The sequence below is a fragment of the Tamandua tetradactyla genome, chromosome 2 (genome assembly GCF_023851605.1).
Source record: "Tamandua tetradactyla isolate mTamTet1 chromosome 2, mTamTet1.pri, whole genome shotgun sequence".
Lineage (NCBI taxonomy): Eukaryota > Metazoa > Chordata > Mammalia > Pilosa > Myrmecophagidae > Tamandua > Tamandua tetradactyla.
The window spans coordinates 5926579-6070757 of NC_135328.1; the positions used below are offsets into that span (position 1 = coordinate 5926579).

The 144179-nt window shown below is 37.1% G+C and overlaps 1 protein-coding gene, 1 long non-coding RNA gene and 1 other non-coding gene across 3 annotated transcripts; 2 read left to right on the forward strand and 1 right to left on the reverse strand.

Moving 5' to 3' along the window:
• Positions 1-16706: 16706 nt before the first annotated feature.
• LOC143655487 (uncharacterized) lies at positions 16707-95907 on the reverse strand. The gene is made up of 9 exons (XM_077126742.1): positions 95813-95907; positions 94687-94743; positions 91488-91614; positions 86597-87740; positions 29594-29737; positions 28431-28788; positions 27308-27364; positions 23891-24017; positions 16707-18921 (listed from the first exon to the last, which is right to left on the reverse strand). Exons 2-9 carry the CDS (start codon positions 94699-94701, stop codon positions 17753-17755), a joined length of 3141 nt encoding a protein of 1046 aa, XP_076982857.1. The 5' UTR covers positions 94702-94743; positions 95813-95907; the 3' UTR covers positions 16707-17752.
• Positions 48640-48821, forward strand: LOC143675118 (U2 spliceosomal RNA). Its single transcript, XR_013171365.1, has one exon. It is a non-coding gene; the product is annotated as a U2 spliceosomal RNA (small nuclear RNA).
• A 133-nt stretch (positions 95908-96040) lies between the features above and the next one.
• LOC143665658 (uncharacterized) lies at positions 96041-109496 on the forward strand. The gene is made up of 3 exons (XR_013167144.1): positions 96041-96216; positions 105484-105618; positions 109222-109496. It is a non-coding gene; the product is annotated as an uncharacterized LOC143665658 (long non-coding RNA).
• Positions 109497-144179: the final 34683 nt, after the last annotated feature.

The following is a 144179-nucleotide window of genomic DNA, read 5'->3' on the forward strand; positions in this document are numbered from 1 at the left end:
CACATTATCAATACATAGTTGTGTATTCATCACCATGATCATTCTCAGAACATTTGCATCATTCCAGAAAATGAAATAAAAAGAAAAAAGAAAAAAGTCATACATACCATACCCCGTAACCCTCCCTCTCATTGACCCCTAGTATTTCAATCTACTCAGTTTATTTTATCCCTTATCCTTCCCATTATTTTATTATTTTTTATCCATATTTTTTACACATCTGTCCATATCGTGGGCAAAAGGAGCATCAGGGACAAAGTTTTCATAATCACACAGTTACACTGTAAAAGTCATATCATTATGTAATTGTCTTCAATAATCAAGCTACTGGAATATAGCTCAACAGTTTCAAGTACTTCCCTCCAGCCACTCAAAAAGCCATCAACTAAAAAGGGATATCTATATAATAACCTCCAGGATAACTTTCAGCTCTGTTTGAAATATCTTAGCCACTGAAAATTTATTTGGTTCATTTCTCTTTTTCCTCTTTTGGTCAAGATGACTTTCTCAATCCCTAGATGCCAGTTCCTGCTGAATCCCAAGAGTTCCAACCCATATTGCCAGAGAGATTTACACCCCTGGGATTCATGTCCCACATAGAGGGGGAGGGCAGTGAATTCACCAGCTTAGAGAGAGAGGTCACATCTGAGCAGCAAAAGAGGTTCTCCGTGGGTGACACTTAGGCATAATTATAAGCAGGCTTAGCCTATACTTTGCAGGGAAAGTTTCATAGGCGCGAACTTCACGATCAAGGGCTCAGCTTATTGAATTGGTTGTTCCTACTGCTTACAAGAATATCAGGAATTCCCCAAATGGGGAAGTTGAATATTTCCTCCTTTCTCCCCAGTCCCCCAAGGGGACTTTTCAAATACTTCTTTATTCACTGCCTAAATTACTCTGGGATATATCAGGCATAGGACTTACCTGGACAAACTAATAAAGCCTCATGCCTTCTTCATGATTCCATGTACTTATGGTGTTCACCTAAACTTACCATACCAGTTAAATTAGGTAATGCGCTACCCAAAATAAAAAATTTGCACCAACTAAACATCTCTCCCTATGGTCTCACACAGAAGGTGAAGTTTTAAAGTATGGACCATATCATCCTTACCTTGTATTCAGATTTACCTTAGTCCTATCCAGATCAGCTTTATCATATCTCTAGTGGAAGTCTCATCACTTTTTCAACTTTTTAAGCAGTTGCTGTATGAGGTAATGCTAACTTTAATAGCTTCAGAGCTCTAACTCTGAGTCTCAGGTGTCACATAAATATCTGAAGTCTCTGGGAATGAGGACTGGTTATTTTTTTATTATTAATTAAAGAAAAAAAGAAATTAACACAACATTTAGAAATCATTCCATTCTACATATGCAATCAGTAATTCTTAACATCATCACATAGATGCATGATCATCATTTCTTAGTACATTTGCATCGATTTAGGAAAAGAACTAGCAAAACAACAGAAAAAGATATAGAATGTTAATATAGAGAAAAAAATAAAAATAATAATAATAGTAAAAAAAAAAGAAAAGGAAAAAGAAAAAAAAAGACACAAACAGACAAACAAAAAAACCCTATAGCTCAGATGCAGCTTCATTCATTGTTTTAACATGATTACTTTACAAGTAGGTATTATTGTGCTGTCCATTTTTGAGTTTTTGTATCTAGTCCTGTTGCACAGTCTGTATCCCTTCAGCTCCAATTACCCATTATCTTACCCTGTTTCTAACTCCTGCTGGTCTCTGTTACCAATGACATATTCCAAGTTTATTCTCGAATGTCCGTTCACATCAGTGGGACCATACAGTATTTGTCCTTTAGTTTTTGGCTGAACTCACTCAGCATAATGTTCTCTAGGTCCATCCATGTTATTACATGCTTCATAAGTTTATCCTGTCTTAAAGCTGCATAGTATTCCATCGTATGTATATACCACAGTTTGTTTAGCCACTCGTCTGTTGATGGACATTTTGGCTGTTTCCATCTCTTTGCAATTGTAAATAATGCTGCTATAAACATTGGTGTGCAAATGCCTGTTTGTGTCTTTGCCCTTAAGTTCTTTGAGCAGATACCTAGCAATGGTATTGCTGGGTCGTATGGCAATTCTATATTCAGTTTTTTGAGGAACCGCCAAACTGCCTTCCACAGTGGTTGCACCATTTGACATTCCCACAGGACTGGTTATTTTTGACAGCGTACTGGGTGCTGTGAATTTTACATTGCTGGTTACTGGACCTTGTTGTAGTTATTTAAATAATTTTGGGCATTTTGAATGCAGCAAATTATTTGGAAGTCATTTTTATCACTTGGATGCTTGTTTTTAAGCTTCAGTACACTGTGTCTAGAGCACCCTTTAGGAATAATTTGGACACAGTACTAAAGCAGTCTACTTCTGGGAACAGAATATCCAATATGTCGTGTGTTAGGAGAGCTTTCTACTCTTTCTAAATGACCCATTTTTGCATGTGCTATGGGAATTTTTCGTCCTTCTGCTTTCAGGTGCTTCTTCTTTCTTTAACCTTAGGGAATTTCCTTTTATGAATGCAGATTAGTACTTAAGGGACCCCTCTGCAGAACTTCATGCTTCTCTCTCAGGGCAGCTCTTTTCTCTGCAGTATTAACCCCAAGACGGTCTAGTTGCTTTGGCCTCCCTGAAACCACAACCTTGAGATCACCAGGCTATGTTTTGGTGTGATCCTTTTGCGCTATAGTCTGGGAATTTTATTATTCAATAACATAATTTGTTTCCCTTCCTCGAGGATTGCTAGTCTGTATGCCAGTGCTCAATGTATAATGTGTGAAACCATATTTTCACACATTTTTCATGGTTTTCCAATTGTTTAACATGTTATATCATACCTGTTTTATCATCATGACCAAGAATGGAAGTCCTTGTGCAAGCCTTATTTAAAGCTCAGTGTACGCAGACCATTATTAGAGTGTATGTTACTTATGTTTGTGATTTAGGGGTTTCAGGAGATTAATACCCTGTGAACATGAAAGAAAATGTTTTTGTTGTCACCTCCCCAAAGCAAAGGACACATGAACACCTTCATTGCGCTCCTTATATTGAACCTTCCTTCACATTCATAAGTATCAAAGCTTATGAAGCTTATCTAAATCGCAAATTATTTCCTGTTTATAGGATACTTCTTTTCAAAACCAGAAATAATCTTCAGATTGGAACAAGGAGAAGACTCATGGTTATTAGAGGAAGAAATTTTAAACAGGATCTCCCCAGGAAAGTTACTGAGTACTAAACACAGAAGGTATCTAGGGAAATTAGATCAAATGGTTAATCAGAGATAATATGAGACATTGTTAACGTTCCCCTTTTTGAGAACTTGTACTTTTAGAAGTTTAGAAGAGTTAATAAATTCTTCTCTAGGGATCATACCTCATTGCATGTCAGAGAACTCACACTAGAGAGAGGCCTCATGTATTTATCAATTAATGTGAGAATACTTTGACCCACATGTCATAATGGAGGGAACATCAGAGAAATCACACACGAGAGAAACCCTATGAATGTAATGAATGTGGAAAATCCTTCTGTAGGAGGACACATCTCACTCTTCATAAAATAATTCAAAAAGGGCAGAAACACTGAGTACACTAAGGGTAGGAAACTTTCCAGTCACAAGTCAGTCCTAAAACACTAGAGAACTCACACTGGGAGAAACCCTATGTATGGATTGAATGTGGGGAGTTTTTAACCTACAAATCAAACCTCAGAGTACATCAGGCAGTTCACACAGGGGAGAAACCCTACGAATGTAATGAACATGGAAAAGCTTTCAGCCAGAAGTCAGACCTAACAGTACGGTAGTACTAAGAGAGAGGAAAAAGCCCTATGAATATAATGAAAATGGGAAAGGCTTCACCTGCAAATCAAAGCTTGAAGTACATCAGAGAACTCACACAGGAGAGAAACTATTTCATGTGATTAATATGGGAAACTCTCTGCCAGAATTCAGGCCAATAAAAATATCAGGGAACTCAGGTGAAAACCTGTGAACACAGTGGTTATGGGAAAAATTAGAGCTAAAAGTTGGACATCTTAGAATTCAACAAAGCGAAATAATCTTATGAATTTAATGAATGTGGAAAGTGTCTCTGCAAAAAATCAACCACAAGTAATGCAAAGTTAAACAGGAGAAATATCCTTGATATGTATTCTGTGTGGACAGACTTTCAGTGATACAGGCACTATCTAAACATTTTAGAGTACTGTTCTAGTTTGCTAGCTGCAGGAATGTAATATACCAGAAATGGAATGGCTTTTAAAAAGGGGAATTTAATAAGTTGCAAGTTTACAGTTCTATGGCCAAGAAAATGTTCCAATTAAAACAAGTCTATAGAAATGTTGAATCTAAGGCATCCAGGGAAAGATACCTTGGTTTAAGAAGGCTGATGAAGCTCAGGGTTTCTCTCTCAAGTGAGAAGGTACAAGGCAAACACAGTCAGGATTTCTATCTCATCTGGAAAGTCACATGGCAAACATGGCATCATCTGCTAGCTTTCTCTGGTTTCCTGTTTCATGAAACTCCCTGGTAGGTGTTTTCCTTCTTCATCTCCAAAGGTCACTGGCTGGTGGATTCTGCTTCTTGTAGCTATGTCATTCTCTGCTGTCTCAGAATCCCCTGGCTTTATCGCTTGTCATTCTCTTTTATAGGATTCCAGTAAACAAATCAAGACCCACTCAAATGGGTGGAGACACATCTCTACCTAATCCAGTTTAACAACCACTCTTGATTGAGTCACCTCTCCAGGGAGATGATCTAGTTAGTTTCAAATATACAGTACTGAATAGGGATTAGAAGAAATGGCTGCCTTTACAAAATGGGGTGAGGATTAAAACATAGCTTTTCTAGAGTACATACATCCTTTCAAACTAGCACAAGTACCATACATTAATTTCCTCCTACTGTCTTCTGGTTAGATTAAAAAGACCATTGTTGTTTCCTATACTTTTTTCATTGTCTCAGGCTCAGCAGTGTATTTAGTGTAAACAAGATTTACATGCAATATGAAAAGATCACTTACAAGGTTTTCTAAGAAAAGAGATCTAATTCCATTTGTGAGCTCCTGTGAGTGTTATTTACTCTTTACATCATTCACAATAAAAAGAAGTGCTCACGAAGAAAAAATACTATCTTGCATGGTCCTGATATGCCTCAATAAAGTGATTACCTAGGATAAATTGCACACATCCTAACTCTGTAAGTCCATGTACTGTCAACCTTTGTGTTTTTTATGATATAGTCCCATATAGAGTATTCTGCTCATCCCAGTGTCAGTAACATGATGTAATGTTTCAGAGCATGAACTTAGAACCAGGTTACCTGTGCTCAAATCCCAGATAACCTGTGTGACACTCAGTAGTACACTTAAACTCTGTACTTTTGACTATTCATATGAAAAATGTATATAATATTACCAACCTCATGGGATTATTATAAGGATCAAAGAAGTTCCTATATAAAGCAAATGGAAAAAATGTCTGATACATTACAACTGCTTTGTAAGTGTAAGTTGGTGATGATATTACCATCATCAAATTAAAATTTTCTGGAAATTGTCTTGAGGACATATAACAACTGGATAAATATCCATTCCAGAAAAGCTGTGTTTTGGTAAGAACAGCCAAATTTTATCATGTGAACAATGATTTGCCCTTCACTCCAAACCCAGCTCTGTTTTAGACTACACTGAGCACTGTAATCTAGGTGAGTGTAAACAAGAAGACAGGGTCTGTGTTGGTTTAAGAACAGAAAAGCCATGTTCTTCTAGAACATTCGTGTGGATGCACACCAGCTGTGGGTGGGGGCCTTTTCATTAGGTTGCATCCATGGAGATGAGACACACCCAATTCAAAGTGGGTCTTAATCTTTTTCTGGAGACCTTTATGAGAGAGAACCAAGAAAGATAAGAGAAGCTAAGCATGAAAACACCATGGGGAGAAGCAAGAAAAGTCCTACGGGAGCTGAAAGTGCCATCTGAAATCAGAAGCCAGGAGAGAAGGAAGGTAAACATTGCCCTGTGCCTTCCCATGTCACAGAGGAACCCCAGTTGCCAGCTACCTTTCATCTGAGAAGGTATGCTCTTGTTAGTGCCTTAAATTGGATATTTTCATGGCCTTAGAATTGTAACTTCTAACTCCATGAATTCCCTTGCAAAGGTCAATCCAGTTACAGTATATTGCATTTGAGCAGTTTTAGCAAGCCAAAACAGATTTTTGTATCAGAAAAGTGGGACACTTGGATTTGCAAATACCAAAAAGGATGAATGGTTTCATAAATGATAAAGGGAAGGTTCTGGAGGAATTGTGATAAGCTTGACAGAAAAACCTGAATTGCTTTGAACAATCTGTTGTTAGAAATGTGGACTCAAAGATACTTCCAATGAGTCCATAGACAGACATTGCAAACTGGATAGAAGGTGACCCTTATTTTAAAGTGGCAGAGAATTTCACAAATTTCAGTACTGGTGTCAGATGGAAGGGAAATTTTGAAAGCAATGACCTGGGATATCTAGCTGAGGAAATTTCCAAACTAAATGTGGAAAACACAACCTGGTTTATCCTTAAAGTCTACAGTAAAATGTGAGAGGAAAGGAATAAGCTGAGAACTGAACTCTTAGATACAAAGAAACCAGAAACTGATAATTTGGAAAATTCTGAGCTTTTGGAAAGTGAGACCCCAGAGAATAGTGACCCACATGATGATTAAACAAAATATGGAAATAGCCATTTCAGAAAAATCAAGGATTGGAAATGCAGTTATCCAAAAAGGATTTATAGAAGTCCTGTGGTATGATGGTTTTGATCCCTGTATGCTGAATGCCAAACTAATAAATTTTTTGCAAGATCTATATGAATGGAACCATGGCCAATCTGGATGAAAGAGACAGAAAAGGGACAAACTGATCGAAAACTGACTTCAAAGGTAGAACCATGGAAGCTAAGGTCTGGAGCCAATAAATCTCAGTCCAGGAAAGCAGACCCATTACGTATGTGGAGCAGGAGAGTATGCACTGGAAGCAGAGGGTGGGCCTTCTACCTTGATGTACTAGAAGAGTTCTGGGGCCCCAGGCCTCAAGGCAGAACACTTTTCCCGGGTATTGGGGGAGCCTGGCCACTATCCCATTGTTCTGAAGAGGTTAAGGATGTGCCCTGGAGATGGCAGAGTCCAGTGGCTGACCAATGTTTGGATAGGCTGGAGCTGAGAACAAGGTGTTCTCCTGGACGCCTGGACATGCTAAAGCACTCATTTCAATGTTTGGAGGAAACAGGGCCACTGCAAAAGCCCTTGGAGAGAGTGGGACTATGCTCTCTAAAAGTCCAAGGAAAAATAATCATTTTATAGATACCTTTCAGACCTTAAAATCTAATGCAGTATACCCTGCAGGTTTTCGTACCTGTCTGGGTCCAGTGACCCATTTTCCTCTCAATATCTCTATATGGCAATGGGAATGTTTATCCAATAACTGTTCCTCCTTTGTTCTGAGAAAGCACATAACTTGTTCTTAGTTTCACAGGGCCACAGCCAGAAAAGAATTCTTTTTTTTTTTTTTTTGCCTTAGGTCAGACATGCCTGTAGATGATTTTGATGAGACTTGGTACTGTTTTTTATTTTACACTGTATTTGTACTGCAACTGAAATAGTTTAAGGCTTTTGTGATATTGTGATGGAGTTAATGTATTTTGTATATGGAAAGAGCATGCTTTAGGGGGATCCAGAGGATGGAATATGCTAGTTGAAACTATGTACCCCCAGAAAATCCATGTTCTTCTAATCTATTATTGTGGGTACACACCTGTTATGGGTGAGACCTTTTAAAGAGGTTGTTTACATGGAGATATGACCCACCCAATTCAAGGTGAGTCTTAATCCCTGCTTGGAGCTGAGATAGCCAAAAGAAGTGAACAGAGACAATGCCCTGGGGGAAAAGAAAGAAGGACCAAAGGGAGATGAGAGAGCAACTTGAAACCAGAAACCAGAAGAGGACAGCAGACATGGCTGTGTGCCTTGCCACGTAACAGAGGAATGCCAAATGGTAGATGCCTTTCCTCTGAGAAGGTATTCTCTTGTTTGTGCCTGGATTTGGACATTTTCATAGCCTTAGAATTGTAATTTATAACCTAATAAATATCCCTGTAAAAGACGATTCATATTTGGTATATGGCATATGAGAAGCTTTAGCAAACTGCACCAGGCTCCATTTCCCCCCAGCTTCCAATTTAGGGCTAAAGCTTTACATCAATAGGAGCAAGTCACCAGTATTTCTTATCCCCTCAATCCTAGCTCTGGGTCACAAAAGCTTTATTTCTGGCAGGAATGGCTAAAAGTACTGGATTCCCATCTCTCGCCTGGCTTCTACATGTGGGATGGAATCTCAATGTCACACACAACAAGCCAAGAAAATTGTAATCATGATAGGCCCTGCTCCAGCTAACTGGGTGGATTATGCATAGAGCTCACTGGGTCCAGTGTCTGCAATAAAACTTTCTCTGACAATGCAAATGTTTGGTATCTATGCTGTCCATAAGAACTAACTAGACAGTTTTGAGTCCTTGAAACTTGACTATGTAATTGAGAAAATGCATATTTTATTGAAATCAGTTTAAATTTAAATAGCCACATGACAAAATATTAGGCAGTGCAGTTCAGGAGACTATTTTCTCAAAGACATTAACCATCAAAACCATAGTAATTACATATGTTAAAATTATAACAAAAAACAAAATATAACAATAGTTAAGTTCTCTGCATGTTTACATATATTTATCACACTGATAAAGGTTTTCCAAGTATGTGTTAATAGCTATTTTTTATTGTTACACAGTAGATCTTTGTTATTCAAGGCATAGAAATTCCTCATGTCTCTTCATGAAATCTGTTTGAAATTCACATCAGAAAACGGATGCCCTCTCTAAGATCTTTAATTTCCCACTTATTCCCCAAGAGAAACAGGCAAAACTGTGGCCAGGTTAGAACTAATTTTAAGTGGTGGCCTTGAAGGGGATGACATTAGCTTGCCTCTCATAGGTCAGACATGACATCTAAACTGCCCCACTCAATACTGTAGCCACCATCTACATATGGTTACTGAATACCTGAAGAATGTCTAGTTTAAATTGAGATGTGCTGTAAGCATAAAATGCATGCTGGATATCAAAGACCTGGTAAGAAACAGAGTGAACAATATCTCAATAATTTTCATAATGATTCCATGTTTAAATGATATTTTAGATATACTAAATAGAATATATTATTCAAACTATCACATTTTTTTCTACTTTTTAATTAAGATATGGAGTGGGTTAGAGCTGTATATACCACAGAAAACAGGTTCTTAAACTTAATCCATTCCTGTGGGTCTGAACCCATTATACATAGGGCCTTTGATGAAGTTACTCCACTTAAGGCATGGCCCACCTAAGGATGATCTAGTATTTTCTAAATGTTTTATAACTGGTGTGATATTCAGACAGAGAGAAGACCACAGGAAATAAGAAGCTGAAATTCAGTGGAACCTGGAGAAAAATGGAGAGGCCAGGAGAAGCCACTGTGAGCACTGCCATGCAACAAAGGAGCCAAGGACCAAGGATCACTGTAAGCCAGCCCCAGAATGCCCGTCTTTGGGAATAAAGCATCTCTTCATGAGACCTTTATTTGGACTTTCTCTTAGCTTCAAAACTGTGAGCTAATAAATTCCCAGTGTTTAACCCAACCCATTGCATGGTATTAGCTTACGCATCCCAGGAAACTAAAGAAGAATATTATTAAAATTTAAATTTCTATAATATATATGTATTTTATATATATATACACACACACACACACACATACATATATATGCTTTGTCTTATTTTACTAGTGGACAGTACTGATCTAAGGGCTACAAGCAACAGCAGTACCATCGCTCCAGATATTCTCATTATATGAAAAAATTAAACTCATACTTGATTAAAAACAAAACTACAATCACTACAAATTTATATATAAATATAAATATACTCATAAGGAAGTAGAGGGCAAGGAGAATGATATTTAATCTTAGTTGATACATCTTTTAGCTTGCTAAAGCTGCCAAAATCAAACACACCAGAGATGGATCAGCTTTAAATAAGGGAATTTATTTAATTAAAAATTTATAATTCTTCAGGGGAAAGGCAGCTGGCTTTCCCCTGGCTTTCTCTGTCACAAAGGAAGGCACATGATAAATGTCTGCTGGGCTCCCTCCAGGCTTCTGGGTTCAAATAGCTTTCCCCAGAGTGATTCTTTTCTGCAATTCCAAACGTCTGGGTCTGAGCTCTGACTGCTGAGATGAGGTATGCTGAGATTCTGGGCTCTCTTCTGATCGCTTTCTTTTAAGACTCCAGTGAATTAAGTCCACTCATTATGGAAGGTACTTTCCTTAGCCAACTGCAGATGTAATCAGCCATAGATGAATTTCACATGCTGATTATTTAAGTTCACAGCAATAGAACAGTGAGGTAACATCATCTGGCCAACTTGACACCTGAACCTAACTACCACAACACATTATAAATATTTTTAAACTTTTTTTTTGCATGGGCAGGCACTGGGACTCGAACCTAGGTCTCCAGCATGTCTGGCAAGAACTCTGCCTGCTAAGCCACTATGGCCTGCCCTTTTATAACTTTTGTTTTGAAATAATTATGGATTCACAAGTAGTTGCAAAAATCATACAGTGAGGTCCCATGTACTTTTCACCCAGTTACCCCAATGGTTACATCCTACATACATATAGTCCAGTAACAAAATAAGAAAACTGGCACTGGTAAAAATGTGTGTATATTATTAACATGTCATTTTATCACATTTGTGGATTTATGTAACCACCACTGCAATACAGATACAGAAAATTCCACAAAGATCTCCCTCACCCAACCCTTTTATAGGCACACTCACCATTTACCATTTCGCATCCCTAGCCCTTGGCAATCAGTACAGTTATCCCTTCCACATTGGGAATTTCCCTATTGCAGTTTTGATATACCAGGGTTCTGCATAAGAAATTAAATAGGAATTTGGGAGGAGTTTTGTGGAAGATGACAGGTGAGGGCCAGCAGACAACACAGAAAAAGTCTGTAAACTCAGAAATGCATAAAATATAGTATAATATCAATATACTTTATCTTTTAATACCATAAATATACACAAATTTTTAAAAATTAAAATAAGTAAAAAGTTAAAGTTTGTGAAAAGAATGCAAAAGCCACAGATGATACATAAAGACTAGAAACACAGATATCTTAAAAAGTTTAGTAACTCATAAATGCATAAAATGCATATGTACTGTTATGCGTATTACCTATACAGCTAACAAAGATGAACAGCTACATAATTTTATTTCCTAAAACTACATTTGTAGTAAAAGAAGCATAGCTCTACACATTGGTTTGGAGATACAAAGCATGTTCACAGCCATGTCTCACATGACATCTTACTGTCCTCAGGCAGTGATCTTTGCATTTTGAGTTTCTCAAAATGTCATTTAATGCCACGAACTCTATTAAAAACGTGGGTCCCCAAGCCTAGTGTTCCCAGTGGTTCTGAAAGTGCTACCAAAAATCAAGAGTGATGAACTTGAAAGGAAAAAGCAAAATTGTTAGATATGCTTCATTCAGGCATATATGGCTGCTGTGGTTGGCCATCACTGAAGTGTTAATAACTTGACCACAAGGCATATCAAGAAAAAAGAGAAGGAAATCATGAAACCACTGACTGGAAAGTTTTGGTAACAGATGATGGAGATGGTAGCAAAACAATGTGATTGTAAATAAAAGCACTGAATTATATATGTGAATGTGGTTAAAAGGGGAAATTTTAGGTTATATATAGGTTACTAGAATAAAAATTAAAAGAAAATAACACACAAAAATAAATATATGCCAATACTTAAAACAACAACAACAAAAAAGCCTCCTGGACATAGGCATGGGTGAATACATTTATCATGAGTATGCTACAAATCAATGAAGCTATGAAGTACAGACACATAAATCAATGTGTATGAGTTAGGGACATAATGTCAAATTTAAAAAAAAGCAATTCACAGCACTGAAATGTATTAACTTTCTAATAAACCTCAAAAGAAGCAGAACTAAAATATTATTACAGACTCATCATTCATTATAAAAGTATTTCTGAAAAGGCAAAGTACTGATAAACGTAACATTTTGAATAGTATTTACCTCTGAGAGGGAAGGGATATGATCAGGAAAGAGTACAAGGTTGGATGAACCATGATAATATTCTATTTCTTAAGTTTGCTGGTAGGATTATAAACATTTCTTTATTATGCTGAATAACCTGCATATCAATTTCTACATTCTTCTTTTATGCTTCAGTTTTCTTTTCTTCTTCTTTAAAAAAATTTTTTTTTAGAGATAACCAAGAGTCTGAACTATCTCTGGTTGTGGAGATGGAATGGATGAGTATACGTATGAATTATACTTTTCTTCTTCAGAACTTGATTTGTCTATGTTGAATCCATAGCATGATGGGGTAACCCCGCATCATAACTGGGCCCTATAACCAACTATCATCATGTTTTTAAGACCTTTCTGAAATGGTTCAGAAGCCATATCCCAAACAAACCAAGTATCCAAAAGCCTACCTCTGTATCAGTCAGGGTTTACTAGAAAATTGGGTCACATGCCATGGGAATCTGTGAGTCTGAATTCTGTAGTGTGGACTGCAAGTTGGGAACTCCAATGAATGTTTTGATGAATCCTAGAAATTGGGGGGCTCAAATTGAGATAGAAATTCTTCTTTTTGACTCCTGAAATCATCAGTTCTTCCTTTAGGGCCTTCAACTGATTGAATGAAGCTTCTCTCAATGTTGAAGGCAATCTCAATTGATTAGAGATGCAATCATCCAAGATGCAATTAACTTAATGGCTTACATCACAATCACAGTAACAATCAGACTAGTGCTTGCTTAACCAAATAATCGGACACTATAATCTGGCCAAGTTGAAACATAATTTAATCATTATAACCTTTAACATGGGAAAATTATTTGCTTTGATAATGGGAATATGCTTATCTCCAAGTAATTACATGTTACACTAGAATCATCCATATAATCCTGAGATGGGGCACTTATATGACCTTTAATCTTTTATACTTCCACGACTTGTTGGAGCTGTATCTCTTCCTCATGGAAATTAACACAGGTCATCCTAGCATTACAAAATTTAAGACTGGTGAAATATTTTAAGCAACAAACAGACCCCCAGCTCAGAATAAATAATACCTTCCATAGCTGAGAGGTTCCTTCAGGTCTTTTCTGAAATGCCATTTAGGGATGAAATTTTGTAGAGATTACTACATTATTTGCTCTTTAAATTTTCTTTATTCTCCCTTGTTCTGCTTTAAAAATACTGATTCCATTAATTTTCTATATGGCAAGTGATAAACCAGTTTCATTCAGTGGCACTAATATAAAATTTCCTTTTAAAAATAAACATATATATAAATAAAAGTGAGATGCTTTAGACCAAAAAACAAAATAATTATGTAACTAGCCTTCAGATATTTTTTTAAATTGTGGGGACAGTTCAAGAAAGACTGAAGGTTGAGAAACTAATCTGTCACTCAAATCCTCAGAGCACCAACTGTGCTGTGGCAACAGAGCTCCAATTCTTGGCAATTTTCAACCCACTCAATCTTTGAGACAAATTGCATCTGTGAAAACAAGAGAAGCATATATCTGACACTAAGTCTGGTCAGATCCAGCCCTCACTGTGGTTGTCTGCTGAGATAAGACAAGGGGGTAAGGCTTGGGGACTGCCCTGGGCAGGGACGAAAGAAAGGAACCATAGTCACCCCCTAAGCATTGCAGGAATTCCTCTTGCTCTGATTTCCATCTCTCCTTTGGTTCCCTCCAATTTTCCCTTCAAGTCATGTCATCTCCATACTTCGAACTTCCCTTGCCTCTCAACACAATCTGTAAGGATCTCTTAGGAGGTGGAAGCTGAAAGAAGAGACATGGCAACTAACATGGCTGTTGCTCTCAGGCACTGGGACCTTGGTGCACTTTAATCTTCAGTGTAACCCCACAAGGTGGCTATCACTGTCACTATTTCACAGATGAGTAAACTGAGGTTGAGGGAGGTGCAGTCACTGGGCTAGTAGTCAGGATTCCAACCCAGGTCTATATGACCATCCCTTTATAGGTTTACATGGATCACTGATCCCCAGTTCTCCATGAACCCTATCTCACCCAGGAAAGGCTGGTGTTTACATAGCCTCCCTGGAGGGTTTGTCTCCTTCATTAACTCAAGAAGTATGCTTTCATTAGCTACAAGTTGCCAGGTCCAGTCAAACAGATATTTGGCCTAGTTCAGGTCTGAAAAAACAATAGGAATGACCAACTCAGGCCAAAATTCTGACAAATGACAAGGCTTGAAACAGAAAGCTGTCAGTAAGTAGTTTATAAGAGAGAAGACCTATAGTTTTCTGAAACATTTGATTTGGAGTGTAAGCTTTCCTCATTCAGTATATTCATAAAGTTTTCCCTATGTGTGTTTGTGAGGTATGACTTCTTAGAATTTCCATATTCATTACATTCAGTGAGTATTCTGCTCTAAGTTCCCTGATGATTTTAACTTTTCATTTTGAAATAATTGCAAACTTACAGGAGAGTTGCAAAAATAATACAAACCCCATACAGAGAAGTTCAACATACTACAACCCTCACACCACAAGATTTTGCCACATTCTACCAATCGCCTATTAATCTATCATTTATCTATTGATTTGTTATCTGAACATTTCTTAGAAGGTTGCACAGATAATGCTCCTTAAACACACAATACTCCCATGTACAATTACTATGAAAAAGGAAATTCACTTACATAGTCCCCCAAAGCGCAGTTATCAACTTTAAGAAATTTAACTATGACATAAAGCATATATTCTACATTCTATTTTTTCTATGTCCCCATAAAGCTTTTTTGAGCGTTTTCTCCTCTATTCTTAGATTCCATCCAGTATCATATAATGCATTTGCCACTTTTTACTTTCTTTTTTTAAATTCATGAGAACATATATAGAACTCAAATCTTTTCATTCCAGCCTCTCCCAAGCATAACATCTTCCAAACATACAACAATAACGATATTGCTTTATATCCTCCACCACATATTACTAGCACTTTCCTTTTACATAAAATCTGTTCCCCTGCCCCCACCTCTAGTAACAAATACTCTATTTTCTGTCTCAATGAGTTTGCATGGTCTTTGATATTTTCTTTATTGTTAAGAAGTGGCTTAAATTTAAAAACCCAAACCTATAATGTTTTCATATGCATTGATACCAACTTTTAATAATTTCAACAGTATAAATAAACTGTTTCTAAGCCCCTCCGTCTTCCCACTGTTATGTAGTTCTTATCACGAATTATATATTTCTACATTATAAAATGAGTCCAAAAACACTGACTTGTCAACGCACTTTTTGCATTTGCCTTTTAATCTTGTAAGAAGTAAAAATGAATTTAAAATCCAAAAATACAATAGCACTTGGATTTGTATTTACCCACATCATTACCTTTACCAGAGATCTTCATTTCTTCATGAGGCTTCAGTTGCTGTCTAGTACCCTTTCATTTTAACCTGAAAACTCTCTTTTAGCATTTAGAGTTGATCTAGTGGTGCCAAGGTTCTGCAGCTTTGACTTCTCTGAGAATGAGTTAATTTCTCCCTCATTTTGAAAGAAAGTTTTGCCAGATATATATATATATATATATATATAGAATTGCTTGGTTGGGTGATTTCTTCTTTTAGCAATTTAACTATGTTTTTTCACTGCCTTCTGTCCTCAAGGTTTCCTATGAGAAACCAGCCCTTAACCTCATTGAGTATCCTCTGTATGTGACATGTAGCTTCTCTCTTGGAGCTTTCAGAATTCTCTTTATCGTTAGCAGTATACAGTAAGATTATAACTGTTTTGTACTAATGGATTATCTGTGCTTATCCTGCATGGAGTTTGTTGAGCATCATGGATGTATATATTTATGTCTTTCATTATATTTGGGAAGTTCTCAGCCATTATCTCTTTGAATATTCCCTCTATCCTTTTCTCCCTTGCTTCTCCTTCTGGGGCTCCCATAATGCGTATAATGGAAGTCCCACATGTTCTTCTAGCTCTGTTCATTTGTCCCTCCTTCTCCTGGGACTTGATTTGAATTGTTTTTCTTCAAGTTCACTGATTGTTTCTTATGCCAGATCCAATCTGCTACTGAATCCCTCTAGGGAATTTTTAATTTCTGTTTCCATGGTCCTCAGTTCTCTTTGGTTCTTTTTTTATAAATTCCATTTCTTTATTGATACTCATTGTGTACATCTATCATTTTTCTGATTTCCTTTAGTACTTTATCCGTGATGATCTTTAGCTCTGTGACCAAATTTGCTTTAAAAAGAAATTCTGGGCGGGCCGCGGTGGCACAGCGGGCAAAGTGCTTGCCTGCTGTGCCGGAGGACCTCGGTTCGATTCCCGGCCCCAGCCCATGTAACAAAAACGGAGAAACAGAATACAATAAAACAAGAAAATGTTTAAAAATGTTTCCCTTTCTTCCTTCCTTCCTTCCTTCTATCCTTCCTTCCTTCTCTCTGTCTTTCCTTAAAAAAAAAAAAAAAAAAAAAAAAAAAAAAAAAAAAGAAATTCTGTGTCTAGGCTGTCTCAGTTCTGATCCTCTTCACTGACAGGTTCAAATGTTTTAATCTTTTCCTTTGCCTGGATCACCACTTCCTGTTTCTTTGTATGCTGTGTAATACTTTATTGCGATCTGGGCATTTTGATATTCTAGTACATTATAACTAGAGTTTAGACTGTGGTGTCATTCCTTAAGGATATATATATATACACAACTGTTGTTTTGAAAGAGCCATCCTTGAGTGTCAGGAGCTAACAAAGGAAAAAAAAAGGAGGAGGAGGAGAAGGAAAAGAAAACACAAGGAAGAGGTGGAAGAACAAAAGAAAACACCTTTCCTAGTTTTTGACAATTGATCTGTACATGTGCTCCCTTCAGGTTTATATGTATGAGTTTGGAAAATAGCTCAAGGCCAAAGTATAAGGAACATCCTGATCATTTCTGCAAATGGTATGTATCTCTCATCTTGGGCATGTGTATGTGTGACCCTAGTCATTCTCCTATTTATATGGAAACAAATATCAAATTAGTTTCCTCACAGTCCCAGGCACTATACTCTACATCATACGAAAAGCAATCCATTGCCACAGGTAGTATGACTTGACTGACCTTCTACAACATTCTGGAGGAGAGATCAGTGAGCTGCGTTCCCCACTCAGGGCAAGTTCTGGGATAGCAAGTCACTCAGGCCTCCACCAGAGAGCTTGGGCCAGACATACATGCTCCCAGAATTAAACCTCCCATAAGGGTTACTCCTTACTTCCTTACGAGTCCCATGGCTTCACACTGGGAGTGTAGGCCAGCTCCATGCTGAGCTGATAAGGGAATGAGGCATAGGCCAGCCATACTGTCACAAGATACTTCTGCTTTTAAGTGAACTTTTTCTTGATTCGGTGCTTGCTCTGCTACCATATTCCATTAACTGTTTTCTGGAGCTCTCAGAAGGATGTTCTTGCCAGTCTTTCCTAGCTGTTTAGAGCTTCTGCAGGGGAACAGAGGGCTGAAACATCTCACTCAGCCATCTTGATTGGGGCGGAGCATCTCGGATATTTTCTTAGGTCTGATTTTTTATTGCAAGTTTCTCATATTCATCACATTTATAAAGTTTCTCCCCTTTATGAGTTCCCTGATGTCCTCTGAGGGTTGATTTGTAAGCAAAAGCTCTCCCACACTCATTACATTCATAGGGCTTCTCCCCTGTGTGAGTTCTCTGATGTGATCTTAGGCCAGAATTCCTGCTGAAAGCCTTCCCACATTCATTACAAACATAGGGTTTCTCCCCAGTGTGTAGTCTCTCATGAACTCGTAGACTTGCTTTCGTGGTAAAAGCTTTCCCACATTCATGACAGTCATAGAGTTTCTCCCCTGTGTGGAGCTTCTGATGTACTCTTAGACTTGCCTTTGTGGTGAAAGCTTTCCCACATTCATTACAATCATAAGGCTTCTCCCCTGTATGACTTCTTTTGTGTATTCCCAGGCTTGACCTCTGACGGAAAGCTTTTCCACATTCCATACACTGATAGGGTTTCTTCCCTGTGTGAGTGCTCTGATGTATTTTCAGGTCCGACTTCACCCTGAAGGCTTTTCCACACTCATTACACTGATAGGGTTTCTCCCCTGAGTGAATTGTCTGATGTCTTCTTAGGGTTGAATTCTGGGCAAAGGCTTTTCCACATTCATTACATTCATAAGGTTTCTCCCCTTTGTGAAGTGTATGATGCAGAATGAGGTATGACTTCTTACAAAACCATTTTCCACATTCATTACATTCATACGGCTTCTTCCCTGTATGAATTATCTGATGACTTCTAAGGTTTGCATTCTGGGCAAAGGCTTTTCCACATTCATTACATTCATAAGGTCTCTCCCCTGTATGAGTTCTCTGATGCAGAGCGAGTTTTGACTTCTTACAGAAGAATTTACCACATTCACTACATTCATAGGGTTTCACTCTCATGAAGGCTGGCTGATAGTCAGTTTTCTTACACATACTATAATCACAGGATGTCTCAGTTCTTTGAGTTGAATTAGGGCTGATATTTTGCCCAAATTCCAAAGTTTTCACCCCTGAGTGACTTCTCTGTTTTTTCCTAAAATGTGACTTCTGGCTAAAACTTTTTCCTCTTATTTCAGGTCTCTGAAGTTCAGTGAATAAAACATGCCATAGATGTCTGTCTTGAATTTCCAGGCTCTTCTCTAAGACATTATCAAGTTGACAGTTTTCTAAAAACAAGAAAATTAAAAATATCTTATGAATCTTAAACACAATTTAAAGTTTATTTACATATTTTTATTGTGTATTTGACTCTTGGTTTTCCCAGATCATGTAACAAGAAAAAGTAATTACAAGTTTTCTACAATCCAGTTGTCTGAGGAAACAAAGTGTTGCCCCAGAAAAAAAAGGAGAAAATAATGGCAATGCATATAAGTATACATTAGGCATTTTTAAAAAGTGATTTTCAAAATATAGAAGAGAAATAAAGGAAAAGATCGGTGAATAGATAAAGAGACAACAGAGTGACTGACTCTGGTAACTGGAAAAATGTGACAATAGGATGACTTGAACAACGATGATGATGAACTGTAAACAGACTGTAAAGGCAAATCGGTGGGTCAGGGTTTTCAAAGCATAAATAAGACAAAGATTTTGGATTGGGGAAGAATATCAGTCTAGGTTCTTACATTGTCAAATACGGATCACAACAGTAGGATACTCCTATTTGTATTTTAATTTGGATTCCTTCTTATCACTTTATACATCAATATTGAGTTTAATTAATAATGGCATCAATTTTCTTCTGAATAAAAGAACAGTCCTACAGCCTACCACAAACTCTTTTTGCTTTCATTCACAGGATTATGAATGCACATAGTACATACTATTGACTGTTTAGAAACTTAAGGATGATGTTTCAATCTGTTTCCAAAACCTTAGAGTTATCTTACATTTATTTATCATACAAGTTTTTACATGCTACAAACATGCAATGATTTCATATCTATGGTACAAAATTAAGAACCCAATGCCTCAGGAAAAGACAAAAGAATTAGGAAACACTCCGGAAAACATGGGGTCCTATAATTCTGAATATGAAAGAAGTCATAGTTTCAAAAATGACACAATGAAGGTACACATTTTAAGAACTTTTGGCAGAAAGAAAAACAAAAATTTCTTTTGATGCTCAAAACAGTTCAATTTCTTTACACCACTGAGTCACAAACATAAATAACATAAAACCCTTAATAGGAGTCATATGGCCAGGGCTTTTGAAACAGGGACTTCCCGAGAACTTCCAGTTCTTACCAAGAAGGAGTAACACCAGACAACAGGAACTACAGGACAGTGACTCCAGAGGTAACAGGAAAAATATGAATTTTAGGTCATAGCACAGAAAGAACAAAGGGGAACAAAATGGGACATTGTCAATAAGTTGATTATCCTAGTTAACAATTCATGGAGGCCAAAACAACTAGAATTTGCCTGGTAAAACAGAGAAAAAGAAAAAAGAAAGAGTTATGCTGAAAAAGAATTACTGGCATCTGTACAGTGATACCTTGGATCTTTGGGTGAGTACTCTCCATGCAGGTAAGAAACTACCCAAAATTTCAGGAAGAACCACCTGAAGCACTCAGTTGAAAAATCTCTATAACACACTCAGAAGTTTGGAAAAAATGGAATTGACTTCTTAGTATACAGGGCATTCAGTATTCTCTTCCCCAAAGCATATAGAGTTGTAGTGGTGGTGGTACCTACTTAATCTTGGATTAAAGCATACTTTGGATCCAAAAAAACAAATCTAAAAAACAAGCATTGAAAGGCACAAACTACTTCTAAGTCAATTACTGAATCCTAGAAAAAGTCCCAGATTTAAACGAATATAACAAAAATTAGCATCCAAAATATATGGATCAAATGCTTATAGTAATAAAGGAGCAGACAAATGCACAGTCATACTTGGATACAATGCTCCTTTGTCAATAATTAACAGCACAAACAAATAAAAGCATCATAATAACATAAAAGACTTGAGCAATAATATCAGCTCATGTGTAGAGCATTAAAACCAAAACAGAAGAAAATATAACATTTTCATGTGCATATGGACCACTCTTCAGGGTTACAGCTGGGCAATGATAAATGTTTCAATAAATTAAGAAAGATTGACCATGCAGGGCATTTTTCATCAAACAAAAAGAAATGTAAAATCTGTAACAAATTAAGAGAATAGGAAATACTCAAGTATTTGAAAGTTAAATATATCTCAGCATTATCAATGGATAGTTGAAAAAAATTATAAGAAAGTAAGAAAATATCCTGAAACAAATGAAAACATAGCGCACAAAAAAATCTGTTTGACACAGCTAAAGCAGTTAAGAGTCATGTATACAGCTCTGAATCACAAGCTAAGCTTTCATTTAAAATAAGCTGGAAAGAAATGGCAAAGAAAACCAAAATTATATAGAAGAAAATAAATAAATCCAATCACATTCATGAAATATAAAAATTCCGTGAAAGACACAAACTATCAAACCTCATTCAAAAAGCAATAGCAGATAGCCGCTGTGGCACCATATTTATAAAAAGAAAACTGGGTTTGTAACTAAAACCTTCCCAATGAGAAAACACTAGACACAGATTGCTTCTATGGTAACACCTACAAAATACCTAAAAAAGAAATAACACTATTTCTGTAAAAATTTTCTAGATTATAGTAGAAAGTGTGACACTTTTTAATAACTTTTAGGAAGTAAGCTTTACCTAAGCTATGAAACTAGGAAAAGACATTATAAGAAAAAAAGTATATTTTAAAAAGAATTCTTTAGAAACATAGGTAGTATACACTTATGTTAGCCAATGAAATCCAGTAATATATAAAAAGTATAATATGACATGGCCAAGTAGTGTTCATATGGGAATGCAAGGTTAACATTTCAAAAGCAATGTAATTCACAATAATCTGAAAATGAAGTATTGTAAAATGATGTCAGTAGAGAAAAAAATGCTTGAAAAAACTGAACAACTATTCATTAGTCCAGTAAAATAAAAGGGAGGGGAGAACTTCCTTAATCTGATTAAGAACAGCTATGAAAAACCTGTACTTATGTTATACTGAATTATGAACGTTTGGATGTTTTTACTCTCAGATCAAGAACAATACAAAGTTATCCCCACCTCACTATTTTAATTCAATAAATATTATATTCCAAGTCCTAGGCAGTTCAATAAAGAAAAAGAAGTAAAAGATAAAAAGACTGGAGAAGAACAAAAGAAAAAAAGCTTATTCACAGATGAAATTACTTTATATATAAAACAGTTTAAAGAATCCCCCAACATCTACTAGAACTAGTAAGTGAAGTTTAGCAAGGTCACAAGATACAATTTTGGTATATAAAAATCAAATGTATTTCAGTATTCTTCCAACAATTAAAAAATGAATTTAAAGAAACGTCATTTGAAATAGCATTCAATGCATGAAACAGTTATGGTTACAACTAACGAAGTAGGTATTAAGACACAAATTGCAGAACACTGTAGAAGAAATTTTAAAGGACTAAATAAAAGAAAATACATGCACGCCATCGATTAGAAGATAAATATTGTTAAGATGGAAATTCTCCCTAAATAGACCTAGGATCAATGGCAAGCCTGATCACAATCTCAGTAGTTTTGGGAGAAAATGATGAGTAATTCTGAAATTTATATAGAAAGGCAAATAGCAAAAAAAAAGTCAAGACAATTTTGAAAAAAAAAAAAAACGGTTGGAACACATACTCTTCCTCATTTCAAAAGTTATTACACAAGTATAATAAAGAGTGTAGTATTTTCATCGAGAGACATTTCTATCAATGAAATGGAATGGAGTCCAGAAATTCATTAATACATACAAAGTCAACTGATTTTCTCAAAAGGTACCAATGCAATTCAATGGAGAAAGGATAGACAGTGTGGTAAATATACTGCTAAAATTGGATCTTGTGATGAAAACAAAGGACTGAAATCCTTGCTTCACACCATATACAGAAATTAAATGAAAAAGCTCAAAAACCTAAATGTAAAACCTAAACCAATAAATTTACAGGAAAAACAAAGAAAACTGTAGAGATCATGGGTTAGCAAAAATTGTGTAAATTGGACCAAACAAACATGAAATATAAAAGAAAACAAAACTATATGAATACATCAAAATGAAAATCTTTTGCCCATCACAATACGTGGGGAAAAATCTTTGCAAAGCAAATATGTTATAAGGTCATCCAGATCATACAAAGAACCACTGAAATAAGAGTAAAACAAAGTAAACCAAAACCAAAAGAAACAAACAAGAAAACAAAAATTGTAATAAGATAAAGATTTGAAGAGACTCATCACAAAAGAAGATGCAAATTTATCAAAAACCACATGAAAAAATGTTCATCATCATTATTCATCAGGGAAATGTAAATGAAAAGCCAGTAAGACACAGACTGATGCTGACTAGAATGGCTAACACCAGTAAGACAATACTAAGTGTAGGTGAAGATGAGGAGCAACTAGAACTCTCACATTGTTAGTGGGCATGAAAAATGGCATAGCTACATTGGAAACATTTAGCAGTTACTTATAAAGGTACAAATACACTTCCCATAACCACTCTTAAGTATTAACACAAGAGAAATTAAAATATATGTCCACACAAGGATTTGTACTAAATACTAATAGCAGCCTTATTCCTGCAGCACCAAAATGGAAACAAATAATAACTACACATGATGGTACACTCACCACCAATGAAAAGAATAAACTACTGAGAAATGAAAAAAAAAATGTATAAATCCAAACAGAAAATGATTTTAAAACTGAAAGAATTGAGGGAATAAAAAGAGTACATGCCATATGACAGACACACTGTGAGTACATATATATAATATTCTGAAAAAGGCAAAACTACAATAGAGAGCAAATCAGGGATTCTCAAAAGGTATGGAGAGAGAAAAGAAGAATAACTATAAAAGGGAACATTTTAGCATGGTGGATGTTCTGTGTTATGATTCTGGTGGTAATAATCAACCGAATATAATTTCAAAATTCACTGGATTATACAGAAACTTGCTGAAAATTATTTTCTGTTAATTACATCTCAATATGTGGTTTAAAAAGTAAAACAGAAAAAAAATGCACACAATAGGGGGTTACATGTTAGGATGTGCTCACCCACTGAGAGGAGGTGGCTGTAGTTCTCCAGCATCACATCTCTGTACAGGGTCCTCTGGGCAGGGCCCAGGTGCTGCCACTCCTCCTGGGTGAACTCCACTGCCACGTCCTTGAACGACATTGATTCCTGTAACAGCACAGCTCTGGTCAATCTGAAGGGTCCAGAAATAGGTGACATGGAAAATACCACAGGAAATTGACTCTTAACATGTTTGCTGTAGAGAGTTTCTAACAAAATGCTATAAAGGATGCCAGTGATGGCCCTAACTTTGTCTTATGGTTTGGGGAAACTCACATAATTGGTATAAACATTATTCTCTTACCCTTATTAATTTGTAACTAATTACAAATTATATAGAGGCACTAGCCATTAATTCTGTGTCTATGAGGCTTGGTGGATTTTTAAAATAAAGTTATTAATATAAGCTTCCTAAAACTTTATCTATACTGCAATGGCTCTTCCTAGGACACACAAAACCCTGCTCAGATATCTCTACTAGAACTAGAATTACGTGGAATAAGTGAAGAGATATCTTAAGCCATGGAGGTATTTCACACAACCAAACTGTATTTCAGAAGCAATGTTCCAGAAAAACACTGGAAAATATCTTAAGCATCAAAACACAAGAGACCAATTTAGGAAGTACCTATCTATTAAGGCAAAGCAATGAAATAAAGCATTGGACACTGATTCCATAAGAGAAAAGAAATCACTAATTTGTTGGCAGCTGCCAAGGAACACAGCATGATCAGTGGGGTGGCTGCTGATTTCATAAGCCGAGACTAGAAGAACAGATGAAAAGCATTGGGTGGTCACACTGACGCTCATCCCATGCACGCTGCACCCAAAGTACTGTAAACACACAGGTAGAAGTATCCCCAGCACAGTTGTTTACATGATTTTAGAGCATTCAGGGCAGGTCTGAAATGAAGATAAGGATTTAGGAGACATCAGCCATTAAGGTGGTGTACTGGGTTAAATGGTGTCACCCAAAGTTCACGTTCACCTGGAGTCTTAGAATGTGAAATTATTGTAAAAGGTACAGATGTGATTAGTTAAGATGAGGTTATACCAGAGTTAGGTATCCGGTAAATCCCATCTGACTGGCGTCCTCGTAAGAAGATGGAATTTGTGCTGAGGTGCGAAGACACAGATTCAGAGGGAAGACAGCCACATGAGGATGTGACAGACAATGAGATCACGCTGCTAAAATCCATGAATGCCAGAAGCTAGAAGAGGCACGGAAGGATCCTCTCCTAGAGGATTTGGAGGGAGCCTGGCCCTGACTACACCTTCATTTCACCCTTCTAACTTCTAGAACTATGAGTGAGTGACTTTCTATTGTTTAAAGACACCCAGTTTGTGGTAATTTGTTACAACAGCACTAGAAATCTAATACAAAGAGTATTTGAAATCTTCAGAGAATATTCTGGCTCACAGAGAAAATATGTACTGACGAGAGAAAAGGAGCAAATACAGAATTTGGGTAAACACACGTTTGGCAGAAAAAGACTAAGCCAAGAAGGTTTAGATGGATTTTCTGAACGTGGGCAAGGAAAACGGAAAAATTTTCAAGTATACATGATTTCAAGTATAAATGATTTCCCTAGTTTAAGAAGACAGACAGAAAATACACATTTACATCTTGTGTCTCCTAAATACATTTAGGTAAAATTAAAAACCTGCTATCAATGTACGATAAAAAAAGGAATACAGGGCAGGGTGCCAGCAAAGGACAGGAAATTTAAAGAAATTCTGGGAAACAGAGTAGAAAAAAGGGATGGTGCCCACAATCTAAAACAAACACACTAGATGGAAAAGGAGCAGGCTTCTAGTGAGGGCTCAGGAAAATATCTAAACTCAAGTTCAACAATATTTAGAATCATAACGAGCTGTGGCCTGAATGACTGGTACAACAGTCAATTGAAGAACAGTCAGAGAATGTTGGAAGGTGCTCAATTTGTGAGTATCCACCAGAAATCTGAAACAAATGTTGAGACAAGCTCCCTACATAACCAGCAGGAAATGCTTCAAGATCTCAACTATAGACAAGGCAGATAAAGGGAGACACAGAGGGCTATTCTGGGAATTTGTTAGTTGATGACAACACATTTTAGAATTTCATCTTAATTGGTGGTGGTAGAGAAATATATATATATATATTTTTAAAGAAATACTGACCTTATATCCAATAACCTTGCTAACTTCATTAATTCTAATAGTGTCTCTACAGGGGCGTCCAGATTTTCTACATCTATAAACACACGAATTTAATTTCTTCCCTTCCAACATCTTCCATATAACATGGCCTGCTTTACTTTTTCCACATGAATTATTTACTTCCAACATATAGTATAAGCTTTTTTTTTTAAGTCACTGTTTCTTTTCCTTAACCTGAATATATGCATAGCTTTTATCTGCCTAGTGTACAGGAGGTGCTCAGTACACCAATCGTGAATGAACAAAGAATTTGCATGCAGGAATGCAAAATATTACAATCACGTGGGAAACAACTGTGCTGTACTTAAACAACCAAAACTTGCATTTGACTATGATAACGTCGTTCATTCCTATCATGCTACTCTGAAGTTCCATCCTCACAGATAAGAAATTCCATATATATGGGCTTATTCATTACAAATAACTGAAATATCTTTCAGTAGGAGGCTGATTACATAACCTATGGTGGTTTGAGAAATTGAGATACTAAGAATCCAGAAAATAAAACCAAGGATGTTCATTAAGTACCCGCATCAAAAATGCCCAGAATATAGTATATGAAAAAATCACCGTATGGAACAGGTGTACCAAAAATAATTGGTGATGGTTAAGAATGAGGAGGAATTAGTATATATCCATATTTGCTTAGTTTTCATAAATAAAGCAAGGAAGGTTGTGACAAACTAATAAAAGTGGTAGAACACGTTGGGTAGATAAGGACAGGGAAACCTAGCAGGACTTTTCATGGAAACCTTAGAGCTCTCTCTATATATTACTTTTCTAATATTAAAGGGAAAAAAAGAACAGCAGAAGTGGAAGGCACCAAAATGTTGAGTGGATGGTCCCTCAACTAGCAGTGTTAGTATTCAGATTACACAGCCAGCACAAAATGCAAAGCATACCCTCAGACCCAAACTTCTAGGTAGGTTTCACATTTGGGCAAACAAGAACTGAATTTTGGAAAAAAAATTACTAAAGTAACATCTTAGAAAACTGCTAATAGGAGGAATATTTCTTACTCCGATAAAAGTGTCTGTCAACAGTGGACAGTAAGCATCATAATCGATGGGGAAACAGTGAACATTTTCCTTAAAGCTTAACTTTATCTACTTGCATTTCTATATTTCCAGTTAATGTATGTACCTTGCAAACTTTATAAATCCATTATAACGCAAAGCGGAAAATGAGGCGCTCACCTGACGTCTGTTCATTTTGTGCCTCTCGGGAGGGTGCAGAGAACTGTGAAGGTTCAGCTGGGGGAACAGAAAGAGGATGGGGGTGATGAGAGATCAGACTGATTTACGGGTTCGAGATGCACCTCTCACCTCCCACAGAGCACAGCCCTCCTGTCCCTGGAAAAGACAAGGCAAGGACCACGAGGAAGAGGCAACACCTGTCCACATGAGACTCAGCCTGGTTATGGGGTCTGAAATCTGCAAGTTTTCACTGCGTTAATATACTTTTCTATGCACGTAAAATATTAACGGAAGAAACTAACAGCAGCAAGTAATTAAAGAATATGAAAAGATAAGGCACTGCTCTTTCATTGAAATGTAGACAAAATTTAGGCCGCATCTTTCATTCATTTTCATACAGTGAGTTACAGAATGCAAGAGCCATCGAAAGGGATGGGGATTTTTAATGCAACGCATTGGGTAGAGTTCCTCTAACTGGGCTTTCTAAAACGGCCTCCTGATAGGATGTTTTGGTAACTCAGATGCGAGAGAACCGAGGGCACTGGGCTGAGTTTCTGGGTGCCCTGGACAAGTCGCTGAGCCCCTCGGGCCGTCACCTCGGGACCCTGAAACGGGGTGCTCTGAGGGGCCCCGCGCGGACACCCGCCCTGGCCCCGGGCTAACCGCCTCCCGGGCATTCTCGCCCAGCGCGCCGGAGCCCGGGGAGGGGCTCCCAGTCGGGGCTGTTTTCGGCGAAGTGGCTGCTCCCTCCCCGGGTCCCTCAACCGGCCCCTGGCCGCACAGGGCACCGCGGGCATTCTCCGGGTCCGGCTGGCTCCGGGGCGCGGGCCACCGCCCGCAGTGTGGGCGACGTGTACCGTCCACTTTGCAAACGCCATTCCCCGCCCGCACGGCAGGGCTTGTCTCCGGGGGCCCGCAGCGGGGCCGGGCGCAGGGTGGCCGCCCCCGAGCCGCGCCGACCACCTTCTCCCGCGGGCGCCTCAGCCTGCCCGTCAGGGCAGCGTGGCCCGGCGGACCTCGGGATCCCCACTCCCGCCCGCAGGGAGCAAACCAACGTCCTGGGACCGCGCCGAGTCAAACAGACTCCCGGGGACCCTCGACCCCCGGCCCCCGCCGCGCTCACCCAGGCGCACCCCCGGCACCCGCGCGGTAAACCCACACACCCCAGGATCTCTCCACCCAGGCTCCGGCCGGCTGCGGGGAGGAGGCGGTGCCGGGCGTGCGCCTGCGCAGACGGGGCCAGAGCGCTTTCCCGGAGGAACGCACCGCGAGCCGGCGCGGGGCGGACTACATTTCCCAGAACGCCCCGCGCCCGCCGGGCTTTCCCAGCTTTCCCTGGCGGGTTGGCGGGAAGCGGGCCGGGCCGCCTTTGCTGTGGGAGTCTCGGGGCCGCGTGGCCGCGCGTCGCGCTATGGACCCCGACAGGCCCTTGGTGACACCCGGCTGAGTTCCAGCAGCTGCCCGGAAACGCTGGAGACGGTCTGGAAAATCTCAAAATGGACCGAAGTTTACCATTATTCGAGAATATTATGTCTATTCCTAAGTGTGAAAATATTTGAACTACTTAGAAAAATTAGGTAATTATCCCTAGTACAGTATGCTGATTGTTTTTAAAATAATGGACACGAATATACTGAGGGTTGAGTTACACATTTGTTAGCTGACTTAATTTAAAACACACTAAGCGTATATGGCAAAAAAAAAAAAAGTAAAAGTGTTTTTCTATATTCTAATTTTCTGCCTGGAGAAATTGTACAAAGAAAAAAGGAAAAAGGAAATATTTAAAAGTGGGTTCTCTTTAAGAAATGTGCCTTGTCGACTGAAAGCTGCAGAGGTCATGGTACATAAAAGTATCTTCTAGGATTAAGGTTGTAAAATGTACATAAATTAATAGAAAAAGCAGGATATGACAGTGAAAGAATACCAGTTTTGACAAAGTAAAGATAAAAGGGTAGGGGACAAGCACACTTTTCAAAAGGTTACAAAAAATATACAAAGCAAAATAAAATGATTGTGCAAATGTGTGTCTTACAGCTATGCCTAAGTAGATATAACAAGTGGGGATGACTCTACTTAAAGTTAGAAAGTGCAAGTTCTGAAAAAGGCTTAATTAAATGTCTCCTAGATGAGAAAACTCAAAATCCTGGCCAGAAATTCCAATTAGAATTTTCAAACCTACATGATTTACATCTTTGTGATTTCTGTATCTTCTTTGATTACCAAAAAGGACGATTTTAAATTCCATAAAGTTTACGGTGATTAGTACTGTGTTGAGAAGGAAAGCACGTGATTTCAGTGCTGGCGTGGTTGCACGCAGGGTGGGACCGGGCACTGGAGGACTCGGCCAGCGGGAGCAATGGAGACGTGGCTCTGCAGACAGCAGGAGGGATGAGCGTGCAGCAAACCTTCCTAGGACTCGGCCTCAGGTGTCTGCAATAAAAGGAACACAATCCCATAGCTCAGACATTACCATATGTAACATTCACAGATAGGTTTTCCAAGATACGAGCATTTCTAAGAAAGTTTCAAGAAAACCTGAATTTTAGAAATAAAAAATTCTCAGGTCCTTCCCTGGAGAAAGCTCAATCCCTGCGCTGAACTGGAACCCAGTCCCTGTCCCTGCACAGCCTCAGGAGCCACCTGCTCATTGTAGGATTTGGCCATGTAGATGTTTTAGTTTTGCACGGGCGATTTACCAGTCTTTCACTTTCTGGTCATTGGGATTTCTGCCATGTTTGTAAACACTGTCCCAAATGAATTGTTTTCAACATATTAGTGTATTTATATTTTTGAGTATGTTTAGTTTATTTTGGAATAAAATTTGCAATAAAGGTGCAGATTTTCTCCCAAGTTAATTATGATTCTGGGTGTGGCATAATTTATTTAACAACCCATCATTTCCTAAAATTCATTCTAATTTGAATGATTTGTAAAACGTTTAAAGTTTATGTACCTATGTCTGTTCAAGGACTCCTGTTGTTTGGTCTGTCTCTTTATAGCTGCGCCGTAAAGAACACTATGTTAATTACTGTAATTTAATTATGTATTTAATGCAAAGTGATGCCAATTCCTTCTTGTGAGTCTTAGTTTTCAGATTTCTCTAGCTGTTTTCACGTGCTATTCATACAGAAAAGCTTTACATAATTCTATAGGGCCCAATCTCTAAAACAATTTTGTTGAGTTTCTGATTAGCATCATATTAATCCATTAGTTAATTTGTTAGAATGATATTTTTAAATTGTAAAGTAATGACATCTTCCAATTGAAGAACAATACAATTCCTTCAAATATAGGTGATGTCTTCTATAACTACTTTAATCCAGATTAATAGTTTTCTTTATAGATATATAAAGATACGTCTTTCTTCGTAAATGTTTATAAGTAAACCTTTATAATTAAGTTTATTTTTCCTTAATTTGTTTTATTATTATTTCTAACAGAACTTTTTTAGATATTTTGTGAGTACTATTTGCAGATAGAACACCTATTGGTTTTTATACATTAACATTGTTTTGTCAGAATTTTACTATTGTTTTACTAAATTCTATTAATTATCAGAGTTTCCCATGAACATAATAACAAGTTTGCCTGCTCTCTTCCAAAATTTATAATTATTCATCATTCTTAAAAGAATTAAAACTAATCAACACAAAAATAGTGGTGGACCTCTATGAACGTAGTCACATTAAATTTTAGCATATAGATCACTAGTGGAGAGAAATTAGCCAATACATACATTCATTCAACATTTTTATTGAAGCCCTAATATTCTACACGCTAGGATAAAAACAGGAATAAATGAGGTAAAAATTCCATACCCATGTAATTTATGATTGGAGTTGGCTATAGGGCATCTACTAGTTGGGGTCCATGGAAGAAATAAATGTTACTTACATGGGGAACAATTGGAGAGAATATAATAAAGCGGAGTAGGGGAAATCTGTCAAGTCTTGTCAACTTGGCAACTTCAAGCATCACCTTAAACAAGTGCAAAAATTCTCTTCTTGCTGTGGACCTGTGAATCTCAAAACAAGTTGTCTGATGCCAATATGCAAAGAAGGATAAACACAGGATCCATAGGGAGAAACTGGAAAGAAAGCCTGCAGGCAAACACCATTGGATTTCAAAGTCTGAAAGTCATTTATCCTTCGCCTGTAGATAGTGGCAGTCCCACCCATTCCAAGGGCCTATGCAGTGGCCGGCCTCTTTCCAAATCAACCTCAGGGAACATCGAGGAGACCACCTCTGGGCTCCACTCTCTCTAGGTATCAGGGCCACCCCTGGGCTCTCTGCCATTTCTGGGGCACATGCTCAACCCCTCCACATGCTGGCAGCCAGGCTCTCCCAGTCCTCCAAGGAGCGTGCTACGCCTTTTCCAAGGCCCGAGGCTGCACAACTCTTCCACTGCAATGAAAGGGGAGACCCTTCAGGGTAAACTCACCCTCTCCATGTATATGGGTGGGTTCAGTCTCCTGGCCAAGGTTTCTTGGCTTCAGACCCGAGCTTCCATGGTTCTTACTCTGCGAACTCCAATTTTTCCCTTTTGTGTCCTCCTTTGCCAAGATTGGCAGTGGTTCCATTTACACCAACAGTTTCTTCAAGCCCTCAAGGACTTCTCCATCATTCTCTTCACAGTTCCTCCAAAATCTTCCCTTTAGCCATCCAAAAACTGTTCCAACATATCTGGTATTTGCAAACCGCAGCAGCACCCCACTCTCCGGTACCAACTCTGTTCTGGTTTGCTAGCTGCCAGAATGCAACACACCAGAGATGGATTGGCTTTTAATAAAAGGGGATTTATTTTGTTGGTTCTCCAGAGGAAAGGCAGCTAACTTTCCACTGAGGTTCTTTCTTACATGGAAGGCACAGGATAGTCTCTGCTGGTCTTCTCTCCAGGCCCCTGGGTTCCAACAACTTTCCCCGGGGTGACTTCTTTCTGCATCTCCAAAGGCCTGGGCTGAGCTGCGAGTGCTGAGATGAGGAATGCCGAGCTGCTTAGGCTGTGCTACGTTGGGATCTCTCATTTAAGCACCAGCCAATTAAGTCAAATGTCACTCATTGCAGCAGACACGCCTCCTAGCTGACTGCAGATGTAATTAGCAACAGATGAGATTCACGTACCATTGGCTTGTGTCCGCAGCAACAAGACTAGGTATGCTCACCTGGCCAAGTTGACAACTGAATCTAACTAACACAGTAGACCTCAAGCTCACTCAGCCTACAGCAACTATTCTCTGGGGAGCATTTGGATGCCTCCACTCTGTGCCTATTTCCAGAATTCTATCCACAGACCTTTACTCTAGACCTCCTTGTCACTAGTTTTCCAATCTTTTTCTGTTCCTATTCCCTTACTACTAGTCAACTCATTGAGATATTGGCCACAGATCAATGTAGATCTACAATATCTATCAATGTATATAATGTATATAAAATAACACTTGTTATTAAATACAAGCAGGTATTAAAACAAAAACTGAAAATGGATAACAAAACCTTTACTTAATATTCTTTTATAGCAGGTCTGTTGTAACTAATTGCCTTTAATTTCACTTCATTCAGAATGTCTTTATTTCACTTTCTTTCCAAAGGGCTATTTTCACTAGATAGAATTCTGGGCTCGAGGTGATTTTCCTTCAAACTTGGAAAATATTGTGCCACTTATTATTCATCTTCATGGTTTCTGAATGGAAGTCACAAAAGTCATGTAGCATATTTATTTTTCCATTAACCAGTTGACAGATTGTTTCTTGTTTTTGGTGACTATTAATAAGGTTGCCACCAAGATCCCCGTATAGATTTTTGCATGAACATAGGTCTTCATTTTTCTTAGATAGATACCTAGATGTGAGACTGCTACATCATATGGAACTTTTAAGTTTAATTTTTAAAGAAGCTGCCAAATTGTTTCTAAAGAGAGTACACCATGTTGTAGTCCCATCAGCTATCTATAAGAATTCCACTTGCTCTGCTTTCTGGCTAGCACTTGATATTGTGAGTTTTTGTCATTTAAGCCATTCTGATAGGTGCTTCATGGTATTTTATTGTGGTTTAAATTTTCAGTGCAATGCTTACTAATTATGCTAAACATCTTCTGATATGTTTATTTGCTGTCAGTATCTGTTTTTTGGTGAAGTTTCTTGTGAGACATTTTTCCTATTTTTATTGGGTTGTTTATTCTGATTAATGAGTTGTGAAATTTCTTTTTATGTTCTGGATTTACATTATTTAACAGATATCAGTCCCATGTGTTGCATCACTTTCATTTTTTAAGTGTCTTTTAAAGATCATAAACTATGAATTATTTTGAAGTCCTATTTACCAATATATTTTGTGGTTTCTGCTTTTATCTATCCTAGGATTTTCTGACTAACTCAGGCTGCAAAACAACCTTTTCCTTATATGTTACTTTAGAAATTTTATAGTATTAGATTTTATCTTTAAACCCATCATCTATGTTCAGTCACCTTTTGAATGTGGTGTAAAATATTGGTTGAGAGCTATTTTTTCATGATGAATGTGGTAGATGATTTTCTAAGATGACCCTCAAGCTTCAGCCCCTTGGTATACATATCCTGAATTACCAATCTTCTTCTTGATTCGGAAAGAACCTGTGAATATGGAATATTATTCCCATGTTACATTATGTGGAAAAGGTAAAAGAACTGTTCAAATTTTATTGAGGTCCCTTAATCAGTAGATTTGGAGTTAATCAAAAGATAGATTAACATGGGTGGGTTAATCTAATCCATTGTGCCCTTAAACTAGATTCTGCTGCTGGCTGTGAAGAAGTAAGGTTCTGTGTTGTGTGAGGACCACATGGTTACATTAGCGAAATTCCCCCGCTAACAGCCAGGAAGAAAACAAAGATGTTAGTACCATATCACAACAAAAACTTCTTCCACCAACTTGAATGAGCTTGGAATATTCTCTGAGCCTCACATGAGGTTGCAAGACTGGCTGGCACCTTAGTCACAGCTGGTGAGACCCCAGGAAAAAGACCAGTTAAGTGATGATTGCATTTCTGACATATAAACTTTATGATAATAAATGAGTGCTGTTTAAGATACTAAATTTGTGGTAATCTGGGATTGACAATACCAGCAGGTTTAAAAGATGATTTTGTTGTCAGATCGGATTATTTAGTTAACCAAATTTTAGACACCTTGAAATTTGAAGCACATTCCAGGTTCATTGTAAGCCCAATGAACAAGACATGCTTTGTGTGGTTAAGGTCCTGAAACATGAAAAAGGACCTACCGATAATAAAGCAACATTTTATATGATAGTGAAAAATGCAGCATACATGTCAAACATTGGTTTAACAAAATTATCTTTAAAAAATGGACTTTGTTTCAGGATTGTGAAGCATAAGTCCTGTTACATACGTTGATGAGTGGCACAGACAATTCAGAAAAAAAAAAATGAGACCAAAAAGACTGGATAATCAGATTCAGGTATATATTATAGAGTGAATTCACCTTCACAGATGGAGATAATATTAGAGGTGGGAAATGTTTTAATTAGTTTAACCTCATTTGATTATATGCCACATGTAAGCATACAAAGAAAAAAATAGATTCATTCAAAGCAAATCTTTAAGTATAGCAGAATACTGGTTTTTGTTTGTTTTTGTTCTTGGGATTCAAGGACTCAAGCTTCCTCACCCTGCTCGTCATGATTGAGATGGAATGTTCTTAGATCAGACAATATTTATTAATCAACGCTCTAAAAGCAGAGCATTTGCTATGCAGTATATCCCTAGAACAAAATAAAGCAGCAGTTAAGCAAAATGAAATCCCAAATGCTTTTCAATAGCTATACTGGGATGCCATTTTCTTCTTATTATTAACATTAGGAAGATTTTCATTTTTTTCGTGCCTTCAAAAGAAAGCATACTAAAATAGTGAGCCTAAACTATTTGCACTACAAAAAGTTAACCTGATGTATCATTTAGGGTCTAACAAACACTTATTTGGATATTTCTGAGAATGGTGTTAATATTTTCATTTAATTCTCTTTTATACCCTTATTCTAAGATAAAAGAAAAGAGCGCTGGTCATTTAACATGAAAAAAATAAGATTTAAGATATTAATTTATTTGCACTTCCTTAATGGCTAATAAGCATCTTTTTCTGTGCTTTTCAGAGATTTGTCTATCTTCTTTGAAGAGATGTCTATTCAAGTTGTTTGACCATTTTTAAATTGGGTTGTTTGCCTTTTTTAAGTTGTGTTGAAGGTTTTCATTATACATTCTGGATATTAAGGATATGTGGCTTTTATCTTTTTGTTTTGTTTTGTTTTGCATGGGCAGGCACTGGGAATTGAACCTGGGTCTCCCGCATGGCAGGCAGGCAAGAATACTGCCTGCTGAGCCACCATGGCTCGCCCTAAGGATATGTGGTTTTGAAATATTTTCTCACATTGTATAGTTTGTTACTTTCATGATAAAGTCCTTTAATGCAGAAAAGTTTTTCATTTTGACAAAGTCCCATTTACTTATTAATTTATTTTTTACTACTTGTGCTTGGATGTAAAGTCAAAAAACATTGCCTAACACAAGGTCCTGAAGATGATCCCCTCTGTCTTCAATGAGTTTAATAATTCTGGCTCTTATATTTAGGTCTTTGATCCATTTTGAGTTGATTTTTGTATGTGGTGTGGTGTAGGAGTCTTCCTCTTTTTGCAAATAGAAACCCGGTTTTCCCAGCACCAATTGTTGAAGAAACTATTCTTTCTTATTTGCGTGGTCTTTGCCCACTTGTTAAAGATCAGTTGGCTGTAAAACTGAGGGATGATATTCTTAATTTGGTTCCATTGGTCAATGTATATGTGCGCTCTTGTGCCAGTTCTGTACTATTTGATTACTGTGGATATGCTTTCACACATACTAGAATGGCTGCTATAAAAAAAGGAAAAATACAAGTGTGGGAAAAGATATGGAGAAATAGAAACATTCATTCATTGCTTGTGACAATGTAAAGTGGTGTAGCCACTGTGGAAGATGATTTGGCAGTTCCTCAGAAAGTTAAGTACACAATTAACATAGGGCCTGGGATAGGACCCAGTATAGGTATATACCCCAAAGAATTGAAAGCAGGGACTCAAACAGATATTCGCAGCGATGTTTATAGCCTCATTATTCAGACTTGCCAAAATGTGGAAACAACCAAGTGACTATCAACTGATGAATGGATAAATAATACGTGGTATAAAAATATAGTGGATTATTATTCAGGTGCAAAAAGAAGCAAAGTTCTGATGTATGTGAAAAAATGGATTAACCCTGAAGATAAAAAAGAATTAATATTGTATGACCTCACTGATATGAAATAATTATAATAGGCAAATTCATAGCGTTAGAATCTATAATATAGGTTACCAGGGGATGGGGTGGGGATATTTAAAGGGAAGTGAGACATAAAATATACAGGATTCCTATTTGGGAAAATGGGAATATTTTGGATGATGGTGATGCTAGTGCAATATTGTGAATAATTAACAGCACTGAAAGCTATATCTGAATGTGATTAAAAGGGGAAATGTTAGGTTATATATATATAATAACAGAATAAAAATGAAAAAAGTCATGGAACTACACTATACAGCGGACCCTAAGTTAAACAGGAACTACACTAAGAGTACAATTATAAAAATGTGTTCTATCAATTGTAGCAAATGCTCCACACCAAAGCAAGGCATTAATAATAGAGTGTAATTTTTTTAGCTGTACTACAGTAATGACATGACTATTGATTACCATTTTCAGGGCCTAGAAGAAGGAAAAGGAAGGACAAATGAAACTAGTTGCTCTGAGTTTGAGCCATGCCCATCTGTCGTAGTTGGGACTGATGATGATGGCTTGGATTATGCTCAAGAGACACGCTGTGCCAATGGAGAGCCCCCAGTTGACACTGTGAATATATATCATGACCTTCAACCAAAATCACTGATAATATGTTTATTTCCATACAAGAACACAGTTTCTGGGATTCCCCTAGTAGTTATAGTAACCAGGTTAGCCAGAGTCAGCTGTGTGAAGATCTGATCTATGCACCTCCTCGCAGAGCATTGGGTGAAGGAGACAGAGTTGCTCACCATGAACACCAGGGCGTTCCCCAGAATTCCAATGTCAGTTTGAGAGAGGAAGACAATTCCTAAGATCATGTCTTTTGAAAGACTTTCTGGTGACTTTCCTAGCACGTAAAGTCCAAGAAATCTATACAGAGAGAATTTGTCACAATTTACTGAAGCTTAGGAACAATGACAACGCATGCTATGGTAGAGAGTTTTACCAAATAAAGACAAATTTCCAAATATTTTGAAATAGTGTGCAGCATATTCAGGTATTTTTATTCCAGTAGTGATGTGATTACTATTCACATATTTACTAAAGTTTAGAAAGAATTAATTGCATGCTTCTCTTTTTTTCCTTAAAAAAAAGGATGCTGTAGAGGAAGACAAAATATGCTTAGTACTTGCTTATGGTAGTCTTGACAATCTTTTATGTAGATGCTATAATAGAGGCTTTATAAAAGCAATAACTTTTCACTGCATGAAATGAAGAAAAAGTATAGGGAAAAGGTTAAAAATAATGCTCATTTGTTAAACACACAGAGTAAGCATCAGAACATGTCAAGAACATGCCATTCTTTTGCATTTTCATGTATGCTGCTATAGAGAATCATACTGTATATACATATATACCATACATTTTCAATTGACATTATAATCGAAGTATTTTTTTTCTTTCTTTTTTTTTTTTTTTGCATGGACAGGCACTGGAAATTGAACCCAGATCTCCGGCATGTGAAGGATTTTTTAAAGTAGAATGTTATAGGTTATTGTAAACATAATTTGATATCTAAATATATCCCTCTATGCCGATGTGGCAACATCTATATAAGGATTTCCTTTTCTCTGTGTTATTTCCTAATTTTCCTTAGAGTCAATGCTGCTCTGATTGATTTGTATAAAGTGTTATCTTTCACTGATACCAATCATCAATTTTTTTCTGAATGTTATGCTAAAATAAACTTCCTTTATTAAATATTTTGACCATCTAACCACCTTGAACTTCACTAGCATTGAATATGATCACTGGCTAATTTCTCATCAATTTGGTGAAGATACAGCTTTTCTGATTGTAACTTGCGTGCCTGTATTTCTAAATTAGACAGAACTTTTAAAATACATTCTTGTTCCATGTACATTTTCTCTTTCATTTATTATCCATTCAATGTCCAAAAAAATCTTGCAAACATTAAGCAACAAAATGATAATGAGAATCTAGTAACTCTTTTCCTAAATTGTTAAAAAAAGGTTCTATTTATTAATATTATTTTCAAATTGATTAGTATTTTTATTCTTCTGTTTATTGCTTTCATGTAATAAGATATTTCTCATAATAGGAATACAGCAATAAATATTTTCAAATATTGTAATTTGAAGTAGCCCTACTTTTTTATTTTATTGTTTCAAAATTTTCCACATGTATTAAGAAAAAAACTTCTCCATACTAAAGAAAACTGAAAATTAAACACATCTGGGATTTGTTTTGGTACACTATATGTAGTTATATTTGCACATACTATACTCCTTCCCACAATATCAATTCAGCTAAAGGAAGAGAAGTATCAGACAGCAATAAGTCTGTATGTAAATATTCACAATGTATAAAAAGATAACTTTCAATGTCCCCTAATTTTTAACAAGCAGCACACTGCTAAATCAAACTGTGGATCAGAAAGGAATTTTTAACATAACCTTATAAATCTATTGAATTAAATGAACATGAAAGTATATCAAAATTTGTAGAGGCAGCTAAATAAGTGTTTAGAGGGGGATTTCTAGCATGAAATGCATTTATTAGACATAAACAAAGATATATGTTGTTAGGAATAGTCATGTCCCTGACAAAATCATGTTCAGTTCCCAGCCTATGGTTCTGTGAATGTGAAACCATTTTAAAAAGGCCGTTTTGAAGATTTTATTAAGGTGGCCCAAACAGAATGAGAGGGACCTTAATTAAATAGGTAGAAATTCATATTAGCAAAGGGGCTTGGACATGAAGAGAGAAAGAAACGTGGTAGGACATCAGAAGTCAACTTCGGCAGTTTGAGATATCTGGCTGAGATTTGCCTAAGACTAAACTCCAGAATGACTTCCCAACTCCATTTCTTTTCTTTATATGCTGTATGACAGGGGTCACATTTCATTCTTTTTCCATGTCCATATCCCTTATTGCAGCACCATTTATTGAATTTTTGTTTGGTTTTCTGATTGTTTACTTGTTTGTTTGAGAAGTGCATGGTTCAGGAATTGAACCCAGGCAGGTCTCCTGCATGGCAGGCAAGAATTCTACCACTGAACTACCCACGCACTGCCCCCAACTCCATTTTACATCTCTTATTCATACTGTCTCTATTTTATTTTTATTGTGTGTAGAGGGAGAGCTGGGACAGAGTAGGGAATAGTGTCAACTACAGCCTAAAGAACTCTCTGAGACCTAGACAGTCGTGCTCCTTGGTACTACAGAACAATTCTTGAGGATTCAAACTCTATGTTCCAACCCAGATATCGTCAGGATAATCAGATGAAAGGGATGGCAGAGCTTTTCTTATAATCACTTCTCTCTCATTTTGCTAGTTGATGAGGTAAAAAAATTATGAGTCTTTCAATAAATTAAAACTTGAATGTAATTCATATAAATTGGAATATATTTGAATAATATGTTATATATGTATTATATTTGACTATTATTGAGTATGATTTATGCCTCAATCAAGATAGGTAACATTTCCATCTTCACATAGAGTTCTCTATTTTTGAATATATTAATAGTACTTATTTTAAATATATGTATTTCATAAATCCAGTATCTGGATAATTTGGTGTTTTTATTGCCAATTTTTTTCTTCTCTGTTTCTCACACATCTTTATTTGTCTGCTGCTTCTTTTTATAATTTATGATAAAAATTTTATATAAATCTTGGAAAGGCTTTAGATAATGCCATGTTCTTAAAGCAAAGATTTATTTTAGTTCCTGATATGCAGCTAGTTAAGGACAGATCACCTAAACTTCATCAGGTTTGAAATGACTGGAGAATGGGTGGAAGCGGTTTTGGTATTATAAAGCTGGAATATCTCACAACATCCTGGTATTGTTATGCAGGAGTCAGGAAGCTTTTGGCATAAAAGGCAAGAGAGTAAACATTTTAGGATTTGTGTACCATTTGGTCTATGTCCAAACTAATTAATTCTGCATTTAAAGCATCAAAATAGCCATAGATAACATGGAAATAAGTGGATGTGATTGAATTCCAATAGTATTTATTTTCAGAAACAGAGAGCATGCTCATTGTGACCTTCGGGCCTTATTTTTCAAAACCCTCTCCTCATGAGCTACCCTCCATCTTCCCTCCATGTCTAGTCACCAGCAGGGATACCTTGAATATTTGTGGTATTACGACATCTCTGGGTTGAACAATATCCAGTTTCCTCAGTAAGGAGGTCATGCATAAGCTATGAAATGTGTGACCGGTCTAATATTAGAATCCCACTTTAGGTGTGTACTTCCAAAGCTGGTAACTCTGTCAAGGTTTGTGTTAGTCAAGGTCCCCACAAGGACTACCTGGCATACTAAAGCATGGGTGATGGAGACAATTTAGTGCAGGGTCTATTTATAGGAAATTTATAGCATTAAAGGAAATTATAGCGGAAAGCTGCTATAATTTTATAGGTCAAAATGGGGAAGGTAGTTCATAGAGATGGAAATATATGCAGTGGTAGGAGAGCGATGCCCCAAAGGAACTATGACCCTCGGTAGAGAAACAGCCAGAGTCATTTCTTTTTTTTTTTGAGGGGTGGTATCAATGTCTCTGAAAACTTTGTGTCTTTCTCTCTCTCATCGTCTTCCGGAGGCTCCAGGGGCTTAAATGTACTACAGCAGAAGTTGACTCTGAATGATGCAGTCAATGTAGGTCAACCTCACAGAGCCTATAGCAAAATGTAAAAGGTTGGAGAGGTGATCTGGAGGAGGAAAGGGAGTGGTAAATCCAGCAACTAAGAGGTATGATTTATTGCAGGTGACATTAGCCTATCTATAGAAATCCCAAGGAATCCACCAAAAACCACTAGAGACAGGAAATAAAATCAGTAAAGTGGTAGGGTACAAGATCAACACATAAAAATCAATTGTGTTTTTATACACCATAAAAATCAATTGTGTTTTTATACACCAGCAAGGAACAATCTGGAAAGAAATTTTTAAAAAATCCATTTACAATAGCACCTAAAAGAATAATATATCAAGGAATAAATTCAGCCAACATAGACTTATACAATCAAAATTCAAAATACTTCAGAAAAATTTTAAATAAGACCCTCCCAAAATGAAAAGATGTCATGTGTCCATGGATTTGAAGTCTTAATAGACTTAAGATGTCAGTAACACCCAAAATGAGCTAGACATTCAATGGAATTCCTATCAAAAGTCCAGCAGGTTTCGCAGAAATTAAAATGCCAATCCTTAAATTCCTATGGAAGTATAGGGGGCCCCAAGTAGCCAAAACTCTCTTGAAAAAAACCAAAGTTTGGGAACTTACATTTCATAATTTCAAACTTTTCTACAAATTTTGATTTTCTTAAATCTACTGTATTTAAGACCAGGTGCTAGATAGACATATAGATTATTGGAAAAAAATCTAAAATCCAGAAATATATCCTTACACTTAGAGTCAATTGTTGGCCATTCTGTGGTAAGTTTTTCAGTGTATCTAAAAAAGTTGGATGAGATTTTGATAGGTGTTGCATGGAATCTATAGATCAATTGAGTAATATTGCCATCCGAACAATAATAAGCCTTCAGATCTGTGTTTATGGGAGTGTGCTACATTTATGCAGATCTGAATATCTTTTAACACTTCTTAATTTCGAGCAGATACATTTTCACTTTATTTGTTAAATTTATTGCTAGGTTTTTCTATTCTTTTGATGTCATTGTGAATGAAATTATTTTCTTAATTTCATTTTTTGAATGCAAATTCAATTATGTTCTGTTTACTCATTTTTTATCCTTGAATATTGCTGGGCTTATTTATGATTTCTAATAGAATTTTTGGGAGCTACTTAGTATCTCCGGTTAAGAAGATCATGTCATCTTCAAATAGAAGATGTGGCAGCTCAATTGTGGGTTGGTCGTTTGGGTAGATGGAATTTTAACTCCACTCATCAAGGTGGATCTTGATTAGTTTACCAGAGTCCTTTAAAAGGGGAAACATTTTGAAGAAACCTCAGAGGCAGAGACTTGGAGAACAGTTGTTTCAGAGCTGACAGAGACATGGATGTTTGGAGATGCTTGGATGCCAACATATAGAGCAGATACCTAGACACAGGTAGAGCCCAGTAGATGTCACCATGTGCCTTCCCAGAAGACATTAGCAAGCCAGAACCCAGGGTTCTGTCCCAGAAGAGCTAAGTGAAGGCCCACAGATACTTAGAGGTGAAACCACCGGCGTCAGAAACTGGAAGCAATGGAACTAGGAACAAGGACCACAAGATGCCAGTCACATGCAGCTGACAAAGTTGTTGCATAAGGTGTCAGTCTTTCTTAAGTGAAGGTAAACTCTTGTTGGCACTGTAATTAGGACACTTTTATAGCTTTAGAACTTTAACTTGTAATGTTATCATTTCTTCTTTTAAAAGCCATTCCATTTCTGGTATATTGCTTTCAGGCAGTATTAACAAGCCAATACAATAGCTTTAGCTCTATCCCTTATGAGTTTCTACATTTTATCTTTACTTTATTTTCTTCTGAAAACTTTTCTGATTTATCTTGTGCTTTCTTTTTTTGATACCTTTTTAATTAGAAGTAGTTGTTTGGGATCCATATATTTGTATATTTTCCAATTTTCCATTTTTATGCTTCATTTCTAATTTAAGTTATTTCCGTTATGATCAGTGAACATGCTTGTATGATTTCAATCCTGAGGCTTCTTTTATGTTTCAACATATGGTCTATTTCTGGTGCTCAAGAAGAATCTGTATTTAGTAATTGTTGTTTGGAATATTCATTAGATGTCTAGTAGGTCTAGATGGCTTAGAATGTTTTTTTTTTAATACTATCTTTTTTTAATTTTTTTTTTGCATGGGCAGACACCAGGAATCGAACCCAGGTCTCCAGCCTGGCAGGCGAGAATTCTGCCACTGAGCCACCGTTGCACTGCCCCTTATAGTGTCTTTGAGTCTCCTATATCCTAGCTGATTTTCTGCCTAGTTACTCTATCTAATAATGAGAGTGAGGGATTGAAGTCACCAACTATTATTGTTTAAGCTAATTTTTTCCTCCAATAATCTATTTTTTACTTTTGTTTTATGTTCATATTATGTCATTCTTTTTTGTTAAGTACATAGTTTCTAGATTATCTCATTTAATTCCTCATTTTTACCTTTGGCTTCTTTTCTTTCAAGTAATTTTCTTAATGATTGTCCAGACAACTACAACTAGATACTTAACTTAAAACAATATTGTTTAGATTAAAATCAAATACATTTCAAAGGTATACAGAAATTTTTCTCTAATAAAATTCTGTTTCCCCTTTTATTTATGCTACTATTATGATATATATATATTACCTCTTCATATACTATATGTTCATCAAGGCACTTTCATTATCCTTTTATATTGTTTTATTTTATGTAAAATAAGAAAAGAGTTATAAAATTATATATTGGTACTGTCACATATTTAGTTATCTGTTTAGCTATTAAATATCACACCAATGAATTGAATCTTCATAATCAGGTACAAAGTGGTAGTGGAATCTGGATTTCCGCTCAGAAGTAAAATGTTCCTGTTTGGGTTTGGGAGTGAATCACAAGGTCTCACCACATTGAACAGAGATATCTGAACTCAATACTGGAGCCCCAACTCAGATTCTAATAGAGGGAATCTTACCCATTACTCGTTTTCTTGAGTATTTGTCAGCAATAGTGATCTCAAATGTAGAAGGGGAAAGATTTTCAGCATAATCTCGTGCTATCCAAAATAGAATCCAATAGTATTCCCATAAATCCTACTTTCAGTGTAAGTGAGCATGACCACAAAGGGCTAAATTAACCCTAAACCTCTAGTAATGTCAATACCAACTTGTTTCAAAGAGGTTGCATTTCATTATCAGATCAGATTTAGTTAGTTAACCAAAGTTATGCACCTCACATTTGAACCAGATAGCTCAGGTTGGAAACCACGTGGAGGTCCAATGAATAAGACCTGCATCCTGTCCTTAGGAGGAGAGAAAATTTAAAGAAGTTACCAATAATAGACAAATACTTTATATGGTAGTGAAGAAATACAACATACAGGTCAAAAATCTGTTTTGAGGAAATGATTCTGATTTATATTCTTAGGGATTACAAACATGAGAGTCCTGTTACACAGAATGTTGAGTGGCTCAGACACTTTAGAAACAAAAAACAACCTAAACAAGCTCAGATCATCAGACTCATCATACAGGATGTCACCTTTACAAATGCAGATATTAGATGTAGGAAATATTTTACTTATCTAACTTCATTTAACTATACACAGTAGGTAAGAATAAGAAGAAAGAAATAGATCCCTATCCCCCACAAAAAACACAAAGATTACTGTATATATTATTTTGGCTGTTTCTTTGCTTGTTTTTTTTTTTTTTTCTTTTGGCCTGGGCAGGCTCCAGGCTTTGCTTGCTTTTTGAGATTCAAGATGTGAGGTCTCCCTAGTCTTTTGTCATGTTTGAGAACAAAAGTCTTTCAGACCACACACTGTCTATTCCTAAAGAGTCAAATATTAGAGTATCTGACAATGTTGTTCTCTCTAGAACAAAATGAAGCATTAATTAAGCAAAATGAAACCCCCAAATGCTTTGCAATAGCTATAGTTGGCTGTTACATTTTTCTTATTCTTAATATTAGGGGTATTTTCATTTATTAACTTTCAAAGGGAAGGACACCAAAGTAGTGAGCCCCACTTATGGCTATTTGCATTAATAAAGTTCACCTTTTATCTATCATCTAGAGTCTAAGTAATCATTTATTGGGATATTTCTGAGAGTGGAGTTTTCATCTCCTAATCTATCCATCTTCTTGTTCTAAGATTAAGGAACAGAGCATAAGTGTCCTAAAGTTGAAATACCAAGATATAAGATATCAATTCATGTATGGATATACACAAGCAAGAGAAATAAAATCACTTTTTTACTTATCTGATATCCATAAAGAATATCTCCTAGATAACAGTCACAGTGTCATTTAAAAAAATTGACATTTTTATGTGCTGAATAAAATCTTATTTTCACTTACTCTCAGATAAATATAGCAAAAAATAAACATAACAAAAATGTAAGTGAATAACTGAAACACTGGAGAGTGGCAGTGTTTACTAAAATTCTTGGAGGATGATCTGTTCTTATAATGGAACTCTCCTCATGGATTTTTTGGATGCCACAGAACAACTGGGACTGATGTCATCAATTATCTGCTTTTGTAACTGAGGAATTATTACTCTTCTGAGAGTATGGGCTATTTTGGAAATTCTGCTTTCACCACTAATGAATAAGAAAGGGCACAAAATTGGGTAAGGGAAATAGAAAATGACACGGATGCCCTGTAATTAGTATCTTTTTTAAAAAGCTAAGTAGACAGTAAGGGAAAAAATTGATTAAAAGAAAAAAAGGAAAACAAAACACGTCACCTGGCAAAGGATAGTTTGTGGCTCTTGTTTCTGGAGAACATTTCAGGATATGCTTGCTCTTGTGCATTCCCTGTAATTTTTTTTTTTTTGGCGTCTGCACAAGAAAATAACATTTAGCCACTGGATAACACCACGAAGAACAAAAAGAGAATATCCCAAATAACTATGCTACTTATAAAGTAGCACCTATGCTGGTGATGTGCATTATTTCATAAAACATCTGTTTCAACATGAAGTGTAATTTTCTGTTGCTGTTCTCTCAGTAATGACATGGGTATTGATTAACATGTTGAGGACTCAGAAAAAGGAAAATGTATGCTAAATGAAATTGGGTGCTCTTAATTTGATCCCTGGCCATGTGACATTGTTAGGACTGAGAATAAGGGCTTAGATTAAGCTCAGGAGACAGGTTGTGCCAATGGAGAGCCCCTGGTTGATGCTGTAAATGTACATCATGGACTTTCATCCATACATCATCCAGTATATGTTTGATTCCAAATGAGAACGTGGTTTCTGGGATTGCTAGAGAAATCAGTAGCTATCTGGAGGGAATGAAAATGAGGCTAAAACTATCAGAACTTATGGTGTGTGGCAAAGGCTTTGCTGAGAGGGAAATGTATTGCCCTAAATGCCCATATTAAAAAACAAGAAGGAAAAAAAAATAAAAAAAAATCAAGGACTTAACTGTTCGCCTGGAGGAACCTGAGAAAGAACAGCAAACTAACCCCAAATCAAATGGAAGAAGAGAAATAACAAAGATTAAATGTACAAAAAAAAAAACAGCAGAAAGGATCAATAAAAGCAAATTTGATTATTTAAGAGAACCAATAAAATCGATGGGCTTCTTTTCCTAGACCATGCACCCCCTAAAAAAAATTCAATGGACCACTAGCAAGGCTGAAAAAGAAAAAAGGAGAGAGGATGCAAATAAACTAAACCAGAAATGAGAAGGGGTGCATTACCACAGACCCTGAAGAAATAAAATGAATCATAAAACAATACTATAAACAACTATATGCCAAAAAACTAGGCAACTTAGATGAAATGGACAAATACTTGGACAAATACATATAAGCTACACTGGCTCAGAAAGAAATAAAAAAGATCTCAACAAACCAATCACAAGTAAAGAGATTAAATCAGTCATCAAAAATCTTCTAATGAAGAAAAGCCCAGGGCCAGATAGCTTCACAGGGGAATTTTAAGAAACATTCCAAAAAGAACTAACACCAATCCTGCTCAAATTTTTCCAAAAAATTGAGGAAAAAGGAACACTACTTAACTAAATTTATCAAGCTAAAATCATTTTAGTGCCCAAATTGGGTAATGATGCTATAAAAGGAAAACTACAGGCCAATATCCCTAATAAACACAGATGCAAAAATTCTCAACAAAATACTAGCAAACTGAATCCAACAACACATTGAAAGAATTATATACCATGACCAAGTGGGGTTTATACTATTAATGCAGGGACGGTTCAACACAATGAAATCAACTAATGTAATACAGCACATTAACAAATCAAAAGGGAAAAAATCACAGGATCATCTCGATTGAAGCTGAAAAAACATTTGACAGAATTAAAAATATTTTCCTGGTAAAAACACTTCAAAAGATAGAAATGAAAGGAAACTTCCTCAATATGATAAAGGGCATAAATGAAAAACTGATAGCCAGAATCGTACTCAACGGAGAGAAACTGAAAGTTTTTCCCTTAGATTGGAAATGGGACAAGGATGCCATCTGTCACCACAAGTTTTCAACATTGTACTAGAAGTTCTAGCTAGAGCAATCAGGCAGGAAAAAGAAATAAAAGCCATTCAAATTGGAAAGGAGGTAGTAAACTTTCATTATTTGCAGATGACATATACTATACTTGGAAAACCCTGAGAAATCTACAACAAAGTTACTTGAGCTAATAAACAAATTCAGCAAGGTGGCAAGATATAAAATTGATGTGCAAAAATCAATAATGTGTCTATACACAAGCAATGAACTAACTGAAGTTTCAGTTAAGGAAAAAGTTCCATTCAAAATAGCAACTAAAAGAATCTACACCTCTATATCTATTATGAATATTGTTATAAAATACTCAACAAAATACTTAGTAAGCTGAATTCATAGTATATAAAAAGCATTATATACACCATGACCTTGTGGGATTTATACCAGGAGTGCAAAGTTGCTTTAATATCTGAAAATCATTATTGTGCTACATCAGGCCAATAGAATAAAAAACAAAAATCACATTATCATCCCAACAGATGCAGGAAAAAAAAAAAAAAAACACTAGAAAAAAATCCAGCAACCTTTCAAGGCAAAAATCTTCAACAAACTCAGAGAAGAGAACTTCCTCAGCTAACAAAGGGGCAACTACAAAACCCCACATTTAAAATCATGCACATTGGTGATGAATGGATGATTTCATCTGAATATCAGGGAAAAAAAAAACAAAAACAAGATGCCTGCTCTCATCAATTCTATTCAACACTGTAGTGGAGTTCTAGCTGGGGCAATTAGGAAAGAAAAAAATTAAAGTCATCCAGATTGGAAAGAAAGAAGTACAACTATCTCTATTCATATTAAAATGCTTTGATATATTACTTCTCTACTAAGATCAAATGTGGTATCCGTTCTTTCCGTTTGGTGTTGATGTATCCTTTATCCAAGGATATTTATATTGGATGGATTTTTGGAGCAGGGAGATAGAATGGGAGCTTGCTCCATCCACTCCACACATCAACCTGATATTGCAGTACCTCCAGGATCGGTGCACACATGCAAAAAAAATGCTTTGGTATATAGAAAGCCCTAAGTGATCCACTTAAAAACTGTTGGCACTAGGGCGGGCCACAGTGGCTCAGTGGCAGAGTTCTTGCCTGCCATGTCAGAGACCCGGGTTCTATTCCAGGTGCCTGCCCATGCAAACAAAACAAAAAACTATTGGCACTAATAAATGAGCACAGAATGGTTGTAGCCTAGGCAATCAACAGTCAAATATCGGTTGTATTTCTACTAGGAATGAACAATCTAACTAATGAAGAAAATAATTCCATTTAAAATAGCATCAAAAGGAATAAATTTAACAAAAAAGTGCAAAACATATCCTTTGAAAACTACAATATGTGGTTTAATGAAACTACAGAAGATCTGTATAAATGAAAAAAATACCATGTTCATCAATTAGAGGACTTCACATTGGTAAGATGGCAATGCCCCACAAGTTATCTAAAGATCAAATGAAATTCCTATCAGAACATCAGTTGAATTTTTTGTATAAACTGACAAACTGATTCTAAAATTTGCATGGAATAACAAAGAGATCTGAAATAGCAAAAAGTATCTTGAAAAAGAGGAATAAAGTAGGACTCACACTTCCCAATTTCAGAACTTACTGTAAAGCAAACAGTAATCAAAAGAATGTGATCTTGGCACAAGCATAGACAAATAGATGAATGGAACAAAACTGAGAGTCCAGAAATAAAGCTAAGTGACTATGGTCACAAGATTGCTGACAAAAATGACAAGACCATAGAATAGGAAAAAGTAATCTTTTCAAAAGATGGCGTAGGGACAATCAAATGGCCACATGCAAAATAATGAGTGTGGATGCCACACCTTTCATCATATACAAAAATTAACTTAAAATGGATCAAAGATTTAAATTTCATAGGTAATTTTAAAAATCTTAGAAGAAAACATAAGCTGCGATTTGGGAAAGGATTCTTAGATATGACAACCAAAACATGACTAAAAAAAGAAAAAAAATAGATAAATTGAACATCGTCAAAATTAAATACTTTTCTCACTTAAAAATATACCATCAAAAAAGTGAAAAATAATTCACAGAATGAGAGAAAATATTAACATATCATATACCTGATAAGGGTTAGAATCCACAATATATAAAGGACTGTTCCAAATCCATAATAATAAAAGTAAATCAATTGAAAAGAATAGTCAAAGGATCTGAACTGAAATTTCCCCCAGGAAGATATACATGTGGCTATGAAGCACATGAAAAGATGTTAGACATTATTAGTTATCAGAGAAATGCAAATCAAAGCCACAGTGAGATACCATTTCACACTCACAAAGACAGCTTGAATTTTTTAAAAATCCTGGAATTTAATTTTTGGTGAGGTTGTAGGGAAACTGGAATCCACATTAATGGCTGGTGGTAGTGTAAAATGGTGCAGTCCCTTTAAAAACACACAGGTATTTCCTCAAAGAAGTAAATGTAGAGTTACATTATGACCCAACAATTCTACTCCTAGTTACATGTGGAGGAAAATGAAAACACATCCATGCAAAAACTTGTACACAAATAATTATGCAACATTATTTATAATAAGCAAATGATAGAAACAACTACTGTTCATCAAACATCAAATGGTTAAACAAAATGTGGCATATCCATTCAATGAAATATTCTTCCCATACTCCTTTGACCCCCTATTATTTATTTTTGTCTTTATTTTTTTACTTAGCAGTCCACACGCTGGATAAAGGGAGTGTCAGTCACAAGGTTTTCACAATCACACAGTCACACTGCGAAAATTATGTACTAATAAAATCATCTTCAAGAATCAAGGCTACCATCAGCATATACCTATAATGAATATTACACAACTGGAAAACAAAATAAAGTCATGGAACATGTAACAATGTGGAAAAAACTTGAGGACATTATACTGAGTGAAATTAGCCAGAAGCAAAAAGACAAATCCTGTATGGTCTCACTAATGTGAACTAACATTACTGAGTGAACTTTGAGAGTTAAAGTTAAAAACATAGGTATGTTAGTTTGTAAGCTGCTGGAATGTGATATACCATAACTGGAATGGCTTTTAAAAATGGAATTCAATAAGTTACAAGTTTAAAGCTCTAAGGAAGTGAAAGTATCCAGATTGAGGCACCAACAAGAGGAGATCTTCATTCAAGAAAGGCTGATGGGTCATATACACCTCTTTTAGCTTGGAAGGCACATGGCTAGTGTCTGTTGGTCCCTTGCTCCTGGGCTCCATCGCTTTCAGCTTTCGTTCTGTGGAGGTTCCTTACTTGATTCTCCAGGGCTGGCATTCATACCTTGGTTTCCCTTGGCTCTCTCCAGGTTGTGGCTTGCTTAACATCTCATGGCAATGTCTGCTGGGCTCCATGCATCTCCAAAGATCCATGTCTGGGTTCTTCACAAGTTCACTTTGGTTCAGCTCTGCTGTGATGTTTTGTTGTCTTTGAGACTTCTGTCATTTCTCTTGTTTCTATCATTTCTACTCTGTCAGTTCTGCTCCGAAGTTTCTGTTGGCTCTGTCATTTCTGGCTGTCTGCAATGTTTCCTCTTTTAAATGATTCTAGTACACTAATCAAGACCCCCTGGAATGGGCTTCATATCTCCATATAATCAAAGGTCACACCCACAATCAGGCACATCACATGTCCATGGAGATAATCTAATCAAGTTTCCAACCAACTGTGCTGAATAGGGATTAAAAGAAATGGCTGCACCCACCAGATTGGATGAAGATTAAAACATGGCTTTTCTGGGGTACATAAATGCTTTTAAACTGGCAGAACAGGTTAACAAGCGATAGAAAGATATGCATTTGTTGCTAAGAAATATGGAATGTGCAACAGGCCTGAATGTAAAATTCAGAATGTATAACACAATATTATCTGTATAGCACAATAATATAAGTACACTGGATGAAACTGAACGTGAGTATGGGTGAGGAAGAAGGGGCTGTAGTCAACAATAACATTGTAGTATGCTTTCACTGAATGTGACAAAGGTATTATGCCAGAACTAAACGTCAACCAATGGGGCATATGGGGGACAGGTATGGATTCTTTGTGGAAGAAAAGGAAATGTCTTCATATAGATTATGGTGGTGAAGGCATGTCTACTTACTTAGGTTGGATTGTATGATGAGCGAATAAATCTTTTTAAAAGCAAACAGAGAAATGTACTAGAACAAATGTGGAGAAAGAGATACACCCATTTATTGTTAGTAGGGAAGCTGAGGTGCAGCCTTCACTGGAGGGCAGTGTGGTGGTTCCACAAGAGGCTAGGGGTCAGGTTGCCATATGATCTTACTAACCTGTTGCTAGGTTATCTGGGGGGACTGATAGTGGGGACACAAATAGATATTTGCACACTGGTGTTTATGGTGGTTAAGTGTTCGCAATTCACAATGGATGGAGGTACTTAAGGGTACAATGACTGAGAGAATTTATGGGGGAACTATGTGGTAGATGTATAATGGTCTACTGAGAAGGTCAAAAAGGTATGAAGTTTTGAGGCATGCAACTGGGTGAATGAACCTTCTGGACAGTATGTTAAATGAAATGTCAGAAACAAAAAGACAAATATTATCGTGCCTCACTCATATGAACTAACTATAATGTCCAAACTCAGAGAACTGAAGTTGAGAGCATAGGTTATCAGGTAAGGGCTTATTGTAAAGGGTCCTAGATTGTAAGCTCTTACAGCAGTCATATATATTGAGGAGTTGCAGTTGTTATTTCTAAAATCTGGATACTGAGATATTTGCATATAACTTGGTCATTCCCTGAACCTTTGTGTATTTATGTGACCTCTGAGACTCTGAGTTAGAACACTGAAGCTATGAAAGTCATCATTAACCCATACAGTTAGTTAGAAAAGTTGCAAAAGTGATCAGACAATGACTAGAGATATGAATGAAGCTGATCTGGATAGAAGTAATGTAAATCAGAACACAGGGTAAAGGATGATATGGTCCATATTTTAAAACTTCAACTTCCATGTGAGACCAGAGGAAGGGATGTTTATTTGGTGCAAAATTAGTATTTTGGGTAATACAATACCTAATTTAACTTGTTTGGCCAGTTTAGTTGAACACCATAATTACGCTGGATCTTGAATAGGGTGTGAGAAGCCGTTGGTTTGTACAGGATAGTGTGATGCCATGACACATCCAACAGTAATCTGAGCAGAGAGCAAAAAGTATTTTCAAAGTTCTCTTGGGGTATTGGGGAGACAGGAGGAAATATTAGCCTTGCCCATATGGGAAATTTCCAGTATTCTCACAAGCAGTGGGGAACAACCAATTCAATAGAATGAGCCCTAAATCTTAGGGTTCACTCCTATGAAACTTATTCTTGCAAAGGAGAAGTAAAACCTACTTATAAGTATGCCTAATTGTCACCCCCTGAGAACATTTTTTGTTGCGCACATTGGCCTCTCCCTCTCTCTAAGCCAACTCAGCAGGTGAACTCATTGCCCTCCTCTCTATGTGGGACATGACTGCCAGTGGTGTAAATATCCCTGGCAATGTGGGACAGGACCCTGGGGTGAGCCAGGACCCAGCATCACGGGATTGAGAAAGCCTTCTTGACCAAAATGTGGAAGAGAGAAACGAGATGAAATAATATTTCAGTGGATGAGAGGTTTCAAACAGAGTGGAGAGGTTATCCTGGAGGTTATTCTTATGCATTATATAGATATCTCTTTTTAGTTTATGGTGTATTGGTGTGGTTGTAGGGAAGTACCCAAACTGTTGACCTATGTTCCAGTAACTTTGATTCTTGAAGAGCTTTATATGAACATGTAGCATTTACAATGTGACTGTGTGAATGTGAAAACCTTTGGCTGATGCTCCTTTGGTGTTTCTGTTTGCAAGCTGCCGGTATGTGATATATGGAATTGGAACAGTTTTCAAAAAGGCAAATTTAATAAGTTACAAACTTACAGTTCTAAGCCTATAAAATTGACCAAACTAAGGCATCCAGGGAAACATACTTTAATTCAAGGAAGGTCGATGTGTCAGGAACACCTCTGTCAGCTGGGAAGTCATGTGGCTGGCATTTGCTGGTCCTGTGATCCTAGGCTCCATTGCTTTCAGCCTCTATTCCTGTGGAAGTTTCTCACTTTACTTTTCCAGGGCTTGATTTCACTTTTTGGCTTCCCTTGGCTTTCTCTAAGTTGTGGCTCAGTTAACATCTCATGGCAACATCTGTTGGGCTGCAAACATCTCCAAACATCCATATCTCTGTTCCCCAAGTGTCACTATCTGTGTCAGTTCTGCTCTGAAGTTTCTGTTGGCTGTGTCATTTCTGTCATTTGTGGCTCTCTTGAAAATGTTCCCACTTTTAAAGGATTCCAGTAAACTAATCAAGATCTACTTTGAATGGATGGAGTAATGAGTCATGTCTCCATCTATTCAAAGGTCAGCTCACAGTTGGGTATGTCACATCTGCATGGAGATAATCTAATAAAAATCTCTATCCTATGGTATTGAATTAGGATTAAAAGAAAAAACTTCCTCCTCAAGATTGGACCAAGATTAAAACATGGCTTTTCTGGGGTACATAGTACTTTCAAACCAGCACACAGCATATGGATAGATGAGTAAAAAAAGGTAAAGATAAGGAATTAATAAATAATAAGGAGTATTTTGGTTTGTATATGCTGCTGGAATGCAATACCAGAAATGAAATGGCTTTTATAAAGAGGAATTTATTAAGTTGCAAATTTACACTTCTAAGGCCATGGAAATGTCCAAAGTATGGCATCCAGGGAAAGGTACCTTGATTCAAGAAAGGCCCATGGGTCCAGAACACCTCTCTCAGCTGGAAAGGCGCGTGGCAATGTCTGCTAGCTTTCTCTTCTCATTTCATAAGGGGTCTCCTTCTGCATCTCCAAAGAGCTCTGATTGTGTGGGCTCAGTCAACACTGTAGATTGTTAAGCTTTTTACAAAATGTTTCCCTTTTCAAGTGCCCCAGTGAGTGACTCCACCTTGAATGGGTGGAAATGCATCGCCATGGAAACCATCTAATCAAAAATTACTACCACAATTGGCTGTCTTTTTCTGAAATGACTGTTTGGTTAAATCTCATGTGGAGAAGTATTCTCTGGGGTCTCCCTTACTAGAAGCCTAGAATTTACCAGACTATCAATTTTTGGTTTTTTGCCTTTTTTTTTGTACCCAAGAGTTCAGTTCTCACCTTATCTCTTTACTATCTATAAGGAGAAGCCAGGCTGCCTTTTCTACATTTAGTTTGGGAATTTCCTCATCAAAGTATTCTCGAATGCTGCCTTTGAATTCTAAATTCCATACAACAGCAGTACTCAGTTGGCCAATTTATTTGCCATTTTAAAACAAGGGTTACCTTCCTTCCAGTTTGCAATGACACATTCCTCATTTCTGTCTAAAGCCTTATCAGAGGTGTCTTCAAAGTCCACATTTCTACCAACAGGCTTTTCAAAGCAATTCAGGCCTTCTCTATCAAGCTCCTCACAACTCTTCCAAAATATTCCATTTAAAAACCTGTTCCAACATGTTTGATATTTGTAAATTGCAGTAGCACCCCACTTCTCTGGTACCATTAGTTTGCAAAAGCTACCAGAAAGTAATATGCCAGAAATGGAATGGCTTTTACAAAGGACAATATCAATTTGCAAATTTTTATTTCTAAGGCCATGAAAATGTCCAAACTAGGCATCCGGTGAAAGATACCTTGATTCAAGAATGGCCAATGGGACCAAAACACCTCTCTCAGCTGGAAAAGCACATCACAGCTCTGCTAGCTTTCTCTTCTCATTTCATAAGGCTCCCCCAGGTGCATTCTCCTTCTGCATCTCCAAAGATCTCTGGCTGTGTGGGCTCTGTCAGCAGTGTGGGCTCTCAAGGTTTTTCCAAAATGATTCCCTACTAAAGGGCTCCAGTAAGTGACTCCACCTTGAATGGTGGAAACGCAACTCCATGGAAACTATCTAATCAAAAGTTACCACCCACATTTGGGTAGGCCACATCTCCATGAAACCAATTTAAAAGATCCCACCCAGCAATATTGAATGAGGATTAAAGGACATGGCTTTTCTGGGGTACATAAAAGCTTCAAACCAGCACAGGGAGATAAAGGGTGAAAAAAAAAATGAGTAGATTAAAATAGTGGTCAGTGGGAGTGAGGGGGTAAGGGTTTAGGATGTATAAGTTTTTTTTTTTTCTGGAGTGATGCAAATGTTCTAAAAATGATCATGGTGATGAACATACACCTATGGATGATATTGTGAGCCACTGATTGTATATCATGTATGGACTGTATATGTGTGAAGATTTCTCAGTTAAAATATTTTTTAAAAAGAATCAAGACTACTGGATTACAGTTCAGCAGTTTCAGATATTTCCCTCTAGCTACTCCAGTGAAGCAAAACTGCAAATGTAGCTATATAATGTATAAGAATAACCTCCAGAATGACCTCTTTTCTCTATTTGAAATCTCTCAGCCACTAAAAATTTATTTTGTTTCATTTTCTTCCCCCTTTTAGTCAAGAAGGCTTTCTCAATCCCATGATGCTGGGTCCCAGCTTAGTCCCAGAAATCACGTCCATTGTGGCCAAGGAGAATCACACCCTGGGAGTCATGTCCCACATAGGGGGGAAGGAGGTGAGCTTCCCTGTAGAGTTGGCTTAGTAACACAGGCCATATCTGAGCTTTAAAAGAGTTTCTGAGGGGGTGACGCTTAGGCATTATTATAAGTAGGCCTAGATTCTCCTTTGCAGGAATAAGTTTCATAAGGGCAAACACAAAGATCTTGGGGTTGGCCTGTTAAATTGGTGGTACTTAATGTTTGTGAGAGTATCAGGTCTTCTCCAGGAGGGGAATTTTAATATTTGTACATTTTTTCAGTCCTTGAAGGGTACTTTGCAAATGTTTTTTAATCTTCTGCCAAAATTATTCTGGGATAAATCAGGGCATCACACTAATATGTACAAACCACAAGATCTCACTCTTACTCCCTATTTAATATTCTATGAAATCATGGTGTTTTAATAAGTTGACCATAAAAGTTAAATGATATATCGTGTTATAGAAAACATAAATTTTGCACAAAATAAACATCTCTTCCTTTGGTCTCACACACAAGTTCAAGTTCTAAAAATGTATACAATATAATCCTTTACCCTTTAGTCTGATTTGTTTTAGTCCAACCAGATCAATTTCATTCATATATCTAATTGAACTCTGGTATCTTTTTAAGCTTTTTAAATAGTTGTTGTGTGGGTAATGTTGACACTCTTAGCTACTGAAGTCTATCTCTGATTCTCAGGTGTCACACAGATACCCAAAGTTCAAGGGAATGTCCAGGTTATACACAAAGAGCTCAGCACCAGAATTTGGAAATAACAATTACAGCTCAAGAATAGATGTGACTATTGTAAGAGCTTACAATCTAGGAAACTTTATAATAGGCTTTCCCCTGATAACCTATACTCTTGAATTCAATTCTCAGTGTTTGCACATTATAGTTAATCCATGTTAGTGAGATATTAAAATATTTGTCTTTTTGTTTCCAGCTTACTTAATTCAGCATAGTGTCCTCATATTTCATTCACTTATTTGCATGCCTCACAACTTCATTCTTCCTTGCAGCTGTTCAATATTCCATTGTATGTATACACCACAGTACCCCCTTCTGTTCCTCAGTCGATGTACCCTTAGGCCACCTCCATTCACTGCAAGTCATGAATAATGCCACCATAAACACCAGAGTGCAAATGTGCTTTCATGTCCCTGTTTTCAGTCCTTCCAAGTATATTCTATTAATGGTGCTGTAGGGTTATATGACAACCCTATACTTAGCCCCTGTTGAGCTACCAAACTGACCTCCAGAGGGACTGCACCATTCTACTCCCTACCAACAGTGAATAGGTACATCGCTTTCTCCACATTTTCTCCAGTATTGTTATTTTTATGTTTATTTTTAAAGTTTTATTCACATACCATACAATCCAACCTAAATAAACAATCAATGGTTCTTGTATAATCACATAGTTATGGATACACCACCAAAATCTCTATGAGGACTTTTCCATTTGTTCTGCAAAGAAAGAAGAGGAAAAGTGAAGAATAAAAATTTAAAAATGAAATAAAATAGAAAGAAGAAACAACAGCAACACCAAGAATCCCATACCCATCCCATATATCCCTCCTATTGACATTTAGTTTTGGTATTTTGACTTTGTTACAATTAATGGAAGCATATTACATGTTACTGTTAACAGTAGTTTGCACTGTTAAAACCCTAGTTTGCACTGGTTGTATTTTTCCCATATATCATCCTAATTTCAACACCTTGCAATGATGACATTCATTTCTTTTCCCTCATGTAAAAATTTTCTTTCATTTGTATGTTTAATCACTATCATTGTCCACCATAAGATTTGCTAAATTATATCATCCTAGTCTGTATTTTCTATTCCTCTTTCAACCATACTGGCACTCGACTTTTTCAGTGTACTTACAAGATTGTACTATCATCAGATAGTATTGTGCTTTCCATTTCTGGATGCTTACCGTCAATTTTGTTGAACATTCTGTATTCTTTCAACATCACATGCCCAATCTCTACCCTCTTTCTATCTCCTAATAAACTGTGTTCTCAACTTTAACTCTCAAAGTTTACTCATTAACATTAATTCATATTATGAGACCATTCCATATTTGTCCTTTTGTGTGTGGCTAATTTCACTCAATATAATATCCTCAAGGTTCATCCACATTGTTGCATGCATCATGTATTTCTGCATCACAGTAATATATATTTCATCATATATATATATATATATATACACACACACACACACATACATACACACAACAGTTTGTTTATCTCTTCATCTGTTGATAGACATTAAGGTTTTTTCCATCTTTTGGAAATAAAAAGTAATGCTGCTATAAACATCACTGAGAAAATGTCCATTCATGTCTTTGACTTCATTTCTTCTGAATACATACCTAGTAATGGGATTGCTGGATCATATGGCAATTTGACACTTAGCTTCCTGAGGAACCACAAAAGTGCTTTGCAAAGCAGTCTCACCATCTTATATTCCTACCAACAGTGAACAAGTGTGCCTCTTTGCCCTTATCTTCTCTAGCACTTGCTGTTTTCTGTTTGGGTTTTTTTTTTTTTTTTTTTTTGTAATGGCTATTCAAGTAGGTATCAGATGATATCACATTGTGATTTTGATTTGCATTTTCCTAATAGCCAGTGAGGTTGAGAATATTTTCATATGTTTTTGAGTCATTTGTATTTCCTCTTCAGAGAAGTGTCTATCCATGTCTTTTGCTCCTTTTTAAAATTGGGTTGTTGGTCTTTTTGTCATTAAGTTGTAGGATCCCTTTAAATATTCTGGATAATAAACCTTATCTGAAATGTGGTTTGTAAATATTGTCTTCCATTGTGTAGGCTGCTTTTATTTATTTATTTATTTATTTATTCATTTATTTATTTTTTATCTTTTTTTTGTAGACTACCTTTTTACTTTCCTGACATAGTCCCTTGATGCACAAAAGTGTTCAGTTTTGAGGAGATCCCATTTATCTATTTCTTCTTTCATTGCTCATGCTTTGGGAGTAAAGTCCAAGGAAACTTCCTCCTGTCACAACATCTATAAAATCTTTCCCTACATTTTCCTCTAAAACTTTTATGATCTTAACAATAATGTTTAGGTTTTTTATCTAATTTGAGTTAAATTTTGGATAAGGTTTGAGATAGGGGGTCCTCTTTCATTCTTTTGGATATGGATATCCACTTCTCCAGATACCAATAATTGAAGAGGTTACTCTGTCCCAATTAAATTGGCTTGACTGCTTTATGAAAGATCAAATTGTCCTTGGACGAAAGGGCTTATTTCTGAACACTCAATTTGGTCAGTATATCTATCTTTATACCATCACCATGCTATTTTGACCACTAAAGCTTTGTAATACGCTTTAAAGTCAGGTAGCGTGAGACTTCCCACTTCATTACTCTTTCTCAAGATGTTGTTAGCTGTTTAGGGAAACTTACCCCTCCAAATAAATTTGATAATTGATCTTTCTATTTCTGGAAAGTAGGTTGTTGTTGGGATTTTAAGTGGTATTTCCTTGAATCTATTAATCAATTCTGGTAGAATTGACATTATAACTATTTTAGTTTTCCAATCCATGAATACACTATGTCATTCACTTACTTAGGTCTTCTTCGATTTCTCTGGGAAATTTCTTGTAGCTTTCCACGTACAGGTCCTTAGTGGCCTTGGCTAAATTTGTTCCTAAATATTTGATTGTTTTTATTGCTATTATAAATGGAGTGTTTTCTTCATTTCCTTCTCAGATTGTTCATTACTCATGAATCGAAACACTATTGTTTTCTCCGTGTTGATCTTTTACTTTGCCACATTGATGTTCTCATTCATCAGATCTTAGTTTTGATGTAGATTTTTCTTGATTTTGTACATATAGTATCATGCCATCTGCAAACAGTGAAAGTTTTACTTTTTCCTTTCTAATTTGGATGCCTTTCATTTCTTTTTCTTGCCTAATTGCCCTAGATAGAATTTCCAGCACAATGTTGAATAACAATGGTGATAATGGGCATCCTTGTCTTATTCCTGATCTACAAAGTGTCAGCATCTGTGTCAGCTCTGCTCTGAAGTTTCTGTTGGTTCCCTCTCTGTTGTCTCTGAGACTTCTGTCATTTGTGGCTCTCTCCAAAATGTTTCCTCTTTTAGTGGACCCCAGTAAACTAATCAGGACCCACCTGTAATGGGTGGAGTCACATATCCATCGAATCAAAAAGCCACACCCACAACTGGGTGTGTCACATCTCCGTGGAGACAATGCAATCAAAAGTTTCTACTTACAATGTTGAATCAGGATTAAAAGAAACAGCTGCCCTCAAAAACTGGATCAGGATTAAAACATGACTTTTCTGGGGTACATAATACTTTTAAACCAGTACAATGTCTGTTAAGTCTAGTTCATTTGTCATGCTCTTCAATGTCTCTGTTTCCATACTGATATTCTGTCTAGATGTTCCATCCATTAATGAGAGTTGTATACTGAATTCTCAAAATATTATCATAAAATCATCTATGTCTCCCTTCCGTGTTGCAGTTGTGTCCCTCATGTATTTTGGGGAACTCTGGCCCAGTGCATAAATATTTATGATTGCTATATCTTCTTGATGAAATGTCTTTTTATGAATATATAGTGTTTTAATTTGTAATAGGTGCCAGAATGCAATATACCAGAAATGGAATGGCTTTTAAAAAGGGGAATTTATTAAGCTGCAAGCTTAAAATTCTAAGGCCATGAAAATGTCCAAATTAAGGCAAGACTATAAAAATGTCTAAATTACAGGGAATGATACCTTGCCTCAAGGAGGCCGATGATGTTCAGGGTTTCTTTCTCAGCTGGAAAGGCACTTGGCAGCATCTGCTAGCTTTCTCTTCTCATTTCATAAGGCTTTCCTGTGGATGTTTTGTTTATGCATTTCCAAAGGTCTCTGGCTGTGTAAGCTTTGTTAGCACTGGTGGCTCTTAGCTTTTTTCCAAAATGGTTCCCTATTAAAGGGCTCCAGTAAACAGCCCGACCTTGAATGGTTGGAGACACATCTCCATGGAAACCATCTAATCAAAAGTTACCATGGAGATACATCACCATGAAAACAATAAAAAAGATCCCACCCAGCAATATTGAGTGAAGATTAAAGGACGTGGCTTTTCTGGGGTACATAAGAGCTTCAAACCAGAATGCTCTATCTTTTGTAGGGATTAGAAAAATCTCTCATTGTAAACAGCCCACTAAGGTAACTGTCATAAGTGCATCTGGGTCTAAAATTCCAGGAAGCATGATACATCATAACCTTTGTAACCATAATTATGTAACTAATGATGTAACATGCATCCAGTCATATACCCCATGAATGATGTTACCTGTTGATAGAGTACCACTTTCGTGTAATTTAGCATTAAGGGGCTACTGCTCTGTAAGCATCAGAGCAGAGCAGAGTGAAAGGAATAATTAATGATGACCACTCTACCAGAGGCTCCTTGTGCTTTCTTTCAGTTTTGCTATTGGACCAGAGCAACCACTGCTTCAACTGGAACATGACAATTGGCAGGATTCTGCATGCAGGATATGGTGACAGAGGAAGCCAGACTGGATGGGTTGTTTCCCTCCACAAGCTTGTGGAATCCTATAGTGGCAGTTTTGCTGCAGTGGTCTGCTCTGGAGGCTGGGAATCCTATGAATCCCATCCCATAGGGGAGTACCAAGGCTTTAAAGGACTTTAAAGCTGGCATCCATGTTCCCCAACCTGGTATACTGGGGAAAGTGTCATGGTTTTCTTTAACCACGGTGCGAGGACAGCACACAGAAACTTTAAGAGCACCAACACAGGTCTGGAAAGTGCCGCAGAAGCAAGATGGACTGAAAGGCCAAATCTAAGCCCTGGGAGAGGAAGTGGCGGTGCCGGGCTGCCTGGAACACAGGGAGTCAGGAGTGAGTCCACGGCATCCCAAGGCATGTGAACTTCCTGCTTGTTTCATGCCACCTCATAGAAAAACAACAGGTCGAGCAGGATCAGTCCTTGGCTCCTGGGGGATGGACGAGTGCCCCTCCCCCCACAGGTCCACAGATAGACAACATATACATTTACAAGCCGGAAGGGCTCTGAATACCCATCAAACAGGTATTGCAGAAGCCTGTGGGGCTGAGAGTGTGGAACTTTCAGAAAGTGAAACAGCCCAGTTAGGGACTGCAAAAGAGCATGAGCAGAAGGAAAAGAGCCCAGTAAAGCAAGGGGTAGGGCTGCCATCTGAATGAAAGCTAACTCGTGAGCGGAGTGGGGCTGGCAAAGCCAGCGGCCCCACCAATGTATTGCAGTTGCAAATGTGGGTAATTTAATAGCTGCATGGGTAAATCCAGAAATAATAGATCAATAGCCCAGTGACGCTTTACTGGCTTTGTAAAAAATTGCCCCAGGAGCAGCGATTCACTAAGCTAAAGGTAAAAAAGCAGGCTGAGTCCTGCCCCTTGTACTTATGTGCCATTTCATGCCAGCACAGCCGGGATAACATGACTTGACTGACTGACGTGCTAGCCATGGTCCTGGTGAGTGGGGGAAACGGGAGAGTAAAAGAACTTTCAAAATATAAGCCCCCCACCACAATGTACGGCATGTCTTGGCTCTAGTGGACACAGAGGCAGAATGCACATGGTCAGATGAAAACCCAAACAGTTTACTAGCCATCTGACTCACACTGATGGATATGGAGAGCACATGGTCCATGTGGACCAAGCCACAGTTGTGTTTGCATTGGTTGCTTACCGCCCCGAGCCTACACAATATCTGTATCTGCTATTGCCAGATATATATTAGACATGGATATTTGCAAGGACTGACTTTAAGAGTCACTCAAGAAGAATTTTAGCTGTGGGTAACAAGTAGTAAAATCTGGGCTTGGAAATCATCCTCACCATTTGCCAGTGCACCTGACTGAGCCCCAAAGAGTTATCAAGGTGAGGCAATAATGGTTGCCTGGAGCACATGAGGAAATTGGCAAAGGATCCTATGATTGGAAAAGGCTGGGATCATGAGTTCTTACAACTCCCAAGTTTGGCCTATCTGGAAGCCAGATAGCACATTGAAAATTACTGCTGATTACCATAAGCTCAATAAAGTTGCTCCTCCCATGCATGCTGCAATATCACCAGTGACTGATATGATGGATCAACTGACTCTTTCCTTAAGACAGTGCCACTCTGTGGTGAACTTGGCAAGTGTGTTTTTCTCCATTGACCTGGCTCCTATGAGCTAGGACCAGTTTGCTTTCACATGGACATTTGTGGTGCTGCCGCAGGGCTATATTCATAGTCCTGCTGTGTGCCACAGGTTTAGTGGCTCAGGATTTGGCCATTTGGCAATATAAGGATATGCTATCTTTATATCATTATATAGATGATATTATGTTAACCTCTGATTCTCTTACAGATCTAGAAAAAGCCGCGGACTGTCTGTGCCATGCACTATATACCTGGAGATGGGCAATTAACGAGGCCAAGGTTTGAGAGCCTGGATTGTCTGTCATGTTCTTGGGAGTTGTCTGGTCAGGTAAAACCAAAATAATTCCAGAGGCTGTGATAGATAAGGTCCAAGCATATTTGAAACCAACCACAGTAAAGCAGCTATAAGCTTTTGTAGGCCTTTTGGGTTACTTGAAGGTGTTTATCCCCCATTTGACTCAGCTCTTGCATCATTTGTGTGCCTTAATTAAAAAGGAGACCCATGAGATTAGGATGAGCTCAAGAGCAGGCACTTGCCACAGAAAAAAGGGCAGTAGTGCAGGGCCCAAGTGCTACAGGTAGTAGATAAGGCAATTCCTTTCCACCTGGATGTGATAGCCTATGAAATAGGCTTTAGTTAGGGACTCTGGTACGTACCAAAGTGGACACAAAGTCCCCATAGGATTTTGTTCCCAGTTGTGGAAGGGAAGTTATGGAAAGAAGCAGAGACAAGATGCTCCCCCATTGAGCAGCAAGTAACCGCTGTCTATGCAGCCCTACAAGCAAGTAAATTCTGTACAAGCCTGTAATGGAAGACTAGAAGAAATTGCAAATAATAGCAGCAACTCTCCCCATTGGATAGCAGTGAATTTATGGTCCAGAATTGGGCCAAAGTTCTGGCCAGGTTGGACCAAAGGTCTAGATATACAGTGGACACAGCATATCCCAAATAAACCACAAGCTGTGGGAATAATTGAAAGGTACAATGGCCTCCTGACAGAGAAGCTCTGGGCTTTAGCCCTGGAAGAGCCCATGCTGAAGGGTGGGCTACCCCAATTGGCTATTGCTATTTGCTTATTAAATAAATGCACAGCCTCGATGCACAGGCTACACCCCTTTAAGCTTAACAAATAAGGGGATGAGACTTGCCCTTGGACATACAAGTGGAAGGAAGTGATGTATGAGAAAGACCCAGTGTGTGAAAAGGAGAGTAACTATTATCAGCCCCCATGTTTTACAACTAGGGACAATGAATAAATGTACCTAGCCAAGGAAAATATTGACAGAAGCCCCTTTCTGGACAGTATGCTTTTTGCCCTGGGGAGATGGTGTCACCCGAGGTTTACAGTTACAAACTTGGATACTGTGATGGCCAGCTCCTGTATATGTGTCCCTTTTTGATGATGGGGAAGCGTCTTTGCTTTGAGGAACTTATGTTTTACATCCTGATCATGCTTAGCATGGCCCTAGGGGACCTGGTTTGGTACTTCACCTAGGGCAGAGACTGCTGGCTGACACTATTCTTTTGCAGGATGAGTAGGTAGCCTGTTTTATGCCTGAGATATGAAATTTGTCTCTAATGGTTTCTAAACCTTTATTATTTCTCTGACTAGGCTGATTGCAGCTAACAGCCTGGTGGAATTGGCACACACCTACCCAAAGGTTCACAATATCTCTCATTTCTGGGTGTGTACTGAGCTTTCAGCAGATGCAACTGAAGGGCTCCCATAGTAGATAGCACCAGCCACTGAACCTAACTGGACATGGATAGAATGAGACAATTGCAGTTCTATGGCTTGGGAAGAAGTAAAGCGAGCAGTTGATTCTTTGCTCATCTGGGACATGGAAATTAAGCCCTCACCCCCACTCCTTTTTTGGATATGCCATCCAAAATGGTTGGGGATGGCTTATGGCTAAACAAGTAGATTTAAGAAAGAAGCACCATATGGTGCATTGAACAATGTTGGGAAGGCCCCTGGCAGGTGGCAAGGTGGACTTCTGAGTCTTTCTGTGTTGGGATCGTGGTATCTACTATTCCCAACAGGTGTTGGAATGGCCACCAATATGTAGGTACCAAGCCCACTGATCAGCTCTCTAAGAGGTATATATGGGTTTGTGGACAATATGGGTAGCCCTACTTACCTGCTAATTGGACAGGGTGATGCACATAGGGATGACCCTACATAAAAGGGTGGGTTCCCACCTCTCTACCAGAAACACGCCACAATTGAGATTTAGTATATCACAGTTGGCACCGTGACAAGCTGCCTGGTGGTTTTATCCTCTGGCTATATTTCTTCCAGGAGCTGGAGCCACTAAAGCAGAATTGGAAATTGAAGCTTTAGCTGAGCACACTGCCTGTGCTCTTAAGTAAACAAAATAGGCTTTAACTTTAATGATCAATAAAACTATCCAAATAAGAAGGGTTGTTTTGCAAAACAGAATAGCTTTAGATCTCTTGGCAGTTTTTTGAACTTGTGCAATGTTACATGTAGAATGCTGTGTGTATGCTCCTGACAATCAGGACTCTGTTGAAGGTGCCTTGCATGAAATGGATGAAGAAGTACAAGCCATTCACTCTCACTCACAGGATCTTTTATGGTCCTAGTGGAACTCCATGACAAGAACTTGGCATTGGGTAATAGTAACCTTAGCATGCCTGTCTGGATTTCTAATATTTTGTTGTTCACTTGATTGTTGTTGTGGCCTATGGGCCCAAGGAGCAGCTCTGTGTGATAAGGCATCCCCTAGAATGTGGGCTGTTTAAGGGGTTGTATTAGTTAGGGTGCTCTAGAGAAACAGAATCAACAGGAAACACTTGCAAATATAAAATTTATAAAAGTGTCTCACGTAACCATGGGAATGCAGAGTACAAAATCTGCAGGGCAGACTGTGAAGCTGATGAATTCAAGGGAGGGTCTGGACAAACTCCACAGGAGAGGCTCGCTGTCCAAAGCAGGAAGAGAGCCTGTCTCTTCTGAATCCTCCTTAAAAGGCCTCCAGGGATTAGATTAAGCATCACTCATTGCTGAAGACACTCCCCTTGGCTGATGACAAATGGAATCAGCTGTGGATACAGCTGATGTGATCATGATGCAATTCTATGTAATGTCCTCATTGCAACAGACAAGCCAGCACTTGTGCAAACAGACAAACAGGTACCACCACTTGGCCAAGTGCACACATGAATCTGACTATAACAGTCCACCCCTTCTCAACTTGGCAGCTATACATATCACCTTAAACCATACCTTATTTCTAAATAAAAAACAATAAAACACATTTTTTTCCTTTCATCTAACAATACTAAACTGTCCTGCATATAGCTGGAAACACATTAACTCTCTCCAGAATAGGGTGCAAATCCTTGGGTAATATTCATTCTTAAACTTGATATCTTACAACTTAAATAGTATAACATGAACAAAAAAGCATTACAGTCCTAGTTCCTGTAACTGATCACGTGGTCAAAGTTCATATTTATCACTACCTTCTTCCACTACCCATTCCATGTTCCCTTTACCCTCAGCAAGCACTTCAGCTGACTGGGGTTCTTTGCCTGGTGGGGTGACCCAAACCTTCATTCCTAAAGTTTCAGAGCCATTGGTAGTCCTGCCTGGATTGGGTTGTGGCAGTTTTCCATTGATTTTAATCACAGTGCATGGTAGTACTAAAAGACACCCTAGGGGATCTCCTATATTCCAAGAAAACTCCTCTTTACCTCCATTGTGTAGTTGCAGTCATATTTTCCCCTGATAGTCAGGATCAATCACCCCAGCCAATAATGTAATTCTCTTCTTGGCTTGTTGATCCAGGGGCATGAGTAGCCAAAGTGACAAGGTGGCAGTCTTAGATTCCAGTTCAATAGAATCACTGTTGTTTCTCCTGGTGGAAGCACTCCCCTTTTGGAACTAAAACCTGTAGACCAGCAGAGCTCAGGGTCACAGGGACAGGAAGCAAAAATTTTCCTAGTAGATCACTAGGGGTAATAGTGAGTGGTACCGCTCCCATTTCCACCCCTTGGTTCCTAGACCCATGGATCCTGGCTATGGGAGAAACAGCACCATACAGCAGATGCTGATTCAGAGCATACACAGCTTCCTGGAGAACATTACCACAGCCCTTCAAGGTACTGCCACCTAGTTGGCACCGTAATTGAGTTTTCAAAAGGCCATTCCACTCTTCTATCAATCCAGCTGCTTCTGGATGATGGAGAACATGGTAAGACCAGAGAATTCCATGAGCACATGCCTATTCCCACACTTCATTTGCTGTGAAGTGTGTTCCTTGATCAGAAGCAATGCTGTGTGAAATACCATGATGATGGATAAGGCATTCTGTAAGCCCACAGATGGCAGTTTTGACAGAAGCATTGTATGCAGGGAAAGCAAACCCATTTCCAGAGTATGTGTTTATTCCAGTCAGAACAAATAACTGTCCCTTCCATGAAGGGAGTGGTCCAATGTAATCAACCTGCCACCATGTAGCTGGCTGGTCATCTCGGGGAATGGTGCCTTATTGGGGACTGAGTGTGCATCTCTGCTGCTGGCAGATTGAGCACTCAGCAGTGGCTGTAGCCAGGTCAGCCTTGATGAGTGGAAGTCCGTATAGCTGAGCCCATGCATAACCTCCATCCCTACCACCATGACCACTCTGTTCATGAGCCCAATGGGCAATGACAGGAGTTGCTGGGGAAAGAGGCTGACTGGTATCCACGGAATGGGTCATCTTTTCCACTTGATTATTAAAGCCTTCCACTGGTGTGCATTCACATGGGAAACAAACATGTTCATGTTTTTAGCCCACTCAGAAAGGTCTATTCAAATGCTTCTTCTCCAGATCTCTGTGTCATCAATTTTCCAATTATGGTCTTTCCAAGTCCGTGACCATCCAGCCAAACCATTAGCAACAGCTCATGAGTCAGTATACAAATGCACTTCTGGCCAGTTCTCCTTCCACGCAAAATGAACAACCAGGTGCACTGCTCAAAGTTCTGCCCACTGGGAGGATTTCCCCTCACTACTGTCCTTTAAGGACACCCCAGAAAGGGGTTGTAGTGCTGTAGCTGTCCACTTTCAGGTGTTACCTGCATATCGTGCTGAACCATCTGTAAATCAGGCCTGAGTTTTCTCTTTCTTAGGCAATTCACTGTAAGGAACTCCCCAAGAGGCTATAGCTCTGGTCTGGGAAAGAGAAGGTAATGTGGCAGCAATGGAGACCATGGGCATTTGGGCCACTTCTTCATGTAACTTACTTGCGCTTTCAGGACCTGCTCTGGCCCTATCTCATATATACCATTTCCATTTTATAATAGAGTGCTGCTGTGCACACCCAACTTTATGGCTTGGTGGGTCAGACAACACTCAGGCTCATGATAGGCAACCCAGGTGTCATGGTAACTTGGTGGCCCATGGTTAAGCGTTCAGTCTCTACTCTGGTCCAGTATCAGGCCAAAAGCTGTTTCTCAAAAGGACAGTAGTTATCTGCAGCAGATGGTAAGGCTTTGCTTCAAAATCCTAAGGGTCTGTGTTGTGATTCTCTCATAGAGGCCTGCCAAAGGCTCCAAACAGCATCTCTATTCGCCACTGACACTTCCAGCACCATTGGATCTGCTGGATCATATGGCCCAAGTGGCAGAGCAGCTTGTACAGCAGCCTGGACCTGTCACAAAGCCTCCTCTTGTTCAGGTCCCCACTCAAAATTAGCAGCTTTTCTGGTCACTCAAATAATGCGCCAGAGTAGCATACCCAAATGAGGAATATGTTGTCGCCAAAATCCAAAAAGACCAACTAGACGTTGTGCCTCTTTTTTGGTTGTAGGAGGGACCAGATGCAGCAACTTATCCTTCACCTTAGAAGGGATATCTCGACATGCCCCACACCACTGGACACCTAGAAATTTCACTGAGGTGGAAGGCCCCTGTATTTTCATTAGATTTATCTCCCATCCTCTCACATGCAAATGCCTTACCAATAAGTCTAGAGTAGTTGCTACTTCTTGCTCAGTAGTTCCAATCAACATGATATCATCAATATAATGGACCAGTGTGATGTCTTGTGGGAGGGAGAAACGATCAAGTCCCTGAGGACAAGATTATGACATAGGGCTGGAGAGTTGATATACCCCTGAGTTAGGACAGTGAAAGTATACTGCTCACCTTGTCAGCTGAAAGCAAACTGTTTCTGGTGGTCCTTACTAATAGCTGTTGAGAAAAAAAGCATTTGCCAGATCAATAACTGTATACTAGGTACCAGGGGATGTATTGATTTGCTCAAGCAATGATACCACATCTGGAACAGCAGCTGAAATTGGAGTTACCACCTGGTTGAGTTTAGAATAATCCACTGTCATCCTCTGAGACCCATCTGTTTTCTGCACAGGCCAAATAAGAAAGACTCATTGGCCAAAGCAGGAAGAGAGACTCTCTCTTCTAAATTTCCATCTAATCAAAAGGTAATTCCCACAATTGGGCGGGTCACACCTCCATGGAAATAATCGAATCAAGAGGTCCCATCCTACAATACTGGATTGGAATTAAAAGAACATGGCTGCCCCCACAAATTTGGATTAGGATTAAAAGAACATGGCTGTCCTAGAGTATGAGATAGTTTCAAACCAACATATTCCATGCTCTGAACCTCAAAGAGATATGTTCTTTCCAGACACAAAATATATTCTCTCCATCATAGTATCACCAAAGCCTTAAACCATTTCAGTAAGGATACACATACAATACAGTGCTGGATTGACCGTAGTTCTGTTTCTACAGAACTCACAAAAATTTATTGGTTTAGCATGTAGCATACAAATATCAAAGTCATCAGAAAATAGTGTTTTACACAAATCTTTTCTGGATAACTCCATCTCCATCTCTGGGTATTTATGAAATGGCTGACAGGTTCCATGTTAAATCCTGACAAGTGGCAATATTCTCTGCGGTCTCACTTTTACAAAGCTTGGAATTTTCCAAGTTATCAGTTTCTGGTTTCTTTTACTCAAGAGTTCAGTTCTAAGATTATCCCTTTCCTGTCACATTTTATACAAACTTCAAGAAGAATCCAGGCTGCATTTTCCACATTTAGTTTGTGTATTAGCTAGGGTTCTCTAGAGAAACAGAATCAGCATGAGATATCTGTAAATATAAAATTTATAAAAGTGTCCCACATAACCATGGGGATATAAGAGTCCAAGACCTGTAAGGCAGACCACAAGCTGGCAGCTCCAGTGAAGGTCCTCAATGAACTCTCAGGAGAGACTGTCTGACTGAATTAGGAAGAATGATTGCCTATTCTAATTCCTCCTTAAAAGGCTTCCAGTGATTAGATTAAGCATCACTCATTGTAGAAGACACACCCCTTAGCTGATTGCAAATGCAACCAGCTGTGGATGCAGTCAACATGGTCATGATTTAAGTCCATGAAATGTCCTCACAGCAACAGATAGGCCAGCACTTGCCCAAGAGGACAACTGGACACCACCACCTGGCCAAGTTGACACATGAACCTGACCATCCATTTGGAAATTTCCTCAGCTAGATATCCAAGCTCATCACTTTCAAATTCAGCCTTCCATCCAACATCACTATTCAATTTTGCCTAATTCTCTGCCACTTTAAAACAAGGATCACCTTCATTCCAGTCTGCAATAACACACGCATTATTTCTGTCTAAGGTCATCAGAAACCCCTTTAGCATCCGTATTTCTACTTCAAACAAGGATTGTCTTTCTCCTATTTTGCAATAACACATGAATTATTTCTGTCTAACGGCTAATCAAAAGCACCTCTAGTATCCATATTTCTATCATCAGTCCCTTCAAAGCAACTCAGGCCTGTGCTATTCACCTTCTCACAATTCTTCCAGAATCTTCTTATATACACAGAAAGCCATTTCAACATGTTTGGTATTTGCAAATTGCAGCAATCCACTTCTCTGGTACTAAACTCTGTTCTGAGTTTCCCTTGAATGTTATGGACTGCCTTTCTCTTGTTTTCAGAATTTTCTTTTTGCCATCTGACAATCTGATTAGTAAGTATACTAGACTGAGTCTATCAAGATCTATTCTGTTTGGGATAGCTGTGGTTCTTAGGTCTGTAATTTCATAAGAGATAGGAAATTTTCAGTAATTATTTCCTCCATTATTCTTTCTGCCCCTTTTGCCTTCTCCTCTGGGACTCCCATTACATGTATATTCACATGCTTCATGTTGTCATTCAATTCCCTAATACCCTGCTCACTTTTTCCCATTCATTTCTTTATCTGTTCATTTCCATGTAGGATTTCAGGTGTGCTGTTCTCTAGTTCTTTAATCCTTTCTTCTGCCTCTTAAAATCTACTGCTTTAAGTTTCCACTTTGGTTTTCATCTCTTCTATTGTGCCTTTCATTCCCACAAGTTCAGCCATTTGTTTTTACAAACAAAAAGTTTCTGACCGACCAATGTCTTCTTTATATGCTTCATCTCTTTTGCATATCTTCTCTCCACTCATTGATTTTTAAAATAAAAAAATCCCATTTGTTTGAACGTCCTGAATTAATTGTTTCAACTCCTGTATCTTGTTTTAAGTGTTAGTTTGTTGATTTGACTGGGCCATAGGTTCATTTTTCTGAGCATGACTTTTAATTTTTTGTTTTTGTCTAGGCATCTGTGGTAGTTAGATTCAGTTGTCAACTTGGCCAGGTGAAGGCACCTAGTTCTGTTGCTGTGGACATGAGCCAATGGTGCGTGAACCTCATCTGTTGCTCATTACATCTGCAGTCGGCTAGGAGGCGGGCCTACTGCAATGAATGACGTTTAACTTAATTGGCTGGTGCTTAAATGAGAGAGCGCAATGTAGCACAGCCCAAGCTGCTTGGCATTCCTCATCTTAGCACTAGCAGCTCAGCCCAGGCCTTTGGAGATGCAGAAAGAAGTCACCCCAGGGAAAGTTGTTGGAACCCACAGGCCTGGAGAGAAGACCAGCAGAGATCACCCTGTGCCTTTCCACGTAAGAAAGAACCTCAGTGGAAAGTTAGCTGCCTTTCCTCTGAAGAACTAACAAAATAAATCCCCTTTTATTAAAAGCCAATCCATCTCTGGTGTGTTGCATTCCAGCAGCTAGCAAACTAGAACAGCATCTGATTTCTGTTATTCATTTATTCAGAGGCCATTTTCCCTCTTTTACCTAGAGCTTTCTTTTTGGTTGGCTTTGTTCTCTATATGTTCTTTGGTGTTCAGTTCAACTTATTCTAGACCTCTAGCACAGCTTCTGTTTAACTGATGAAAAGTTTTCAGCTCTTATTTGTCTGGTTCTTGCCCCGCATAAATGGAACTTTTCAGTTTTTTGAGGGGTATCTACCCAGATATGGTCTATGACAATCATATTTTCCATGATCAGACAGGCCCAGGTCTCAGGAGAAGAGAGTAACTGGTATGAAGTTTCCTTGAGGGTGAGAGCCAGCAGCTTGTTAGTCTTTCCTGTGAGGCCTCTAGGTGCTGCTTTTTGTACCCTGCCCAGCAGGTAGTGCTTGTCAGCTCACAGCTCCCTACCAGCATAAAGTAATGCAGTGCCTGTAATTCTTAGCTGACCTGTTCCTGACAGGGACATTGATACACAGTCTGAGGTAGAAGACAGACTTAGACTGTTTTTGTTTTCCAGCATCTGGGGTCTGAATTCTCTGAATGAAGGCCACCACTTGAGCAGCGCCCAACTTCTTAGAGAAGATATGCCCTTTAAAGGACTACATCCTCTATTTGACTCATCACTTTGTCTCTTAGACCTATCCTAACACCACTCTCACCTGGGTTAGTACTGACAATTCAAAATGCCTGATGTTTTATCTAATAAGCTACCAAGAAATTTTAAAAATAAAAAAAAAAGAAATCCCTTTTCTGAGCCAGTCGCCAACCCCCGAGGTCTGTGAATCCAGAGCCATTGCTGGTACACAGCTATATGTGCCCCTTTTCATGGGACATAGACATTTTCCATTATTCTGAGTTTGGCTGACTCCAAAAGCCTCTGCTATTTTTTTTGTTTTTGTCAGCCACAGCTCCTCTCTGCTGAGAGAGACCTAAGGGTTACTTTTCTGCTTTTTCTGGGTTTATCTGTTCTCAAAGCTTGTCTTGAACAGTCCAGATTTGTCCATTAAAACTGCAATTGGAGTTGTTTGGGCCAACTTCCCTTGCTCCTAGTAAGGAATGCTTTGTTTGCCAGGGGTGCCAACCTCTGGAACTTGGAGGCTCTGCTTAGAGTTCGTGCTGTAATCCTGGCCCTTCCATTCAGTCCAGACCGGTACATGGACATCACAGATGTCCTCCAAAGAGTTATTCCAGACAACTCCTGGGTATTTACTAGCTGCCCTAGAGGACTAGTTAAATTCCACACCTCCCTATGCTGCCATCTTCCCCTGCCTTCCATACAATGAACAATTATTCTGTCTCAAATAGAAGGAAGCATTGATTACAAGCTTACAACATGGATGAGACATGAAAACATTATACTAAGTGAAAAAAGCTAGTCAGAAAAGACCATTATTATATGATCCATTTATATGAAATGTCCGAAAGAGGGAAATCTAGAGACCAAAAGTATTAGTGGTTGAGTAGTATGGTGGTCGTTATTCTAGGCAATGAAACGGTCACAGCTAAAGAACACTTTCTAGTTTTGTTGATTTTTAGGTGAGGAACATTTCTAAAATTGTGGTGGTGTTGCACACATATCCATTCATTTACTAAAAAAAACATTGGATTGCACACTTTATGATATGTGAATTACATCTAAATAAAGTTGTCAAAAATTCAGTCCTGTGATTGCACACTTCAGAACAAATGGATGAACTGGGTTGAATTGCACTTGAGACCCAATCCCACCTGGTTATTAGATAAAAATTCATGGATATTAGGGCAGTAGTCTGGGCTGGAAGTTGGAGACTGTATGGCTTCCATGATTTATGGGATTTTAAATCTGTGGAAGAGGATGAGAGATTCTTGATGACTGTCTTCCTGTTTGGCCCCCTGCTTGTCTGCATTTAATTCTTTTATCCACCAAACAAATCATTTTATCGGTAGTGAGATGTTTCTGGTAAACTAGATAGAAGTACTTTCTTGAGAGGTTCACATCCAAAAGTGAGATAGAGTGTAGACAAATTCATGAATGTGGTATATAGGTTATATAAAGGAACTGCAGAGAATAATCATGAGGATAATCAGTAGCCTGGTATAGGGTATTGTGAACCAGGAAGTCCATTATGAGAAAATATTTAATCCAGGACCTGAAGGATACATAGGCATTAAGATGCATGGTATGTAGAGGAGTGTTCTATGCATGAAACAAAAATAGTTATGCTTAGGACATTAAATACCCTCTTGTACAGGCTAGATACCTGGAATCATCATCATCTTCTCCCTAGCTTCCGCAACTGAAAAGAGTTTGATGTGCTCCAGAAACCAAGAGAATGCCATTGTAGATGTAGTGGAGGAAGCAGGGCAACATTTTTTTCTGGAGGAGGTGTGTTGGTTTGAAAAGATTAATGTACCCTAGAAAAGCCATGTTTTAATCCTAATCCCATTTTGTAAAGGCAGCCATTTCTGCTAATCCCTATTCAGTACTGTATGTTGGAAACTGCAATTAGATTATCTCCATGGGGATGTGACTCAATCAAGTGTGGGTATTAAACTTAATTAGATGGAAACGTGTCTCCATCCATTCTGTATGGGTCTTGATTAGTTTACTGGGATCTATAAAAGCAGAGACATTTTTTTGGAGGGAATGCCTTTTGAGAAAGATGAGAAAGCCACAGCAGAGCCGAGCAGAGCCCACCAGCCAGCAACCTTTGTGATTCCGAGAGAGCAGAGAAGGATGCCACAGTGCCACAGAACATGAAGCAGAGAGTCCACCAGCCAGTGACTTTTGGAGATGAAGAAGGAAAACACCTCCTGGGGAGCTTCATGAAACAAGAAGCTGGGAGAGAAAGCTGAGAGACTTTGCCACATGCCCTTCCAGCCAAGAGAGAAACCCTGAACTTCATCAGCCTTCTTGAATCAAGGCATCTTTCCCTGGATGCCTTAGACTGGACATTTCTATAGACTTGTTTTAATTGGGACATTTTCATGGCCTTAGAAGTGTAAACTAGCAACTTATTAAATTCTCCTTTTTAAAAGTCATTTCATTTCTGGTATATTGCATTCCAATAGCTAGCAAATTAGAACAGGAGGGTTTATGGAACAAATCATGCTTGCTCAAACAAGTAAAAACGTTTAGTCTGGCCATTATTCCAAAAGAAATAGTCTGCTAAAGATGTCTAACCTGAGAGGGATCTCTCTGTGTTACTCGCTGTGTTTGTTCCTGTGACTCTAATTCTTTTTATTTGGTTCTTTCTTACATATTCGTTTCCAGGTGCCTTTTTCTATATTTGTGTTTATATGTTTCCATCCTTGTGCTCATTTTATGTTATTGCTTGTTTATCTGTGTATTTGAACATCTTCGCTGGCATGAAATCTCCATCTAACTGTCCTCATAGGAAGACATGGAGGTAACAGATGGTCTATATTTTTTCCATTGTTCAATGGTTCAACATAGACCAGGTGGTGTTCTTCGCTTTTGTCATTATCTGCTTTTTGTCATTATGACCTCCCAGACTGTCTAGGTAGGACTGAAAGTCCATCTGTAATTTAAATAAGAATTATACGACTGGTACAGCACTATCCTATAGAACTTTCTGTGATGATGGGAATATTCTGAATTTATGTTGTCCATACAGAGCCAACTAGCCATAAGAAAATGCAAATTTTATTGAAATTGAAATAGCTACATGCCACAATACTGGACAGTGTAGTTCACAGTACTATTTCCTCAAAGGAGTTATCCATTAAATACATATTGATTATAATGTTAAAATTGTAATCAAAAACCAAAATATAACAGTAGCTAAGTTCTCTGTAAATGTTTGCCTATATTTATTAAACTGATGGTTTTCCAATTATGGGCTACCTGCTATATTTTTTTATTGCTACAGTGTAGATTCTTGATATTTCATGGCATAGATATTCCTCATGCTTCTTCATGAAATCTAATGTTTGAAATTCATGTCAAAAAATAGATGCCCTCTCTAAGATCTTTAATTCCCCACTTACTCCCTAAGAGAAACAGGCAAAGCCATGGACAGGTTAGAACCAATTTAGAATGATGGTCTTGAAGGGGATGACATTAGCTTGCCTCTTCTGGGTCAGATATGACATCTAAACTGCACCATTCAATACTATAGCCACAATCAACATACAGCTACCGAGAACTTGAAGAATGTCTAGTGTAAACTGAGTTGTGCTGTAAGTGTAAACTGCATGCTGGATATCAAAGACCTGGTAAGAAACATAATGAACTGACAGTTTCTGGCCAGCATAAACCAGGACAATGCAAAAAATTACTCAAGACACAAAGTCAAGAGAGGGGAGAGGGAGAAGAATGAAAGCAGTTCCCGAGCTCTTTCCTACATTACCTTTTATTTTCAAACTTATCAGGTAAGGGGCCTTCTATTTTTAGGTAAAAAGAAACAAATACTGTAGATGTAACAGAGCAGGATGTATCCAGAATGTTCTGGGGACAGGATGGCAATAGATAGAAACATCAAGTAGAGAGTGAAGCAGGGTGTTCTAGCTGTTTTCAGCAAGAACTGATAAAGGTGGTAAGCAAAGAATTGAGGCAAGTTTTGTGCAAGGCAAAGGAGATAAGAGCAGTTTCCTGTTCTGCTTTTTGCAAAGCATAAAGCATATTCATAGAAGATTTAACCAGCATGTTCCTACAGTAACAATATCTCAATAATTTTTATAATGATCCCATATTTAAATGATATTTTAAATATATTAGCTTAAAATGTATTATTTAAATTATCATATTTCTTTTTACTTTTTAACAAAGATATGTAGTGGCTTAGAGCTGTATATACCACAGAAAAACATGCTTTTAAATTTAATCCATTCATGTGGGTGTGAACCCATTATAAGTAGGACCTTTTGGTGAAGTTACTTCAGATAAGATGTGGCTCACCTCAATCAGAACAATTAAGTATTTTATGAGTTTGTTATAATTTGAATCAAATTCAGACAGAGGGAAGGCCACATTCAGCAGAACCAGGAGAATGGAGAGGACAGAAGACATCATGTCCATTCAATGTGAAAGATGAGCCAAAGGCCAAGGATCACTGGCAGCCAGCCCCAGAATATTGGTCTTTGAGAATAAAGCATCCGTTGATGACACCTTGGTTTCGACATTCTCGTACCTTCAAAAGTGTGAGCTAATACATTTCTATTGTTTAAACCAATCCATTACATGGTATTTGCTTAAGCAGCCCAGGTAATTAAAGAAGGATATTACAAAAATTGAAATGATAACTATAATATAAATTATGTACACACACACACACATATACACACACACATATATGCTTTGCATGATTTTTCTATTGGACAGTGCTAAGGGCCATAAGCAACAACAGTAGCACAGCTCCAGATTTTCTTATTATGTGAAAAAAAAACTCGTTCTTGATCACAATCAAAACTACAATCACTACAAATTTATATATCAATATAAACACAGATGGAAGTAGAGGACAAGGAGTGTCCTAGCTTGCTAGCTGCCAGAATGTAACACACCAGAGATGTATTGGCTTTTAACAAAAGGGAATTTATTTCATTATTTCTTCAGAGGAAAGGCAGCTAGCTGTCAACTGAGGTTCTTTCTTACATGGGAAGGCACAGGGTGATCTCTGCTGGCCTTCTCTCTGGGCCTGTGGGTTCCAACAACTTTCCCTAGGGTTATTTCTTTCCGCATCTCCAAAGGCCTGGGCTGAGCTGCTTGTGCTGAGATTTGCTGAGCTGCTTGGGATGTGCTACGTGTGCTCTCTCATTTAAGCACCAGCCAATTAAATCAAACATCATTCATTACAGCAGGCACACCTCTTAGCTGACTGCAGATGTAATGAGCAACAGATGAGGTTCACGTACCATTGGCTCATGTCCACAGCAACAGAACTAGGTAATGTCACCTGGCCAAGTTGACAATTAAATCTAATTACCACAAGGAGGCTGATAGTTGATGCATCATAAGTATTTTTAACTTTTATTTTGAAATAATTATGGATTCACAAATAGTTGCAAAAATCATACAGTAAACTCCCATGTACCCTAAACCCAGTTACCCCAATGGTTACATCCTGTATAAGTACAGTCCAGTAACAAAATAAGAAAAACTGATACTGGTAAAAAATATGTGCATATTATAACATGCCATTTTATTACATTTATAGATTCATGTAACCACCACTGAAACATAAAGAACAATTACAACAAAGATCTCCCTCATAGTATCCTTTTATAGACACACCCAACATTTACAACTTCTTTCCCCCAGCATCCCTAGTACTTGGTAACCAGCATAGTTTTCCATCCTGTATTGGGACTTTGTTCATTGCAGTTTTGCTTTATCAGTTTTTTTTTTTTTTTTTTTTTTTTAAAGACAGAGAGAAGGAAGGAAGGATAGAAGGAAGGAAGGAAGGAAGAAAGGGAAACATTTTTAAACATTTTCTTGTTTTATTGTATTCTGTTTCTCCGTTTTTGTTACATGGGCTGGGGCCGGGAATCGAACCGAGGTCCTCCGGCATAGCAGGCAAGCACTTTGCCCGCTGAGCCACCGCGGCCCGCCAGCTTTATCAGTTTTGATAAAATTTTTAAAAAGGGGGTGCATGGGTGGTTCAAAGCTAGAATGCTCACCTTTCTTGCGGGAGACCCAGGTTCAATTCCCTGACCACACACCCGCTAAAAATTTTTTTTTTTAAAAAAGGTACAGCCTATGCAATGTAATGGAAGAGGCAGCATCTGTGGATTGAGGTAGCTCAGGAGTTTCCTGAAACCCTGAAGAAACTGATTAAAGAGACTGGCTACACACTGAAATACTCCATGCTAATGAAACAGCATTATACAGCATTGGAAAATAAGGACTCAGAGGACATTGCAGTTTTGATATATCAAGGGCCTGCATAAAAAATTAAATGGGAATTTGGGGGGAGTTTTGTGGAAGCTGCAGGTAACACATGAAGGCCAGGAAATAATGCAGAAAAAGCTTAGAAATTCAGAAAAGCATAAAATATATGTACAGTATTGTATAATATGAACCATTTTATCTTTTTATACCAGAAATATATACAATTTCATTTTTAAGGTTAAAATGAGTAAAAGTAAAATTTTGTGAACAGAATGCAAAACCCAGCAGATGACCACAAAGGCTAGAAATGTAGATATCTTAAAGAGTTGATTAACTCATACATGCATACAATGTATACAGTTATGTATATTATCTGTACAGTAAATATTTTACTGTTTAAGAACATAAATGAAAAGCTACAATTTTTTTTCTTAAAAATTAAATTTGGCTGGCCACAGTGGCTCAGCAGGCAGAGTTCTTGCCTGTCATGCCGGAGACCAGGGTTTGATTCGCGGTGCCTGCCCATGCAAAAAAAAAATTAAATTTGTAGTAAAAGAAAAGTGTTTCTACACACAGTTTTGGGGACACCGAGCCTATTTACAGCAATCTCTCATGTGACATCTCACAGTAATTTCCTGGTGATCTTGGGCTCTCCAGTTTCTCCTGTCATTTAAATGCCATAAACTCTATTAAAAACATGGGTCCCTAGCATAGCATTCATAGTAGTTGGGGAAGTGCTCCAAGAAACAGAGGAAAGTAATGACGTTGAAGGAAAAAAATAGAATTGTTAGATACGTTTCATTCAGGTGAAATGGCTGCTGCAGTTGGCTGTCATTACAGTATACATGAGTCAATCATAAGGCACAGAAGAAAAAAAAGGAAATCCATGAAGCTGTTGCTGGAGCTACACCAACAATTGCAAAGCATTTGCATAAACCGCTACATCTGCACCTCTCTTGCATAGAAAATGCAACACTCTTTTTGGATTCAAGACTTATAAAAAACGCATCCCAGTAGACTCTGGCATCATATGACGAGACGTCAAGTCCGTATATGATTACCTAAAGAAAAATGAAGGGTTGACTGCTATGGATTTACAGTCCAGCAAAGGTGGTTTAAAAACTTTTAAAAAAGGCATAGCCTACGCAATGTAATGGGAGAGGCAGCTCAGGAGTTTCCTGAAACCTCAAGCAGCTGAAGACTGGCTACAAACTGAAACAGATACTCAATGCTAACGAAACGACACTATACAGCATTGGAAAATAAGGCCTCAGTGGACAGACACCAGCCAAGAAGAAAATTAAATCCCAGGATTCCAACCTGCAAGGGACAGGATAACCCAATGTCATAGTGTTCATAATGAAGACAGACCTGTTATATAAAGCTGCTATCTCTCAAGCTTTGAAAGTAAAGGATAAGTACCAACTGCTTAACTTCTGGATGTTCAATAAGAGAGCATGTATGACCAAAGCACTTTACCTGGACTGGTTTCATCAATGTTTTTTTTTTGCCCGAGGTTAGAAAATACCTTGACAGTAAGGGATTATAGTTTAAGGTGTTATTGCTTCTGGACAATGCCCCTGGCCACCTACATATAGTGTATGACCAAATACTTAACCCAAATTTTAGAAGAAGGTACTGTAAATATCCTATAAAAAACGAAGAAAAGATTCAGATTTCTGTGGTATGGAGGGCCAAAAAATTTTATGCAGATTTTCCAAAACCCGGGAGCAACACGCCCACTGACCCCTGTGATGTGGAAGGGATAAATGTAATCTGTTCTCCATCACTACAGGTGTATCACTAAGGTACTAAGATACTGCTATATAAAAGAAATAATACAGTATGTGACCATTTGAGACAAGCTTTTGCTTTTTACACTCAGCATAATTCCAAGTTGCTTAGTGTATCAATAATTTACTCTTTTCATTGCTGAGAATTCCATGGTATACATTTTCTACCATTCTGTTGGTGAAAATAAAGTTGGAGAATTCACATTTCCAATAATTTAAAAATTTACCGCAAAGTGATAGCAATCAAAATAGTATGGTAATGGCATACGGATAGGCATACAGACCAATGGAATAGAACTGAGAACCCAGAAATAAATCAACATATATATGGTCAATTGATCTTCAAAAATCAACCCAAATGCCCATCAAAAGATGAACAGAAAAACAAAATGCGTGCATATATATTTATACACACATATAGTGGAATATTGCTCAGCCAAAAAAGGAATGAAGTTTTGACACATTCAACAACATGGGTGAATCCTGAAGACATGTTGAATGAAACAAACTAGATGCAAAAGGACAAATATTGTATGAACTCACTGAAATAAAATTAGAATAAGCAAAATCACAGAATCTAGAATATATGTTATCGGGGGCTGATTTGGGGGTAGGGAATGGGGAGTTAACGTTTGAATTGTACAGAATTTCTGTTGGAATTGATTGCAAAGTTTTGGTAATGGATAATGCTGATGGCAGCACAACAACGAGGGTGTAATTAAAAGCCCTGAATTATATATGTGAATGTGATTAAAAGGGAAAATTCTAGGTTTAATGAACGTTACTAGAACAAAAATTAAAAGAAAAAAACACTCAAAATAAAACTATGCCAATATTAAAAACAAAGGAAAAAAAAACTCCTGGACACAGCCATGAATGAATACAGGTTATTAAGCATATGCTACAATTCAATGAAATAATGAAGTACAGATGGATAAATCAATGTGAATGAATTAGACCATTACATCAAATCATAAAAAGCAATTTACAGCACTAAAACATGTGGACATTCTAATATATCTCAAAGGAGAATAAAAATAAAGGTTCATAATTCATTATAAAAGTAGTTCTGAAGAGGCAAAGAAGTGATAAACATAAAATTCTGAACAGTGTTTACATCTGGGAGGGAAGAGATATGATCAGGAAAGAGCACATGGGAGGATGTGAATGGGCTAATATGCTACTTCTTATTTTGGTAGGATTACATTTTATTATTATGCTGTATAACCCTGAACAAACATTTCTACATTCTTTTATGCTTCAGTTTTCGTTTTATCCTTCTACTTCTCCTTCTTCTTCTGAGATAATATCCTGAACTACTTCTTTGGTGGTGTGGATGGAAAGGATGACATTACGTATGAAATATACTTTTTTCATCTTCAGAACTTGATTTGTTCATGCTGAATCTGTAGTATGTTGAGGGGATCCAGAATCAATCCACATAATTGGGTCCTACAACCAACTCTAAACATGTTTACTGGAATCTGGCTCCTTTCTGAAATGATTCAATGCCATATCCCAAACAAACAAAATGTCTAAAAGCCCACATCCTCATCAGTCAAGGTTCACTAGGAAATTGGCTCAGGCGGCCATAGGGATCAGGAAGTCTCAATTCCATAGGGTGGGCTGCAAGTTGGGAACTCTGATGAAGGTTTTGATCAATTTCCTAGGAGATGCTGAAGTAAAGACAGAAAATCTTTCTGATTACTGCAATAAATGGGTCTTCCATTAAGACCTTCAACTGATTGGATGAGGCTTCTTTCATTGTTGAATGCAATCTCCTCAGTTAACCGTAGATGTAAAACCTACAGATTCCATCAACTTGATGATTTAAGTCCACAAAATATCCTCACAGTAGTAATCAGACTAGTACTAGTTTGACCAAACAACTGGACACCATAACCTGGTCCAGCTGACACACAACTTAACCATCATAACCTTTAATGTGGGGAAATAATTTGCATTGATAGGGGAATAAGTGCTTATCTTCAAGTAATTACATATTCCACTGGGATCATCCCCATAATTCTGATAAGACAGTGGGAGTGACCGACTCAGGCAAATATTCAGGCAAATTGCTAGGCCTGGGAAACTAACTGTCAGAAAAGGTTTGCAATTTATAAAAAAGAGCTTCGGTTTTCTGATATATTTGATTTGCAGTGAAAGATTTCCCTTATTCAGTTTATTCATAAGCTTTTCCCAATGTTTATCTCTGAAGTATGACTTCTGAGAATTCCCACATCCATTACATTCATAGTATAATTCATTCATAGTACCTTGATGCATTTTTTCCCTAGCTTTAACTTTTTTTTTTTTTTTTTTTTTTGCATGGGCAGGTATTGGGAATCAAACCCAGGTCTCCAGCATGGCAGGCGAGAACTCTGCCTGCTGAGCCACCATGGCCCACCCTCCCTTGCTTTAAATTTTATTGTAAAATAATTTTAAACATACAGGACAGTTGCAAGAATAATATAAATGCCATACAGAGAACTTCAAAATACCCCAACCTCTACCGCAGTTACTGAGATTTGCCACATCTGCTGTATCATCCTGTTTGTGATCTATTAATATTTCATCTATGTATTAATCTGTCATCTGAACATTTCAGAGAAGTTTTCACATCATGAACACGTAATACTTTCATGTACATTTATTATGAACAAGGAAATTCACTTACGTAATCCCCTTAAGTGCAGCTATCAAGGTCAAGAAATTAACAATGATAAAAACCATATATTCTACATTCCATTTTTTTCTTATGTCCTGATAATGTCCATTTGAGCTGTTCCTCCTCTAATTCTTACATTCCCCTCCAGTATAACGTACTGCATATTTATTTATATTTAGTTCCTCCTTTCTAAATTGTGGAAACATATATACCACTTAAATCTTCCCATCCTGACACCTCCCTAACATACCATTTAGTGGGATTAATCATAATCACAACATTGAAGTATCTTCTTCAGCATATATCAGTAGCACTTTTGTTTCATTTTGGAAATGTACACTCATACTGCATAAATTCTACCGCCCTGCCACCGACCTCTAGTAACATATATGCTATTTTCTATCTTTATGAGTTTGCATATTCTTTGTGGTAACACCAATGAGCTTAAACTTAATATCCCAAATCTATGTTTTCATTTGTATTGATACCAGCTTTTAACAACTTCAATAGTACAAACTATATTTCTATACACCACTGCTCTCCCACCATTATGTAGTTCTTATCACAAATTACATATCTATACATCATGAGTTCAGAATCATTGTCATTGGGCTTTATGCATCTGCCTCTTAGATCTTGTAAGAAGTAAAAACAAACTGTAAAACCAAAAATTCAATAGTGCTTGGATTTGTATTTACACACATCTTTATCTTTACCAGAGATCTTTATTTCTTCAAGTGGCCTCAGTCATTGCCTAGCGTCCTTTCATTTCAATTTGTAAGACTCCCTTTAGCATTTCCTTTAGGGTTGGTCGAGTGGTGTCAAAGTATGCAGCTTTCGTTTATCTGAGAATGGGTTAATTCTTCCTTCATTTTTGAACGAGTTGTGCTGGATATAGAATTCTTGGTTGGGCAATTTTTTTCTCTCAGCATTTTAAACATGTCTTCCCACTGCCTTCTGTCCTCAACGTTTCCCATGAGAAACCAGCCCTTAACCTTATTGAGTCTCTCTTGTATGTGACATGTAGCTTCTGTCTTGCAACTTTCAGAGTTCTCTTTATCTTTGGCATTCAACAGTTAAATTATAACATGGGGTGATATAGGACTATTTGGGCTTATCCTGCTTGGAGTTTGTTGAGCATCATGGATATATATATTTGTGTCTCATTATATTTGGGAAGTTCAGCTATTATTTCTTTGCATGTTCCCTTGGCATCTTTCTCCTTTGCTTCTCTTCCTGGGACTACGACAATGTATATAATGGAACTCTCATGTTCTTCTAACTCTGTTCTTTCTTTTCTCCTTCTCCTGAGACTGGATGATTTCAACTGTTTTCTCTTCAAGTTTACTGACCCTTTCATTTGCAGCTCCAAGCTAGTTTTGAATTTCTCTAGAGAATTCTTTCTCCATGGTCCTCAGTTCTGTTTCATACCTTTTCATAATTCCCACCTCTCTACTGATATTCTTTGTGTTCACCTATCATTTTTCTGATTTCCTTTAGTTCTTTATTAATGATTTTCTTTAGCTCTTTATCATATATAAGAGCATAAAAAAATTTTGTGTCTAGACTGTCTCTGCTCTGATCCTCTTCACTGAGAGTCACAAATGTTTTTCTCCTTTGCCTGGGCTATCACTTCCTGTTTGTGTGTTAATATTTTGTTGAAATCTGGATATTTTCATATTTTAACATGTTATTACTAGGATTTAGACTCTGTAGTATCTGTTCTTTTAAGCATGTATCCAACTATGGTGTTGAAAGAGCTTTCTATGAGCGACAGGACCTAACAAGAAAAGAAGAGGAGGAGGAGGAGGAAGAAAAGGAAAAGAAAACACAAGTAAGAAGAGGAGGGTAAACGGAAACCACTTTCCTAGTTTTTGAACATTGTCTTGTGCAAATGCTCTCCTTCAGGCTTATACATAAGAGTATGGAAAACAGCTCCAGTCCAAAGTGTAGGAAACTTTCTGATCTTATTGTGAATGATACACTCTCCTCTTTTTGGGCATGTGTGTGTGACCCTAGTCATTCTCGTGTTTACATGGAAACAAGTATCACCTCTTTCCAAAGAATCAGTTTCCTCACAGTCCCAGACACTGCACTGTATGTCTTACAGTAAGCAATCCAATGCCTTGTGCAGCATGACTCTACTGCCCATCCACAGCACTCTGTAGGGAAACTCACTAAGCTGCCTTTTACCATATGAGGTAAGTTCTGAGTCAGCAAAGTTCCTCACGCCTCCACCAGATAGCCTGGGCCAGACATACATGTTTCTAATATGTACATAAGGTTATTCTGCTTCCTCAGGCACCAGAAACACAGATCCACACTGGAACTGCAAGTCAACTTGGTACTGAGCTGATTATGGGATGAGGTAGGGGCCAGCCACGGAGTCACAAGATCCTACTTCTTTTAAGTGATCTTTTTCTTAAGTACTTGCTCTTCTTTCACAACCCATTAATTATTTTCTGGAGCTTTCATAAATAAATTTTTGCCAGTTTTCCCAGTTTTTTTAGGGCTTCTGTCAGGGAATAAAGAGCTGAAGACTCTCACTCTGCCATCTTGATTGGGGTGGGACATCTCTGATGTTTTCTTAGGTCTAATTTCTGATTGAAAGTTTCCCCACAGTCATCACATTTAAAGGGTTTCTCCCCTTTATGAGTTCCCTGATGTCCTCTGAGGGTTGATTTGTAAGCAAAAGCTCTACCACATTCATTACATTCATAGGGTTTCTCCCCTGTATGAGTTCTCTGATGTGATCTTAGGCCAGAATTTTTGCTGAAAGCCTTCCCACATTCATTACAGTCATAGGGTTTCTCCCCTGTGTGGAGTCTCTGATGTACTCTTAGACTTGCCTTTGTGGTGAAAGTTTTCCCACATTCATTACATTCATAAGGCTTCTCCCCTGTGTGACTTCTCTTGTGTATTCCTAGGCTTGACCTCTGACGGAAAGCTTTCCCACATTCAATACACTGATAGGGTTTCTCCCCTGTGTGAGTTCTCTGGTGTGTTCTTAGGCCCAACTTCTCTCTGAAAGTTTTTCCACATTCATTACATCGATAGGGTTTCTCCCCTGAGTGAATTGTGTGATGCCTTCTTAGGGTTGAATTATGGGCAAAGGCTTTTCCACATTCATTACATTCAAAAGGTTTCTCCCCTTTGTGAACTGTCTGATGTAGAATGAGGTAAGACTTCTTACAAAAGGATTTACCACATTCACTACATTCATATGGTTTTGTCCCTGTGTGAATTGCCTGATGTCTTTTGAGGTTTGAGTTCTGGGCAAAGGCTTTTCCACATTCATTACATCCATAAGGTCTCTCTCCTGTATGAGTTCTCTGATGCAGAACAAGCTGTGACTTCTTACAGAAGCATTTTTCACATTCACTACATTCATAGGGTTTCACTTTTTCGTGAGTACTAGTATGTACATTGAAAGGTGGTTGACAGTCAGTTTTCCTACACATGCTATAGTCAGATGTCTCAGTTCTATGAGCTGAATTAGGGTTGATGTCTTGTCCAAATTTTAAGGGTTTCACCCTTAAGTGACTTCTCTCGTTTTTCCCAAAATGTGAGTTGTGGCTGACACTCTTCCTTCCTGTGTCAGTTCTCTGAAGTTCAATGAATAAAATATGCCACAGATTTTTGTCTTGAATTTCCAGACTCTTCTCTAAGACATTATTAAGTTGAAAGTTTTCTAAAAACGAGAAAACAAAAAAAATACCTCATGAATCTGAAACACTTTTTTAAGGTTTATATACATTCCTTTATTGTGCATTTGACTCTGTTTTCCATGTAACAAGAATAAACAAGTTTCCTACATTCCATCTGTTTGAGGAAAATAATATGCTGAAGTGGAAAAAAGGAGAAAAAAAGTGATGATGCCTATATTTACACATCTTGACTTTTTAAAAAAAAATTCAAAATCTTATAGAAAAATATAAATATAGGAAAGGATCAGTGAAAACACAGACAACAGAGTGATGGAGTCATAATTGGAAAACTCTGAAAATAAAATGAAATGAATTAATAAGTGGACAATAAAGGAAAATCAGTGGGCCTGGGTTTTTAAAGTATACGTAAGACAAAGATTTTTATTTGGGAGGATATCAGGGTTTAGGTCCTTACATTGTCAAATATAGATTACAAAAGTATGATATTCATAATAGGTATTTTGATTTAGATTTTTTCTTTTCCATTTTACACACCAATGTTAAAATAAATTAATAATGGCATGGATTTCCTCATGATGAAAAGAACAGTCCTATAGTCTACCACAGATTATCTTGGCTTTTACTCACAGGAATATGAATGCACAAGATAGTGTAAACTGAAGAGAAGAAAATTCACCTTTCTAATGGGGAATGAATTCACTTTTCTTTCTTGGCTCTGGGAACCTCTCCTGCCACAGAAATCATAAGTTTGCAATTTGAAATGTGCTTATTTATTTTCCTGAAAGTAACTTGTCCCCACCTAATCCTTAAATTGGCATTCCATCTGCTTATCAACATACACAGCATCTACTGACTAGAAACTTAAGGATCACATTTCAGTCTGATTCCAAAACTTTCGAGTTATCCTTTATATTTATTTTTCATGCAAATTTTTACATAAATTTAATTATTATTACCCCGAAGCAACCAACATCCAACAATTTCAGGTCTACGATTTCTACAAAATTAAGAACACAAAGTCCCAGGAAAAGGCAAAAGAATTATGAAACAATATAAAAAATATGGGCTTCTATAACTCTAAATATGAAAGCAGACACAGTTTAAGAAATGATTTAGTGAAGGTGCTCATTTGAAGAATCTTTTGCAGAGAGAAAAACAAAAATATTTTCTGATGCACAAAAATGATCAATCTTCTTATACCCCTGAGTCACAAGCATATATAACATAAAACTCTTATCAGGAATCTATTTTTACTGTGCTTTTGAAAAATGGACTTCATGAGGAGAACTGCTAGACCATGACCCCAGAGATAAAAGGAAAAAAATATGAATTTTAGATCATAGCACAGAAAGAACAAAGGGGAACAAAACAAAACCTGGAAGGCTGAATAAGTTGGCTATCCTAGTTTAAAGTGCATGGAGGTCAAAACAACTAGAATTTTCCTGGTAAAATACAGAAAAAAAGAAAGAGTTATGCTGAAAAAAAGGTACTTTTTGTAGAGGGTCATCTTAAATCTTTGGTTGAAGACTTTGTCTCTATGTAAGAAACCACCTGAAGTTTCAGGAACAACCACCTGAAAGCACTAGTTTGAAAAATCCCCAAAACACAACTCAGAAATGAGAAGTTGGGAAAATATGGAATTGACCTCTCAATATACAGAGAATTGAGTATCTGTCTCCAAAGTGTATAGAGACTTAATAGTGTTGCCTACTTAATCTTGGTCTAAAGCACAGTTAGGACCTAACAAAACATCTAAAAAACAAGTACTGAAAGGCTCAAGGTACATCCACGTAATTTATTGAAATCCATAAAAACATCCCAGATTTAAAATAACATAATAAAATTTAGCACCCAAAATATATTAATCAAATCCTAATAGTAATAAAAGAGTAGACAAATGCATAATCATACTTGGATACAATGTTCCTTTGTCAGTAATTAGTAGCACAAACAGTCAAAACGTCATGATAATGACTTGAGCAACAATATCAGCTCTTTTGAATTAATTTTGAATAAAACATTAGAACCAAAACAAAAGAAAATACAATCTTTCATGCACATGTGGAAAATTCATCAGGATTACAGCTGGGTCCAATAAAAGTCCCTCAAATGTAAGAAGGGTTGACCATACAGGGCACTGTTCTTCAAACAAAAATAAACTTAAAATCTGTAACAAGAAGAAAATAGGAAACACTAAACTACTGAAAGTTAAAAATACTTCAGCATCACCATGGGTCACTGAAAAAAAATCACAAGAAAATATCCTGAAATAAATTAAAACATAGTTATTGAAAAAAACTGTGTGGTACAAGAGTTATATATATATATAGCTCTGGATCATGATCTACGCTTCCAGTTTCAAATAAGCTGGTAAAAAAAATGGCAAAAAACCCAAAATTATGAAGAGGAAAAAGAATAAATTCAGTCACTTTGATGAAATATAAAAATTCCTTGAAAGACATAAACTATCAAAGCTCATTCAAAAAGCAATAGTAGAAAGCCCCTATGGCACTGTGTTTAAAAAAGAAAATTATGTTTGTAACTTTCTTTTATAATTAAAACCGTCCTTGACAGAAAATGCTAGATACAGATTGCTTCAATGGTGAAACTTACAAAAAACCTAAAGAAACAATAATACAATTTCTATAAAAACTTTTCTAGAATATAGTAGAAAAGGTAACACTTTTCAATACCTTTTAGTAGGCAAGTGTTACCAATCTATGAAAACCAGGGAAAGACATTATAAAAAAACAAAAGTATATTAATTTTTTTTTTTGAAACATAGGTAATAAACAGTTATGTTAGCAAACCAAATCCATAAACACATTAAAAGGATAATACGACAAGGGCAAGTAGTGCTCATATGGGAATGAAAGACTAACATCCCCAAAGCAAGGTAATTCACAATAATTTGAAAATGAAAAATCACAAAATGATGTCAATAGAGAAAAAAAATACCTGACAAAACGAAACACCTATGGATTATTCAAGAGATGCATCACAAAAGGCATAAATTTATCAAAAAGCACGTGAAAACAGTTCATCATCATTATCCATCAGGGAAATGTAAACAAAATCCAGTAAGACACAAACTGACACTGACTAAAAGGGTTAACATTAGTAAGATAATACTAAGTGTTGGTAAAGATGCGGAGCAACTAGAACTCTTACATTTTTAGTGGGCATGAAAAATGGCACAGATACAATGGAAACATTAAGCAGTTACTTATACAGGTATAAATACAACTTCCCACAACTACTTCATAGCAGCTTTATTCATATAACACCAAAGTGGAAATAAATGATAGTATCTACACATGCTGGAACACTAATCATTAACAAACAGAATAAATTACTGAAACATCCCGCAATAAAAATGTATAAATCTCAACAGAAAGTGATTTTAGGTGAAAGAACTGAGGGAAAAAGGCACACATGTCCTATGACGAACACAACTGTATGATGAGTTATAATATTCTGAAAAAGGCAAAAGTATAATAGGGAGTAAATCAGTGATTGTTAAAAGGTAGTGGGAGGGTGGAGAAAAATGGCTGCAAAAGGCTGCAAAGAAACTTTTTTTACGGTGGTGGAACTGTTCTGTGTTGATTTTAGTGATAATAATCAACTGAATACACTTTAAAAACTCACTGACTTATATAGAAACTTGCTGAAATTTATGTTCTGTTATATCTCCATACATGTGACCCAAAAAGAAAAAAGCAAAAACAGAAACGCATTCGACATGTGGTTACATGCTAGGATGTGCTCACCCACTGAGACGAGGTGGCTGTAGTTCTCCAGCATCACATCTCTGTACAGGGTCCTCTGGGCAGGGCCCAGGTGCTTCCACTCCTCCTGGGTGAACTCCACTGCCACGTCCTTGAACGACATTGATTCCTGTAACAGCACAGCTCTGGTCAATCTGAAGGGTCCAGAAAAGGTGACGTAGAAAATACCTTAGGAAACTGACTCTTAAAAAGTTTACTATTGAGGGTGCACGGGTGGTTCTATGGTAGAATGCCTGCCTTCCATGCAGGATAACCTGGGTTCGACTCCTGGACCATGAATACAAGGCAAAAAAAAAAAAAAAAAAAAATCATCATGGCCCTAACTTAGTCTTCTAGTGAGGGAAAACTCATAAGTGGTATAAACATCATTCTCAAACCCTTATTCATGTGCAATTACAAATTATATATAAGCACTAGCTATTAATTTGATACCTATGATGCTTGGTGGATTTTTAAGATAAAGTTATTACATTGGCTTCACAGAATTTTATCTATACTGCAATGGCCTGTCCTGAGAACTCTCTAGGATACATGCAACCCTACTCTGAGTTCTCTATTAGAGTAATGGGGAATCAGTGAAGAGATATACTAAGCCCAGAAGGTATTTCACGCAAACAAACTATATTTCAGAAGCAATGTTCTATAAAAACACTGGAAAATGTCTTAAGCATCAAAATACAAGAGACGAATTTAGGAAGTGCCTATCTATTAAGGCAAAGCAATGAAATAAAGCATTGGACACTGATTCTATAAGAGAAAAGAAATCACTAATTTGTTGGCAGCTGCCAAGGAACACAGCATGATCAGTGGGGTGGCTGCTGATTTCATAAGCCGAGACTAGAAGAACAGATGAAAAGCATTGGGTGGTCACACTGACGCTCATCCCATGCACGCTGCACCCAAAGTACTGTAAACACACAGGTAGAAGTATCCCCAGCACAGTTGTTTACATGATTTTAGAGCATTCAGGGCAGGTCTGAAATGAAGATAAGGATTTAGGAGACATCAGCCATTAAGGTGGTGTACTGGGTTAAATGGTGTCACCCAAAGTTCACGTTCACCTGGAGTCTTAGAATGTGAAATTATTGTAAAAGGTACAGATGTGATTAGTTAAGATGAGGTTATACCGGAGTAAGGTATCCGGTATACTGGACTACAGTGTCCGGTAAATCCCATCTGACTGGTGTCCTCGTAAGAAGATGGAATTTGTGTTGAGACGCGAAGACACAGACTCAGAGGGAAGACAGCCACATGAGGATGTGACAGACAATGAGATCACGCTGCTAAAATCCATGAATGCCAGAAGCTAGAAGAGGCACGGAAGGATCCTCTCCTAGAGGATTTGGAGGGAGCCTGGCCCTGACCACACCTTCATTTCACCCTTCTAACTTCTAGAACTATGAGTGAGTGACTTTCTATTGTTTAAAGACACCCAGTTTGTGGCAATTTGTTACAACAGCACTAGGAATCTAACACAAAGAGTCTCTGAAATCTGATGATTTCAGAGACTCTTCTGGCTCACAGAGAACATATGCACTGAGGAGAGAAAAGGAGCAGGTACAGAATTTGGGAAAACACAAATATTAGGCCGAAAAACTCTAAGCCAAGAAGGTTTAGAAGATCTTCTGAATGGTGGGAAGAGAAAACGAAAAAGTAACAGTAGTAATAAAGAGATCATTCCAAGTATAAACGATTCCTAGTTCAAGAAAACAGGCAGAAAATACACATTTGCATCTTCTATCTCCTAAACACACTCAGTTAAAATAAAAAAAAAAAAAACCTGCAGTAATATATGATAAAAAGGAATACAAGGAAGGGTGCCATCAAAGGACAGGAAATTTAAAGAAATTCTGGGAGGCAGATGAGAAAAAAAGGATGGTGCCCACAGTCTAAAACAAACATAGAAGATGGAAAAGGAGCAGGCTTCTGATATTTAGAATCATGTGCTGTGGTCTGAATGACTGGTAGAACAATTAATTGAAGAACAGTCAAAGAATCTTGGGAGATGCTCAATTTCTGTGTATCCACCAGAAATCTGAAGAAAATGTTACTGAAACGAGCTCCCTACCTAAAGTGTGGGAAACGCTTCAAGAACTCAAGTATAGAGAAGGTAAAGGGAGAAGGAAAGGGCTATTCTGGGCATTTGATAGTTGGTGGTAACACATTTTAGAATTTCATCTTCTAATTGTTGGTGGCAGAGAGAGACACTGATTGTTTTAAAAGAAATACCTTGTACACAGTAACCTTGCTAACTTCATTAATTCTATTAGTGTACCTACAGATGCATCTAGATTTTCTACATCTATAAACAAACGAATTTAATTTCTTCCCTTCCAATATCTTCTATGATACTTAGTTAGCTTTATTTTTTCCACATCAATAATTAAACTCCAACATACATTATAAAGTTTTTTTTTAAGTTGTTTGTTTTCTTTAACCTGAATGCATGCATAGTTTTTTATGTGTGTAGTGGACAGAAGGGGCTCAATATACCAATCATGAATGAACAAAGCATTTGCATGCAGGAATGCAAAATATTTGCAACCACTGTGGACTACAACTGCACCATACTTAACTGAAAACTGCAGCTGACTCTGACAATGCCTTCCCATTTCTACTACGATACTCTAAAGTTTGATTATCTCTTCATAAATAAAACAAGGAATGCAATGACAAGCAAATAAAAGTGGTACAAGACATTGGGTAGATAGAGACAGAGAAGCTTAGCAGGACCCTTCAATGTATAGAGTTTCATTAAGTACATTATTTTAAAAAAAGGACAGCTGGTACACAGAAGTGGAAGGTACCAAAGTGTTGAGTGGATGGTCCCTCAACTAGCAGTGTTAGTATTCAGATTACACAGCCAGCACAAAATGCAAAGCATACCCTCAGACCCCGAACTTCTAGGTAGGTTTCACATTTGGGCAAACAAGAACTGAATTTTGGAAAAAAAATTACTAAAGTAACATCTTAGAAAACTGCTAGTAGGAGGAATATTTCTTACTCCGATAAAAGTGTCTGTCAACAGTGGACAGTAAGCATCATAATCGATGGGGAAACAGTGAACATTTTCCTTAAAGCTTAACTTTATCTACTTGCATTTCTATATTTCCAGTTAATGTATGTACCTTGCAAACTTTATAAATCCATTATAACGCAAAGTGGAAAATGAGGCGCTCACCTGACGTCTGTTCATTTTGTGCCTCTCGGGAGGGTGCAGAGAACTGTGAAGGTTCAGCTGGGGGAACAGAAAGAGGATGGGGGTGATGAGAGATCAGACTGATTTACGGGTTCGAGACGCACCTCTCACCTCCCACAGAGCACAGCCCTCCTGTCCCTGGAAAAGACAAGGCAAGGACCACGAGGAAGAGGCAACACCTGTCCACATGAGACTCAGCCTGGTTATGGGGTCTGAAATCTGCAAGTTTTCACTGCGTTAATATACTTTTCTATGCACGTAAAATATTAACGGAAGAAACTAACAGCAGCAAGTAATTAAAGAATATGAAAAGATAAGGCACTGCTCTTTCATTGAAATGTAGACAAAATTTAGGCCGCATCTTTCATTCATTTTCATACAGTGAGTTACAGAATGCAAGAGCCATCGAAAGGGATGGGGATTTTTAATGCAACGCATTGGGTAGAGTTCCTCTAACTGGGCTTTCTAAAACGGCCTCCTGATAGGATGCTTTTGGTAACTCAGATGCGAGAGAACGGAGGGCACTGGGCTGAGTTTCTGGGTGCCCTGGACAAGTCGCCGAGACCCTCGGGCCGTCACCTCGGGACCCTGAAACGGGGTGCTCTGAGGGGCCCCGCGCGGACACCCGCCCTGGCCCCGGGCTAACCGCCTCCCGGGCATTCTCGCCCAGCGCGCCGGAGCCCGGGGAGGGGCTCCCAGTCGGGGCTGTTTTCGGCGAAGTGGCTGCTCCCTCCCCGGGTCCCTCAACCGGCCCCTGGCCGCACAGGGCACCGCGGGCATTCTCCGGGTCCGGCTGGCTCCGGGGCGCGGGCCACCGCCCGCAGTGTGGGCGACGTGTACCGTCCACTTTGCAAACGCCATTCCCCGCCCGCACGGCAGGGCTTGTCTCCGGGGGCCCGCAGCGGGGCCGGGCGCGGGGTGGCCGCCCCCGAGCGCGCGCCGACCACCTTCTCCCGCGGGCGCCTCAGCCTGCCCGTCAGGGCAGCGCGGGCCCGGCGGACCTCGAGATCCCCACTCCCGCCCGCAGGGAGCAAACCCACGTCCTGGGACCGCGCCGAGTCAAACAGACTCCCGGGGACCCTCGACCCCTGGCCCCCGCCGCGCTCACCCAGGCGCACCCCCGGCACCCGCGCGGTAAACCCAGACACCCCAGGCTCTCTCCACCCAGGCTCCTGCCGGCTGCGGGGAGGAGGCGGTGCCGGGCGTGCGCCTGCGCAGACGGGGCCGGAGCGCTTTCCCGGAGGAACGCACCGCGAGCCGGCGCGGGGCGGACTACATTTCCCAGAACGCCCCGCGCCCGCCGGGCTTTCCCAGCTTTCCCTGGCGGGTTGGCGGGAAGCGGGCCGGGCCGCCTTTGCTGTGGGAATCCCGGGGCCGCGTGGCCGCGCGTCGCGCTATGGACCCCGACAGGCCCTTGGTGACACCCGGCTGAGTTCCAGCAGCTGCCCGGAAACGCTGGAGACCGTCTGGAAAATCCCAAAGTGAGGATTGAAAGTATACAATAGCTAACAGGTAAATTTTTAGTTTAAGCACACTAAGCATATATGGCAAAAAAATTAAGTAAAAACTCTGTCGCTTTCCCATGTCCCAGTTTTTTCCATGGGAAAGTTGTACAAAGGAAAACCAGACAAAAAGTAAAGATTGAAAAATGACTTCTCAGGAAGTGTGCCTTCTTAACTGAAAGCTGTAAAGAAATTCATGGTATGTAAAAATATCTCCTAGGATTAAGGTTGTGAACATAAACAATTAGTAAATTAAGGAGTATAGGACAGTAAAAGAATAGCAGTTTTTGCCAAAAGAAAGCTAAGAGGGTGGGGGAGCAAGCACAATTTTCAAAAATAATTAATTTATATGAAAAAATACACAAAGCAAAATAATAAAATGATTTTGCAAATTATGCATCTTATTCATATAATTCTAAATAGATATGACTTAAGCAATTAATTTGGGATAGTGTTGAAAACATGGCAGAAATCCCAAAAGTCAAAAAGTGAAAGACTGGTAAATCTGACTGTGTAAAAACTGAAACTTCAACATGGCCAAACCTGTAATTAAGGTTAGGAAATTCTACTTAAGGTTAGAAAATGCAAATTCTTGGTGAAAGCTTGATTAAGTGTTTAATAGATGAGAAGATCAAAAATTCCATGCCAAAATTCTAATTAGAATTATAAAACATACATATGTTTTATATATTTTTTTCCTTCTACTTTTTTTGCATGGCCTGGCACTGGGAATCGAACCCAGGTCTCTGGCATGGCAGGCAGGAACTCTGCCTGCTGAGCCACTGTGGTCTGCCCTTATGTATTTTTTAAATTTCTGTTTCAGATTACCAAAAAGAACAATTTCAAGTTCCATAAAGTTTACGGTGATTAGTACTGTGTTGAGAAGGAAAGCACGTGATTTCAGTGCTGGCGTGGTTGCAGGCAGCGTGGGACTGGGCACTGGAGGACTCAGCCAGCGGAGCAATGGAGACGTGGCTCTGCAGACAGCAGGAGGGATGAGCGTGCAGCAAACCTTCCTAGGACTCGCCCTCAGGTGTCTGCAATAAAAGGAACACAATCCCATAGCTCAGACATTACAGTATGTAACATTCACAGATAGGTTTCCCAAGATACGGACATTTCTAAGAAAGTTTCAAGAAAACCTGAATTTTAGAAATAAAAAATTCTCAGTTCCTTTCCTGGAGAAAGCTCAATCCCTGCGCTGAACTGGAACCCAGACCCTGTCCCTGCACAGCCTCAGGAGCCACCTGCTTATTATAGAATTTGGCCATGTAGATGTTTTAGTTTTGCACAGGCGATTTACCACTCTTTCTCTTTCTGGTCTTTGGGATTTCTGCCATGTTTGTAAAAATTTTACTTTATTTATTTTTTATTTTTCAGCTGGGCAGTCACTGGGAGTCAAACCCGGGTCTCTGACATGTCAGGCGAGAATTCTGCCTGCTGAGCCACCATCACACTGCCCTCTGCCATATTTTTAAACACTGTCCCAAATTAATTGTTCTCAACTAATTATTGTATTTTTATCTTTGTATATGTTTAGTTTATTTTGGAATAAAATTTGCAATAAAGGTGCAGATTTTTACCCAAGCTAATTGTGATTCTGGGTGTGGCATAATTTATTTAACAACCATTTCCTTAAAATTCATTCTAATTTGAATAATTTGTAACACATCTAAAATTTATTATGTACTTATATCTATTCATGAACTTTTTTTTTTTTTTTCATGGGCAAGCACTGGGAATTGAACCCGGGTCCTCTGGCATGGCAGGCAAGCATTCTTGCCTGCTGAGCCACGGTGGTCTGCCCTATTCATGACCTTTTGTTTGGTCTGTCTCTTTATAGCTGTACCATATAAAACACTATGTTAATTTCTGTAATTTAATTATATTTTTAATTCAATGTGAGACCAATCCCCTCTCGTGACTCTTAGTTTTCAAATTTCTCTAGTTGTTCTCACGTGCTATTCATGCAGATAAACTTGAGCATAATTTTTTAGGTCATAGTCTCTCAAAAAATTGCCTTGACTTTCTGATTAACCTCATTTTTATTCAGGAATTAATTTGTTAGAATGATATTTTTGCAATTATAGAGTAAAGACATCTTCTAATCAAAGAGCAATACGATTCCTTCCAATATAGGTTATCTCTTTGGTAAGTACCTGTGTTAGTCAGGGTTCTATAAAGAAACATACAGGACAGATATGCACATATGGGATTTATAAAGTTGTCTCATGTAACCATGGGAACGGAAGAGTCCAAATTCTGTAGGGTAGGCTGCGTAATCATTTGGTCAAGTTGACACCACAACATAACCATCACAGTCCACACCTTGTCAACTTGACAGCTATACCCATCACCCTAAAACACAGTTAATTTCCAAATAGAATGCAATAACAGACATTGTTCTGCCTAACAGTATTCATCTATCTTGCGTACAACTGGAAACACACTGCATCTCTCCAAAATAGGGTGCAAGTCCTTGGTAACGTTCGTTCTTTTTTTTTTTTTTTCATGGGCAAGCACCAGGAATCAAACCCAGGTCTCCGACATGGCAGGAGAGAACTCTACCTGCTGAGCCACCACAACCTGCCCAACATTTACTCTTTATCTTCATATCCTGTAATTTAAATACTATAACATGAACAATATAACTTTTGTCATATGATAAAAGAAAAACAAGATATTTGCTTTTGTACAGTGCAGTCATACTCAACAAAACAGGACATATTAATGCAATCATAATCCTAATTTCTGTAATTGGTCACATGGTCATAGTTAATGTTTATCACTATCTTCTTCTACTACCCCCTCAAAGTTACCTTTACACTAAGGAAGCATTTCAGCTGGCTGTGGTTCTTTGCCAGGTGTGGTGACTCAGACCTTCATTCCTGAAGTTTCTGGATCACTGATAGTCCTGCCTGGATTGGGTTGTTGCAGTTTTCCATTAACTTTATCACAGGGAATGGTGCCATATCAGGGTCTGAGTATGGGACTCTACTGCTGGCAGATTGGTCACTCAGCAGTGGCCATAGCCAGGTTGGATTTGGCGAGTGGACGTCCATGTTGCTGAGCCCATGAATAACTTCCATCCTTACCACCATGCCCACTTTGTTAATAAACCCATTGAGCAATGGCAGGCATGGCTGAGGAATGAGGATTACTTGTGTGCTGGTTTGAAAGGATGTGTGTCCCCTAGAAAAGCCATGTTTTAATCCTAATTCCATTTTGTAAAGGCAGCCATTTCTTCTAGTCCCTATTCAGCATTATATGTTTGAAACTGTAATTAGATCATCTCCCTGGAGATGTGATGTAATCGAGAGTAGTTGTTAAACCGGATTAGGTGACAACACACCTCCACCAATTCGGCTGGGTCTTGATTAGTTTCTGAAGTCCTACAGAAGAGGAAACATTTTAGAGGTTTGAGATTCAGGGAGAGCAAAGAATGCTGCAGCACCACGAAGCAGAGAGTCCATGAGCCAGCAGCCTTTGGAGATGAAGAAGGAAAATGCCTCCCAGGGAGCTTCATGAAACAGGAAGCCAGGAGAAGAAGCTAGCAGATGATGCCTTTTTTGCCATGTGCCCTTCCAGCTGAGAGAGAAGCCCTGACTGTGTTCGCCATGTGCCTTCTTACTTGAGAGAGAAATCCTGAACTTCACTGACCTTGAATCAAGGTATCTTCCCCTGGATGGATACCTTTGATTGGACATTTCTATATACTTGTTTTAATTGGGACATTTTCTCGGCCTTAGAACTGTAAACTAACAACTTATTAAATTCCCCTTTTCAAAAGCCATTCTATTTCTGGTATATTGTATTCCGGCAGCTAGCAAACTAGAACAACTTGTATCTATAGGATGATTCATCTTATCCACTTGATTATTAAAACCTTCATCTGCTGAAGTCACGCTTTGGTGAGCATTCACATGGGACACAAATATCTTCAAGTTCTTTGCCCATTCAGAAAAGTCTGTGCACATATCTCTTCCCCAGACCTCTGTGGCACCAATTTTTCAGTCATGCTTCTTCCAAGTCCCTGACCATCCAGCCAAACTGTTAGCAATAGCCCATGAGTCAATATAGAAACACTCCTCAGGCTAGTTCTCCTTCCTAGCAAAATGAGCAACCAGGTGCACTGCTCAGAGTTTCACCCACTGGGAGGAATTCCCCTCACCACTATCCTTTAAGGACATTTCAGAATGGGTGTATAGTGCTACAGCTGTCCACTTCTGGATGGGTCTTGCATATCATGCAGAACCAACTGAAAGCCAGGCCTCAGTTTTTTATTCCTCATTAGTTGACTGTAAGGAACTCCCTCAGAGGCCATAGCTGTGGTCTGCCAAAGAGAAGGTAATTGACAGGAGTTGGGGACATGGGCATTTGGGCCACTTCCTCATGTAACTTACTTGTGCCATCAGGGCTTGGTGGAGCCCTAACTCTAATACACCATTTCCAATTTATGATGGATTGCAGCTGTGCATGTCCAACTTTATCACTTGGTGGGTCAAGACAACACCCAGCTCATGATAGGCAACTCAGGTCTCATGGTAACTTGATGGCCCATGGTTAAGCATTCAGTCTCTGTTAAGGCCCAGTAGCAAGCTAAAAGCTGTTTCTCAAAAGAAGAGTAGTTATCTGCAGCAGATAGTAAGGCTTTGCTCCAAAATCCTAAGGGTCTGTGTTGTGATTCTCATATAGGGGCCTACCAAAGGCTCCAGACAGCATCCCTATTGCATTGGATCTGCTGAATCATGTGGCCCAAGTGTCAAAGCAGCTCGTACACCAGCCTGGATCTGTTACAGTTCCTCCTCTTGTTCTGGTCCTGACTCGAAACTAGCAGCTTTTCTGGTCACACAGTAAGTTGGCTTAAGGAACATACCCAAATGCAGAATATGTCATCCCCAAAACCCAAAGAGACCAACTACATGTTGTGCTTCTTTTTTGGTCATAGGAGGGACCAGATGCAACAGCTTATCCTTCATCTTCATATCTCAACATGCCCCACACCACTGAACACCTAGAAATTTCACTAAGAAAGACCCCTGTATTTTTTTTTTATTCATTTTTCATCTACTGACCTGCAAAAATGCCTTACTGATAAGTCTACAGTAGTTTCTGCTTCTTGCTCACTAGGTCCAATTAGCATGATATCATCAATATAATGGACCAATGTGATGTCTTCTGGGAGGGAGAAATGATCAAGATCCCTGTGGACAAGATTGTGACATAAGTCTGGAGAATTGATATACCCCTGAGGCAGGATAGTGAAGGTATACTGCTGGCCTTGCCAGCTGAATGCAAACTGTTTCTGGTGGTCCTTACTTACAGCTATTGAGGAAAAAAATTTACCAGATCAACAGCTGCATATCAGATACTAAGTGATGTGTTGATTTGCTCAAGCAATGATGTCACATCCGGAACAGCAGCTGCAATTAGAGTCACCACTTGGTTATGTTTACAGTTATCCACTGTCATCCTTGAAGTCTCATCTATTTTCTCCACAGGCCAAATAGGAGAGTTGAATGGGAATATGGTGGGAATCACCACCCCTGAATCCTTCAAGTCCTTAAGAGTGGCCACTAACCTCTGTAATCTCTCCAGGAATAAAGTATTGCTTCTGATTCATTATTTTGCTGGTTATGGGTGGTTCTAGAGGCTTCCACTTGGCCTTACCTAGCATAATAGCCCTCAGTCCATGAGTCAGAGAATCATTGTAAAGATTTTGCCAGTTGCTGAGTTTGTTGATTCAAATTATGCTTTCTGGAACTAGGGAAATCACCACAGAATGGATCTAGGGACCAACTGGATCTAACATGAGACAGACCTGAACTAAAACTCCATTGCTCACTTGAGCTCCATAAGCCTCTACTCTGACCGGTGGACCAGAATGGTGTTTTGGGTCTCCTGGAATTAGTGTAACTTCTTAGCCAGTGCCTAATAATCTCCAAAATATTTGATCATTTCCTCTTCCTCAGTGCACAGTCACCATGGTAGAAGGCCATAAGTTTCCTTGGAGAAGGCTGGGAGGAAGATTAACAGTGTACATTTTGGGCAGTGTATAAGTTCCTTCCCCAAAGATATCCGACCCTCCCTTTATTTGAGGGGCTCTGGATCTGTAAACTGTCTCAAGTCTGGGAATTGATTAAGGGGCCATGATTCTCTGTTTTTGTTATTCAGGTTAGACGTTTGTTCACTTGACCTAGAATTCTTCTGCTTGTACAGATCAAAGAAGAATTTGATAGCCTGCCCATCTGTTTTACTTCTAGGTACCCCATGATCTACTAGGCAATAACATGAGTCTCCCAGAGTCAAAGAGTATTTTCACTGCTGTTTTGAGTCTGCTGTCCATTATGGTGGCCGCACCCATGTCTGTGATGATTAACTGTTGTCACATGGCTTCTGCCAACTCAGAATCTTATCGTTCACACTGTGTTTAGGGAGTCCAGCTTAGGGACAGCAGTTCCCACATTAATATCTGATCTATAGAGAAGGGCAACTGCAGAGCTCTTCAGGGATGATGGAGCTAGTCTTATGAATTTATTTTTCAAGATTCTGGTGAAAGATGTGTCCTCTGGTCATACCTGGGGTGTGTCTTCCATGATAAATCCACTCTAACATTACCGTCTCTCTAAGCCTCCACATTTCCTCATCTACATTATATCAGGGTGGTTCTGGCATTTTGACCTTAGGTAATATTGTCTATCTTTTGATCCATGTTTTAGCCAACCATCAAAACACAATGTTAATGCCTTTTCTAACCCCTGAAGCTACAATGTTGAATGCAGAATCTTTGCTTATTTGGCCCATATCCATAAATTCAGCTTGATCCAATTTATATTCCATCCAACATTATCTCACACCCTTAAATCCATTCCCACACATATTCCCCTCACTTCTGTCTATATAGATTGGAAAACTCATGCAGTTCTTTTGGACTATAGCACACTTCCTCATAGGCCACACTTTGTATGTCACTTGTTAGAGCCGGTTGGGACTTTAGTCTAGTTATAGATCTTAAAAAAAAAGAGGGGTGTTTGGTGTGGGTCATGAAAATAGATAGACATGTCTTTCAAGCCTTTGCAGTTTCATCTAGTGAAACAGGATTAGTAGCTGCAGACATAGGAGTGAGGGCTTCCCCAGGTGAGTTGATTACAGGGTTAGCACACAGTGAAGGGTTAATCTCTTAGGTGGAAGTTGGATGGCAGACTCTTCTGAGGTGACTGGAGGCCAGGAAGCTGTTTCCTCAAGGCAACAGCCCTTTGCTCAGGGAGGTCCTTTACAGGTTTATCTCGCAAAGGCTCAGCACCAGGGTTCCAATCTCCCCATAACCACCATTATCAAGCCATGTATCCCCATCTCATATTTGAGGATCCCAGTTTATCCCCGTAACCCAGATTAATAGCTTTCTTTGCTCAGGGAGGTCCTTTACAGGTTTATCTCGCAAAGGCTCAGCACCAGGGTTCCAATCTCCCCATAACCACCATTATCAAGCCATGTATCCCCATCTCATATTTGAGGATCCCAATTTATCCCCGTAACCCAGATTAATAGCTTTCTTTGTTGATGTATGAAGATAAATCTTTCTTAGTAGATGTCTATAAGTAAACTTTTAAAATAAAGTTTGCTTTTTTATTCATTTGATTTTTAATTATTTCTAACAGAACTTTTTCAAATATTTTGTAAATACTTATGTACGGATAAAAAATCTGTTGGTTTTTATACATTAACACTGTTTCTATTAAAATTTTATTGTTTACTAAATGTTCCATTATCAGGGTTTTGCATGCGCATAACACGTTTGCCTGATTTTCCCAATATTTATAACTATTCATCATTTTTAATGAATTAATATAATAAACACAGAAATGCTGGTGTCATATTAAACTTTAACATATAGATTACTAATAGCAAGAAGTTAGCCAATAAATATATTCAGTCAACATATTTATTGAAACCCTGTTATTCTACATGTTAGGGTAAAAACGGAGAATAAATGACATATAAATTCCTTACTCCATGTAATTTATGATCACAGATGGTCAGGGGTGTCTATTAGTTGGGTTCCTAGGAAGAAATTAATGTAGCTCACACATGGGGTAATCAGAGAAAATATAATAAACCCACACTTACAAAGCTTATGCAGAGTGTGCTAGATTGAAACTGTTCTGTACCTCAGAAAAACCATGTTCCTTAACCCTGATTTGGTCTGCTAGTTGGGATCTTTTTGGTTGTTTCCTTGGAGATGTGACCAACCCAGTTGTGGGTGGTACCTTTTGATTAGGCAGTTTCCATGGAGCTGTGTCTGCACCTTTTCAAGGTAGGATTGCTTACTAGAGTCCTTTAAGAGGGATCCATTTTGGAAAAGCTTTAGAGGCCCCACACATAGAGACTTTTGGAGATGAAGGAAAACATCCCTGGGGGAGCTTCATGAAACAAGAAGCCAGGAGAGAAAACTAGGAGACATCCCCACGTGCCTTCCCAGCTGAGAGAGGTGTCCAGAAGCCAAAGACCTCAGCAGATGCCAGTTGCATCCCTTCACAGCTGACAGAAGTGTTCTGGATAGCATCAGCTTTTCCTGAGTGATGGTAGCCTCTTGTTGTTGCCCTAATTTGGACATTTTCATGGCCTTAGAGCTATAAACTTGCAACATAATAAATTCTCCTTTTAAAAGTCATTCTATATCTGCATTCTGGCAGTTAGGGGAAACCCAGAGGGGATGGTGAAGTTCCTTGGACTAGTGACAAAAAGGACCATTTCTCATCCCTGTCCTGAAGGGCAGGGTAGGTGGAAGAGTGCATTACCAGAACCTGACAAAGCAGTGGCCTTAAGTTGAAGAGCTCTGCCATGGATAGCCAATGGCTTGGCTCAAGGAGAGGCAGGGGAAAACTATCTAGACCTCAAGCTCACTCAGCTTACAGCTTCTATTCTCCGGGGAGCATTTGGATGCCTCCACTCTGTGCCTATTTCTAGAATTCCATCCACAGACCTTTACTCCAGACCTCCTTGTCACTAGTTTTCCAATCTTTTTTATTTCTACTCCCTTACTACTAGTCAACTCACTGAGATATTGGCCAAAATTCAATATTGAGCTATAATATATTTATAATCTGTCAATGTTTATAAAATAACACTTCTGTTGTCATTAAATACAAACAAGTATTAACATAAAAACTGAAATTAGATTACAAAATCTTCACCTTTCAGAGCAGGTCTGTTGTAAGTAATTGCATTTTATTTTGCTTCATCTGAGAATGTTTTTTTTCTACTTTTTTTCCTGAAGGTTATTTTCACTGGATAGAATTCTGGATTCACATAGATTTTCTTTTAGACTTGGAAAATAATATGCCACTTTCTACTCATCTTCATAGTTACTGATGAAAAATTTGCCATCATTCCATGCACCGTTCCCCTAAAGGTAATGTAACTTTTTTTTTTCTGGTTGTTTTCAAGATTTTTAAATTGTCTTTTTTACATATGATATGTTTAGGCATGGATTTCTTTGGGTTTGACTTCTTAGGGATTCTCTTAATTCTCAAACCTATAGGTGTATGTGTTCATCAAAATCAGGAAATTTCCAGCTATTACTTTTCAAAACATTTCTTTAGTATCACATGTTTTTATCCATCTGAGTCTGTAATGATATGAGTATGTGAACTTACATTGTCATCCCACATACGATGGAAGCTCAGTGAAATTTTTCAGTCTCTTTTCTCACTGTAGTGAGAGTGGATAGAATGGATAATTTCTATTGCTCTGTGTTCAAGAACAAGTAAAGAGTCTCTTTCCTCTGTTTCCTCCATTCTATAATTAAGCCCATGCAATCATTTCTTTTATTACAATCACTTTATTTTACAGTTCTAAAATTTCCATTTAGTTCTTCTTTGGGTTTATTTTCCTTGAATGGAAACTCTAGGAAATTTTCCTAACTGGTCTGTCTGCTTTTCTCTTTTAAAAATTGTCTCTCAGTTGCTTTGTGAATTTTGTATGAGGTTTTTTATTATAATTTGCGGAAGGAATTAGGTAAAATGTATTTAGTCTGTATTGTCTGGAAAGAGATCCTTTGTAGTAATCTTAGTAAACTAACCGTGAAACACAAAACACTGCCAGGGAAATATCAGCTCGTATAATTATATAATTATAATTATAAAAGAGGAAATTTTAATCCTCCTTTAATTCTCCATGACCTTAAGAACATAATTTATAAATATATAAAAATTAAATTAATGAAGTAATAAAAATTTTCTGAACATTTTGAGGGATTTATTATATCTTTCTTATGAATAAACAGATAAAGGACACATAAAATAATTGTTATATAAAATTTTAAAGAAATGATATAAATATATAACCTAAAACCAGATAAATAATTCTGCATTTAATAATTTAATACATATATTTGCTCAAAATGTTTACAATTGTGAACAAAGGAAGTCTCAGAATTTTAAATAATTGAGACATGAAAATAATATAATAAAGGTACAATGAATTCTAAAAAAGCGTTCAATAAATCTACTGTGTATTTAGAGGCTAAAAGTGATACTTCAAAAGAATTTATTAAAGTGTAAATCACAATATCAATCACAACATATTTGGAAATTATTCACAAATGTTACTGGGTAATAGTTTTGGTAAAATGTGTTAGGTATCAGTAACATAGGACATATGGGGAAATTCATATTTGTAAATTATGTTTGAAAACAAAAGCTTTAATTTTAATAAGATAAGCATTCAAAGACAGCGAATTAGAAAAAGGACAGAATAAACAAAGGTTCGAAAAGCTAGGACATGATAAAATTAGAATAAACAATTATGAAATGAAACAAAACAAAAAATCAAATACTATTTATAAAAGTTAATTGAATAAGCAAACTTTATAAGGCTGACCAAGAAAAATTGAAAAAGAGCAGACACTATTTGCAATGTAAAGGGATATCATTTTGGAATCACTAGAGATGAAAAAAAGATAATGTGGAGCATTTTATACCCCAAATTTTGAAAATATGTATAAGTAGACAATTTTAGGCAAATACTTAATAATATGAAACATGATTTTGGATTCTATTTCATACATTCGACCAAAAGTACATGTTCAGAAACATTCTCCAAACACAGAACACAAAAATTATGGAGAAAATAAAATTGACTCTTCAACTTTAAACCCCTCTCTCCTAAGAATACATACCTAGAAGCCAAATTATCATGCAGATTTGCAGTATGCATTTCACCCACCTGAGCAATCAAGAAGCTTGAAGGTGAGAATCTATTTAAAAGTGTTTCTGATGTGGTATTTAACACAGAGGTTAGAATGGTCGAAATAAATGCAAAAACAGTTTTCAACAGAAGGCATTCTAATGAGTATTACCTCACAGTTAAAAAAAATCACAGATCAAGTGTAATAAGTAAGCAGTAGCATGAAATATCAAACATAGAAAAGATCTACAGATATATTAAATATCAAATCATGCATACTTAACAAATCTATTGTGTAATTTGTTTAAGGAAATATATTATCAAATGAAAGCAAAATGGAGTTATGAACATGTAAACATCTCTAACTACCATTCTCATGTTATCTGAATTTTTACATTTGCCAATTCTTCTTTGTATTTTGAACCTATATTATAAGGCATATATCAATTTGGAAATCTTTATACTCCTTATTAAATTCATTTTATTTTGAAGATATATATATATAAATTTGTAGATTTTTAAACTCATTAAATTCACTATTTAATATTATGAGATGTTATTCTTCATTATATATTGGTACTCTTATTTTATGTGCATGTTGTGTGTGGTCTTTAAGTTAATAAGTATTACAAGATATAAATAGACAATATATCTATATCAGTGGTTGATGGTAGAAGCCCAGTATATAAGTATCTGTATATCAGTAATGATATAGGAGATATGAACATGAGTATCTGAATTTACCTATACAACATGTGACATGGAAGAGCACATCCAAAATTGAAAAATTAATGATTGTTTTTGAGTGCATATAAACAGTTATATACATAGACCCTCTTCTGCTTTTGTAACAAGCCTCAATAATTTTAAACGTTTGAAATCATACTGAACAAGATTATGTTTCGCTGTCATGACCAAGCTGCCAGCTTTGCTCCTCTCACAACCCTGCCTGCACCCCCAACTACCTTGAAACTAACTTTGAAGTTGAGATTGCAGATTTTAAAAACCCAGACTTAAGGAAAAAAAATTAAGGGAATTAGATAATTGCAGACATTAACCATTCCAAGTAACCAAAGTTGCCTCCGACATCCCTCTTTCTTTCCCAGGTGATATTTTTCCATTGTCCTTGCCTTGAATATAAGACTCAGCCATCTGCCTGTTTTCTTCAGATGTGAGATCCAATCTTCCTCCCTCACCATGGTAGCTGTTCTAGTTTGCTAGCTGCTGGAATGCCATATACCAGAAACAGAATGGTTTTTAAAAAGGGAAATTTAATAAGTTGCTAGTTTACAGTTCTAAACTGGACCTAGAGGAGATGTTCCAATTAAAACAAGTCTATAGAAATGTCCAGTCTAAAGCATCCAGGGAAAGATACCTTGATTCAAGAATGCCAATGAATTTCAGAGTTTCTCTCTCATCTGGAAAGGCACATGGCGAACACGATCAGGGTTCCTCTCTCATCTGGAAAGGCACATGGTGAACACGATCAGGGTTCCTCTCTCATCTGGAAGGGCACATGGTGAACACGATCAGGGTTCCTCCCTCATCTGGAGGGGCACATGGTGAACACGATCAGGGTTCCTCTCTCATCTGGAAGGGCACATGGTGAACACGATCAGGGTTCCTCTCTCATCTGGAAGGGCACATGGCGAACACAGCATCATCTACCATCTTCTTCTCCTGGCTTCTTGTTTCATGAAGCTCCCCGGGAGGCGTTTTCCTTCGTCATCTCCAAAGGTTGCTGCCTGGACTCTGCTTCTCATGGCTATGTTGTTCTGCTCTGCTCTCCCTGAATCTCTCATTCTCCAAAATGTTTCCTCTTTTATAGGACTCCAGAAACTAATCAAGACCCACCCCAATGGGTGGAGACATGTCATCACCTAATGCGGCTTACCAATCACTCTTGACTAAATCACATCATCCAGGGAGATGATTGGATTACAGTTTCAAACATACGGTATTGAATAGGGATTATTCTGCCTTTATGAAATGGGATTTAGATTAAAACATGGCTTTTCTAAGGGACATACATCCTTTCAAACCAGCACAGTAGCTATAAATAAAATCATGCTTGCCTATTTAATATTATCTGGTGAGTTTTTCTTTGACAATTCATATCATGTTTGCTGAACCCATGTAGGTAAACAGAACCCAATAACACATTTTTAGAGTATATTTGAATATTTGGGATTTAAAATATTATTCATAGTTCTAAATTATTCATAGTTCTAAATAGAAATCACAAAGAAATTAGAGAAAAATAATCTATATGATTGATAAAGTAGAACATGTACTATGCCTAATGTAGTACATAAAGATATCTTTTTGGTTTTAAAAAGCATAAATTAAAAATAATCAAAGATGAAACACAACAGTATAATGTGATGCTCAGTAAGCCAGGAACAAAAGTGCAATCCAACTCCAAAATGTGGAAGATAGGAAATAAGATTCATCATGGAAAAGAAAGGAAGCATAAAAAAGTCACAAGTCCAATATTTGGTTCTTTGAAAGATTGATTATATGTTAAAATCCCATAGCAACTGATATTAAAACAAAAAAAGCCATGTTCTTTTACCCAGTCTTGGTGAGCAGACCTGTTGTTGGGTGGGACCTTTTGATTAAGTTGTTTCCATGGAGATGTGACCCTATCCATTCGAAATGGGACTTAATCCACTTGCTGGAGTCCTTTAAGAGAGCATACGGAGAATCAATTGAGTTTTGAGAAGCTTAGAAGGGAAATGGCCTGGGGAGAAGCTGGAAGGGCCCACAGGAGTTGAGAGAGCCATTTGAAACATGAAGCGCAGGGAGAGAAGGACAGCGGATGTCACCATGGGGCTTCCCACGTGGCAGAGGAATCCTGGATGCTCAGTTGCCTTCCCTCCAAGAAGGCATACTCTTCTTGGTACCTTACTTTGAACATTTCCACAGCCTTAGACTTGTAACTTGTGACCTAATAGATCCCTTTTGTAAAGCTAATCCATTTCTGGTATATTGCATACTGGCGGCTTTAGCAAACTGAAACAGTGGGTAAATTTTAAAAATTGTGCATAAAAATTAATTCTTGTTGCATGTTACTTGTGGCTTAAAACAAGACAAAGAAACTTTTACTCTAGGTCCATATAAGTTTCAAAGAATGTAATCAGAATTAAACCATTCTAAGACCCATGATTGTTTGAGAAAATAATAACAATTCTAACTAAAGATTTTATGTTAAATATGCATTTTAATATACTGAAGTGTGGCCAGGGGTATCCATCAATGTCTTTTCTCCCCTTCTTTTTGGGTACACAGCTAGAATATATTTTCTGGTCTTCCTTGCAGGCAACAGAGGCTATGTGACTGAGCTCTAGTCAGTGAAATATGGGCAAAAATGATTGCCATGTCAGAGTTTAGCACCAAAACCTCCAACAAGTATTTCATCAGGTGTCTCCCACATCTTTCTGAATGAGGTTTCAGTGACTAAAATGTCCATTAACTCCATGTGTGAGAAGTGACAGATTTGCCATCACTCTGGGACCATACGATGGCATGGGGAAGGAATCCCCTCAAAGAATTGTATTTCTCATCCTGTGTGAGAAATAATCTTCTATTGTGCATAGGCTTTTACAGTTTGCATATATCTATTAGAGGACTTTAAACTATACAATTTAGAAAATGCTAACAGACATAGGGTGCTTTCATAAAAAATAGATGGCTTTGATTTATTTTCTGGGATCAGGAGGCATAAACCTCAGACACTTCATTTATATATGTCATTTTATGGAAACAAATGCCATTTATAGAATCCATGTTAATTTATGAAAAAATATTTCAAAAAAGACACCCATGACAGCTTGCATTTTATAGTTCAAATTTACTGAGCCTGAAGCTCTAGAGGAAGAGGTGGAAAGAATAACAAGGTATTAACATTGGTAGCCATTGGCTGCTTTAAACAAGGAAATACAAGAAAGAGATGAGCAGAGTGAAGAATTGTCTGAAGGCAGCACAAAGATAAAAATGAGTAGAGAGGGTAGTGCGATAAAGGTCTTTACAGGGTTAAAAGTACAATTTATTTATGGATCAAAATACATGAGATAAGAGTGCAGAGATTTAAGGTGTATACACCCAAGGAGACTTTTTCTGTCAAAGAGAATCAGCCCTATGCCATCCTACTATAACCTTTATACCAAGATGATTCATGACAACTACTGGTAAATTGAGAGGAAAACGTGCACTAAGTTCAGCAAAAATTAGGTTTAAAATCTACGTCTAGAAATCAACCTTAAGTGTAGCTATAAGCATATGGAACTGACTAGAAATAAATATATGATAAGCCTACTAAGATTTGGGAAAATTGAATTGCCAAAGAAACCAGACTAAAAACAGTCTTTTAAGATTTTAATTAAAATAACACTCAGGCCTCCAAATTTGCATCAGAATGAATTTCTCTATTCTTTTTTTTTCCAAATTCATGATCACTAAGTGAAATTTACTTACAGTACAATCCACCTTTTTTTGGTAAGTATCTATGATTTCTGATGACCTAAGGTAGACATAATTTCTCTGAGTATATTTGTACTTAATTACTTTTCCTATCCCCACCCCTTAGCTTTAAGCAATTACTAATTTCTTATTAGTGTTCCTATTGTTTTGTCTTTTACTGAATGCTGTACAAATCTAAACCTGCAGCAGTTGTAAATCATCCTTGTTACATGCATCATTGTCTTCTCTTTTTTGTTGCTGTTTTTCATTCAATCAATACAGAAGATTTCCGTTTGCATTAACCAGTTGACAGACTGATAGACTGTTTCTAGTTTTTGGTGACTATTAAAGCTGTTACAAAGATTCCTGTACAAGTTTTTGCATAAATATAAGTTTTCATTTTTCTTAGATAAATACCTGAATGTGAGATTGCTACATCATACAGTACCTTTAGTTTTAATTTTTAAATTTTAACTTTTGTGCATCAAGGACTTTATCATGAAAGTAAAATAACAAACTACACAATGTGATAATATTTCAAAACCTCATATCCTATAAATGGCTAATATCTAGAATATATAAAGAAATCCTGAAATAAAAAGGAAAAACATCCCAATTTAAAAATGTTCAAACAACTTGAATAGACATTTCTCCAAAGAAGATAAACAAATGTCCCAAAAGCACATGAAAAGATGCCTATGATCCATTAAAGAAATACAAAATAAATTAATATCTTAAATCCTGTTTTTTTCATGTTGAAGGGCCAAGGTTTTCCTTTAATCTTAGAACAAAGACATACAAGTTGAAAATAGTAACTCCATTCTCAGAAATATTCAAGTAAGTTTTTCTTGGCTAGACCTTAAATGATACATTAGGTTAATTTTTTGTACTGCAAATATGTTCGGCTCACTATTTTAGTATACTTTGTTTTGAAGGCACTAAAAAAAAAGAAAATCCTCAAAATGTTAATAATAAGAAGAAATTGACATCCCCGTATCCTATTGAAAAGCATTTGAGATTTCATTTTGCTTAATTACTGCTTTGTTTTGTTCTAGAGAGATACTGCGTAGGAAATGCTGCAACTTGGGAATGTTGGTTAATAAACATTGTCTGTTCTGAACAAATTTTCTTCTCAACCATGGCATACAGGATTAGGGATCTTGAATCTCAAAAACAAAAACAAAAATCCCAATATTTTGATATATGGGAAACTTTGTTTCATAGGGATGTACATTTTTTCTTCCTAAGCTAATACATAGCATACAATCAAATGAGGTTAAAGTAAATTAAACATTGCCCCCTCTAATATTATCTGCATTTGTGAAGGTGAATTCACTGTATTACATATGGCTGAGTCAGATGATCCAATTTTTTAGGTCCTGCTGTTTTCTCTGACTTGTCTGAGCCACTCATCAATGTATGAAACAAGAATGCTATATTTTATAATCCTTAAAAGTCATTTTTTTTAAAAGATAATTTCTACAAAACAAATGTTTGACAAGTATACTGCATTTTTCACTACCATATACAATGTTATTTTATTATTGGTAGGCCCTTCTACATGTTTCAGGTCCTTAATCACACAAACCATGTTTTGTTCATTGGGCTTAGAATGAACCTGGAATATGTTACAAATTTTCAAGGTGCCTATACTTTGGTTCACTAAAGGATTCAATCTGACAGTGAAATGCATCATCTTTTAAACATGCCAGTCCCAAATTACTACAAATTTCACAGCTTAAACAACACTCATTTATTATCAGAAAGTTCTGTATGTCAGAAAAGCAGGCATCACTTAAATGGGCTCTCTCCTGAGGTCTCACCAGCTGTAACTAAGGTGCCAGCCAGTCCTGCAACCTCCTCTGAGGCTTAGAGAATATTCCAAGTTCATTCAGGTTGCTGCAAGAAGTTTTTCCTACTATGGTATTGACGTCTTTGTTTTCTTCCTGGCTGTTAAGTCGTCACACAACACGAAAACTTACTTCTTCACAGCCAGCAAGAAAATCTTGCTTAAGGGCTCAATGGATTAGATTAAGTCACCCATGATCATCTATCTTTTGATTAACTCACAGTCTACTAATCAGGGATCTCAATAAAATTTGAACAATTCTTTTACCTCTTCCACATGATGTAACATGGGAATGATATCCTATATTCACAGGTTCTTTCTGAATCAAGGAAAAGACTGATCATACAGGACACGTATACTAAGGGGCCTGGAGCTTGAGGGTCATCTTAGAAATTCACCTACTACATCCATCATGAAAAAATAAATCTCAACCAATATTTTACACCATAATCAAAAGGTAACTCAACATAGATGATGGGCTTAAAGGTAAAATCTAATACTATAAAACTCCTAAAGTAACATATAAGAATAAAGTCTTTGTAGCCTGAGTTTAGTCAAAAAAAATCCTAGGGTAAATAAAAAGCAGAAACCATAAATATATTGGTAAATTGAACTTTAAAACAATCAACAATTTATGCTCTTTAAAAGATACTGTTAAAAATGAAAGTCATGCAATATCTGATCAATAATATAACCCTAGAACATAAAAAGAAATCTCACAACTCATTAATAAGAACAAACTCAATAAAAATAGGAAAATATGTAACAAAACACTTCAACAAAGATACTGACAGCAAATAAGCACATCAGAAGATGTTTAACATCATTAGTAATCACTGGAATGAAAATTTAAACCACAATAATATACCATGAAGTACCTATTAGAATGGCTTAAAGCACAAAAACTCACAATATCAAGTGCTAGCCAGATAGCAGAGCAAGTGGAATTCTCATATATTGTTGATAGGAATACAATATGATATAACCACTTTGGAAACAATTTTGATGAAGTTACATTCAACTGTTTTTCTTTGGCTATTTGTGCTTTGAGTACAAATTCTAAGAAATCTTTGTCTAACCCAGGTTCCTGAAGGTACTTACCTCTCTTTTCATCTAGGAATTTAAAGGTTTGGCTCATTTATCTGCATCTTTCAAACATTTTGAGTTGGTTTTTGTATACAGTGTGAGGTACAGATCCTCTTCTTTTTGCAACTGGAGATCCAGTTTTCCCAGCACAATTTGTTGAAGAGACTTTTTTTCCCAATTGACTGGTTTGTCCTCTTGTGAAAAATCGGTGAGCGGCAAAAGTGAAGAATGATATCTGAGTTCTCAATTTGGCTCCATTTGTCGATGTTTAGGTCTAGGTCTGTACTTCTGACAGTGCCATGCTGATTGATTACTGTGGATTCCATTTTATACCTCTTAGAATGGCTGCTATTTAAAAAAAAAGGAAAAATACAAGTGTGGGAGAAAATATAAAAAAATAGGAGCACTCAGCTGCTGTTGGCAGTGCAGAATGATGCAGCCGCTGTGGAAGATGATTTTGCAGTTCCTCAGAAAGTTAAGTGTAGAATTACCATGGGACAGGTATATATCCTGTGCTGGCTTGAAAGGATTTATGTACTCTAGAAAAGCCATGTTTTAATCCTTATCAATCTTGTGGGAGCAACCGTTTCTTTAATCCTTATTCGGTACTGTAGGTTGGAAACTTGATTAGGATATCTCCACAGAGATGTGACTCACCCGATTGTGTTAACTTTTTTTTTCTTTGTGTGATTTATGGCGGGGCTCACATTTTATTGTTTTTCCATGCGTGAATCCCCTTATTGCAGCACTATTTATTGAATTTTTTTGGTTTTATTTGGCTTTTCATTTGTTTGTTTGCTTGTTTTGCTTTGTTTGGGAAGTGTATGGGCTGGGAATAGAACCTGGGTCTCCCTTGTGGCAGGGGAGAATTCTGCCACTGAGCTACCCTAACACCTCCCCCCCAATCCCCCACCTCTGGTATTAACTTTTGAATAGAGGGAAGTATGAGTCCACCCATTCCAGGTGGGTCTTGATTAGTTTACTGGAATCCTTTAAGAGAGAAAACCTTTTGGAGTGAGTGACAAGGGAGTCACGAGATGGTGAGAACAGCAGAGACATGAGAACTAAAGAGACCACCAGCCAGTGACCTTTGGAGATGAAGAAGGAGAACACCCCTGAGGGAGCTTCAAGAAGCAAGAGGCCTGGAAAGGAAAAGAGAAGACATCACTGTGTTCGCCATGTGCCTTTCCAGTTGAGAGAGAAACCCTGAACTTCATCAGCCTTTCTTGAGTGAAAGTAACCTCTTGTTGGTGCCTTATTTGGACATTTTTATAGAATTGCTTTATTTGGGACATTTTCCCAGCCTTAGAACTGTAAACTAGAAACTTATTAAATTCCCCTTTTTAAAAGCCATTCTGTTTCTGGTATATTACTTTCTGGCTGCTAGCAAACTAAAACATACCCCAAAGAATTGAAAGCAGGGGCTCAAACAGATATTTGCATACTGATGTTTATAGAAGTAATATTCAGACTTATCTAAACATGGAAACAACCAAGAGTCCATCAACTGATAAGTGGATAAACAAAATGTGGTGTAAAAAAGCAGTGGATTATTATTCAGGTGTAAAAAGGAATGACATTCTGATACATAGGACAACGTGGATGAACTCAGAAGACATTGTGTTCAGTAATATAGTACAGACACAAAAGGATAAATATTGTATGATCTCACTGATTTGAAATAATTTGAATAAGCAAATCATAGAGTTAAATTCTACAGTATAGATTACCAGGGGATCAGGTGAGAATAGTTAAAGGAGAAGTTAGGCTTAATTTCTAGAGCATTCCTATTTGGGACGATGAGAATGTTTTCAGTGATGGTAATGGTAGTACAATATTGTGAATTAATTGACAGCACTGAAATTTGTTTCTGGAAATTATTAAAAAGAGAATTTTTAGGTTATATATATATGGTAGTTGAATAAAAATTTTGAAAAAGTCATGGAACTACACTATACAAATAGTGAACCATAAGTTAAGCTAGGAACTGAAGTTAACAGTGCAATTATAAAAATGTGTTGTATCATTTGTAACACATATTCCACACCAAAGTAGGGTGTTGATAATAGAGTAGTATGTGAGAAACTGGTATCTTGGCATGATTGTACTATTAACCTACATCTTTTCTGATAAAAAATGTTTCAGTTCGACTATGGATATACTCAATTAAGTGAAGAAAAAGCATTTTTGTTTACTTCATATTCCTGGAGAATATAATGTAGATAATATTCTCAGTGCCCTTTGAAAAATTTAACATTGTTTCCATGCTGAGTGAAAGCCATGTTTTCAATTATTCTCAAATGAACATAGCCCTACTGGAATTGAGTAAGTGAGATACTGGAGAATGGCAGCGTTTACTAAAATTCTTGGAGGATAATCTTATCTTATAATGGGAATCTCCTCATACTGTTGGGTGTAACAGAATGACTGAGTGTGACGTCATCAATTAACTCTTTTTGTGGCTGAGGATTTACTGCTATTCTGAGAGCATGGAGTGATTTGGAAATCCTGCTATCATTGTTGATCAATAAGGAAGAGCACAGAATTGGCTAACAAAATGAGAAAAGAACACTGATGCCAGTAGATTAATATCTTTTTATTTGCAAAATCTATATGAACAGTAAGGAAAAAATGGATCAAATCAAAGAAAACAAAACATATCGGCTGGCAAAGGGTAGTTTGATGGCTCTTGTTTCTGGAGAACATTTCTGGATATACTTGCTCCTGTGCATTTCCTGTAATTTCCTCCAGGCATGCACAAGAAAATAACTTTGGAGACACTGGCCAGGGTCATGAAGAACGGAAAGAGAATATCTAAAATAGCTATGCTACTTACAAAAGTAACATCTATGCCTGTTGATGTAAATATTTCATAAAAATTCATGTCTAACAGAAGTATAATTTTTTAGTGTAGCTCTCAGTAATGACATGAATATTGATTAATCTGTTGAGGGTTCAGAAGAAGGAAGAGGAAGGATGAATGAAATTGTTTGCTCTGAATTTGAGCCAGGGCCATCTGCAGTTGTTGGGGCTGATGATGATGGCTTGGATTATGCTCAAGAGACAGTTGTGCCAATAGAGACCCCACAATTGACATTGTAAATGTTCACCATGTGCTAACACCAAACAACATTCAGAACATGTTTGATTCCAAATGAGAACATAGTTTCTTGGATTCCCCTAGTAACTATAGTAACCAGGTTAGCTGTGCTAGTTTGCTAGCTGCCAGATTGCAGTATACCAGAAAAGTAATGGCTTTTAAAAAGGGGAATTTTAATAAGTTGCTAGTTTACAGTTGTAAGACTGATAAAATGTTCTAATTAAAACAAGTCTACAGAAATGTCCAATTTAAGGCATCCGGGGAAAGATACCTTGGTTCAAGAAGGCTGATGAAGTTCAGGGTTTCTCTGTCAAGTGAGAAGGCACACGGCAAACACAATCAGGGTTTCTCTCTCATCTGGAAAGTCATGTGGCAAACACAGTGTCATCTGTTAGCTTTATCTCCTGGCTTCCTGTTTCATGAAGCTCCCTGGGAAGCATTTTCCTTCTTTATCTCTAACGGTCACTGCCTGGTGGCCTCTGCTTCTCTTGGCTATGTCGTTCTGTAGTGTTCTGTCATTGGGTCATTAGGAACAATGCCAACAGTGCTTTCTAGAGTTGTCAGTTTTACCCAATGAAGAGACAAGTGATTCTTCTTTGCTCTCTCTGAATCTCCTGCTTTCTCCAAACTTTCCTTTTTTGTAGGATTCCAGTAAAGTAATCAAGACCTACCTAGAATGGGTGGAGACATATCTCCACCTAATCCAGCTTAACAACCACTCTTGATTGAGTCACATCTCCAGGAAGATGATCTAATTAAAGTTCCAAACATACAGTACTGAACAGGTATTAAAAAATGGCTGCCTTTACAAAATGGGATTATAATTAACACGTGGCTTTTCTAGGGTACACACATCCTTTCAAACCAGCACATTAGCAAACCTCAGCTGTGTGAGGATCTTATCTGTGGCCCTCCTCTGAGAAGGTTGGGTGAAGAAGATATACAAGGTCACCACGAGCACTAGGGCATTCCCCAGGATCCCAATGTCAATTTGAGTAAGACAATTCCGAGGATTTCTAAGCACTGTAACAAAATCCAAGAAACCAAATACATAAAATTATATAGAGAATGTGTCACCATCTATTGAAACTTAGAAACAATGACAACAATGCTTTCTAGAATTGTCAGTTTTACCCAATGGAGAGACAAATTTCTAAATATTATGAAATAATGAGCTGCATACTTAGGAAATTTTTCTGCAGTAGTGGTGTAATTACTATTAGACATATTTACTAAAGTTTAGAAAGAATTAGTTGCATAGTTCTCCTTATTTCCTTTAAAAAGCATGTTATAGAGAAAGGCAAAATTATGCTTGCTCAGTGCTTGCTTATGATTGTCCTAACAGTCTTTAATTTAAATGATGTAATAGAGGCTTTATGAATATAATAACTTTTTATTGCATGAAATGTAGAAAGATTATAAATAAAAAGTTTAAAATGCTCATATGTTAGAATAAGCATTAGAACATGCCATTCTCTGAAATTTTCATGTATGCCTCTTTGTACAGAATTATACTGTATATACAATTTATTGCACATTTTCAATTGATATAACTGAAGTACTTTTCAAAGTAGAAGCTTATTGTAAACATCTAAATTTAATATCTAAATATATTCCACTGTGCCAGTGTGACAGCATCTATATAAACATTTCCTTTTCTCTAAGTTATTTCCTAATTTTCCTTAAAGTCAATGCTGCTCTGATTGGTTTGTATAAAGTGTTACCTTTCATTGATACCAATCACCAATTTTTTTTCTGAATGTTATGCCAAAGTAAACTTCCTTTATTAAGTGTTTGACAAACCAAACTACCTTGAACTTCACCAGCATTGAATATCATCATTGGTTAACCACTTCTCTGTTTCGTAAAGATGTAGCTTTTCTGATTGGAACTTGCATGCCTCTAATGCTAAATTAGATAGAACTTAAAGTATTTTCTTGTTCCATTTACTTTTTCTCTTTCATTAATTATCCATATAATGTAAAAAAAATCCATGCAAGCACTAACCAAAAAAAAAAAAATGATAATGAGAATCTAGTGACTTTTTCTAAACTGTTTATAAAATATTATTTATTTCTATTATTTTGCTTTTGATTTGCATTTTTATTATTTTTGTTTTCTTCTTCCATGTTAATGAGATATTTTTATAAGAAAAAGGAGTGTAAGAATAAATATTTTCAAATTTCAAAAGATTTTAATTTGAGGTAGTCCAAACTATTTATTTTGTTGTTTCAATTTTTTCCACTAATATTAAGGTAAGAAGTTCTCCATAGGGAAAAAAAAAAACCCTGAGAAATAGACACAGGAAAATGTTTTCTGGTTTATTTAGTCACACGTAACAAGACACATCTGGGATTTCTTTTGGTGCACTATGTGTACTAGTGATTGAATATAACGTAATCTCACCCCCAATATCAATGCAGTTACAGGAAGAGAGGTATCAGACAGCAATAAGACTGGATGTAAATATTCACAAGGTATACAAAGATATCTTTAAAAGCTGCTTAAATACAGCAGCACACTGCTAAATACAACCATGGATCAGAGAGGAATTGTCAACAAAACCTACAAATCTGTTGAATTAGATGGAAAAGAAAATATATCAAAATTTATAGATGGAGCTAAAGCAATGTTTAGAGGGGGATTTATAGCAAGAAATGCATAAATTAGACAAAACATAAGTATAAATTCTTGGGGATAGAATTATATCTCTGACAAAATCATGTTCAATTCCAAATTCCTGGACCTGTGAGTGTTAGCCAATCTAAATAGGACATTTTGAAGATTTTATTAAGGTGGTCCAAACAGAATGAGAGGGACCTTAATCCAACAGGAAGAAATCCATATTAGCAAAGGGACATGGGCATTAAGAAAGAAATAAATATGTTAAGACATCAGAGGTCAACCTTGGCAGTTTGAGATATCTGGCTGTGATTTGCCTAAGACTAACTTCCAGAATAACTTCCCAACTCCATTTTATATCTCTTATTTAAGAAAGAAGAACTCTTTCTTTTTATAGTGTGTAGAGAGAGAGAGCTGGGACAGAGTAGGGAGTAGTGTCAATGACAGCCTAAAGTACTAGCTGAGACCCAGATGGTCATGTTCCCTGGGACAGTAAAACAATTCCTGAGGATTCAGATATTGACCAGTCCCTCATACTATGTTCCAACACAGATATCCTAAGGAAAATCGAAGGAAAGGGAAGAAGATAGAGCTTTTCTTAGAATCACTCCTCTCATTTTGCTAATTGATGAGGTAAAAAAAAATTATAATAAACTTTTTAATATATTAAAACTTGAATTTAATTCACATAAATCTGAATTGTATATTCAATAAATATTATATTTGACTATTATTGAATATGATGTAACCACCTCCTCAATGAAGATATATAATATTTCCATCTTCATATAAAGTTCTCTAATTCTGAATATAGTAATAATACTTACTTTAATATATATGTTTGATAAATCCAATAGGTGGATAATTTGATAGTTTGTTTTTATTGCCAAGATCTTTTTTTCTCTATTTCTCATGCATCTTTATACGTCTGCTTCTTCTTTTATGATTTATGGTAACTATTTTGTATAAATCTCGACAAGGATCTAGATAATGTCATGTTCTTACAACAATGATTTATCTTAGTTTCTGGTATGCAGTTAGCTTGAGGGCAGGTCACCTAAACTTCATCAGGTTTGAAATGATTGGAGACTGAGTGGAAGTGTTTTGGTTTTATTAAAGCTGCAATGTCTCACAACATCTTAGTATTGTCATGCAGGAGTCAGCAAGCTTTGGGGATAAAAGGCAAGAGAGTAAACATTTTAAGATTTGTGTACCATTTGGTCTATATCTAAACTAATTAATTCTGCATTTAAAGCATCAAAACAGCCATAGATAACATGGAACAAGTGGATGTGATTGAATTCCAATAGCATTTATTTACAGAAACAGAGAGCATACTAATTATGACCTTTGGGCCTTATTTTTCAAAACCTTCTCCTCATGAGCTACCCTCCATCTTCCCTCCATGTCTGGTCACCAGCAGTGATACCGTGAGTATTTGTGGTGTTACCATATCTCTGGGATGAACAATATCCAGTTTCCCCAGCAAGGAGGTCATGCGTAAGCTCCTAAAATATAATATTAGAATCTCACTTCCAAAGGCCAATATTTCTATGAAGGTTTGTGTTAGTCAGGGTCCCCACAAGGAATACCTGGCATACTAAAGCATGGGTGATGAAGATAATCTAATGCAGAGTCTATTTATAAGAAATTTATGGAGTTAAAGGAAATTGTAGAGGAAAGCTGCTAACACTTAGAGGCCAAAAGGGAGAAAGTACTTAATAGAGATGTGAATATACATAGACGAGAGATGTCCCAAAGGAACTATGATCTTAGGTAGAGAAACAGCCACAGTCAATTATTATTATTTTTTTGAGGGGTGGTACAAATGTCTCTGGATACTCTGACTCACTCATTTTCCGGAGGCTCCATTGACTTAAACCAACTACAACAGAAGTTGACCCTGAATGATGTGATCAATATAGGTCAACCTCATGGAGCCCATAGCAAGATGGACAAAGGTGGAGAGATGATCTGGAGGAGGAAAGGGAGTAGTAAATCCAGCACAGTAGGAGGACTACTATGATGCACTGCAGGTGATATTATCCTATGTATAGAAATCCCAAGGGATCCACCAGAAGCCGCTAGAGATAGGAAATAAAATCACTGAAGTTGTAGGGTACAAGATCAACACATAAAAATCATTTGTGTTTTTATACACCAGCAATGAACAATCTGGACAAAAAAATGAAGCAATTCTATTTACAGTAGCATCATCAATATGCAATGAATTATTTCTGAATTTAATATGAATATCTAAAAACAAGGACATCAGTACTAGAATGAAACATACCTATATGCAGCTCACTATTTCAAAATATTTGGAAATTCACTTCTTAATTTGGTAAAGCTGTCGACCACAGATTGCTTTGTTGTTACTATTGGCATTTTTCCTGAGCTTCAATAGATTTTGAGAAATTCTCTACATAACTTTAAGTGCTAAGAAATTATATAATTATAATTCATTGCACATTTCTCTTTACTTTACAACCCTGGCTGAAGTGAAAGGCAAGATTCTGCTAAGTGGTTGCTCATCATACCAAGGGCTTAACAGCCTTTGATTGAAATGGTGTAGCAGAGATTTTATAAAAGTAACCTCTCTGTTGCAGGAAATGTGGGAAAAAATTACAAAAGAAATAGTTAAACTCATGAGGGCGGGCGATAGTGGTACAGTGGCAGAGTTCTCGCCTCCCATGCCAGAGACTCGGGTTTCGATTCCAGGTGCAAAATAAAAAAATACTCATGAGTCAATCACATAGAATAAGGATAACATCATGCCATGTTAAGAATATGCAATAATCTGACATTTTAAAGGTATGCTTATTTCTATATAAGAATTATACTCTGTATATTTTTTTATCATTTTCATTCAATATTAAGATACAGTACTTTTTAAAGTAGATTATTTTACATGTTAAGTTATAAAGGTCTCCACAGTAAATAAAATTGATAAATAGATACTAGTCTGGTTTATTTAGTTTTATTTAACTTAGATATATCTGGAATTTATTTTGCTAAGCTGTGTGTCATGAAAATGGCATATTGCTCCCCATATCAAATCAGTTTAAGGAAGAGAGGTATAGACATGAATAACACTAAATGGAAATAGTCACAATATAAAGAGAGATCTTGGAATTCCCCCTAATATTTGACAAGTAAACAGTATACTACTATATAATCCCATGGAGCAGAGAGGAGTTCTCAATGTGGAAGTGTAGAAATCTGTTGAAATAAATGAAGATGAAAATATAACAGTGAAGTTAGTGTTGGAGGGGAATTTATACCATGGAAAATATATTAAAAGGAATAGGCCAGAGCAAGGGTAGCTCAATGGTAGAATTCTCATCTGATGTGAGAGATCTGGGTTTGATTCATAGAGTCTGCTCATGCCAAAAATAAAATAAAATAATACAAAAAGGAATAAAGCTATGAAATTGTTGGGGATAGGATCTTGACTCCCACAAAACTCATGTTCATGTCCCAAGCCCTGGTCCTGTGAATTGAATCTATTTCTAAAGAGGATATATTGAAGATTATATTAGTTATGGTGTGCCAAAATTGAATAATGATTAGGGTTAAATCTAAGAGGAATCCAAGAGAAAAGTAGAGAGAAAACCACAGGGGTGAAAAATCAAAAGTAAACTGAAACCGAAAGAGAAAGGAGAAAATATTGCGAAGTGCATTGATAGGTACAGAAAATATAAGGAAAATAAGGAGCAGTGACCACTGGAAGCTAGCCCAGAATGGCAAAATCTACAGAGAACAAGTATTGCCTTTCTGATGCCTTGATTATGGACCTCTCCTAGCATCAAAACCCTAAGCCCATAAATTCCCATTGTTTATGCAAGTAACTTGTACAGTATTTGTTTTTGCAGCTGAAAAACTAATACCAAACTTGATAAACTAAGCATCTGCCAAACATGCTAGAGAAAGCAAAACTTTACATATACAAGAAAAAGGAAGATATAACTAACTATGGAACACAAACCATGAAATTGAAAACAGGAGGAAAATATCAAAAGTCAACAAATCTAAAAGCTGTTTCATTGATACAATCTAAAAACTGAAAATATTCTAATAAGGATAATGAAAAATAAAGAGTGAATACACAAATTAACAGTAAAAAAACAAAGATTCAACAATGAAATGCAAACTGCCTGTTTTTGAAGATCTGTAAATATATAAACCACTAGCCAAGTTAATCAAGAACAGAAGAGAGAAGACACAAAGTACCAATATCAGTAACAAAAGAAGAGGCAACATTACTGATCACAAAGACATTAAAAGAATAATAATGGAATCCTACATATAATTCTATTCCCAAACATTTGATAACTTGGTTGAAGCATACCACTCTCTTGAGAGATGCAAACTGTCCACACTTAGAAACAAATAGGAAACCTGAATACCCCTTTGTATATTAAAGGAATTGAACTTATAGTTAAAAGCCTTCCAAAGAAGAAAACTCCAGGCTCAAATTGTTTCACTAGCTTCTCAAGTTTATACTACCAATGGTTTAAGGAATAAATCATATGGCATCTACATGGTGTTTCCCAAATAGGAGAGGGTGGAATACTTGTAAACTCATTTTATAATGCCATCATCTCTCTAGTCCCTAAATCAGACAGACTATTGTTTTTAAAGAAAAAAACTATAACTAGCATCTTTCGTTAACATAGATGCAAAAATTCCTCAAAAATCAATCAGAATCCAGCCAAATATTAAATGATTATGTATTATAGCATTGGGAATTCATTATAGGAATGCAAGGCTAGTGAAATATTAAAATATCAAACAATATGAAAAAGTGAGTAGAGACTGAGAAACTTGTGAGCCAGTACTAAGTATACCAATATATACACTGTGAGAGTCCCAAAAGTTGAATAAAAAAGGAGGAAGAGAAAACAATCAAAGAGAAAATGGCTGAAAACTTGCTTAATTTAATGAATCATGAAAATACACATACAAGATGCTCAAAAATCAAACAGGATAAATGCAAATAGATCCATATCATGACATATTACAATCCAACTTCCAAATTCTAAAGATTAAGAGAGCATTCTGAAGGCTGTAATAGAGGATAATGTGTCAATACAAGGGAGCCTCTATAACATAAAATGTTGACTTCTCATCAGAAACCATGATGGCAAGAAGGCAGTGGGATAACATATTCAAAGTGATGAAAGCAAAAATTGCCTACCAAAAATTCCTTGTCTGGCAAAACTGTCTTTGAAAAATGAGGGAGAGAATAAGACATTTCTATATAAACCAAATTGGAGGATGTTTAGACAGATCCTGCAAGAGATGCTAAAGAGAAAACTTCAGGCTGAAAGGAAAGAACATAGGACAACAGATTGAAGCCACTTGAATGAAGAACTCCTTTAAGGGAAGCAGTTTGGGTAAGTATAAATGCCAATTTTATTATATATTTGGTTTGTAACTCCAGTTTTTATTTCCAACAAAATCTAAAAGGTAAATGCATAAAATGTAATGATCAAGCCATGGGTTTTGACTCATAATGTATAGACATGTAATTTGTGATAAGAACTGCATTAAGGAGGTGGGTGCAGACTAGTATAAGAACATAAATTGTGCATACTACAGAAGTTAAATTGGTATAAAACAAATGAGACGGTTATAGACTGAGAATATTACATTTCAGCACCATGGTCTCTCCAAAGAAAATATTAGAGAATATCCACTCTTACAGGGACAGAAAGTAGACTACAGGTTTATAGTGGTGGGTATAAGGAAAATGAGGAATTAATGTAAAAAGGCCATAGTGCCATAGATCTATGGAATAGACTGAAGAGCCTTGAAATAGATCCCTACAAATATAGCCAAGTATTTTTGACAAAGGAATGAAAGGCAATTTATTGAGGAAATGATAGCATTTTTTATAATTGGTGTCAAAACAGTTGAATGTCCCTATGTAAAAAAGAAAATAAGCCTCAAAATCTCAACAAACCAATAAAAAATCTCAACAAACCAATCATGAATAAAGAAATTCAATCAGTCATCAGAAATCTTCCTATGAAGAAAAGCCAAAACTGGATGGTTTCACAGGGGACTTTTAGCAAACATTCCCAAAAGAATTAACAACAATCTTGCTCAAACTTTTCCAAAAAAATTGAGGAAAAAGGAATACTACCGAATTCATTTTATGAAGCTAACATTATTATTATTTATTTATTTATTTAATTTTTTTACATGGGCAGGCACGAGGAATCGAACCCAGGTCCTCTGGCATGGCAGGCAAGCATTCTTGCCTACTGAGCCACTGTGTTGCCCGGTAACATTATTTTAATACCAAAATTGGGCAAGGATGCTGTAAGAAAGGAAAACTATAGGCCAATCTCCCTAATGAACAGAGATGCAAAAATTCTCAACAAAATACTAGCAATCAAATCCAACAACACATTAAAAGAATTATACACCATGACCAAGTGGGATTTATACCAAGAATGCAAGGATGGTTCAACACAAATCAGTTAATGAAATACAGCATATTAGTGAATTGAAAGGGAAAATCACCAGATCATCTCAACTGATGCTGAAAAAGCATTTGACAAAATTCAACAGCCTTTTCTGATAAAAAACTTCAAAATGTAAGAATCAAAGCTAACTTCCTTTATATGATAAAGGACGTATATGGAAAACCAATAGCCAACATTGAACTCAATGGAGAGAGACTGAAAGCTTTCCCTGTAAGATTGGGAATAAGACAAGGGTACCCTCCATCACTACTACTACTAAACATTGTACTAGAAATTCTAGCTAGAGCAATTAGGAAGGAAAAAAAATAAAAGGCATCCAAATTGGAAAGGAGGAAGTAAAACTTCCATTATTTGCAGATGACATGATACTAGGAAAATTCTGAGAAATCTATAACGAAGTTGCTTGTACTAATAAATTCAGTAAGGTGGTGGGATATAAAATTAATGTGCAAAAATCAGTAACTTTCTGTACATAAGCAATGACCAACTGAGGAGTCAGTTAAGGAAAAAATCCCATTCAGAATAGCAACTAAAAAAATCAAGTACCAAGGAATGAACTTAATTAGGGACATAAAGGACTTGTACACAGAAAACTACATAACATTGCTAAAAGAAATAAAAGAAGATCTAAGTAGTGGAAAGATATTCTTTGCTCATGGATAGGAAAGCTGAATATAGTTAAGAGGTCAATTCAATCAAAATTGATCCACAGATTCAATGCAGTACCAACCAAAATTTCAACAACCTACTTTGAAGAGTTGGAAAAGCTAGTGACTGTAAGAATGAAATTAAATTTAGTTTTCACACAAAATGGCATGGCATGGGGGAAAACAAACTTACTAAGAAAAGGCTACAAAACCAGCCCAGACTGGTTCTGCGGGCAGTGGGAAGTAAGGGGGGCCTCTGATGTAAGCTTGAGGATTGGCATCGTTTCCTTATATGGGAAAAAATGGGTGCACCAGCCACCACTTTTTGGCTGCATGTTCATTCTTGTGAGATCGTTAATAAATTCTTTTCTCCTCCACAATTAGGTGAGCATTTATTCTCTTTCAGGTACAGCTTTCTTTCCAACAGTTACCAAACTCATCTGGAAGGGAAAGAGACCCCAAATAGCTAAAAGCATCCTGAAAAAGAACGAAGTGGGAGGATTAGCACTTCCTGACTTTAAAACTTATTGTAAAAAATACAGTGGTCAAAACAATGGTACTTGCACAGAGATGGAAGTGTTGACAAGGGAATGGAATTGAGAGCGCAGAAATAGACCACCACATCTGTAGTCAGCTGATTTTGACAAGTCTCCCAAATCCACCAAACTGGGGCAAAATAGTCTTTTCAATAAATGCGCATGGGAGAACTGGAAAAAAAAATAAGCCTCAACACATTTCCTCTTTCCTTACACAAAAATTAACTCAAAATAGATGATAAACCTATATTTAAAACATAAAAGTGTAATGTTCTATGTATAAAATTTTATAGGAGAAAATGGTGTGACATGATGTTTTCAAATTAGTTTATAGATATGACATATAAAGCTTGATTAGAAAATCATCACTTCAGACTTTATCAAAATTATAATATTTTTCTGTGAAAGACACTGTTAGGAATATTAAGATAATCAATAGACCAGTGTAAATTGTGGGGGAAAAAATTAGATTGGACAGCTCTACAAGAAATACAGACAGAAAATTAGCATATGGAAATTTGCTCACACTTGTCAATAGAATAATAAAAAGTAAAACCACAATGAGAAATCACTGCACACCTACTGTAATGGCTAATGTCCTCAGCAATAAAACGGAATGTGTCATCCATTCACTTTAAAACAGAATTGACTCTTAAATGCATTTTGCCATTTAAAAGAAGCTGGACAACCTAAATGCAAATAAGATGATTCAATTTATATGACATTCTAGAAATCGTGAAATTATGGGAACAGAGAACAAATCAGGAGATTTGAAGCTTTGAGGGAGGAGGAAACTTCTGAGACCACACAAGGGAATTTTTCAGTGATGGGAGTGTTCAGATGGTACCGGGGTTGATGGACACGTCATTTTATGGATGTGTCCAAATAAATGCATTGGATCATTCATCAGAAACAGCAAGCTTTAACATAAATAAATTTTAGCAGTGAACCACTGTGTCCAGGGATACTAGATTGGGATACAGGTGATGAAAAATTAATAAAGCTGCATTACAAATGTATGGACCACCTCACTGAAGGGCTTGGGGAAAAATATGTTAAATAATTTTGTTAAATAGTAATTCTACAACAATTTAAATAGTGAGGCTGAGCTAGATAATCGGAGACAAAATCAGTGAAGTAAATCCTATAAACATCTAAAGCCAAATTTCTATGTCTATTTAAAGGAAATCCTTCCCTTAATAAATCTTTGTTAATGTTAAATTAATTACTTGATTATTAACAACCTTATTTATATTGGACTTTTCTGAGGCCTTGATTCCTTTCAATTAAATAATTGATTTCTTATTGAGCTTTAAGAAATACTTTATCTGAGAAAAAAATTCCCATAATTGTTATTTCTTTTAATATTTTTATCAAATATTTTTACCTAGTTTCATTTCAGACAAATGTTGAGAAAGTATATTATGTAATTAGTATGTTGGTAATACTTCTGTAATTTATCAAAGTTACTAATTTATTTGGGACAAATAATCTATTAAAAACGATGGACTAGGGTGTTGAAACAGTGGCTCAGTGGCAGAATTCTTGCGTGCCATGCTGGAGACCCGGGTTCGATTCCTGGTGCCTCCCCATGACAAAAAAACAAAAACAAAAACTATGGACTAGAACTTTGTACAGATTAAGGACTTGATTAGCATAAATCTGTAGATCCCAGACTAAAAATTTGTTCTTGTGGATTTGACCTCTTTATGTAAAGATGAGGAAATATTAAATAGTAAGAAAGAAGGTGAAAAAGTAAAAAACTTTAGGTAGTTTAAAAAGTTTATGGATAAAATAATGTGAACAGAAAAAAGCAATATCTAAAATAAAGCACAATATTTAGTTTGTACCTTTTCTAGTTTCTCAAATCCATCATGCCAGAACCTAAAGAAGCATTTACCAGTAAATAAAAAAGGTCAGTTAATACTCCTGTTTCTTCACCTAAGAGAAAGCCCTGCTTTTAATCTGACATCATTTCATTAGAAGTGTTCAAAAATGTCTCTGAAATGACAAATAGGATGAGATTAATTGTCCATAGGTGAGAGGGTCTATTTCTACACATCCAATTCAATTCCATTGGTCAGTTTGTGTATTTTTATGCCAGTACCATGCTATTTGGACTACTGTAGCATTGTAATATGCTTTAAAGTCAGGTAGTACGAGAACTCCCATTTCATTTCTTTTTCTCAAGATATTTTTAGTTATTAGGGGCATGCTACCCTTTCAAATAAGTTTGGTTGTTGGTTTATATATTTCTGCAAAGTAAGTTGTTGGGATTTTAATTGTTATTGCCTTGAATCTATACATCCATTTGGGTAGAATTGATAGCTTAGCTAGATTTAGTCTTTCAATCCATAAGCACAGCACTTCATTTATTTTGGACTTCTTTGATTTCTTTTAGCAATTGCTTGTAGTTTTCCATGTATAGATAATTTTTGGCCTTGATTCAGTTCATTCCTAAATATTTGATTATTTTGGTTGTTTTTGTAAATCAGTTGTTTTCTTGATTTCCTCCTCAGATTACTCATTGCTGGTATATAGAAGCACAACTGATTTTTTGCATGTAGATCTTGTATCCTGCCACTTTGCTGTATTCATTTTTAAGCTCTAATAGGTTTACTGTAGATTTTTCAGGATTTTCTACATATAGTATTATGGCATCTGCAAACAGTGAAAGTTTTACTTCTTCTTTTCCAATTTGGATGCCTTTTATTTTATATTTTTCTAGCTTAATTGCTCTAGCTAGAATTTCCAACACACTGTTGAATAACAGTGGTGACAGTGGGCATCGTTGTCTTTTTCCTGATCTTAGAGGGGAAGCTTTCAGTCTTTCCCCATTCTATATGTCATTAGCTATAGGTTTTCATATATTTTCTTTTTTCATGTTGAGGAAGTTCCCGTCTATCTCTATCCTTTGAAGTGTTTTCATCAAGAAAGGATGCTGAGTTTTGTCAAATGCCTTTTCTGCAACAGTAAAGATGATCATATGGCTTTTCTGCTTTGATTTATTGATGTGATGTATTACATTAATTGATTTTCCTGTGTTGAACCAGCCTTGCATACCTGGAATAAATTCCACTTGATCATGGTGTATGATTCTTCTAATGTGCTTTTGGATTTGATTTGCTAGCATTTTATTGAGGATTTTTGCCTTTGTATTCATTGAAGAGTTTGGTTTGTAATTTTCTTTTTTCGTAGTATCTTTTTCTGACGTTGATATTTGGGTGATGTTGGTTTCATAGGATGAGTTAGGTAGCTTGCCCTCCTCTTCAATTTTTTCATAGTGTTTGAGCAACATTGGTACTAATTCTTTCTTGAATGCTTGGTAGAATTCACATGTGAAGCTATCAGGTCCTGGATCTTTCTATTTGGGGCGCTATTTGATTACTGACTCAATTTCTTTACTTGTGATTGTTTTTCTTTTCTTTTTTTTTTTCTTTTGAGGTCATCTATTTCTTCTCAAGTCAAGGTTAGTTATTCATGCTTTTTTAGTAAGTTGTTAATTTTGTCTACATTTTCTAGTTTTTCAGCACATAGTTGCTCAAAGTGCCCTCCTTTTATCTTCTTTATTTCTGTTGTGTCAGTAGTTAGGTCCCTGTTCTCATTTCTGATTTTATTTACTTGCATAATCATCTCTCTCTCTCTTTCTCTCTCTCTCTCTTTGTCAGCCTAGCTATAGGTCCTTCAATTTTGTTGATTTTCTCAAAGAATCAACTTCTGGTTTTGTTGCGTTTCTCTATTGTTTACATGTCCTCAATTTCATTTATTTCTCTTCTGATCTTTGTTGTTCCTTTCTTTTTGTTTGCTTTGGGGTTAGTTTGCTGTTCTTTTGTTTCTCCAGGTGAACAGTTAATTCCTTGGTTTTTGCTTTCTTCTTTTTTTAATATAAGCATTTAGGACAGATTTCCCTCTCAGTACTATCTTTGCTGCATCCATATGTTTTGATATGTTCTGTTTATATTTGCCTCAAGATGTTTACTTATTTCTCCTGTAATTTCTTCCTTGACCCACTGGTTGTTGAAGGGTGTATTGGTTAGCCTCCATATATTTGTGAATTTTCTGGTCTTCCATCTGTTATTGATTTCCAACTTCATTCCTTTATAATCAAAAAAAGTGTTTTGTATAATTTCAATCTTTTTAAAATTTATCGAGACTTGTTTTGTGACCCAATATGTGATCTATTCTGAGAATGATCCATGAGCACATGAGAAAAATGTGCATCCTGCTGTTGTGGGAGGTAGTGTTCTATAAATGTCTGTTGAGTCTAGTTCATTTATCATATTACTGAACATGTCTGTTTCCTTATTGATCCTCTGCCTAGATGTTCTATCCGTTGATGAAAGCAGTGTATTGAAGCCTCCATCTGTTACCATAGAGGTGTCTATTGCTCCCTTCAGTATTGTTAGTGTTTGCCTCAGGTATTTTTGGGCACTGTGGCTTGGAGCACAGACATTTATGTTTGTTATGTCTTCTTGATGAATTTTCCTTTTATTAATACCTAGAGTCCTTCTATATCTCTTTTAACTGTTTTACATTTGAAGTCTAATTAGTCTGATATTAGTGTATCTACACCCACTCTTTTCTGGTTGTTGTTTGAGTGAAATATCATTTTTCCCTCTTTCACTTTCATCCTATTTTTGTCCTAGTGTCTAAATGCTGTTTAGATAGCATTTAGATGGGTCCTGTTTTCTAATTCATTCTTCCAGTCTATGTATTTTGATTGGGGACTTTAATTCATTAACAGTTGTAATAACAGTTGATGTTATTACTATAGTAATAACAGTTGATGTTATTACTATAAAGGCAGTATTTTCATCTACCATTTTATCCCTTGGATTTTATATATTGTATCTTTTTTTCTCTCTTGCTTTTTACCTTCCTGATAGTCTTCATGCCTACACTCTTCTCCAAACTTCTCTCTCCTGTTTTTTCCTGTCTGCCTATAGTGTTCCCTTTAGCATTTCTTGTATTACAGGCCTTTTGTTCAGAAACTCTCTCAAGTGTTGCCCTATATAGAATTCTTGATTGGTGGTTTTTCTCTTTCACTATCTTGAATATGTCATACCACTCTCTTCTCACCCCCATGGTTTCATCTGAGAAATCACACATAGTCTTACTGAACTACCATTTGTTGTGATGAATTGCTTTTTTTCTTGCTCCTTTCAGAATTCTCTTTGTCTTTGATATTTGACAGTCTGATTAGTAAGAACTTGGAGTAAGTTTATTTGGATCTATTTGGTTTGCAGTATACTGTACTTCTTGGATCTGTAGTTTTATGCCTTTCGTAAGAGATGGGAAATTTTCCTCCATTGTTCTTTCTTCCCCTTTTCCTTTCTCTTCTCTCTGGGACATCCATAATATGTATATTTGTGCACATCATGTTATCATTCAATTTCCTGAGACCCTGCTTATTTATTTTCTTCATTCATTTCCTTATCTTTTCTTTTGTGTGTAAGATTTAAGATGTCCTGTTCTCTAGTTCACTCATTCTTTCTTCTGCCTCTTTACATTTCTTTGGTAACTCTCCATTTTGTTTTTTGTCGTTTTATCTGTGCCTTTCATTCCCATAAGTTCTGGAATTTTTCTTCAAACTGTTAAGTTCTTTATATTTTCCCAATGTCTTCTTTTATCCTTTATCTCTTTTGCCAGCTGTTCCCTCAGCTTGTTGATCTGATTTCTGATGTGACTTTGCATGTCTGTTTGAACATCCTTCCTTACTTATTTCAACTGCTGCATCTTGTTTGAAATTCTAGTTTGTTCCTTTGACTGGGCCATGTATTCATTTTTCCTAGTATGACTCGTAATTTTTGCTGTTATTTAGACACGTGATTTCCTTGATTAGTTTATTTTAGAAGTAGTTTTCACTCTTTTACCTGGGATTTCTTGTTGGGTGTCTTGTTCTCAATCTGTTATTTGGTGTTCAGTTCAAACTTACTCAGTACCTCAAGCATAGCTTCTTTTTAACTGCTCAGAATTTTTCAGCTCTTGAATTTCTGGTTCTTGTCCTGCCTATATGTACCTCTTTTTGAAGAAGGTCTCCCCAGATATTATTGAAATCCATCAGATTTTCCTATACTGGACGGGCCCAGGTCTCAGGGGGAGGGTGGAGTCAGTTTCAAATTTTCCTGAGGATGAGACCCAGCAGGTTGCCAGAATTTCCTATGAAGCCTCTAGATTCTATGCTTTTACAATTCTCACCCAGTTATGTGGTTCTTTTCGGCCCACAGCTCCCCACCAGCATAAAATATGCAGTGCCTTTAATTGACAGACCCTCATTACCAGGGGCATGGTTGAGACAAAGAATGGGGTAGAGGACAGGCTTAGGTTGCTTGTGTTTTCCAGCATTGGGGCCTGAATTTCTTGAAAGATGATCATGACTGGAGTTATGTTCCACTCCCACCCCTGCTTTTTGAGGAAGATACACCCTCTAGAGAATTACTTCCCCCATTTAACTCATTACTTTGTCTCTCAGACATGGTTTAACTCAGCCCTGCTTAGAAAGGAAAATAACTGAAGCTTTCTCTAATGAGTTACTGTGACTAATTTTTAAAAAGAAAAAAACAGAAAAAGAAAAAGAAATCCTTTTTCAGAGTCAGACCCCAGCCCCAAAGTTTTGTCAGTCAGGCTGGAGTTGTTACCCAGGACTGTGCCTCTAGAGTAATCAGAGCCAATGCAAAAATTATCCATCTTCTTTCTTTTCTTATTTAATTTCATTTTTTTTCTATCAGCCCCACCACCATTCTGCTGGAATTTAAACATCAATTGGAGCGTGACTGAGTTATTTTCCCTTGCTTCCAGTAGAGACCCTTTAGGAAATCTTCTCTTTCACCTGACTACTTTTTTCTCTCAGACGTTCATTAAGTCTGTCTGTCCCTGGGAACAGGGCCAAAGCCTGAGACTGCCCACAGTTCTATCTAATGGACTGTTAAGAAATTAAAAAAAAAAAGAAAAACAGGGAGAAAAAAATCATTTTTAGAGCGAGACTCCAGTCCCCCAGGTTTGCCAATCATGAGTCAGAGTTGGAACCTGACTCTATGTGCCCCTTTTATTTCCTTGTGGCCCAGCTCTTTTCCAGTATTTTAAGCTCAGCCAACTCAAAAACGTCTTTTTTTTTTTTTTTTCTTTTTTATCTGTCTGTCCTGCCCCCTCTCTGCGACTTTGAAAATTCCCAGTTCCTTCATGCTTGCTCCAGGTTTATTGTGGTCAGAGCTTGTATTCAGCAGTCCAAATTTATTATTTGTTTCCACAATTAGAGCTTGCTTGAGCTACCTTCCTTGCTCCTAGTAGAGAGTGCTTCTTTTTCCCTCAAGGACCCAGCATCAAGACAGACTGCCATGGCCTTGGTAGACAGGTGTCAGCCTCCATGGCTTGGGAGACTTACAGTTTTGCATGTCATTTTCTCCATTCCAACCATTTCAGAATGGTTGTGCATCTGGTCACTGAAGTACCCCAAACAGTTGTTAAAGACACTTCCTAGCTATCTACTAGCTGTCCTAGAAGACTAAATCCACACCTCACTATGTGATCATCTTGCCCAGCGTATTAAATTGGTATTTTGTTTTCAATTAATCACAGCAATAGAACATCAGAAATTTTTTTAAAAATAAGCATATACAGTGATTTTTTTCTAGAATGCTGGTACCAGGAGGATGTTTTCCTTTGACTATTGCCATGAATTGCTAATTGAGAGAATTAGCGATTCCTTAAATTGTGGTTCATAAAGTTTAAAATAGAATAGAGAAATCGTCATTTTGAAGAATAGTGAAAATAGGTTCATTAGGGGTAATATGCCTTACAGAGATGACAGTGGCTTAAGCACAAAAATGAAACATGAATAATAACTTATAACATGTGAGAGAAGAAAACATGCCCACTTCCTTAGAGTCCAGAAATAAACCCTTACAATCATAATCATTGTTGGCCATTCTGTGTCTCTTGCATTTCTCCATGAACTTTCCCTAATAAGTCTCCACATTTCATTTTTGCTATTGTGAGTATTAACTGGGAAAGTTCAGTGATGATTTGTATACTTCTTCTTTCTTAATATAGTATTTTATATATAGTCTTTTAAATTTCTTCTATGCATGTCTTTAGCTGCATCCCCTATGTGTTGCTGTATTGTATTATATTTTCCTATATTGCAAATGATTTTCTTATTTATGTTGTGTTTTTTTTTTTTTGGTGACCCATAGGTTATTGAAGAGTGCATTGTTTAACATCCACATATTTAAGAATTTCTGTTTTCTATTTGTCATATTTGATTTCTAATTTAATTTATCTCCATTCTTATTAGGGAGCATGCTGGTATGATTTGAATCCTGAGGATGGTTTTATCTTTAACATATGGCCTGTCTTTGAGAAAGTGCTGTGTGTGCTTCAGAGGAATGTGTATTTTATTACTCTTTTGTGAAATATTCTATATAATTCTGGTAGGACTAGATTCTTTTTAGTGTTTTCAAGTCTTCTATCTCATCGTTGTTTTTTTGCCTAGTTGCTCTAACCATCTTTGAAAGTGGGATAATTGAAGTCTCTAAACATTCTTTTCAGTATAATTTTCCCCTGTAATAATGAAAGCACTTTTTCCTCTAGTTTTTCATTATGTCATTCTTTCAAGATAAATACATATTTTCTAGTGCACCATGTTTATTTCCTTGTTTTTCATTGGCTTTTTTTCTTTTGAGTAAATTTCTTAATGATTGTCCTAAGGATTACAATTTGCATTGTAACTTAAAATGATCTTGTTTGATTACAACTAACTAAGTTTCAGGTCTGTACAGAAACTTTGCTTCAATACAGATCTGCTCTCTCTTTTTCCTTTGTGCTAATACTGACTATATATATTACATATTTGTTTCTTATTAATTTTTAATGAACATTATTGTTTTGTGCTATTATAATTTACATAAAATAAGAAATGAGTTACAAAGAAATGTATTTATATTGTCTCATATTTAGGTATGTATTTAAATATTATATTCCACATGGGTTAATTGAACAGTGTCACTTCATGATCAGCCGTTAGGTGGTAGTGGCATCTGCATTTCTGCTCAGGGTTGAAGTGCTCCTGCTGGGACCTGCAATGAGTCACAAGTTCTAACCAGATTGCACAGAGAGCTCTAATAGAGGGAAACTTACATTGGCTCATTTTCTACTACCTACATCAATATCAGTAGTCTTACAGTTAGAGGAGCAAAATTTTCAGAATAATCATCCACTGTCCTAAATACCACCAAATGTTATTCTCCCCCAACAAATCCTAATTCTCATATAGGTGGGGTGACCCCAAGGGCTTAAATCAATGTAATTTTTATGAGATTGGCTATGCTAACATGTTCCTATGATGATACATTTCACTGGAAGATCAAATTAGAACTTGAGAGGTTAGGCACCGTAAATTTGAAGCAGATATCCCAGGTTGGACATATGCGGGTCAAGTAAATAGAAACATGTTTCCTGTACTTAAGAAGGTGAAAATAAATGGAGCTACCTGCCGCGTCCTCTTTTTCCTCCCTGGTTTGACACGGTTCCCTGGAAGGAAGGGCGGTGGCAAGGCCTTCAATGCCCCAAAAGAGGACGAGGCATAAAATGGTGTAATAGAAAAATACTGGGATTAATGACACTAATTGCGTGTTTCTTGTTGCTGGTTGTGCTCCAAGCATTATATCAAAACGAATCAGAAAGCAAAAAATTTTGTATTAAGAACTGGAAAAAATGATACAAATTATACAAATTGCAAAACCTTATTAATGACTGTTTGGGAAAAATTAGGTTGGGATACCCCCATTAAGCAAGTCATGCTGCACATGCAGCAGGCAGAAGTGCTTTTAGAACAAGTCACAGAAAAGTGCCCCATAGAGAGTAAACAATTACAATTAAAAAACCCTGCATTGAGCCATCCTAGAAATTTACTCCCCACCACGGTGCCAGTCCATTGCTATAAAACAATAAAAAATCTAAGTAAACAATGTAACCTTTTAATCAAAACAAGCTAACCTTTAACCAGATTAAAATAGGTCTTGACATATTGCCTCACCTGTAGAATAATAGGAAAAGAAAGTCTAAACTCAGAAAACTGCAAACACAATGTCTGCGGTTTAAGCCAATATCTTGCTGCTATTAAAATCTTGTGTAAATTTTCCTAAGAAAATCAGAACGTGTACTTTCGCTTTGCTTCCCTGAACCTGTAACTTTACCTAAAAATGTAAGCCATGACACAACCATGATCCTGTGATACCTGTTTCTTTGCCAAGAATAAGGGTATAAAATCAGTTAAGCAAAAATAAATCTAAGCATCTCTTCTCAGAGGAAAATTCTCTAAGCTGTCTCTTGGTGTTCTTCTCGCGCCGACGACCCTCCACACCTTCAAGCCCGTTCCCTCTGCTGCGGCTGGACCGCGGCAGCTACCAATAATAATGGATAAAACAAGATTTAAGATATAATTTATCTATGGATATATTCACTTAAGAGAAATATAAGCATTTTTCTTTACTTAATTGATATCCATGAAGAATATCTTGTACATAATATCCACTGTCCTTTCAAAAATTTGACTTATGTCAGTGCTGAATAAAAGCCTTAGTGTTATCATTCTCAGCATCACTGCATTTGAATAACTGAGATATGGGAGAGTGGTTGTGTTTACTAAAATTCTTGGAGGATGGTCTTTTCTTCAAATGTGAATCACCTCATGGAATATTTGGGTACAACAAAATGAGCAGTTGTTACATCCATCCATTAACTGCTTTGGAGCTATTGCTTAACTTTCTGAAAACATGAAATGCTTTGGAAATCATTTTATGAGTGTTGATTAACAAGAAAGGGCACAGAAATTGGGTAACCGAATACAAAAAGGACACTGATGCCTGGGAGATTACTGTCTTTCTCATTTGAAAAAGCTATTTGGACAATAAAGAAATAATTCAATGAGTAAATGAACACAAAACATATCACCAGGCAAAGGACAGTTTACATGGCTCTTGTTTCTGGGGAACACTTCTGTTTATGTTTGCTTCTATGTATTTGCCATAAAATTTTCTGGTGCCTGCACAAGAGAATAACTATATAAACACTGGCCAATATCATGAAGAATGGAAAGAAAATTTCCCAGAAAAGCATGCAAGTTACAAAAATAACATTTATAACTGGTGAGATTCAATATTTCATAAAAAATCCATGTTGACCTGAAGTGTAATTTTTGTTGCTGTACTCTCAGTAATGACGTGAATATTGATTATTCATGTTGAGGGCCCAGAAGAAGGAAAAGGAAGGGTACATGAAAATGGTTGCTCTGAGTTTGGGCCATGCCCATCTACCATTGTTGGGACGGATGATGATGGCTTGGGTTATGCTCAAGAGACAGGTTGTGTAATGGAGCCCCACGATTGACACTGTAAATGTATATCACTGCCTTACACCCAACATCATTCAGTGTATGTTTAATTCCAAACGTGAACATACTTTCTGGGATTCCTTGAGAAGTTATAGTAAGCAGGTTAGCAAAAGTTAGCTGTGTGAGGATCTTATTTGTGGAACTTCTCTGAGAAGGCTGGGTGAAGGAGAAGGAGGAGCTCACCATGAGTACAGGGTGTTCCCTAGGATTCCAACGCCAATTTAAGAGAGGAAGACAATTCCGAAGATCATGTCTTTTGAAAGCATCTCCTCGTGTCTTTCTTAGCGGTAAAACAAAAGCCCATATGCATAAAAATATAGAGAGAATTAATCACAGTCTATTAAAGCTCAGAAACAATGATAATAACACCTTCTAGTGATGTCAGCTTTGCCCAATGAAGAGACAAATTTCTAAATAATATGAAATAGTGAGCCACATGCATAGGAATGGTTCTGCAGTAGTGGTGTGATTATTATTAGACATAGTTACTAAAGTTTAGAAAGAATTAGTTTCACGCTTCCCTTTCTTTATTTGAAAGGGAATAAATAAAGATATGGGAGATATGGGAGAGTGGTTGTGTTTACTAAAATTCTTGGAGGATGATCTTTTCTTCAAATGTGAATCACCTCATGGAATATTTGGGTACAACAAAATGAGCAGTTATTACTTCCATCCATTAACTGCTTTGGAGCTGACTATTGCTTAACTTTCTGAAAACATGAAATGCTTTGGAAATCATTTTATCAGTGTTGATTAACAAGAAAGGGTCTTTCTTTTTAGAATAATTACTTTTTAGCAGAGGAGATGTGGAAAATGTAGTATAAGGTAAAAATGTTAAAAATTCATCAATCAGTTGTATAGAATAAGCATAAGAAAATGCCATGTAAAGAATATGCCTTCAACATTTCTCATTCTTGCTTCATGTAGAAGTTTATTGTATGTTCAATTACGTACCCCCCATTTTCAATTAACATTATAACAAAGGTTATTTTTAATAAGAAGTTATTTCACACCACAATTTCTATATCTAAAAATTATTTGCTATGGTAATGTTGCAACATTTATAACAGCATTTCCTTTTCTTGAAGCCATTTCCTTTCCTTACAATATGTGCTGATGTGATCAGCTTAATCATCCATGACACCAGTCGTCATTTTTTCTCCAAAAAATTTATCCCAAAGTAAACCTCCTTTATTAAATATTTTAGTGTCCAAACTAACTTGAATGTTACCAACACTGAATATGATAAATGTTTAACCTTTTCACAATATGTAGATGACATAATATTTGCTGTTGTAACTTGGAGGCATGTAATTCTGAATTAGGAAGAATTTTCAAATATTTTTTCTCCCATTCACTTTTCTCTATAATTAACAATTCATACACTTGCCAAAAAATGCCATAATACAATAACAAACAAGAAACTCTAGTAAAGGTGAAATGATTTTTATGAAGTGTTTATAAAAAATTTACAATTATTTTTCTCTTTTATATGTATTTTCTCATTTTTGTGTACTTTTACAGGTTAATAGATATTACTTATAAGAAATATGGAAAGAAACAAATATGGTCAAATTTTTAAAGAGCCAAATCTAATGTAGACTAAACTAAACATTTTGTCATATCACATTCTTCCATTTCAGTTAAGGAAATAAGTTCTGCACAATAAAGAAATTTGAGAAATAAAAACCAGTATTATTTATTTAGTATATTTAACCCAAATATATCCTGAATTTATTTTGATACTCTGTGGGTACTGAACTGTAGTATATATTATACTCTTACTCACAGTATCAATTCAGCTACAGGAAAATAGGTATAGCCAAGAATAGGAATGTGTGTAAGCATTCACAAAGTGAAAACATATCTTGAAGATCCCTGTAACTTGTACTTTAATAATATTTTAAATAAAATATTTAATATAATCAGTAAAATAGCAAATTGCTAAGTAAACCCATGGATTGGAGGGAATTTGTAAATGAAATGTAGAATTTTGTTAATTGATTGAAAATAAAATACAACATTTCAAAATTTTTTGATTCAGCTAAAGCATGGTTTAGAAAGGAATTTATAGCATGTAATATAAATATTAGAAATTAATAAAACTATGAAGTTGTTGGGAATTGCATTATACCTACCACAAAATCAGGTTCAGATCCCAGGCCCTGGTACTGTGAATGTGTACTCATCTGTAAATAAATGTTTTGAAGCTTTTATTAGTTAAGGTGTGCCCAAACTAAACAGGGATGCACATTAACCCAAGATGGGAAAGGTCTTTATTGGCAAAGGGATTGGAAAGGACAAAGAGCACCACAGGTCATGAACTCGAAAGTCCCTGGAATCAGAGGAGAAAGGGGAAGACATCAACAAGTGCATTAGCATGTGCCACAAAAGCCAAGGACCAGTGATGGCTAGTACCCAGCCCTGAAGCACAAGTCTTCAAGGAGAAAGCATCGCCTTGCCAACCCTTCAAGTGTGCACTTCTTTTACCCTAAAAGCCAGGGTATTTCTTTTACAAATGGAGAAACTAATAGGAAAATCAATCACAGAAGCTGCATATTGAAAGGAAAGGAAAAAGAAGGTTCCATATGAACTAATACACAAATAAGTGTTAGCATGACACAAAAGAAGACGGAAGACTTCATAAAGATTAGAACATACATCATGATACTGAAAACAGGAGGAAACTAGTGGAAGTCAGTGAATAAATAGTTGTTACTTTGAGAATATACATAAAACTATACATTTTGAGTCAGGATAAGGAAGAAAAAGAGTAAACATAGTATTCTAAAAAAATTAGAAAACAATGCAAAACAGGTGGTTCGAAAAGATGACTAAATTAAACACCTCTAGTCAAGCTAGTCAGGAAAAGAAGAAAGAAGACACAAAATCCTAGTGCCACTAACAGAGGAGGAGGCATCACTACTGATGCCTGAGACATTGGGAGGATACAGTGGAATACAACAAATAACTCTGTTCACATATATTTGATAAATTAGAATAAGTAGCTTTAAACTTGAGAGACACAAACCAGCCATACTCAGAAAATTTGAAAACCTGAAACCCCTAATATATTAAAGGAATTGAGTATGTAGTTGAAACTTCTACAGGAGAAAACTACAGACCCAAATTGTTTCCCTAGCTTCCCAGCTGTATACTAAACATTTAAGGAGTCAATTATATGTATTTCTACATGTTGTTTTCCAGTTCGAAGAGGACAGAAAACTTGAAAATTGATTTCATGATGCCATCATTGCTCTAATCCCCAATCAAACATTTGAATAACTTTGAAAGGAAAACTATACCAACAGCTTTCATAACAATAGATTAAAAATACTTCCACACAGCAATTATAATCCAGCAAAATATACAAAGTTAATATATAATTATTAACTGTGTTGCATTCCAAGAAGGCAAGTCTACTTAAAATTTTAAATATCAAACAATATGAAGAAGGAATCAAACCTGAGGAAGTTGTGACCACCACCAAGTATACACATATAGAAAAGAACAGACAGATTATTCGCGGAAATAAGGGCTAGAAAATTCCCAAATTTAATGAAAGGCATGTATATGTACATGCAAGTTGCTCAGTGAATTTGAACAGGATATGCACAGTAAGTATATCTACACCATTGCATAATATAATTAAACTGCTGAATGCTAAAGATTAAAAGAGAATTCTGACAACCATAAGAGGGAAACACTACATCAAATACACGGGAGCTTCAATAAGATTAAGCGCTGATTTGTCATCCGAAACCATAGAGGCAAGAAGGAAATGGCATGCTTATTTAAATGCAGAAATCAGAAAATGGCCAAGCAAGAATTCTTTATGTGACTCTCTGTCTTCCAAAAATGAGATAATCAAAAGGTGAGGGAATTCATCACCACGAGACTGGCCCTAAAAGAGAACTTAAAGAGAGGTGCTACATATTGAAAGGAAAGGAAAATAGGCAGTAGATGGCAGACACATGAATAAATAAAGATCTCCAGCCAGGGAAACAGTAAGTGTAAATATAAATGCCAGTGCTAGTATACATTTGGTTTGTAACTCCACCTTTTTCTTCCTACAGGAACTAAAGGTAATGCAGAAAATGCAATGATAAATCACTGGCTTTGGACTCATAAGTAGCCATGTAATTTGTGACAAGAACTGTAAAGAATGGTGGAGAGAAGAGTTTAGAAACATGATTTGGGTACAGCATTGTGTTGTGTACCAACACAAGTTGCTATCAAAGCAAATGAATTAGAATATTAAATTTCAGCTAAGTGGTAACTCCAAGAAAAGATTAAAGAATATTCAATCTCATAGGGAGAGAAAGTAAACTGCTGAATTCCAGGTGTCGGTACAGAGAGAATGAGGAGATGACACATAATGAGCTTGTAGGCATAGGTCTATGGAGCAGAATAGAGAACCTTGAAATACAGCCACGTGAGTATTGCCGAGTGATTTTTAGCAAAGACACAAAGACAATTCAGCAAGGAAATGACAGCACATTCAATAAATGGAGTTGGATGAAAGTTGGATGAAACTATAAGAAAAGTGAAACTCAACATATTCTTCATACCTTACTAAAAAGTAACTCAGAAAAGATG

Excerpts from the sequence above, each read along its gene's own strand:
- LOC143655487 (XM_077126742.1), bottom strand. Across the intron at positions 28,789-29,593 it reads CACGCCAGCACTGAAATCAC|ACCGTCTCCAGCGTTTCCGG; the intron begins GTGCTTTCCTTC and ends GAGATTTTCCAG. Across the intron at positions 24,018-27,307 it reads ACAAAATGAACAGACGTCAG|GAATCAATGTCGTTCAAGGA; the intron begins GTGAGCGCCTCA and ends GTGCTGTTACAG.